We start from the raw sequence: 143726 nt of genomic DNA on the forward strand, positions 1-143726 counted from the left end.
CAAAAAAAAAGCAAGAAATACTGGTGTAATGTCTGCAAAGCCTGGAAAGCCTACTTGCCAGTCTTTCCTATCGTCTTCAGAACGCAACTATATGCCACTATTTAAAGTTTTATTCTGTGGAGCACTGTTGTTAATTGGTATAAAGTTGGAAGGAAGTCATAGATAATTTACGTAATTCTCAATATTTCATTTCTTCTCAACTAAAAACTATAATGTTAGCTTTAGTTTGCCAGTTCAGTGTTGGCTGCCTTGTCTACTTTCATAGGCTGTTGTTCCCTTAACAAGAGGTTTAAGTTTCTATGAATTGCATGTAGTGATAGTTTCCTAACAGAACTTGAGACAACAAATAAGGCTTAATGCTCTTTAGGTGCTTTCATAGTATGCAGGAAGTAGCTACCCAAAATGATCATCCTGGAATTGCAAGCAACAGAAAATGGAAGCACAGCAAAATCATAAAAGTGTAAAAGAAGACTAGTCAGCTTTTAGAGCAGAAGAAATAAAGCTGTTAAATTTGCTCATGTCACAAGTTCACACTCACAGTCTTTTGAACCCTACTTTTGTTCAAATGCAAAATTGGATTGCAGTGGTCACTTGTTGCTGCTTGTCGAAAGGACTGTAAATACTCGCTGCCGGCTTGTGCTGTTTCAGTTCTGATTGTTGCCAAAGAACGAGCTTCCGTAATTGGGAAGGTTAAAGGCAGTAGAAATCCATTACACCCAGTACTAAAGATTGTGACATAAAAGTTGCTGTGGGTTTTCTGATTTGGTATAGTTGCATCCTTAAAGTGGAAATTTCCTGGAGTTCTTGTCAACATTTGCATTAGGGCGAGTATTATGCATTTCCTTTGCTTTGTGCTGCTGCTAGTAGTGGTAGGTACCATGATCAGAAATTGCAGGGAGCTAAAGGGATCCCTCACTTGATTGTGTGTGGTTGCATGCATGTACCATATTTCCATGTTAGCACACCTTTACAGTTTATTTGATGATTTTTTTTTTTTAGATTTTTTTTAGTGGTTTCTCTGACCTAAAAATTTGGACTTGACCAAAAGCCTGTGTCTGTTACAGTGTTTTTATTTTGCATAACAAATGTTGTATGTATTTGTGCTTCAAAATTATTTATTTCATGACAGCTTTTTTTTTAAAAAAAAAGTCTTTAATGAGTGCAGAACAGCTTAATATGTTATCTCTGACAGTCAGTTCCCAAGTATCAGAGTCCAGTTCATCAGTGCTTATGGAGCAACAAAAAGTTGCAATATCTGAGATCAGTATTGAAATCTTCTTAGTTCATGTAGTATTTGCTGTCTGAACTAGCTGTATTTGCAAATACAAATAGTATGTGTGATTGTAATTGGGTTTTTTGTTTGTTTTGTAAGAATATTTTTTACTGCATTTGGAACAAAAAGAGACAAAATAAAGTCACATTAGAAACATGTCATATTAGAAGCTCTCTCTTTTTTTTTTTTTTTTTCCCCTTCCTTCTTCAAATACTGTCTGATTTGGTGTTGCTTCAGTATGGAAAATATTATAAATTCACAAGACATGGGCTGAAATGTGTGGTAGTGATTTTACCCTTGTTGCTCAACCTTGTCAGTGTTGGAGATTAGATTCCAATTTGCTTTTGCTTACATGGCATCCATGAAAATGCTCTAGTTCCTTTGCCCTGCAGTTGGATGAGGGAGAGGATGGATGATGTTGAACCGCAGACCTCTTCATGGAGGTGAGCAGAGACACTGCACAAAACTGCAGAAACTGTGGTCTTAGCAGAAAGTATGTCAGGGTATGCTGTCTGGATTAGTCCAGTTTCTTTTCCTCAGAAAGTAAGAGAATTTAAATTCCAGTAACTTCAATATTGTAAATGTGATGGGAAGTATCTTGTCAGTCCTGTTTTACGTCTTTCTCACTTGTACAAAAGAAATCTGAATGCTGACAGAAGATCTGCTATAAAGACAGACATGAAGTAGCATCACTGTCAGGGCTCACTCGTTTGAAATGAGCTTCCTAAAAACTTGTTTTTAAAATTAAAAGTATCATTATCATACAGTAAACCTACTGTCACATTCATACCCAGTTTTTAATACTGCCATAAAAAAGGGATCTTTAATGTTTACTGTCTGTATTTTAGTTGCAGCAGTATATTTGAATGTATTATGAGCAAGTGTTTTGTATCCACTTGAAATTGTCTTGCAGATACCTTATCAAACTGCTCCATGAGGAACAGGCAGAAACTTCATTTAACATTTATGAAGTGTCCTGACTTTCATTTTAACTTGTATATCACTTCAAAATATAAGGTTGTTGTCATGGATATTGCCCCATTCTCTCAGGCTTCTACTGTGTAGTACTGTTAGGATTGTTGAGCAAATGGATAGCTACACACACACGCACATGTATGTATATTTGTTTTTTTTCAGTCAAAATATTAGATAGTGACTAGAAATTTCCTGTCAGTGAGGAGACCATGTAGCATAGATACTTGGCACATGCTGAAGTAGTGGAAGGGTTTTGAAATTCCTACAGGGAGAGAACAGAGTAACAGTTGCAGAGCTTAAAATGTAGGGGAGTTACCATTATGCATGGGGTGGTAGTTGTGTTTTGTTTTTTATTCTGTTTCAGTCATTTACCAATTACTATGTTTTTTTTTTCTTGATATTGAAGTTTCATTGTTTGTTGTGTTTTTATGAGATTATAGCCCATTTTTTGCAGGTTATGACTCCAGTCTCCCTTGTTCCTGACCACTTGCATCTGTTGCTCTCTCCTGGCTCCCTGCCTTCTCTTGCAACCACATTCCTACCCTTCCCCCTCTCTCCCAATAAAGGTGTGTGTGGGAGTTCAGTGTCAGATTAATGAGGAAAATCATCTCACTGATCAGTTCAGTGTGTACCAAAAACAGCACGGGAGAAAAAGATGGGGTTGTGAATTCAGCAGGAGGAAAAAGTGGCCAGTGCTCTTTTGATAGGACTTTGCAGAATATTCAGAATAACCCAGGGCTTCGCACGGTAGATCTCCTTCAGCTACATTTCTGAACCTTCAGCCCTTCTGAGGTTCAGGAGTGAGCTGTTAAGTTAGGCCCATAACAAGCGCATCAGTCCTAGGTGGGCTAAATTGCCTTCTTAAGGTGCTAATCTGTATTCCTTGTCAGGATGGAGACCAGATAGCTAAAATTAGATGAGGGAAAAATTAGCTATCTTAAATCCTACTCTGAGTAATTGCTTGTGAAAAGCATTGTGTGGGTGACTTGTCTAGCTCTGGTGCTATTAGCGATCGATTTTAGTTTTCCAAGAGACTTAGCTACAGCTATTCAGAGGCTTTCCATTTCTTCGCCTCCACTTTTGCTGATCTTAAAGTGTTTTTTCTCAGCTTACTTGACAAACTGGGTCGCCAGTCTGCTATACTGCTCGCTGAGGAATCATCCTCAGCACAGGTCTGTATTCTGTTCGCTCTCTGGGAAAATGTGGATTGTGGAAATGAGCAAAGAAGGTATCATACATAAAGGAGCTGATATCAGATGAAGATAAAATCAATATTAACTTTTGTGCAGCTTTCCTTTTGAGAACTTGATTTTAGAAATCTGCTTTTTGTTGTTGTTTAATTTCCTCATCTTAAATAATGGGGTGGCTTTCCAGAACCTGTGTGCAGCAGCTCCAATGTTAGAACCTTTGCCTACAGGGAAGAGGCATGGAAAGCTTCTATTTAAGGTCATGGAGCAATTCACAAGAGAAGGGAATATTATTCAGAAAAATTGAGATACGTACTGCTCTGGTTTCAAACAGACTTGTGATAATAGTACAGAAATAATGTGATTCCAGAATTAAGGGTGGTAATTAGGTTTCTGAAGAGTACTCTGCCAGGCTCTGTCCATTTCTTGTTCTCTGCTGTCTCCACCCATAACTTCTGATCTTATATCCTCTGTTCATCTAAAGCTTGTTTCTCATATTTTGTCTAACTGGTTGTAATCTCTTTTCCTAAACCACTTAAAAAGGTGCTTAATTCAACTGTGTTTAATTTCTTAAAACTCAAGGCCTTGTTGTAGTTTTTGTTCACTTCCCTTGCCACCCTCTACTCCTTTACAGCTTTGTCCAATTCTGCATGCTTTATTTATTTATTTATTTTTATACTTTATTTGAAGGTTAATAGTTGCCTTGAAGGTAGCGGCATGTGTGATTTTAGTGTGGTTAAGATAGAAATAGCTAACACGTGGGTTTTTTCTAATGGGAAATACAGGGCAAGATTGTCCTGCTTGCCCCACCTATAATAAAATAGTAGTAAAACTGGCTGTATTCTTGAGTTACTTCATGTTTTTTTTTTTTCCTCAGTGCTTATCATACTACAGTAAATCAGAATAATTCAGGTGTAAATCAGAATAATTCCGAAACTAGTTCAGTGCAAGCAGAGCTCTGAACTAAATTTATCTGTTCAGCTGTGAGCCAACAGCTTGAAACTGGTATTTTCCAACTCCTGAAAATAGAGTTTTAGGGACAGTTGTTTTTATTGACCATTGTTCTTGATTTCAAAATTGAGGAAGGTTCTATATACTGATTTTGGAAGCTTTTTTTTTTTTTTTTTTTTTTTTTTCTCTGTTAATAATCACAATGATTGCCTGTTTGGAAAAAAAATAGTAAGAGAGTGTTTTTATGCTTGGCTTTCATTCTCATTTAATGGGTTGCATTAAAATAGCTTGGAAAAAGTTACTGCTCTCAAGCACTGGCAGATATTCTGTGGGCTTGTAGTTGATGGAAATGCTGGTGCAAAGGTGTCAGAAATTCCTTCTTTTACTCTCCAGGGAGCTAAGAAATTTGATGGAATCAGCTCTGACACCTTAGTTTTCATCCTCCCATTTTGCTAGCTATGTAGCAGGTCCTTACTACGTATTTCTTCTGTAGTCCCCAAATCACTGCTGTTTTCTGCAGCTTTTGTTTGCGTAGCACAGGAAGAAGTGCTGTTACCTTTGTTTCTAGTGGAAGCTGCAGGGAAGATGCTCCTCTTCAAAAAAAAAAAAAAAAAAAGGAAAGCAGAGCAAGTGTGTGGCTCCCACCACTAACTATAATCAGCACTTTGTAGATAAGCTTTTTCAGGGTAGTTGAACTTTGTGCCAGCTGCTATTTGTTTGATATGGAAGAGCTCCAACAAGCACCTTGTTTTTGATAAGGAATGAAGAGAACGTGTGAATAGACTAGGTTTTGGTGTAAGAAATTGCCTGATGTCTTGACAGATTTTTTTTTTTTTTTTTCATGATTAATGATTGGGATACTGATCTTATTTTAAATGTGTGGTCAAAGCTGTGGAAATTATTTTTATGGAAAAGGACAACTAGTAGTCAATGTAGGGGGAAAAAAAGATTGCTTCTGTTTCTATACATTTTTGGATTACAGGCTTTATAGTAAGTAGTTCCGATCCATATTATGTGCACCCATTCTAATGTCAGGCTGTACATGATAGTTGTTCATTAAACCTGTCCTTCCATTAACTGTGGATACGACTAACTGCTGCTTTCATGCTGGGCAATGATCCTTTTCTTTTCTCTCTGATTACAAAATGAGTTTCTAAGGGTGGTTTTTTTTTTTTTGCCTTTTTTTTTTTTTTTGCTGTTTGTTTTTTCCTATGATGGAATAAATACCTCTCAGGATAATTCAAGTAACATTTGGAAAACATTTTCTTGAGCTGTAAGAATGCTGTAATAATATCTAAGAAGCACTAAGCTGGAAAAAGTAATAGTCAAGTTACGTGCTAAGTTTTGAGCCTTCGATTGCTTAAATGGTACGGAGGCAAAGTTGCAGTGACTCATGGATTACATTTGGCCTACCCAGCTTGGATCTTTCTGCAGACGCTCTGCACAAGATTTGTTACAATGATCTAGTTTCAAGCTCCAGGCTAGTCATTAAGGGCTGCAAGGTTTGCTAACAATTTGCTCACAATTTGTGTTTTCAGTTGTTAAAAGCTTTAGTACACAGTCTCTCCACCACCATGGTGAAGCTTACTTATATGTCCAGAGTTTCAGCATTGCCAAACTCTTACTTATGAAAATAGACCTTATTCTTCCATAAATTCCAAGGTATAATTTAAAATTACTATCAGCAGAATTATTTTGAGAAGTTAGTTCTCCTGAAATATAGCTGTATGGCAGACTGCACAGTAACAAACATGGCCAGTGCACTTCTAGTTAACAGGCTGTTCGTTGAAAATCCAGTGTTGAAAAAATATGAACCTGTTTTCATTCCTGTCTATGTTTTTATAAATGTCTTAGCAAGGAGTTTCTTGGGATTTGAGAGTTCAGAAAGCTTTATATCAAATTAAGTAATAATACACATACTAAATCTTCATGGATTCCTTCCTCTTGAGGAAGGAACCTCAGGAAATGGTGTCTTTCCATACACTTCCAAGAAAATGGAGGTAACCAACTCAAAGTGTGGGAAAGAAGTAAAGGATGAGACAGAAACACCATACTTGCTTGTGGGATGAATAATTTGACAGCGTTATCTCCGCTTATAAATGCCACGTGCACTCATACACACGGACCCTTGTTTCCCTTGCTAGTTTCTCCACAGTATCAAAAGGGCTTCTCTCTGAATGGGTTTATTTTCCTCTACTCCAGGTAATCCAGACAGCTTTAGGAATAAGAACACGTTGTAGAAGCAGCTGGGTGAGCAAAGCTGCAGAGCTTATGTTGTACATGGACTGTTTCGTCACTTCGGTTTGTATATGAAGTACTTTTGACTTGTTAGGCCTTTTGGTTTGATACAGTGGGACTATTTCTTGCTACCTCTAAGGAAAAGCTGTATTTTTAACTCATCTGTAGAAAAAGCAGTTGAAGCGAGAATATTTACAGTTAAAACTAATTTGGCTGGGAGATCTGGAGCTTTTTTTTATTAGATGAAAGCCACATTAATGCTGCTTGAAAGCAGAAGCTGACATCTCATTTTTGTAGCTCTCTCCAAGCACAGGTGATGCCAAAGTGCTGATGCATGAGCGCTATTTTCACTACTCGTTTTTCTAGGACAAGCAATGGTGTAATATGTTTTCCTCCTTCTTGCGCTCCTCCAGAAGAGCTTTCTTGTTGCTAGACTGGAATACCAGTGGTATTTCAGGCAGTGGAGTAACGTTTGCATTTGTTCTATAAGTTGTTAAGGAGTACACAGCAAAAAACAGTCAGTGGGGATAGAACTTGAAGTTTAACAATTTTCATCCTTCAGAGCCTTCAGAAAACTTGTTCCTTTCCCAGAGCTGGAACAGAAAGCTGTAGGTTGCAGAGGTGGTTTGAGAAGGAGAGGGAGGGTGCATTTGACTTCAAATTAAGCCTCTTAAGGATTATGTATTTGCCAAAATAAGTCTAGGGGCAAAACTGTGGCAGATTTTTTTTTTTTTCCCCTCTGAGGTCCCCTTGACTTTCTTTCATGTTGCATGTTGATGGAACACTGGACTATCCATTAAGTACGATTCTTTCCTTGTTTGTGGGTTACCGCTTATCTCCTCAGCTACTAAATATTTAACATGCTTTTAAAACATGTTTTTTTTGCTTTTGGGAGGGGGTTATAGATTAGTTAAGATTAACTTTTTTAAATAGGTAATTGAATACTGGTTTTGCTTGGGGAAAAACCCAAGCAGATTAATTTTTGCCTCAAAATTTGTGAAGATTTTGAAAGAATTAAGTCTTGCTTTTCATTGGTGATAATTTGTAATATTTTGTGTCTGCGTGTTGCCAGACACAACCATCTATACAAACAACATTTAACCATATTTAGGTTATATATTATTCATGGTAGTAGTCCTGGATTTTGCTAAGCGCTCTACTTTCTGTAGTCTTAGAGTTGTGATATTGCATTATTCAAAAATGTAGTGCTTCTAAAGACGTGGCACCCTGCTGATTAAACTAATTCACATAGTATCTGCCATTTTCGCTTTATTCTGTCAAGACACCTCTCTTGCCTTATATACTGTGTTAGCAATTGCAGTCCTTGCCTGTACTCGAGCTGTCCCAACCAGTTTGTATTTGGAAAACACTTTTCATTCCACGCTCGTATGGTGAAGTCCCAGTCTGTCATTGCGCCCTCAAGCTATTATGAAGTACCTGCAAATTTAGAGGTGGACATATGTTTAGTCAGGAAAAAAGATGCTTCAGTTGCAGAAAAACCTTTAACGTTTGAACTATGTAAAATGGTATGGTGGTATCTTTCTGAAGCTACGTTTCACAGCTAAAATCAGATGTATTCTTGCATAGAGGTAACTGATCTTTATAGTGGCAGCCACGCCAATTTATTGGGCTGTAGGACAGCGTGGCCAGCAGTCGTGGAGTTCACACTGTGTTTTGGATGTTAACAGGCAGTGGCTTTTCTCCCTCTGCATCCTCTTTGCGGTAAATATTATTATACCTGCTAAATGATGGGGTGTCTGTTCCTTTTCACTTCAGCAGGAAGTTATGCCTTAAAAAAAAAAAAAAAAAAAAAAGAGAGAGAGAGCTAGAAACTTAACTTGCAGAATCTATTTATTTAGAGATTGGATGACTTAAGAAGTAGAGAATAAGAAGGTAGATTAGTTCCAGCAATCCTATGGCCTGGTACTTGTCTTGTTATAAACTGTAACTTGACTGTGTTTGCAGGTGTTACGCACTGCTATCAATAAAATCAAATAAAATTCTGGTTTCTTCTCATCCAAGTAGTAAGGGATATTTGCCTGTGGGGAAATAGAATTTTTTTTTTCTTTTGCGTTGTACTTTGACTAGGATTAGTTTCTGGATTAGAGGTTAGTAAATTTTCTGTGTCCTGTTTTCAATTATGAAGAAACAGTTGCATCTGCACAGTGTTTCCCTGCGTGAATACTTCATTGTTTTGTAAAGTGATTCTATTAGGATAATATTAATAATCGCTTTATTTAATTTTGGCTTCTGTTCCCTAATTGAAAAGTAGCACTGTCTTTTTTGCTCTGAAAGAAGTGCTAGGCCTACAGTACCTCGGTTGAAAATGTTGGTAGAGAAAAAAGAATATATTGTTATAAGGCGGTGGGGTTGGTTAGAACTGGATTAGTGCAGCTTCTAACAGTCTATAGTTTAGGGGTTTGAGGTTTTTCGGTTTGTTCTTTTTTGCATGAGTACATAAAAAAAGGTCTGAAAAATACAGTGTAGTTATGATTCAGCATGTTTTGGGAGGGTGATAAATTCCAGTTATTATACTGAATAAAAATGTCTCAGTTGTATTGAGAGCATAAAGGAAGTTTAAGTTCTGTGCCGAGAACTATGAAGCCATTCATGAAATTTAAGAATTCTGTTCTGTTTGGGTGTTGTACTGTCGCAGCTGATAGTATTGGGTTTTTTGGGGGGAATATTATTTAAAACAATTAGCTGTTAAACAAATGTTCTGGTTTGTTTTGATTGTTAGAATTATTTGTGGAGCAAATAGGATTGTATTAAGATTTTTAAACTGAATAGCATCAATATGGTTATACTATTTCCACATTCGTTATATATGTGTATATAACACGTGCTTATTTTAAGCTAAATTTTTGTAATTGCTAGGGAGTCTGTGGTTTTTGTTTGTTCTTTTTTGGAGTAAACCCTCTGAAGTCTTAACAAATACTGTATGGGGTTTTATTTATTTATTTATTCCAGTAAGGAGGGAAATAAAGTGAGAGTTTCAGGCTCAACACAAATCATTTTAAATGCCAATATCTTGTTAAATTTTACTATGACTGTACATAATTGCATCAGATTTAATCCTTCTTTAACAAAGATCTTTCTCTTTTATTTTTTAGTATATTTTTGGGGAGTTCAGCCCTGATGAGTTTAATCAGTTCTTTGTGACTCCACGGTGTTCTGTTGAGGTAAGATCCATTTTAATCTTTTTTTTAAAGAAAATTATGTTTTAAAGCTACATCTCTTTGTGTATATCTGCTATGTAAAATGATTAAAAAGTGGTTTTATTGTTATCAGGCTTATTTACAGGCTGCAGGTACTGAACAGAAGTCTTCCCTTCCATGCAAGTGGATGCTAAGTCAATTCTTAGAAATATGGGATGTATTATTCTACCCCTTGTTTGTAATCCTTCACAGCTGGAATAGCTGGCGTTGTAATGGTGGTGTGTTAGAGTTCAGTAGTGTTACCTCAGATTTGATTGCTGTGTTCAGAGGTGGGTATAGCAGAAAACTTTTTAGCATTCATCTTGGTTGTACCTAAGTTGGAGTTCTAAATCTTCTGAGCCTTTTGAAGCACAGTAGTTCTTAAGATTTTTGGCAAGTAGAGCACTGCCAAGTGTCTAAGCTCAACTTGTAAGACTGCGCCTGACTTCTGCAGAAATGAGAAATTAATGTGATCCATGAACTGAGCTAATTACAGTTGAGAGCCACCGAGTGGAAATAGTTGTCCAATGAGTATTTGAGTTCTTAATATACTGCAAATAGAAATGCAGATTCCTGTGCTCTGGAGCTCTTGTTAAAGGGGGAAGAAACCCTTTTGTTTGGTAGGAAAGCAGATATTAATGCTGTTGTCTTAAGCTCCAGACTTAAGAAATAATTTTCTGTCTTAAGCTTTGGGTTAACTTCCATGTTTTTCCTTCAAACACTTCCATCCTGCTTCTCCCCCCACCCAAGGAACTGAACACTTGATGTATAGGTGGGGAAAGAGACTTTCACTTAACTTGATAAATCTGGTGATTGTTCTTAATGTGACTTAATTTCCTGTAATTTTAAGTTCAAGATATAATTAGTGTGCAGAAGTTCCACGCCACGCTTTTTAAGAAAACTATTCTGATGACAATAAAGGTATATTATGCTCTGTGAAAGGAGAATGGGGAGGAGGGACTATAGAAATAAAAAGCCACTTGCCTTTAGGTGGGTGAGATGTCTGTCTCATGTTGCCTGTCTCCTCTTTACTGTCACTGCAAGTGTCCTGTATCAGGTAGTCCCACTCTCAGGCTATGGAAGGTGGCATTGGTCAAGCTTCTCATATAGTTCGATATTCTCGTGCAGTTTGGACGTACAACATAAAATGAGTAAGACTGATTTGAATGACTGTGTCTCAAGAGTACCACTTGCTGGTAGCTGTCAAAATGCAAAACTGTGTTGAACGATGTTCTTTAAGTTTGCCCTTGATCTGGTTCAGTTCAATGTTTTAATTATCTGCATGATGAAATAAAGCAAATGCTTATTAATTTTGCAGCACGTTGATATTTTAGAGAAGGGTAAAAAAGTGGTCTGAGGGAAAAAAAAGGATGAAATTAAAGAAGGGCATGAGTGAAATTAAAATACTGCAACCGTGTTTTGACATACATTCTGTTGCAGATAGAGCCAGATCTGGGAGTACCAAAATCCCCTGCTGTTTGTGCCCTTCCAAAATCCCTTGTCTGTAGGCTGAAGAATGGACTGAATCAAGGGACTAGTTTAACTTAAAGTTAGTCTTTATTAAGTTTCTTAAGAAAATTGGAGGTTAATCATGAAATCTTTTGTGAAATGTGTGTGCAAAGAAGATGCATGAAGTAACTTTGTCCATTGGCTTGGTGTTGGCAAAGAATTAACTGGAATGTTAGTTTTGGTACCATGTTTTAAGGAAGAAATGAGAGCAGAATAATGAGAGATCTAGAAGACATTGAAAGATTGAAAGAATTGGAGCTCTTAATACAAAAGAAGGCTGAAAGATGTTTACGGGGACGTTAAAATTTCATACACTGTAGTATGTTGATTGTAGTGGGAAGAAGCGATGGATCCCTGTGCAATTGCAAGATTTAAAGGCCAGTAAAGTTCTTGATTGTATATTAGAATAACCTGTTAGTTCTGGCATTCACGAACAGGCCAAAAAAATAAAAAAATGCATGTGATAGAAGGTCTCAAACTTTGCTTCTGCTTCCCCTTCTTTCTTTCTGTAGTAGTTTTGGCTATTCAGTTAAGCCCTGTATTCTCCCACATGCACTTTATTCACGCACAGCCTTCGTTCCAGTGACACATTCCCAAAACTTCTGAACATCTCTGTACATGGCATTTTTAATGCATATTCCATCAGATACCTGCTGAGTGAGATGATTCAGATGACCTAGTTGCGGGGAGAAAAAAAAAAAAAAGCTGCATTGGGTTGAAAAAACAAAACAGCTCAACTCAGAAATATCTGCTTTACACAGCTGCTATTAACTGTCAGTAGACTACCAATATGTGGACTACTTCCATTTTTTAGGGTTTTTTTAGACGTATTTTTCTTAAGCCTCATGAATTAGAAAAATGATAAATCACAAATTTTATTGTAAATTGTTGACAACAGACTTGTAGTTTTGTTTTAACAATAGAAATATACTAAATGTGCTTCAAATATGAATGTAGATAATAGGTTATCAAGAGCTTGGAGCTTTTTTCTCCACCTATTAATTTTCATTTTGACCTGGAAAGTTGCTGTATTTTAGAAGTACTATGGTTTATAACTGTATTTTACAGTGTAATTTTTTTTTTAATGCAGCTATATAAAATGAGTTGTCTCACTGCTGGGGATCTACTACTGTCCAGTGCTTTAAGAAGGCAATACACAAATACCTGCAGTTTTGGAAAACTCAACACCTTGAGCGGAGAAATCTCTGATACTTGCTACGCTTGCATTTGATATTGAGGCTAGCATTATAAACTGCACTGCACTCTTAACAGTTTTATCTCCCTATACAGGACACTTCAGCTCTTCTCCAGGAGCTGTGGGTTTGCTGTGCACCAGTGGCCGGCTCATGGCAGGTGCAACAAGTCCTTGTCTTCGGGTGGGGGCATTAGAAATTGTGGTTACACAAGTGAAAGGGTTCTATCAACCATTTAATACATAAAATGGTGCTAATGTGTTAGACCAGGTTGTGATTTATTTGCTAGTAGTTGTGCTTTGGCCACATCATGCTTGGTTTGATCATCTCTCATCTTTATTTTTATTAAGTTTGATTATATTAAGAAGAGAACTTACCTGAAACATTTCAAGGGCAACACTGTAACTAAAATGTGTTGAGAGTGAAAAGATACAGGTATGAGTATTGTCTACATGAAACATCTTCATCCTACATATAATTTGGTTTATTTTCATCTTCAATTTTTATCCAGAAAGAGGATATTTAAAAATTCTGGTAAGTTCTTGTTGAAGAAGGATTCTGAGGCTCTGCAGTAAATTGCTTCAGAAGTTGATGCAACTAAGATAATCTTTCACTAATTGTGGTAATCTGCAAGGACATTTGAAATTACAGTGTGGGATTTGATAAATACAGAAACATGCATTCTACATGACACTCAGAAAGTTAGACTTTTACAATAATGTTGTTTTTAAAGGATGAAAGGGAGTTGTTTTGTCTTCAAATAAATCTTTTTTTCTTTTTTTTCCTTCTTTTTTTTGTACAGCTTCCCCCTTACAATGAAACAGTTTCATGTGGTATTAAATCCACAGGTGAGTTTCATGATGGTAAGAAGTTAACATTCATTTTCATAACTTGAAAATTATTAAACTTTCTATAGAATCACCACAGGCTGCTTGTAAAGTTAGTCTTTAAAGCTTAATTAGCATGTGTGTGCATGTATTTGGCAGGTTGCTTTTTTTCTAAACATTGGTTTCTTGAATGAAATCTCTGAAAATACTGGACTGCTACTTTTTTTTTTTTTTTTTTTTTAGCTAATTCAAGTGGATATGCTTATTCTTCTTTGGTTGTGCTACCATGCAATTTTAGCATCTTAGCAAGATAGTCTGGGGTACAAGTGTGGAGGTACTTAAACTTTTGCTAGAGGACTTGCACTCAGAAAGTGAATAACTCGTATGGAGTTCAACTGGCCCTCCTGTAAACATCATCAAATGAATGTTTTGTTGGCAGTTGCAACCTGAAGCTGATGTTCTGTTCAGCGTTTCCTTTGACGTTCTCGTTTTGTCTGGTCAGCTTTTTTTCTGGAAATTCCTTTTTCTTCCCCTCTTCCCGCCCCTTCGTTTTTATTTTCTTTTTTGAAAGTATGATTCTTGATCTAAAAGTGCATTGTGAAGTTCCAGTTGTAGAGCTACAATGATCATGCCTCTACTCTGCCACAAGCTCTTCACTTAAAAATAAAAATAATAATAAAAAGGCCTGACTTTATAGTTGCATAAAGTTGACATATAAGTAGGATTTTCCATAACTGTATGTTAATACATCCATTTTAAGTAGCAGATAAATTATTGGGATGTACATGCGTGGTTTTTGCGTGTGTGTTTTTTTTTGTGAATTGGGAGAAGCAGGGTGACTGAGACTTACCCAGACATATTTGAAAATGATAGAAATGATGTCCAGATGTTCTGAAAATAATGGAAATATCTAGTCATTTCTCGAAAGTGTTTAGGAAGACCAAAACGCACATGTTGAAGATCACTTGATCATTCTGTTCGGTGCCTTTAGCCCTGTGTATGAAGGTAGATAAGATAACCATCATAAAGATTGCAGCAACCCCCTTGGAAAACAGGTGTGCAGCATTTCTGGAAATTGGGAAATTTTATTCAGTGCAAGACCAGCCATAGTAGGTTAAAATGGAATAGTTTTAAGTAGGAGCTTAAAAATTTAATTGAAAGGACTACTCTGGTACAAGTTTTTTGTGGTTGATATAAAGGGGCTTCCCTTTATATATGTTGCTTTATTAATTGTGGATTTAAGTTCTGTTCTTAAAGCCTGAGATTTCGATGTTCGCAAGCCGTACGGAAAGCTGGTTTGTACAAATGTTTTTCAGATCATTCCTAGACCCCGAGAGAATCTCTCCCAGCCCTGAGATTAGGTAATGACAGCAAATTAGGTTTTGTCTGAAAAATGTCTTTAACAAGCTTGCACTGTACTGTGCATGCATATTATCATTGTGCTGGCTGCATAAGAAGCTGTGGAAACTAAAATGGAATGCTCCGCTTATGCAGAATATTTATAATAATAATGAGATGACCCATACTGACCATGCAGTCACTCCATAGTATAACTTTTTTATCCTTATCTGCAATACTTATCTGCAATATTTAACTATAATACCGAATTATAGCTGAAGCTCTAATATTAAGAATGCTCTTTGCACTAATTAGTGCTATGCCTTAAGGACTTTTGTTACAGTATGTTGACTTTGTCCTCGGAACATGTGTTGACCCTTCTCTCAATGTGCACGTGATGTTGTTCATGCCTCTAGGTTTATCTGTTTTAGTTCATTCAGCAGTAGAACTTCAAAACACAGTGAACAAGATTGAAACAAAGCTGCCCAGAAGCAAAGAGGAAAGTCGTAACAAAATAAAAATATCTGTTCGTATTTCAAAGGAAGTTGGCACAATCTTAGGCCAAGTGAGCTTCTGCCAGCACTGCTGTATACTATCTATAAAATAAATACTATTTTTTATGCTTGTAAATTGTAAATGTTTAGTTCCTTTACTCTAATATCCTATTTTTTATGCTAGAATATCAGTTTTGCTCTTGGTTAGATTTAACTTGCTGTGTTCATGCTCTGCCTTCAGCACTATTAACCTTGTGCCACACTTGAAAGGGAGTTTGTGGTGTTCTCTGCTGCCTGCTTGCTTTGGAGTAGGCTCTGGCATTTGTCTTGATTTAAAAGCAATTATTTTTATCAGGGATTTTTTGAAAAAGAGGCAGAAATCCTGGATTATTTGGGATTGGTAGGAATTTGAAATGTACCCAATAATTCATTCTTTATGTGGCTGGAGAAATACCGGGTGTTACCAGTCGCTGCTTGTGTGTTTTCCCACTGAATCTAAGGGTGAAGAACTAGTGCCTGGTTCCCGGCTGAACTAACAAGTTGCTCCACGAGTAGATAAGCTAACGAGCAATATTTTTGTTGTGGATTTGTGTCCTATGTCCCCTGAGCCCCGTGACCTGACGCTGCAAACAGCCGGAGCTGCGGCTGCTCCGAGCTGTGCGGGTACCGACTGGGCAGCCCGTGTATGTGTGTGCATCAGAGTAGGTCACGCCGAGATCTCCCGGCCCGTCCCTCTCTGTGAACATCAGGTAGCTCCTTTCCACATCCCTGCCCCGAGGCTGCTGGGTTTTAAAGACATTTCAGACATTTTTCTCTGTTTAGTGATACATAGTCAGTGACTGCAAAGTAGCTCCTGGTTGAAATTCAGCCACTTGTTCATGTGAGTTAGAGAAATCAGGCTGGTATCGTGAGGGTTTTACTTCTTTATTTTCATTCTGGCATATTAGTTGAAATAATGTATTGTTTTGAATTTCAGCTTTCTTTAGTCCAGCTAGTAGGAAAATCAAAACTTGATCTGTGTCAAATGTGTTTACTTCTGAAATTAATAAATTAAAGCACTGAGGGGACGTGATTAACATTTGTATTTACTATTTATTTTTAACTGTGATTTGGCATGAAATTACATGCTGAAATTTTGGGTGTCTCCCCCCCCCATTTAAGTTTTTTTTATATATATGGTTGTCTAAGATTGATCTTTGTTACTTTGTAATATTTTATTATTGCATAAGTTACACCACACCACATTGAATGCTTGTTACTCTTCCTTTAATCTTAAAGCTATGTACCCTGTAGATTTTTGTTAGTTTTTCTTTTATATTTCTTTGAAGTCAGATGAGATTTTCTAAAAACTCAGTTTCCAGACAGTTCCACATTATGGATCAAAACATTCTCCCCAAGTCTGTCCTCAAGTCAGTTTTATTTAGGGATACCAGTAACATTTTTCCTTAGGAGCTATTACTGGCTTTTTCTTGTGTTCAATACTCATTTTAATGAATTTGTGATACATTTAAGAATGTGTTAAATGAAACATTAATAAGTTGAACAAAATATTTAAGTTTTGGAAAGGGATAATGGTGTGTGTATCCAATTATATTAACTTTGAAATCTAGTATCTAGTGTCTGAGTCTCTTGCAATGTTCTTACAAGTCTAAAATGTGTTTTTTTAGCCCCCCCCCCAGTTTCAAGGAGACAGATGTACTAACACTGATGTCTTTGAAACAATAATGTGTCATAGAAAGGCCTGTAAAATTTTTAAATTCTCAGTTTAGTATTTATCTTAAGAATCTGAGACTTGCAAGTTTCATCAATTTTACATCCTTATTTGATGCTCATGGAAGTAGTTACGGCTGAAATATGCTGTATGAATTAGGAGCTGGAGTGTGTATGGGACTTGCTCATTAATAGAAAAATCGCAGTACTTTGTGACTGACAAAACACTGTGATACTGCAGCCTGCTATGAGAATGTTTATTAGCATTTATTTAAAAAACATATCAAAGCCCCAGGATAAATAGAAAGTTCTGTCCACAAATATTTTAGTAGTGTCTTCAAGTACGAGCTGAAGACAGTGACCTGCTTTGATGTATATCTGTTGAGTTTGTTGTAATATAATTATTTAGTCAGCAGTCATAAATTTAAGTAAACTATTGATGAGTCATGAGTTCCAAAACCTATAATTTCAGTGTTTCAACACTTTTTTTTTTTTAGTACTGATTACAATAAACTTTTGCACACACAAAAACAAACCCTATACCTTTTCACATGTGGAAATTAGTTTTAAAAGTTAAGCTTGGACTTCCTAGTTTTTGTTGAAAAGACTGGCATTAGAAGTGAGGAATTAAATGTTGCACTGTATCATTTATGCATGTATCCTGTAATTAGCTTAGTGCAGAATATTGGTAAAGTCGTTAGGCTTTAATAGGTGCTCTTATTAGGTCAGTTTAATAGATTTTCTTGCAAGAACCAGTGTAGTGGTTAGGAATATTTATACCTGATTCAAGAAAAGCTGGATTGTACTCTGACTTTTTCCAGGAAGGTGATCTTTTTAAAACAGTCTTCAGGATTTACATAAAGCTTAAGAATAACTTTAGTTTGAGGTAATATTGGTTGCATTTTTTGAGTTAGAGAAGTATTTTGTTGCTGTTGTTTTTCGTAGCTTGTTGGTTACATTTCATTCACTAACTGGCTTTCACTTTCTTTTGTGCAGGGGAAGAGTATCAGAGAATTGAATTTGGTGTTAATGAAGTTATTGAGACAGAGTCATCTGTACTAAATAACACTGACTACAGTATTTCAAGCACTCTGAATCCTCAGGCTCCGGAATTTATTCTCAGTTGTGCACCTACTCAGAAAGCCCCCGATGACAGTCTTAGTGAAACCAACTACAACTCCATTGACTGCCAGTTCTCAGATCCAGCCCTCGCTTTGGACAGCAGTTCTAATGCTGAAAATGATGGCTTGTCTGGAGGCCTTGGGCAAAGGGAGCGTAAAAAGAAGAAAAAAAGACCCCCTGGATACTACAGTTACTTGGAAGACGTCGGCGATGGCGTTGCTCCCCCCGAAGCTCTTGTGAATGGCCACGCAAACTCATCGGGACTGAACAGTATAAGCGCGGAGGATGCAGATCTCGCGGGAGAGGGACCGTCCCTGGCCACACCGAGGACTTGTAACAGCCCTGACAATTCTGTAGACTTCATTAATGAAGCTGTCTCTGATGACTCTGTTTCTAGCGCGCTAGACAATGCCAGGACTGCAGGGCAGCCTGAGGTATGCAGTGTTACTAATTCTGAACAGTTTTGCATCCCCTCAGAGACTGGCAGAGATAGCCCTTTAAGGACAGCTGTTGTACAGTCTTATGCTGGTACTGATACTACTGAAAACCTTGGCGTTACTAATGGACAAACACTTGAATCCTCTGGTGAGGACACAGCTGCCAATGGGGTAGAATTGCACACTGTGGAAAGCACTGACTCAGACCAAGCGAAGCCCGAGGAAGCTTCACCTACTACTGAGACAACAGTCCCGGTTGCAGGATCAGGCCCTGTTAATCAGCCTACAAAATCGTGGGCTAGTCTTTTTCACAATTCCAAGCCCTCTGCTTCCACATCCGTGGTCTATGTTGAGACTAAGTATACCCCTCCCGCCACCTCTCCTCTGGTCCCTGAAAAGCAGGTTGAAGTCAAAGAGGGGCCTGTTCCAGTTTCAGAGGATCCTGTAGCCATAAAGATTGCAGGTATAGTTAACACACACGAGTGGATGTTACAGTAGAAGGGGATTAACTTTGCTTAGAAACAGGAGTGTACAGTATTGATAGGAAAGAGCCCTCTGTTAATGTTGTCATCAAGGTGCTTGTTACTCTGAGGTATGAGATGCGTTACCCCCATGAGTAAAAAAATCCAACAATAAATTATCATGTTATTGTTCGAAGTGAAGCAAAACTACTGCTAGCTGTGAGCAACGTGCTTAAGTGAACTGTGGTTTTAAATGCACCAGGTAAATTCGGTTGTGTGCTATTGTAATGAGAAGAATACATGAGAAAAGCTTGCACTGAAAATAGTATGTCAAGTTATCCAGTATTTATGATCTTCTTGTAATGCGTTCCAGGAGAGAGAAGAGCGTTGTTATATTTATGCCAAAATAGCTGAAATTCCTGATGCTTTTGGAATTCCTTAAGAATAATCATGAACAGTCCAGAGGATACTTCAGGAAAGATAATGTGTAATATAAAGGCTTTGACTGCTGGTACCATCCTATCTAGGGTGCTCATGATTAATGCTAAAATGTGCATGTGTGATTTTGCAAGCTGAATCTATGACAAAATGAAGAAAATATCCAATTAGCTGTATTATGTCACTGACTCGTGGGTGTTTGAAAAAAATTGTTTTAAATCTGTGAAACAGTCCGTATGTAAAGAGACTTGTACAAAATGTTGATTTATGCAGCAAGCTAATTTGCAAGCACAATATAAAATAGCAAATGACAGTTTCAAGTTGAGGTTGTTTTCTACTCTAACCAGAGGTTGACCAGGACATATCTATTCAGGAAACCCAGAAGTACATGACTATTTCTTATCATTTTCCTCAGACTGTAATGATTTCATTACTCAAAATGACCTGTTCAGGGGTAATCAGAATAATGCAAAGTTCTCTGTGCTTTCACCAAGTGTCACAAATGCAGTTAAGGGTACAGAAGTGTGTATGTGAAGGCGACTATGGTCTGTTTGCACCCATACACCTAGAGTATGTTGTGTTTTAGAATCATAAGGTATCATTTGATAGTGAACTATTTTGTATCAGCTAACCCAAGAACTACTTAGTTTAGGTGAAAAGGCTTCATTCTGTCTTGCCCAAGTGGCTTCCACTTTAACTTAATTTTCAAGACTTTTCCTCTTTCTGTACTATTTTTTTTGCCACCAGGTGGGAGCAGAGCTTTCTATTTTTTCTCATAATATGTTAAAAAAGCAATACTTTATACTTTTTTTTTGCTTTTTTTTCTTTTTCCCCACCTTGACTCTCAACTGTTTTTGCAGAGGAATAATCTGAGTTTAGCTCCTTTCCTATCAAAAAGGATCAATTAACATCCATGCATGCTGATTTATAGCAATCCTGCCTATTTTTGCTTTGGGAGATAGTTCCTCAGTTTCTGGATTTTTCACTTGAGTCTGTTTTTGCTGGGAATCCACCAGTTTGAAGTGCAGCCAGTGTAAATGGTATTTTGACCACAGGGGTGCTCAACATAGGTACAATCTCAGGTCTAACATACCTTGAGTTTGGCAGGAATCATTAGCAGATCTTCTGATTTTGAGGTGTCTGTGTACAGCTGTTACTTAGGTTCTCAAGAGACGAGTAAACAATTTACTTTTACAGATTGCCTTTTTTGTGACTGAATTTCACCAATTTACAAGGGGGTTACTGGCTCACAGGCAACATTAAAGCTTCTCATGTGTGTGTTTAGGACTGTACTTACTGCTGATTGAAAATGCTATTTGATTCAACCTGTGAAAGTCTATGGCTTTTTAGATCTCATATTTGAAAGACTTTATCCTTTCTTCATTATCTATTTACTCTTCTGTGAGAGTAGAAGTTTTTTTTCCCCAAAGATTGACAGCGGCAAAACCACTGTTTAAGCAGGAAGTCTGAATAAGGACCAGGAAATAATTTAAAAATACTTAATTGTGATGTTAAACTTGATGGAAAAAATGCTGTACAGTTAACATTAGCAAGTGTCTGAAGTGTTTTGCAAGAAGCTTTACTGGCAAAGCTATTAAATGGGTAAGAGCAACTCCTGAAGCAGGTTGTGAAGCACTGCTGTTTGTTTGGCAGCGCTCAAGGAGCAGGATTTCAGCATGGTAGAAAAGTGCAGCTGCAGTGCTTGCATGTTTAAAAGGGATGACCCTATCAATTATAAATGTGATAGCCTAATTTAGGTGGTAGAACAAACATTTTAATAATTAATTTCTAAGGTTATAAATGGCTCATTTATTCAAAAAACACACACACGTTTTTCAGGTTGAATATGCTACATTTTTTGTATCTGTCACCATCCTCATGTACAAGGATCTTGCATGATGTTTGAAACAATTTGAAATAAGTGATTGTATAACTAGCTATTTACTGAGTAATTTTTGCAACTTTAGAGAAAGATTCAATGGAGTCTAAAAGATTTTTTTAAAAAAAATTTCCATTATGGATGTGGATGGTGAAATCAGTAGTAAGTATAAAATTTGCTTGTAGTGGCAAAATTTCAGTTTGATGGAAGAACATAGATGTTTAAAATCTGGAATCATCTGGAAAGGTTTTAAATTAAAAGGAAGGGAGTCAGGATAAGTGTGGAAGGATATGCCAAACAGAAATCAAATGTGGGCATTAACAATATTTGGGAAAAATAAAAGATCTGGAAATGCTTGGCATTGGTAAGTGTGTATTTCAGATTTGTGAAAGAAATGTATAGGAAAGACAGCAGTGTTCTGTTCTCCAAGACTAGTGAACAAAGCAAGAATTATTTAGCTTAATATGTAATAAGAATGGTTCAGCATTAAGAATTAGAAAAATACTTCCTATTTAAAGTCAGGTAAGTGGTAGAGCAAGTAGTTGTAGAGCAGGGGCATTGCAGGGTTCCGTTTTCTGGCACTTTTCTTCTTTGTGCAGGTTTGAAGAAGGATCCAAGTGACACGCGTAGTGTCTGCCTGATAACGGTCTCCAGCTACATGTTAAATTTTGCTGGAAGATTGTGACGTTAATACCTACCTTATATTTTGTCAAAGTCAATTGATAACTTGTAATACATGATTTTTTTTTTCCATCATCAAGCCCATAATTGCATGATTTCTGTGTTGTTAAACTGTGTTAAACTTGCATTGGCTAAGAATTACCTCTGTTGTTCATATAACACCATGTGTTGAATCAACTTTAGCAAAATGTACTAATTACATTAATTTCTAAGCACATTATTGTTCTTAGATATGTTTTCAAATGAAAACCATGTTTTACAACAAAGTATCAACAAAAGGATGTTCCAGTTCTTTCTGGTTGGCAGGTCATGATTTGTAACGTGTGAAATTTTAAGAAAAGTGTCTTGATTTTAAGTGTGTTTTTCTTTCTTCCAATAACCTTGTAATAATTCCTTTAGATAATATGTTGATGTTGGATGTGGTATGGAAATATGATGTTGAGTATAATTAAGGTAAACAAAAGTTCTTTCTGCTGAGAGAAAATAAATCCCTGGATTAGGTGTTTACAAAGTAGTCTTATGGCCACAAGAGGATGCTAAAGTTCCTATTTCTATTTTTTTCTGGAGCTATATGACATGAGAAAAACACAGTTAACTTGAAAAAAAAAGCTTTTAATGTCTATCAATAATTTTTAATTTTTATGCTGATTTCCAATACTGTTTAGTTATAATAACAGAAAGCTTGTATATGTGCACATGACCACTGTTTTAACACTTCATTGCATTAGCTGTTTATTGCAAAATATTTGAACAAGCACCTGATTTTAACTATTTTACAAGTGTTGGCATGTTTCGATTTGCTCAAAACTGGTATCATCAACAGGAAGTTTGATCTCCTAGGTCAAGAGATTGAAAATCAAAGGACTTGGATTTTATTTGCAATACTGCCACCTCATTTGCTCAGTTTTCTTTCTTCATGCCTCTGCTTTTCCTGCTGTGCTGTGTCTGCCTCTTCTGTGTAGACAGTTCCTCTGGTGAAAAGCTATTAAGTCCATGCAAAGTGTAGCATGCAAGGGCCTTAAAGGACTAGATTTTATTGTAATTAAAAAAAAAAAAACAATTGTGGCAGATGCTTGCATATGCTTGTACTCTTATTGGCTTTATTCCTTTCTTCTTGTATACTTGTCCTTATTTTTCAGATTTAAAATATATCGGATCCTAGTTTTGAAAATAAATCTTTTCTTAAGGACACTTTTATTTAGATGCCTAAATAATAGGTCAGACTCCCAGGAAGGATTCTTTCTGCTGTTCATTTTACAGCTGTGACAGATTTATGCATCTTGGTCTCATGTTTTAATCTTGTGCCATTGCTTGAGTATTTGAAAGCAAGAAAACAGTAAGAATCATCTTAGGTATTTTAGGATCTCTTTCTTTTTTAGAAGTCTTAAAACAACAACGAAAACATACCATTCTGAAGTTCGTATTAACATTAGTTTAACTGGTTTTCGCAAAGATGGTTTTCTGTGAGATAGTACAAGTTGAAACTTGTAAGCCAAGACTCCTGTATCAACTTCAGGTCTTGTCAAAGTAGGAGGCAAGTGCTCCATAAAATTGGTAGCAAGGGATTAAAGAAATATCATTTTCATAAAGCAAAAATTAAAGTAGGTCTTCTCAGCTTTGAAATGAGAATTAATAGTTTTGATATCAGCGTTCTTCCCGCGCAAATGCGAGAGTATTTTCTGCTGAAGAACTGTGTCTGATTTGAAATAACACATGATGGTAAAATGAAGCTTTAAAATTGCTTGCTATAATTTCTGGGAATCTTGATAGCTGATTTTCATCATTGTGTAATGAATCAACAGACATTTGTTTTGGTGGTGAACATGTGCATTTTATTGCTGCTAAATGAAGTGTTTTTCATTCTACAGAATTACTGGAAAATGTAAAACTAATACATAAACCAGTGTCTTTGCAACCGCGAGGACTGATCAACAAAGGAAACTGGTGCTACATCAATGCTGTATCCTTACCTTGAAAAAAATCAATATGCTTATGTTCAATTTTATAAATATAAATTTGATTTCCTGGCTTATTCTGGTAAGCAATTTATGAAAATATTTTTCCATATTCTGTGCCTTGTAGAATTTAATGTTACATCTAGAATCCAGGGAGACTTTGGATCGCTGAACCCCGGGTTCAGGGTTCCCCTGAAGTTTGTTGCTCAATCCTGATTTCATTTTCACTGTTTCTTATAATAATTCTGGTTAGATTTTTTGTCACTGTTAGTGCTGTCAAAATATTTCAGAACAATAATAATAATTGTCTCGGGACTGAAAACCTTCTAATTTCTAGTTGTAGACACTCATGACTGTTTTGGAATCAACCCCTAGAGTGGCCTTTCCTCCTCGTAGGTTTTGTTTTAGCAGTCTGGTGGATGGGTGGTTTTCTACTGAACAGTTTCTCAGCTGTCATCCCAGTTCCTAGACTAAACAGTACCTTCACCTTTAGTTACAGTATCTGAAATGATTAAATTGTTGGTGAAAACACTGCATATTATAAAATGCAGGGCTTCTCTAACATATTTTCTGAACATTGTGAGAAAACCATCCATTACTTCCAATTTATTTATTGGACTGGTCTTTAGTACATAGTAAAGATTTAACTTTCTTTGTAATATATAATTTTTAATGAGCTTAAATGTGTGGTTAATACACAGTATACCTTTTCTGAATATTTCCTTAATGCCACTGCATAGACACTGCAAGCTTTGGTTGCTTGTCCTCCAATGTATCATTTAATGAAGTCCATTCCAATGTACTCAAAATCCCAACGGCCGTGTACCTCAACACCCATGATAGACAGTTTGTAAGTACCTTGTTAAAAAGAACTGTCTGAGCTTGCGAAGTGTGGAACAAATGAGTATTGATTAGTATTTATGTAGTTGATTAAAATTGTTGCTCATCCAGAAGTCTTTTTTGTTTCTTGGGTATTCTGTGATGCTTGACTTTTATAATGAGCTTAGTATTTTACACTTGTTTCCATAGTCATAGAAAAATAGTTCCTGTTCCTTGTCTGATGAGAATTGCACTTAGTTGCAAAAGTGAACTGAGAGAGCTGCAAGAAACCTCTGCTTTATTAGCAGTAATTATGTTAATTTTTGTATCCTTGGATTTTTGGCTGTTGGAAATGAAAATGAGCTAATCTTATTTGCCTGTTAAGTCTTAACTTGCACTCATGTCTAGTTGTTCCTTCCATTCTGTTTCAGTGTTCGTCTAATGAATGAGTTCACTAATATGCCTGTACCTCCTAAAGCAAAACAAGGTGAGTGGGAATAGGGGGAGAAGAGCCTTCCAAGTACGATAAGAAGGCTTTGGGATGAGGATCTGCCTTGTGCTGTGTACCTGAGAGCTTTAATTCTGGGGCTTGAGCTCTTTTGTGGCTTTTTAATCTTTAGTCTTACTTGAAAATTTTCAAAGTTTGCTATTGGCTTTTGTCAACATTTTTTGTTAATGATAATTAATATCAGGAGCTCAAAGATGTTGCTTGTGGGTTTTTTCCTCCTATTTGGTAGACCAAGCCTGCAACTGCTATAAGAATATCTTTTTAAAAAGATAATTGTTAAGATGCCTTCTAGGAACATGCCCTTCCTAATGAAATCATGCGGCTTCTTCCTTATGTATCTTCACGTATTGTTGTCTTACCATCTTGCTAAACTTTATCCTCAAATGTATCTTAAGTACTCACCTGGCATTCGTTCAGAACAAAACAGGCCATATTATGGTCTTTTTAGCAATTGGAGGCTGCCTGCAGACGTATGACCTAGGCTTTAATTTCTACCTTGACTCTATGGACTGTTGCAAGGCAAAACATTTGAAAGTGCATTATTCTCACTAATATGCATTTGGCATCAGACATGGTTATGTAGTAAGGAATAGAACATTTTCATTGTGTTTTTTTTTTTTTTTTTTTTTTTTAGTTTCCTTCTTATCTCTAAAATCTGTTTTACTATCAACTATCAGGACTGTGCTTATGTAATATCATAAGGAAATATCGTGGGGTTGCTCGTTCCAATGATTTCCAAATGCTTCAGACATTTCTGTGGTTTGCTGCTTAAGTTTTTTTCCTCTGTCAAACAAATCTTACTGTCTTATGCAACTTACTTCTAGGTCATTTTAACTGTATCCTGGAGCTTGCAAGAATAGTTTCTCAAGCTGGGTGTCCATTAGTTGGAAAATTCTGTCAAACTATTGTTCTTTTTGCTACAGGGGGGAAAAATGATCCATTAGAATTACAAATATATGAGAGATTTAAGGGCTGTTATTTAAATACAAAATAAGTATAAAAACGTATTTAGGACCAAAATTGTTCTTTTATGATGGTTATAGATGTTCTTGTATTCTGTTGGTTTTTATAATCTTGACTGTAATAAGAGAGTGCTAACTGCTATTTCAGCTTTCCAGACCCTCTGTAAGTCAATGTAGGGCAATGCAAGAATTCTTAAGGAAAGCTTATGGATAAAAAAAACCAGCATTTTATGCATACTGAACTTGAGTCACCTGGTTAAAACAATAGTAAAACTGTTAATAAAACGTATTTTTGGATTCCAAAGTCCAGTGATGCGTGGAGTGGGTGTTAAAGTCTACATATATATGCTGTTCATATTTTAACATTGCTTTTAAAAATGTTAATAAAGTTCTGAAATTTTACGCGTGTGTGTTAATGGTAGCTGATATGACTATAGTTTAAATAAGCCTTAATGGTCAAACATTTTTGTATATTTTGAGAAGACATGTTTTTCAGGTGCTTTATCCCCTAACTAATGAAGAAACAGGATGTATCATCGACCTGATACACTGCTAACTAACCTTTAAGTTTCTATTTCACAATCCTGCAGTGTTGCTTATTTCAATATTACTTCTCTTTGTCTTGCAGCTTTAGGTGATAAAATTGTGAGAGACATCCGACCAGGAGCTGCCTTTGAACCCACGTATATTTATAGACTCTTGACGGTTATCAAGTCAAGTCTTTCAGAAAAGGTGTGATTTACAAATCTCTAAGACTTTCGTAATTGTATCTCAAGGCAGCTACTTTTTAGAACAACTTAAAAGCCATAAAAGTTCTGTGCCTAAATACCACTAACTTCAGTTGGTTTGTTGTTTGTTATAATAAACAGCCTTTGAACTAGAAAATTGCAATTATGCTGTGTTCGTCATGACAGTTTTGGCAGTTTAATATGTCGGAACACTGATAAAAATACGATTGCAGTAGAACAGCAGTATATGGTCTTTTTGTAGAGAATATATTGTACTAATTTACATTTAAACTGAGAAGTGAGCAATTGTTTGCTTTTGATGGGGATTCAGCTTGAGATAGTTGGAGGTCCACAAAGACTTGAAAATAATAGTCCAGGTTTAGTTTTAGTTGAACTAAATCCAAACAAAAGATGTTTTGAACCATTATCTGTTTTTCAACTTCAGTATTAAATTGTGTTTTGTTTTTTTTTTAAATGCCAATTTAGTGGCTTGCATGTTATATTCAGTCTGTGCTGAGAAAAATGATCATTAAAAATGCTCAAAATACAGGTCAAGCTTATGTATGTATGTGTTGCCATGGTTGATTAGCAATTAATGTATTTGTTCTCTTTGAAATTGTTATAAATGGGCTGTTGCTAAAGTAAAATCTAGACTCTATTCGACTTTCCGTCTAAGCCTCTGACTACTTTGTAAATTTATAGAAAAACCACAGGTTCAGTGTCTTATCTACTCTTGAAAGTATGAAAATGTCATATAATTACTGAAAAAATATTTTATTCAGGGCAGACAAGAGGATGCTGAAGAATATTTGGGATTTATCCTCAATGGACTTCATGAAGAAATGCTGACCTTAAAGAAACTTCTCTCTCCACATAATGAAAGTTAGTTTTCTGTAGCCAACTTAATTCCTTTTGAATATTTATAAAGTTTTTTTTTCTCATTTTGTGATATTCTGTAGTATAAAGTATTGTTTCAAATCAGTGTTGAGACAAGGACAGAATACCACCTTTTAGAGACTCAAGAAGGACATTAAAATAATACTTTGTTAAAATTTGGCCAGAAGGTAAAATGAGTCAATTCCTTCCAAGTTTACAACTTATCTCCAGTGTTAAAGCACCCTTCCTAAAAGAACTTTTAAAACAAAAACCCCTTCAGTCTTAAGCATACATATGTTTCTCTACCATTCAGATCTCCAGTGGTGATTGTTTACTGGAGCTCTCTGTAACAGTTCAAAATATATTGGTATAGTTGGTCACTGATCTTTAAACAGTTGTTGAGTAAGCTGTTCTGAATAGCAGAGCCTTAGGCTAATGGCTAATTTATCTAACTTAAAATAGAACATACAAATTAATTTTGAAAGTGTCTTACTGACAAAGGTGGAGACATCCAGAACAAGAACTACTGGGATTTGCAAGCAGCCTGAAAATGTCATTTGACAGGGCCTTTCTGTTCGGGCATCCTACTAAAAATGAACTAAAATACTTTTAGTCTTATTCAAGTGTAGAAGAAAGAACACTAATTATCCAGCTTCTCTTTAGCGGGGTAATTTTTCCATATTTCGTTCCTTAACTATGTTCATTATATGGCCTGCTGACTTTGGCAATCATAAAGAAAATGCTTGCTTATCTTTGCTTTCCCTATGAAATATTGATGTAGAAAAAGAGTCATATTTAATGATGGCATCATTATGCCTCTAGAATAACATATGACTTTCCAGTTTTCTACCCTGTAAATTTAGTGATTAAAAATATATAAAATTGTGTGACAAAAGTTTATTTGTTAACACAGCTCACTGATGACTAAATGTAATGTTTATAAATATATCTCCAGTTGTGAGTATTGCTGGAGCATTAACAGCTTCTTTTGAGCCTTCAGAAAACTTTGTAACCTCTGAAAACATTTTATCCTCTGAAAATTCGTGGTTTTTTAATTCTTTGAAGTTTTTCCTGTGCACATGTTTTAGATATAAAAATCAGTATGTGTTCTTTCCCTTCTTGCCTTTAAGAACTTTCAGTTTCCAATGGTCCTGAGGCACAGACTGTTCATGAAGAGGAGGAGCAAGATGAACAAGGGGAAGGCAGTGAGGATGAATGGGAGCAAGTGGGACCTCGCAACAAATCATCAGTCACTCGACAGGCTGACTTTGTCCAGACTCCAATTACTGATATTTTTGGGGGTCATATAAGGTACAGTACTACTTAGTAAAAGCTGTCGAGATTGTGGGTTGCACTGCCTTCACAGATAACATTTTTCTGCTTTATTGGCTGTCTTTTACCATTGAGTAGGAGAAAATTTTACGTGGTAGTTTCTGAGCACATGAGGTTAGTGTCCTGCCAGGAAGCCCTGCCACTGAAGAGAGGTTTCAGAAGATGGAGAGCATGGGCAGAAAGTACTCTTTGGTTTATTTTGTAGGCTGAATCTTTCTGAGATTGAGAACAAAACTCCTCTGTTTGAGATTTGTGTGTTTTGCCTGTTGATATTTAAGAATTCCGAAGAACTTTATAGCTCAGGGTTCTGAACTCATTTTATATATAATGATACTAATGGATAGTGAGATTTTGCAAGAACTGAATCCAGTTAGTAAAATTAAGGCACACTTCCCAGGAGCAGGAAACCCATCATAGTTCATAAGTAGAATGTTAAAGATGAAAGAAGTTAGTTTGGAAAAATATAAATCAGTACAAGCTGTTACAGGAATGAAAGGAATGTGGGACCATACTTATATTCTGGCTTGATACCAGAGGAGTGCAGAAAGTAGGCACTGGAGGAAGAGACACTAGGGGAAAACAAATTTCAAAACAAAAAGGTAGAACTGGAGAATTATTTTTAAAGGGCAGGCATTTTAATTGCTCGTATCTGACTCCTTGTGTTGCCAGGTGTTCAGGCTACAGGTGTGAATAATGCAGGCTAGTGCCTTCTGCCTGTGAAGTGCACTGGAATTATTCTTCAGGGATTTCAGTGAGCTGGGAAATGACATTATATCTTTCCATAGAAATTGGCAGATGGATGTTTGTATGTATTGATGCAATGCCATGTTGAGAGTATGTTCACATAGCCAGAGAACTTAATGTGTTTATCAGAGGTGATTAGATTGGCATAAGATTCCATTAGTTTGCTAGATAAGCTTGATAAAGAATATTTAGAAGACAGTGTTCTGTAGAAAATGACCAAAAATGAAGCAAATTGGAGGTTATACTGAAAAAGGGAAAAACTTGCACTGAGCAGCAGAGCCACAGGGCCCCATCCCACATCTGCTGCCACCACACCCATTTTTTCAGCCTCCAAACTAGGTCACACATTTTACTGCAGAAACAGTATCCCATGTTGAGCCCTTGGAAAGCTTCCTCCTAGGAAGGATAGGAAGGACTGAATGCAGAATTGCAAGTGGAAGCCCCCCAAATGGAAGAATCAGCAACAGAAGAATCACATAAAACAACTGGAAGAGTGTGGGTTGAATCGTCCTGGTTTTAAATGTCCATTACCTGCCTGTTTAGGCATAATTGCCTGAATGTTTGTAATTTTTTTTTTAATTGAGACTTATATCTGAACACGTTGATTTAAATTTCTGTGAAAATCTAGTTGTTTCCTGAGCAGGAATGCCTTTTGGTTTGCAGCTTGTGTGAATTTCAAGTAATGGTTACCCAGTGTAGCTCACAGTCCGGTTATTCTGCTAAATATTTCCATAACTACCTCTGACTCTTCAAACACAATGTTTTATTTAATTTTTTTATTAAGAAAATTAATCAAGTGTGTCTTTGTATTTGGGCAGCATTTGGCTTTGAGGAAATAAGAGTGGATTTCTCAGCATGCCCTGTATCTCTTTCACTGTCAGTTCATTCTAGTGTTGCAATTTAAGCATCACCCAACATGTAATGACTACCATACGTTTTCTTGAAAACTTAACTATCACAGATCTGTAATGAAGCAGAATTCCTACAGTACCTGAAACTAATTGTGATTATGGAAATAATACATTTTCCTCTGACTAAAAGCAGCTTGTAAATCTAAGCAGTAACTTTGTTATACAGAGCCAGTCTTGCAAAGCTATTGCTATCGCATCAATTTCTGTGCATCTTTTGAAGAAATGTTACAATCTAAATTCAAAGTCCTTATTTAAGGAAATATATTTTTTCATTAGTATTAGCTTATGAGAGCCTAATTCATATTATTAACTAAATCTTTAGTGTATGACCTTCAAAACAGTTTCTTTTGATTAGAATTTTAAATGATAGTTAGCTTAAGGATATTTGGAAATGTATACAAAATGAGCAAGTTTTATGCAGTAGAGGTTTTATTTACTGAAACATTGTGCTTGGCATGTGTGGAAGGTTTTGTCCTTAGATATAGCCGAGAAGGCTGTTTGCCACTGTTTTTATAGGCCCTTTCCTCTAAAAGATATGTATTTGCCAGTATAGGGTGTACAACTTTATGGTGTTCAGGGTGTTGCTTGAATCATAGTTATTTTACAAGAAGTTTGCAGTACAGGCATTAAACTTGTATGTTGACTTTCCATATGTGATCCTGAGAAATTTCCTTATGGCTGCCTGAGTTACAGCTCCCTACTCCAAAGCTTTGAGGTACAGTCAGGCACTAAACAATACAAGGAAGCAATGATATATTTGGCTCTATAAACCCGTTTTGTTGAAACAACCGGGCCTTTTTAACAAAAGGATTGCTTTCAAAATAAAAAATTACTCGGCTATACTTGCTTGTTTTAAGTTTTCAATAAATTTTCAGAGGGCTGAAATCAATAAAAGTCTGCTTAGCCACAACGTCACTGCACTGCTGAAGGGTGCACTCATCTTGCAAAGCAGTACTATTTAGAGGCTAAAAATGGTTAAAGTTCCTAAATAAAAAATGGGAAGTGTGTTCTCATGCTGCAGGACTTTACCATGCTGCTTTTACAAAAGCCTCCAATTTATGTCCAGACAGAAGAGCGGAGGGACAAAGTCTGGGCGCAGAAAATGATGGGGAGAAAAGGAAATGCCAGTCCTGGACAGAGCATAGTTTAAATTTCCTATGGTAGTGTTAAAGCCAACAATTTAAAAGCGCTCTGTGACAGTGGTCTTATGAAACACTGAAAATCTGAGTATTTCATTGGGAGAACCAGGACTCGTTTGAAACTGTTGCAGTAAAATAACCACCCAGATAAACATTAGTAGATAGCATTGCTGACCATCCATAACAGCTGCAGAAATCCAGCATGATCACAGATGATTTAAAATGAAAGGAATCATCATTTTGGATTTCTGTATAAGTGTTCTGTGCCTTGCAGCGAAACCATCCAGTTTCCAGACGTCTTTCCCAAAAGAGTTTATGCTCCACAAAACAAGTATTTTGTGGTTTAGCAGCATAGAAAAATATTACAGTTGCCAAGCTGAGATGGCAGTTAAGTATAGCATGAATTTTATTTTAAAGCCTTTATTTTTATCAAACCTTGCTGTACACCTGGGGTAACTTAAGTGGCTTTTTAATATGAACTTTTTCACTTTTCACTTATTTATTTTTACAGAATTGGGTTTGTACTGTACTCTGCTGTGAAATACATAGATTTTAGCTTTCTTTTAAAAAAATAAATAAAACTCTCTGAAGGCTCAAGATAGAAAGTCAGGAACGTTAATGATTAAATGTTACATTTGCCTTTTGTTCTAATTTGTAGCAGGTTAATTTCATTTCCATTACTCGCTTTGTGCATTTTCATGAGCACTTTCAGATTTCTTTGTTACTCTCTGCTATGGGGCAAGCAGAGTCCTGAGGTAAATCTCTTTAAATGCATGACCACAGATTTGAGCATTGTTTTTAATATTTGCTTATCCAATAAATGTCTTAATCCTTCCATAAATAAACCAATTATATATAATCTTTTTCTGTATGTGGTTAATAGATGTGAGGATCGTTTTACTTGCAGTAAAGGGGGTTCAAACTGCTAAAATTCATACATAACAGTTTAATGTTTGTGTGTGTTTCTGCTTTCAGTTAACTGTAAATTGTGTTACACTTCGATCTGTACTTACTTGAAGGTTCTATATTTAAAATTACTCTTTTTAATCATTTTGTCTCCACAGATCTGTTGTTTATCAGCAGAGCTCTAAGGAATCTGCTACACTGCAGCCTTTCTTCACCCTGCAACTGGATATCCAGTCTGACAAGATACGCACGGTTCAGGATGCGTTGGAAAGTTTGGTGGCAAGAGAGTCTGTTCAAGGCTATACCACCAAAACCAAGCAAGAGGTGTGTTTTATTGACTGCTTTTTATAGTCAGAAATAAAAAATTTTACTTTTTTTTTTCTTAATGCGCATCTTAGCTTACAAATAAATACTTGCCCAAGCAGGGTCTCCTGGAGCGTCTTGCCCAGGGTCTGTCCAGGTGACTTTTGGATATCTCCAAGGATGAAGACTCCACACCCTCCCTGGGCAACCTGTTACAGTGCTCCTCACGCTCCTGGTTCTTCCTTATGTTCCAGTAACTGCAGTTTGCCTGCTTTATATGCCCAGTAGGAATGAGTATGAGGGAACGATTCCCCGGTTGTTTTCCATGTGGAAGAAATGTTTGCAGTGCAAGGTCATCATGGTTTACCACATGGATTTTGTTGTGCTGGTCATTCATTTTTTTGGTTTTTGCTGCAGATGGTTTTATCTCTCTGCTGACAACTCAGTGTTCAATTATGGGCTTTGGAAGAAATGGGTGTTCAATTTAGGTGCTCGAGGTTTGGTCTGGTTTATATTTTAGCGTCTGGGTGGAAGTATAAGCATGCACAATGTATTTTAGATCTTTTATTCAAAAGCACTTCAAGTCAAAAGTAACAGTTCTTATATTACAGTTTGAAGTGAAAACACTGAACATAATGACTGTAGGGCAAGCGTAGAAACTTTACAGATAGTCATTTTACTCTCAGGAAGCATTTCATCTTAAGAACATAAGTTGTTGAATGAAGAGATATTAGACTCACCCCTTCTATTTTTTTGATTCTTTTAGTACACTTTTGTGTACAATTTTATTATTGCATTCAAAACCTTTCAAATTTTACTGTCTTCTGATTTTGTTTAGTCTGAATTGCATGCTTTACGAGTGATGGGCCTTGGAAACAGATACGGAAAAAAGTAATCCTCCAAATATGTGAAGTATTTTGCTGGATATTTTTCAGGAGTCTTTTTTAACATAAAATTCACTAAGATTTTGAATTTTTCATATAGCAGTACATTTGATTGTAATGTTTTTAAATAGAAATGGATGTTTAGAGTGAAACTGGTGTCGGGATCAATCTCACTTGCTCACTGGCATTTGAAAAAGTGGTTCTACTTCTTTATGGTCTTGCAGATGGATCTGTTAAATCCTGAAATCTTTCAGGAGAGGGCAGGACCGCACTGATGTGCAATGCAGCAGGGGGGCAGCTCTGTGTCCCCATGTGCTGCCAGCTTCATTACTGAGGGAGGAGAACAGGACCTGCTTAAGCCACTGCAGAAATGTCCCAGCATCCTCCCATTCCTTGCTCTGCACTGGGGATTCTTCTTTTTGCGTTGACCTTTTGAGTCATTTTGAGTGGTTAAATAATAATTTCCTCTCATCTTTGCTCTCTGTTAGGTGGAGATCAGTCGACGAGTGACATTAGAGGAACTCCCTCCCGTTCTCGTGTTACACCTTAAGCGATTTGTGTATGAGAAGACTGGTGGGTGTCAGAAGCTTATCAAGAATATTGAGTATCCTGTTGATCTGGAAATTAGTAAAGGTAAAAATGTTTAAGTTGAAATTTTCCCTGTTTTGGGGGACAGGAATGTTACATTTCCCAGGGAGTATCCGTGTGAGTATCCTGTTTCAGCTCTCTTCCCCAGCACCCAGGTTTGTGCACAAGAAACTTCTTCATGGAAGTTTTTTCTAGAAACTTAGTAATTGGGATTAATGTCTTGAATGCTTTGTTTGGCAAAGTTTAGTTACACCTCAAGCAGATGTGGTTTCATCAGATAGTACCCATTTATTTTACTTAATACTCTCTGTCTTCTGAAGAATGACAAGAAGTTTAATCTACCTTAATTGACAGAAACGGTTGTTACAAGGCTTGGAACCTGAAATTGTTTTTGTCGTCATCTGGCAGTAGGAACGAAAGGAGGAAAAGACAAAAAGCCTGATCTTTTGCTCTCGTTTTTTCGGGATTTTTTTTTTTCTCAGTAGTTCTAAACACTTTCATAAACGTTTTTGCTCAGGTAAATTTGACAGTTCTGTACAGGTTACAGAAGTCGCTTCAGTTAAACTTTCTCATTCGTTACTCTTGGTTTCTGTTAGAAAGACTTGATCCCTGTTGAATTTCTAAACTTGCTGACTGTTGTCTTTGTGTCTCTTCCCTCCTCCAGAGCTACTATCTCCTGGTGTGAAGAGTAAAATTTTTAAAGGCCAAAGAACCTACCGGCTCTTTGCAGGTATTTTACCTATGTGCTTCTGGTTCCTGTATTACAAAGCAATTTCTGCATGCAGAGATTTTTAGAATCTTTGGAGTTCCCTGGAGTGCAATAACTCGTGGGTGTTATTCTTGCATACAGTGTTTATTCTGCATATCTACATACAAATATATGTAATACAATGTGTTTATATATTACTTTTTCAAGTTTAAAACTCAAAGAAAACACAGTTCTGTAGGATATCCATCCTGAAAAATATTAGCAGAAGCTGAAACATAGCCATAATATAATTAGGCATCAACTACTCAGGATAAATGTTTCGGGTGTCTTTTGAAATGGCTGTTTGGACTCTGGCTTTGCACCTCTTTTGAACCTTCAAGATGAGACCTGCTGGCTGTACATGAATAGCACATTGTGGGTGGAAAGGTTCATTTGGGGATGATTATTTTTGTGTGAGAAAACGATGTTTTTAAGAGAGTATTTGCAATGTATATGAAAGACCCGAATTGCTAGTTAAGTCTGGAAACTGGTGCAGGAATTTTAAAGAAGCATTTTAATATTGAAGAAAACAGTATCTGGGCAGGAGTTAATTTCCTAGAGTCATACACAGTTTGGGCTTTACACCTGCTTATTTGTGTTGGCATCAGAGCAATATAATGAACTGGAGAACTGGAAATCTTATTTTTTACGCCAGTGAATCTGTGCCAGTACCTGTGGCCTTACATGACTTGGTGGTTTGGATCCAGTTTTGTGACTGCTGAGGTTACAGAAGGCAGTAATGTACCTGTCTCTGGAAATTCAGGACAGTTTCTGGCAGAATAATTTTCTTGCTGATAGTGAGTTTCACAGGGCAGATTTGGAGGGTATATATAAGGCATTTTGACGCAAATTTGTTAACCTCTGATTGTTTTTTTTTCCTGACTCCGTCTGTGGAAAAGTATGATGCTTTAATGTTCTGTCAATCTAGCATTTCTCATCCACAGAACTGAGCTTTTGGGATGAATTCTAAATTATTAATGCAAACTTTTGACTAATTAAGTTCCTGATATCACCCAGGACTTGCTAATCTTACAGTGAATAAAACACTAGAACATCAGTAGTTGAAAACGTCGGCTGCCCTGGCATCTACTTCATAAGTTCCCAAACTCTAGCTATCGTATTTTCTACTCGGCTTAATTCAAATTACACTCAAATATTATACTAAGAAGTTACTAATTAAGGTAAATTGTGCTAAAAACGTTTGTGTCCAGCAATGCGTCTCCCCATGACGACCTTGTCGTTGCAGTTGTCTATCACCACGGGAACAGCGCGACCGGTGGCCACTACACTACGGACGTCTTCCAAATCGGGCTGAACGGCTGGTTGCGCATCGACGACCAGGCGGTCAAGGTGATCAACCAGTACCAGGTGGTGAAGCCGTCGGCCGAACGCACAGCCTACCTCCTGTACTACCGCCGAGTGGACCTGCTGTGACCCCGCCGCGCGCGCGGCCCCGCTTCGTAGAGCGCCCGCCGTCACCAACTCCTCCTCCTCCACATGCTCTTTTGAGTGAATCCTTCTCTTTTGTTTTTTTTTTCTTTCCTTTTCTTTTTTTCTTCCCTTGCAGCTACGGGATAGAGCGAAAAAGGAAGCTACCTTGGGTTTGTGCACAGCATAGTTTGTGTAGGCTTTTGACTTGGCAGAATGAAGGCGTTGGGTTGAAGGACTCGAGTCTCGCGAATCACAAAAAGAAAAAAAGAAAAAAAAAATCTGAGTTAATGCTGAATCCTAAGATAATAAAAGGGGATTTGCATTCGCTTTCCACTTTCTAATTGCGTAGTAGAAGAAAACCCTGCACCAGCAACAGAACTTGTAGATTTCTGTGAAAATGTTTTATCTTTACTTAAGTAAAAAATAAAAAAAAAATAAAAAAATGAAAAATGCTCTCTGCTTCCCCAATAGTTTTTGATAAGTGGTAAAATATGAGCCGATCGATGTGTATGAGATGGAAATGGTCCTATGTGCTTCAAAAAATGTACAAACGTACAAAATGCAGAGTTGCTGGTTCCTGATAGGAAGACACATTTTAATAATTGTGCGATGAGAAACTGCTTAAGTACACATTGCAGATCAAATATTTGGAGTTAAGATGTTAGTCTATATAGATGGGTGATTGTAACTTTATTGCTATTAAGAAATTTCAAACTGCATTTACGCTTCTGTGTACATGAAATTAAAAATGGGCAAAATAATTAAGATTGATATTTCTTTAAGTCTGCTTTGTTTAATTTTGCTGTCTGCTCTCCTATAATGTTGAGTTCCTAATTGTACACAGTTTAGTGATATCTAGAAGTATAAAGTTGTCGCCCATCAATAAAAGTCACAAAGTTGGTTTAAGGTGTGTGCGTCGGTTTTGTTTTTCCTCAAGGGTGAATTCTGGCCTTGGAAACTCCTAATAGAAAATTGTTGTGTAGCGTTTTTACAAGGCGCTTTTACAAATGTCACTTTATTTTACAGTGAGGTTAAACTGCACATTCTCTGAAACCACTTTTTATTTCTAAGGCGGTTTAGTAAAGAAACCCTATTTTTTCTTGAAGCTTTTGGAAGAAAATTAGTTGCATTAACCTTTCTCATACTGTGTTCTTACATATATATTTTTAGCATTTCTTTTTAACTTCTTCCTTCCCTCCTTTTGCCTTTAATTGCCTGGCTGCCCAAGACGCAGTGGACGTTGTCAAGAGAAGGAAAAAGCGCTAAGGAAATGTCTCACCTTTGGGAGCTTGGCCGTTTACGTGGAATTCCCTCCTGAATTTCTTGCCCAATTAAAACAACCATTAGTCACCTACAAAGAAGGGAAGCTTGTTCAGAAGGGAGAAGGTGCAAATGCTGAATTACAGCTGCAGCTTCCAGCTGGAGGTGGCACCTTGGACTTGCCTGTGAGTGTCCCCAGCGCTGCTGCCCCGTCGCAGGTTTTGGCTCTCACAAGGTAACGTCCTGCCCGAGCAGGAGGGATTCACCCCACGGCTGGGCTGGTCTCTTGGGGTCGTGGCCACCCCTTTGCACATGGGATCGTGTGTTGGTGTCAGCCGCGGGGGCCTGGCTTAGCTCCGTGTCAGCCAGTGCTAACTGTGTTACTGCATCGCAACCCCGATACAGAGAAGCTTTTGTGATACCTTTTTAAATTGCTCTGCATATACGTATGTAGTTACTCGGTAACCACCAAATTCCAGAAAATTTTGTTAGTGTTTTCTCATTTTTACAGTTTGCAACTTAGACGCTCTTGTTTTTTTGGTGACACTCCACCAGCTGCTGAGCACTTTCCCGTCCAAGGAAAATTAGGCTTTTCTGCCAGCTCTTCCATTTGGAAGCAGCAGGAAAACCTGGCTCGTCACCAGACCCGTTGCCCTGTTGGGCAGGCAGCCCAGGTGGTGCCAGGGGACTGACCAAGGGCTGCTGCTCCTGGGATTCCCAATGGGAATTCCCCTAGAGCCAGTGGTATGGAAACCTCGCTTCCGCTCTGGAAATTGCAATCTGGGGAGAGTTGTTCCAAAGAGGAAAGAAACCAGGTTTTGAAATCTCTGCAACAAAACTGCTGTTCTCTGCTCAGCTGGCGTGGAGCTCGTTCAAGCCCAGTTTCATCACACTAATAGTCTCTCCCAGCCTCTGCAATTTTAAGGTTAGTTGGAGAAGAAAATTGGTTATTCTGTGTTCTGGCCTCTTGATACCCCTACCCATGTGAACGGGTATGGCTGGGGCTTAGCTGCGAGTGTCCACAGGGCTGCTTTTTAGGAAAAAAAAATGCTGTATGTGGGTGCTCATCTCTGCAGCTCCCTCATGAGGAGCTTTGTGAAAGTGCCATACAACTAAAATACAAATACTAAAATTTATTCTCCTTTGTTAAGTTTGATTATTTTTTATTTTTGAATTAAAGAAATCAGATATTGCTTTAAATAAGAAAGAATAATCCTTCTTTTACTGGATTAAAAGTTTATACGTGCCTTACAGCATCAACGTGGGGATGTTCTGGTGCAGAAGAGGCTGCTGTGCGCTGGGGTGAGCTCTTGCGTTGCCTGAAATTGGTTGGAAAAAATACAGACATAGGGATCTTGTACCTTGGTTGGAATGGTTTTATGTGCTGCAGATTTTTTTCCCTTGCGGCTGGGAGAGGAATGATGTGTGTCTGGTATTTGCCCACATCTCCAGTGGGTTGTGAAAAGCTGCATTCCTGGTAACATAGGCTTAGTAGAGTATACGGAATACTGGTATAATTATAGCAAAGTGCTTTTTGAAAAGTTGGCTCCTCTCGGGAGGCCGAGAGGCTTTTTCTGCCTGTGCTGGGACCGTTTTGGAGCTCCCTGCAGCTGAGCGTAGCGGTTCTTGCCTGTAACAACAGTCACGGCAGCGTGAGAAGATGATCAACACCAACTGCAACCCAAGTCATCCAGCCTATGAGACAAAAAATGCCAATAATCAATAATTAGTATATTACTCAATATCTGGTTTTGATTTGACAGGGTGATCGGTGAGTTTTGAGCCACGTTGCTGAGCAGCCATGGGGTTGAGGTTGCTGCATCCCTTCCCCATTGCATGGAGGGTAGGTTTGTCCTGAAACAAGATTTGGCTTTTTGCTACGTGGGGTCTGTTTTTGCTACCTTTTTAGAAAGGAAATTCTGTGTTAGGAGGTCAGGCATCCTGCGAATGCTGAAATGCTTCTCTGCTCTTTTAGGCAACTCGTCAACTTCAAAAGCTGAGTGGATGCCTGCTGGTGAGGAAGGGCTCGGAGTGAGCTACACCCCACAAATAACTCCAAAAGGAACAAAGTGGGAAGGGAGAACGAGAGGAAGGAGCGAAGACTGGGAGGAGAAAGGAAGGAAATCCGGCCGTGTGATTAATGAGGTTAGAGCATCGTGGCTTCCTATGGCTGATCTCAAGAGAGGTACCAAAGTTGGGGAGCTTCCCTCAAGTCAGCGTGTGACGTATTGAGCTACGGTAAATACCGAAGAATCGGAGGAAGCCATAAAAGAGCTCACGGTCATAGAGGCAGGAACACTGAGCAGTGATTCGGCTATTCGCTTGAACAGGTTACAACTTGTAATTCCTTTTTAAGAAGTGGCAATGAGTAATAGGCAGTGTGGCAAGCAAGTGTTGAAATCTGTTAGTATGAAATGGAAGTCGGTCAGATTGTATTTTTTTTAATTTTTCACTAAGGATATTACAGTTGCACTTGTTGCTAAAATCTGTCTTTTGCAGTGCGTTACTCAAAGGAAAAGTAGAAGAAAGTATGTGGCAACAGCTTGACATTGACACATAACCACAATTTTTATTTTCTGTATTAAACTCCTCCCTTTGTCCCAAAACAAGGATTTGACCGCCTTTGGGTCTAAGCTTTGTCTGCAACAGATTATGTTTTCTTCTTTTAAAGAAAAAGAAGGCTTTTTTTTTGGTGTAAGTGTATTTTTCCCTAATAGTTTCTTTGCTTGTGCATTAGGTAAGAAGCCCAAGACTTGCTTGGATGCAGCCGTGAGCTGCCCTGCTCTGTGCAGGTGGCTGAGCTGCCGCTCACACCGTGTTCGTGGGGTGTTGGCTATTACAGCCCATCAGTTATGGGATGCAGTGGCAAAAGTTGCCTGTGTAAGGGCCTCCAGGACTGCTGATTTGCAAGGTAGTGCTGTAAAATCATGATTTTCCTAGCCCAAAATGTTGCAGCTGCAATTTTCCATAGGGAAAATGAGGAAAATGAGCTTGAGTGACCTTAGATCCATGCAGTTGCACTGATGGGGGTCATAGGAAATATTCTGATTTATAAATGGGGTGGGAGGGAGGAAGACGGGCAGCATTGCAGACGTTTGGACCCATCCGCCCTGCAGAAATGAACACTGTAACGGGCTCATGCCCCCATCCCTGTAATGGGAGACCCTCCTGCACCTACAACAAGGCGCAAAATCAGAGGTGAGCGCTTCCGCTGATGGAAAACACCCCGGCCTTCTGTGATGAGGGCTCCTGGGCCCTACCCCAGCTCCAAAAACGTGTCACCCCGTCTTGGCTTTCCGCTGGTGCAGGCGGGTGCACGCTGGAAAGCAGATGGCACCGTGACCCGCTGCCCTGCAGGGACGGGGACGGCCGCGCCGCGGTAGAGGGCAGTGCCGGCCCGCGGGACACCCCGTCCGGCCCCGGAGCCGCTGCCAAAGTCACCAGGGGCATCCAGCACCTCCATAAATCTGCAGGTTTCACCTTGTTCCGAATGCAAGCAAGTCTTCTCCGTGCACTGGATGTTCCTGAGATGGGAATGGAGGCGGGTAATTGCAAGGTTTTATTTTATTTATTTAATGACCTGGAAGATCTCAGAAAGAATTTATGTCGGCTGGTACGCAGCCAAGCTGCCCGTTGCAGGGCTTGCCGTTGCAATTTGCCTGTTCTTGGCAGGGATAAAATCTCTGAAAATGCAGGTCAGGTTGGTGTTTCTGTAGCTTCTGTACTGGATACTGCATATATCAAAAAAAAAAAAAAAAAAAAAAAAAGTAGTTTTTCAGTATTTCCTCATCTCACATTACAGATATAAGCAGGAAATGTGGGGAGTTGCAATAGTGAGATGTGTGGGGTTTTTTTGTTGTTGTTTTTTTTTTTTTTTTTTTTTTTTGTGCTTTCTGGTTATTCACAATTCACTGCTATTTAGCTGTGACCCCCAAATTAAATGATACTTTCTTCTGACATTTTTACTCCTTGCATGCTCATTCCTTGTCTTATGAACCTAAATTTTAATCTGAGTACTGACAAAAAAGCACAGTTTTTTGCTGGGGGAATGAGGACTGGGTTGTATAGAGTTGCTTTCTTGTACAGCATCAGCGGATTAAAGCTTGGGAAAACATTCCTTATGATAGATAATTTAAGGAGCAAATTCTGTCAAGGTGTCGGCATGGAGCTGACATGGTCTTTTTGATGAACAGACATTGAGTGCGGGAGGACTCTCCGGTTCAGCTGCAGACTGAGCCAAGGAAATCCAAATTAGAAGGAAAGTATGTACTTTTAAGGGGGGAAAATCAATTATGGGGAATAATTACTAAGAGTGGTAGCAAATTCTCTCTACCTTCAGCTTTTTCCCTAAAAGATGTCCTCTATTTTGGATATAGCTGTTGGACATACAGGCTGGGTGGATGGAGCAAAACTGCATGGATTATGTCCTGGAGAACCTCCACCTGGTTGACCATGGAGATTTTGCTCTGCCTTAAAGCCTATAAAATGGAAGGAATAACACGGGCTCCAGTTCCATCCTACCTCGTTGCTCCAAAGCAAAAACCCCTGTGTGATCTGGTTCAGGCCAAGGTTTCCCAAAAATGGGAGAATAACGAGAGAGAATAGATAGGGCTTCACAGTGCCAAACATCAGTTGCATTTGCGAGAAAATCTGTTAAATGCCTCTTTTTCACGCCAGGGGATGATTCAGACTTTTTCTTATTTTATCCCTTACAGTCAACTCATCTGTTCTGGAGCAGCCTCTGTGTATTGGAAAGAGCAGTGTCATCGGCATGGCTGAGAGCGGAGCATCCTGCGCTCCCATCGGATGCTCCAGAGCAGCTCATGGTTTTCTTCTGGATCTAATATTTGAACAGAAAAGAGGGTGGAATTTAGTCTGAGTCAAAACTCAAGACAAGCTGTCTGCACGTCCAATTAGGAGTGAAATAGTGAAATCCCTCTTTGCTCATGTCCACTGGCTATTACTTTAAAAGGCTTCTCTTCTAATATGTACTTATTTACTCAGCCCGCTTTATGTGGCTTTTACCACACATGAAATGGAGAAGTTATAATCAAGGCAGTAATAACCCCGAATGATTAAAAGTAACTTCTGATTGTTTTGGCTTTGGCCAAAAGTATGGCCAGAAACTGCTGACTCGAGACGAAACGAAGTGAATCAAGTCGATCACGAAGGGCTACGGTTGCTCTTTGGCTGGCAGGGAAGAGCGACTTAGCCGAGGGTTTCGGAGCAGTTCTGGAGCAAAGGACAGTAAGTCAATCCCATCAATTCCTAAACAAATTTATAAAGCTGGTAAGAACACGCCACGGTTGGGACATTCGTCTTACTCATTTGCAACAATCTGTTTTATCGTCGTATTCCTGTAGCCACTGAAAACACATAGGGGATGGACCTCATGCCTTAAAGCTGCTCATCCCAGGGGCACTATTCCCATGGTACCCGCCAGGCTGGATGCTTTAGAGCCGACACCAGTGGAATTAGGTAGGAAAAATGTTTTTGGCAGCAGGCACTTTGTCTCTGGTCATTTTGTATTGAAAATGGCCTCAAGATGACAGGCAGGAATTTTAGTTGTCTCATTCTGGCTACACTCTGAATATGGTTTGTATGGTGAAACTGTGCTGGTGTGTATTAAAAAAAAATAAATCAAATCTTTGTAAAGCAGCAGGAATTGGGCTGCTGGAGGATTCAGACAGTCCTGACCTTCCTACAGGAATTAATTCCCCAAAGGAGCATTTGTGGGGATTGCAAAATGCCAGGTTTCTCCACAATCTGGAAATAATTTGTGTGTTGGTATGTGATATTTAAAATGAGCTAATTCAATTTTCTGGTAATTCCCATGAAGAGCACCTTTTGAGGCGGATGACTCAGTGCTCCAAAGCTGGATGCGATTCCTTTGGGCGCTGGAGGGGCCAGACTCCCTGGGGACCTGGACCGCGATGGGACACGATGGATTCCCGGGAACTGCTCCTCGGTACCAGCAGTGGCTTGGGAAGCTGGTGGATGCTGCAGGTAGTGAAGGGAGCAAACTCAGTGATCCAGGATAAAGCAGAGGGAACCATCACCGGGGCTCTCTGCACAACTGTCATCGATTCACCAGGATGCCCATCAGAAACTGCAGAAAACATGCCAGGTGCTGAGAGCCTGTTTCCTCTGCAAGGATTCTCCTTGGGAAAAGGTGATGGAGATGGGATAAGCAGACCCGTGGTGGTAGATGTGGCTTAAGGGGTGTTCTGTGGCGCTGCTGTATCGGCTTCCAGGGTTTGCGTATGTGCTCGGGTGTTATTTAACACCTTTGATAAATGTCCTTCTGCCTCTCACAGGCTGCTGGAGCCCAAGCAAGGCAGCAAAGGGGAAGTTCTTGGGGGAATATCACACAAGCTTCATTTCTGTAAACAGTAAATAAGGCTGGTGAATGTCTTGCTGAACGGAACAAATATTTAGTCTTTAGAAGAATGGAAGGATGATCTTCCAAGAACTTAAACACAAGAGTGGACAATGTTTTGGGAAAGATCCCAAGATCTCTCTGCCCCAGGATCCCAGCTCGGCCCCACAGCGTCCGGCTCCATCCCGCAACCCTCCCCACCAGGAGCTGGGGCATCGATGGATGCCCCCCTCAGCGTTTCTCTGTTTATTGAAAACAACCACGAAAGGAGAACAGGCTCTTTCCGCTTGCCTTTAGCAACCGTTTCCTTTAGCAGGAGTGACCCGTGCTCCGGTGCTGCACGTGCGGCCGCGGGCGCCGGACACGCTCGGGGAGGTGAGCGGTGCCCGACGCTCCGGCAGCTCCTGCTCCCGTCCTCGGCGGCTCCCCCGGCCGGGAAGGCAGCTGGAGTTGGCCAGTGAGATGGGAGCTGCCCTGCAGAAACCCCCTTTGCTGCCTCCTCGCTCCCTCCCGAGCCCGTCGGCCGGGCGTCAGGCCGGGAGGATGCTCCTGCGCTGCCCGAGCGCGGCTGCCGCCGCACAAGGAGCCCCCTCTTATCCCATCCTACCGCCTCCGCCGCGCAAAAACCCCCTCTGATCCCGTCCTGCCGCCTGTGTGCTGCTCTCCCCGTGCCGGGTGTTGCTCTCCCCGTGCCGGGTGTTGCTCTCCCCGTGCCGGCTGTTGCGTTACAGGCGCCGCAGGACGGTCCCGGCGCTGCTCGCCCCAGTGACGGTCTCAAACCGCCCCGCGGTGCGCAGTGACGCTCCCCCGCTGCCTGCTCCTGCCTCCTCCTCTTTTCCCTTTCTTCCTCCCCCCTCTCCTTCATTAAGAACAGGCCCCAAGCCAAGCGGGATGATCCAGCGCTGTCCTCTGCCTGGAGAGCATAAATACCACTGGGGAGCTCTGTGAGACCGCACTTGGTCGGAGCCGCCGAGCCGAGCCCCGGTGCTCCCTGCGCTCCTCAGCCTTGCTGCATCCTCTCCCCCTCCTCCTCCTCCCAGGTTTTGGGTCTATAATTCATTTTTCTACAAACAGGCTGGGAGCAGCTGCAGCTTCCCCACGGCTCAAAGCGCTCGGCAAGGTAAGGACGAGTTTTGCAGTCCCTGTTTCTGAGATGGGGGTTTGTGCGTGTGTGAGAAGTGTCTCGGTTTGGTGTGCAGCGTTTTAGGAACTTTTCCAAAGAGTTGCATGCACAGCATAAAATGCCATCGTGCTGCCTGAACTTCACCAATGTGAACTTTGCAGTGACTAACTCCAGATTATTCCGCATTAATCTGGAATGAATGGGAAAAGGAGGTTAATGCTGGAGCAGACTTTATACAAATACCTACGGGATGCTGCAGCAGGCTCTGATACTCGGCTGCGTATGGAAACAGCGAGTCATCCCCAAGCAGCCTTGTGTTTATGCAGCTCTGCTCTAGAAATTAACTCAGGAGAGATTTTTTGGTGATGGTGTCACAGCTTGTGTCTGTTTTGTGTAGGTTTTGGTGTGTTTTACGTAGGAAGTCACCCACTTGGATCCTGCTGCAGTGGGGGATAGTGAGGGATGTGGGTGTTTTGTCCATGTCCTGGAAGCTGCTGGATCTTTACTGCTCTCTGAGCAAACAATATGATATCCCATATCACAAAACTTGTTGCTTCACTTTTCTCTTTTCTATTTTTGAAGCCGAGAGAGCAATTCTTTGCAGCTGTAAATGCGTGTGCATCCTGCTTAAACAGAGCACCTCAGGTTTGATGCCTGAGATAGCTTGTGGTTTTATCCCTGAGTTTATTTGCACAGGCTCCAAGCTGATCCCAGGCTTTGCTGGCATCCTCTGCTAACTGCCGCATTTTCTGGCACTGGCTGCTTGTTCCCTGTGTAGTGTCACAGCGCCCTGGCTGGATTTGCTGCAAATGTCACCCGCATCCAAGGGTTAAGCCCATCTCTTATAGTTAGCCAGTGAGGCAGATCAATAGCTGCAAGGTATTAGGGTGAAGTGAGGACGTAATCAAATGCAGAAGGAGCCTGCCCATGCCAGCCGCTAAGCTCCATGCCAGCTCTTCTGCTCACGGAGAAATCCAGACGCTGTCCATCAGTCTGGGAAATAACTTTCTAAAAATAATCTTTTTTTTTTTTTCCCCAAGTCCAGTGCCGTTTTCTAACTTCCTCAGATTTCAGCATCTCGCCTCCCCCTCGCCCCCTTGCCGCCTGCTCCGGAGCGTATTCCAGAGCCGCTTTCTGCCGACTCACTGCTTCCTGATGGCTCCCAGATGTTTACCTGGCGGCCGGATCAAGGGCTTTGGAGCGAGGCGGCGCTGCCGCTTCTTTTGGAGCCCTGGAACAGCGGCGCCGGTTCGCTCAGCTGACTCTCAGCTGCTGCGATTCCCTGAGCGATATCGAACACCATGAAAAAAGCAATCCATCTGCTCCCTAATTAGGGGAACTGCACTTGTGTCCGGGGGTGCATTGCCATGCGCAGGGTGCTGGGACGTGCTGAGCTCCAACATGAACCCGAGCGCTGCCTTGCACCTGGGCACGGGGACAGGCGCCGGCTCCGGCTCCGCGGCCGCTAAATGGCCGCATTGTGCGCGGCCGCGGCGGAGCGGCTATTTTTAATGCCCGGGAAGCGCCTCGGCGCAGGGCTTGTTCCCTGAATTTGGGTCAGGCTGTCTGCAAAGCGGCCGCTCGGTTTCTTGTCTCCTTCCCGCGCTGCCCCAGGTTAGCGAGCCGGGCTGGCGCTCGCGGAGAGGCCGATGCCAGCGAGGAGGAGGAGGAGGGATTCAAGTACTGTTGGCTTCAGGTTTTGCTCACAGTCACCCTATGAACCCAGGGGTTTGGGGCAGCTGTGCACCTCGCTCAGCACCTCCCAGCCTGGCTCTACCCAAGACAACTGGGCTGAAACTCAGATAATTCCACTAATCTGGGGTTAATTCCCTACCCCTTCGCATATCTGTCTCTTGGAAGAGCTCACAAAGCTAGATGTTCAGCTAGCAGTAAAGATGGGGATGGGGAGCCTTGCTCCAAAGGGCGGCTTGAGGAGGGAGATGCTGCACGTGCCTGGTCCCCGTGGGCTGTACGGATGGTTCTGTCCCAGGGTGGGTGGAGGCCAATCCAGCAGCTCTGGAATTGTGCGCATAGAGGACTAGGTGACCTCGGGATGTGCAACAGCAAGGATTTACCCCTGGAAACCTCGGATCTTGGTCGGCCTGGCTGGGATGCACAAGGTGCATCAGGGAAGGGAAGCGAGGAGTGGGTTGGGAAAAGCAGGTGGAGCAGGAGGAGCGCAGCACATGTGCCCAGGGAGAGCACGGGGACAAAGCTCAGCCCAGGGACCCCAACCCACGGCAGCTTTTCAGCCAGATCCATCTCCAGCTCCGCATCCCGGGCGGCAGCGCCGGAGCGGTGTCCGTGCGGCCGCCCCGCTCCCTCGCGTGACGGTGACGTTTCTCACAACCAGCCTCGTTTCGGGAGCTGGCAGCCGCTCCGGCCGAGCGCGTTGGCAGGGCCCGGCCGCAGAAATAGCTCTCGCTCGCGTCTGACCTCCGCCGCTTGGCTCGCTGCGGAATTTGCTTTCCCTTTTGTGTGTCCCTGGTCTCCTTGGTGAGGAAAGAGCTGAAAATGTCACCCTTTCCCACCTGTGATGGGACACAGCCTGGAGCTGGGATTATTTGGAGCTCCTGGATGCGAAGGCTGCGGTACGGCACATTCGCAGGAGAAGGCGTCCAGCCCCACCACCATGCCTGAGCCACCAGCAAACCCTCATCCTGTTGGAGTTTTGCTGTGTCCTATGGAATTCCCATCACACGGCACAGTTTGTCCTCTCTCCTCCCATGCAGACATGAGGGAAAAGCTTTACCTGAAGAGCTTCTGCATGGATAGCTCACCTGTAGATCCATAAAGTCCCTGTGCTTGCCCTGGAGAAGCTGTTGGTGGTTCCAAGATGATCTAGGTCAAACATAGCTTAGGGTTTGTGTAGGCAGGACAACAAACTGGTTTTCCATCGTGTATGGAGCTGTATAGGCCTTCCTGTAATGGAAGATGGGGATGGACAATAATTGGTTAGACTTTGCTTGTATTGCTCTTTCTCATGCTAAAAAAAGAAGATCCGAGTGGTGTGGCTTCCTTCAAGGTCATGCACATGGCAACTTTTTCTGGCATTATTCTGACTTTGTCTCCCCCAAATTCCAGGCCTGCACTGAGCTAGACGTCCCCAGGAGGAAACTGAAAAACACATCCATCAGCTTTACCTTCATCCCTGCCAGCTTCTGTTTCAGCCATGAATCCTGCCCTGCCTTGGATCTTTCCTCTTGGATGTCTACTGCTTCTGACAACGGCAGCCGAATGCTTTATTTTGCCCAATTCGAGTCACCTGGAGAGCATTTTGAGTAAATACCAGGATGAGGAGCCTCATGCCAGATCCAAGAGAGCCATTTTATTTTCAGACAGACAGGAGATATTGATGCTCCACAATAAATTAAGAGGTCAAGTTTATCCATCAGCCTCTAATATGGAATATATGGTGAGTCTAACTCCTGATACCTAACTTTCTTTCTTCTTGTAAAGGAAAAGAAAAAAAAGAAAAAAGAAAAAGCTTTGTTTAATTTCTCTTACGCTGAAAGCATTGTAGCAAATTTCCTCTAAAATAAGCTTTTTCTCAAGAGGTTTCCTGGAGCAGTTTCAGTCCACAGTGAGTGATGCTTTAGGTCATTGGATTGTTTTGGTTGGAAAAGACCACTAATGGGTCATCTCATCCGTCCACCGCATAGTTTCAGAACTGGTTCCACTATTCATAAAATACTGTCTAGCCTTGCCCTGAATGTATCTCCAGAGATGGCAATTCCATAGCCTGCCTCAGCAGGTTGTTCCATTACTTTAATGTCATAAAAGCATCAATTTTTCCCTAGTGTTTAACCTTTGCTCTCCCTTGTCAAAGCTTTCAGGCCATTGCAACTGTTGTTTTGGATCACCACGGTGGATCCCATTTATGATGGGCAACTTTGGGTTACCGTCCCCTCCTGCCCAACCCTGAAGGCAGCACCTGTGGGTTCACGATACGTCGGTGACCGCAGGTTGTTGATATGAGCCAAGGGTTCGTAGGGCTGATGGGAGTCTGCCTGGCACCATGGACAAGCCATAAGGAACACGGCTCCTTCTCCAAATAAGTTGGATCCATGGAACTCCTTGGAAAGGCTCCAGAGGAGTTCAGGGCTAGGTGAATCAGTGCTATTGGCTTTTCATGGATCAAGGAAACAAAAAAAAAAAAGTTTGGTCAATGTGTTCTGCCACTTCAGAGGGAGAACGCTCAAGTAGGAGTATGAAGCGTGCCTTTACTATCAACAATTCAGATGAATAGTTTTTCTTCAGACTCTACTTTGAGCTATTTTTGAGATGTCTTCAAAATATTGTGGGGCCAGAAAACGATGTAGGCAAATAATATTTTCTGTGCCTTTTCCCAGTGTGCAAATATGATTATGACAGAAACTAGCCTGGCTTCAACTGTGTGCTCCTGTTGACGAATTAGATGATTAATGATTTGCTAAGACCGTATTTAAAAGTTAAAAGAAATAGTATATTAAGCATAGTATCGGATTGTTTGCCAACTGCTGCTATGTGCTGAAATGAATGCTGCAAATGGAAAGTTCTGCCTTTTATGGTTTTAGGGAAGAGGAAAATGGAAGGGAGAACAGAGGACAGTGAGAAAGGACAATTGCTCATTAGTTGGATCATTTTAGTGTTCGCTCTGCTAGTCTTTCGTTTCAGTTTTGTCAGAAATCGCATGCCTTTCGAAGAACTGCTGCTTTGTCTGTCTCTCTCAGCTGGCTATTACATTATCCTGCCGGCTCCCTGTAACATATTGCCAGAGAAGAGGTGATTTGATTAATTTCCAGAAAGTAAACACAAAGCATGAGAAAGCCAAATGTATTTTTGTTGGCTTTGAGGATCTGAAAGGGCTGCATTTGCGGAATGTCCACTGGCCGACTGCTATTTACTCATCCAGCATGGTTACTCTTTTATGTATGTCTTTGCTCAGTGTGCTTTTCTAGTGGTTTTCTGGCTGATTTAGGGCAAATGAAAGAGCCTTATATGCCATGAAGAAAGAAGCCGAGTATAAAATGGTGCTGCTTGGAAGGGCTATAATCAGTCTTTCATGTATTCGTGTTTACCCAATATGACTTGGAAACGCCATGTATATTCTGAACGTGAAATTCACTTTAATCCTTTGTCCTACATAGGACACTTCTCATTTGGACGTGTTTAAGAGAATGGCTGTCTCTAGTGCTGTAGATAAACGTTCCTCCTTTCTGGTGGGGAACATTGCAGACGACGTGTGGTGCTGATTTGCGGATGAGTGGGTAGAACGTGTTCTTGGCCATCAACCTCCCATCGCTGCTTCTGAAGGTCCTTTCTTCCAGCTCTCTATATGACACATTTAAGTGATCTAAAGTGGCAAACAGAGCTAACGTGGGCCAGGAAAGGGAAACCTTAATCTCTTACAACAAGAACTTTGGGCAGTGGAGGCTGTTAATAAAAGAGTCATAGCACAGTGAGTTTCATGACATATCTAGAGATCAATAGAATTATCATATACACATGTGGATAAAGGGAAAGTGGACTGAAAAAATAAAGAAAGAAGCTGTTTTGCTGGGTGGTTACTATAATTAATTCAAAGCTAGCACTAGTATTCATGTTAATGAAAAATGAGTTCCAAACTTTGCAATAGACCAGATGGAAGCAATGTATATCTTCATAAAAGTGGGTCAAATATAACCTTAACCATAGGGCAGCTTTACTTACTCTTCCATTGGATGTTTGTCTTATATAACAGTAGTCATGACAGTGGACTAGAGCCAAGACCAAAACAAACTCCCGGTTAATGGACTTGGAATGAAAAATATCTAATAGTTCCTAAGACATCCTTGACCTTTTAAGATGGCTTAGTCAGGTGGCTTCCAGCAATGATGAAGGGCAGAAATTTTGCCTCAAGTGGAGGCCTCAAAGACGGAAAAAATGAAATTGTTCTCAGTGTAGGTTTCTGTAAGGAAAATGGCTTGTTTTCAAGTATGAGGTACCCATCCTTCCTCTTCGCTATAGGATGGTGACTTTTCTTATCAAGGTGGAATAATACTTTTGTGGGAGTTGACAAAGCATGTCAAAGCTTCTACTAATATATGCCAGTCCTGAACTTTCATACCACTTTTAAGTGTAAACTGCCAGGATTGAGAGAAGTCCAAGTTGTGGAGAAAAATGAGGGAGTAACTTCATCATGCCAATGCTGAGTGAATTCATACAGCATTTCAGGTCTAGGGTTGGTTTTACAAGCCAGTCAATAACTAAATAGACTCCTTGTGGGATACATTCACATTCTTATTAAATCTGAACCTACAAACTGTAGTATGGTATATGACTTGCCTGTAGTACATGGTATATGCCATGCCTATTTTTTACATGTAGAATATATACTGTACTACTTTGAAAGGGCATTACAACTTTCCAGGACTTAATAAAAAAAAAAAAAAAAAAAAAAGAGTCTGCTGACTAAATCAGTCGGAATCACACCCTGCCATAGGCTCTTCAGAACCTCTAGTCGAGAGTTCACTAATGTAGACAGGGTTGGTATTTTCCAAACAAGGTAGCTGCTTATGACTGCAGCAGTCTGGCAAGAGAAAACCACAGCATGAAGGAGGAAAAGGTGAATATAAACTTAGACTGATGCCCAGAATCGTTTCATGCCATGCACTTCTCTTTCAAATAGTCAGCATGAGTTTTGCCTGATTGTCATAGAGTGGACTTGAGACTCTGAGCACAGATATATGCTGCAGCACTGGCTTCAATATTCTTCCTAGATGCTGCTTTGAATATTGGCATAAAGGGTTCTTGCAAGCATAGCTGGGAGAAACTGAAATCTATTTTTTTGATACACTTACTGCTCTGAAATAATTCCAGACTCCTGAGCACATTCATGTCTGAGAAGCAAGAAACAAATAACAGCTCTAATTTAAATGGGATGACTTTGTAATCTAATGCCCGCAGAAACGAGCTTCCCTATTCATCAGGCACAAAGCCATGCAAAGATGTAGCTCATTCCCAATAGTCCTTTGAGTATCTTTGGTCCGTGTTCACAGGCATCAAAGAAAGATGTAATTCCCAATCACATCAATTTCAACTTACTGGCCTGTTGTTCGTAATGTCTCTGCATTAAATTAAGAGATTTGGAACATGTCCATCTCTGAGGCTGCAGGAAATAATGCTCTTCTAGATGGTCTAAAGTATAAGTCGTACATAACGTCTTGGGAGAGTTTTATAGCTTATGTGTTGGACTGGAAGGTGGTTTGTGGCAGGTCATTGCTGGCTGCGGAAATCAGGAGACCACAAGAAGCTGTGTGTCTCGGCACGATCGTAATAGTCTGCTCTAAACAAGGTTTAGAATATGCGTGTGGTGGGTCAGATCCTGTACACCCTCAGTTGGAGGGCTGAAAAGGAAAATGGTTTTGTCACCTCTGTTTGTTGGAGCTGTGTCCACATGGATTTTTGCAGTCTGACATGAATCTGCTTGGCCACTGGTCAGTTCAAAGCGAAGCTAATAAGCCCGGAGTAACTCCGGGCTATTGCTGGAATTTGGGTTGCTGAGGGTGCTTATGATAAGCTGTCCCCGGAGGTTTGGGCTGTTACCTTGGTTCGATGAGCTCACGTTTGCCTTCCAAGGATAGCGTAGACGTACTGAGTTCCAGGAGACGCTGCGTCTTCCTGCTGTCCTAGCCAGAGATCTGGTCCTTCCCCATTCTGGTTATAACTGCCTGAGACCATGTTCAGGTGCTTATCTGGCACACGAACGCGGTGTTTTTATGATGTGCTTGAGAGTCTTAATGCCTTCTGTTCCTCCAAATGGGCTCCGACAGGTTCTTGGATATGTTTGAGATCATAAGTTGCTCTTGTGGAGAAGAGAGAAGGTGGAAAGATCAACCGGTTATGATAGTAAATGTCGAGAAAGGACATAATCTTGCACTGGTGTCTAAATGAGCAGAGAATCATTACAAGGCCCCCCTTCTCTATTTGTAGGAATGTGCAGTAATATTTTAGCCTCAACAAATTATCCTCTCAGGACTCTTCTGAATAGACCATCTGCCAGTAATCAAACAATGAAGTCAGTGCACTATCTACCAGGTCCAACATTGCGCTATCTACCCAGTCCAACAAGTCTGGCCTTTAAAAAAAATATACCCCTGGGTATTGGAACCAAGAACTCTGGCTTCTTATTTGCTTTTGTGTCATATTTGACCTCCAGTTTGGGTTATATTTGGGTGATACTCAATGAGGACTATCTCATGCTGACGTTTTTCCCTCAGTGGGAGTGCTGATGGGATCTGTTGCTTTCTAACCTGCTTGTTTTAATGGAAATGATACTAGTTTAACAGCTCTGAGACTTTGCCACCTCTGTCAGCTTTGACTGTGTCCATCAGGGGTGGTAGTTACAGACGTAGTAAGTGCATAATTGCCTAGGAATTTGTGTCATAAATATCCAGTTATGTCCATAGTGGAGTGCAGGAGTACTTCCATTACTGAAATTATGATTTAATGGGTAAACCAGGAAATGTCCTGACATTAAAGCTGGAAAAACGTGGAGTGGGTGGTCTAGATGGACTGGAGGTCCTGCCAGATCTGTTGACTATTCCAGCAAAGCATCTCCAAGGAATCATGGTATGAAGAAGCTTAAAAAACAAAACAAGACCCCACAAGGTTTTGTGCCATCCGTTTTTGTGGGAGGAGCTGCCTCAAAAAATATTTTCTTAGGTCATGGCACAATAAAATATGCTGGTTTCACAACGATAGGCCAGACACCAATGGGGAGTTGTAGTTTAGTTTCTCTTTCTCCATTAATTGCTCTTGGTTTATCTAGTAAGTGTGATTAGGACAAACTGACCCATTCTTTTCTTTCCCTATCCTTCACAGACCTGGGATGATGAGTTGGAAAGATCAGCCCATGCTTGGGCTCAGCAGTGCATCTGGGATCACGGGCCTAGTGCCCTCATCAGGTCTATTGGACAGAACCTGGCGGTTCACTGGGGCAGGTAAGAGTTGGGAAGTCACAAAGAGTAATTTACAGACCCTACCTGAGTGTGAAAAGTTTGCCTGGTCACTGCTTAACAGAGCACTGGGGAGATGGGTGAGGAGCAATAGCTATTACTTCAGTGAAATGGGAAATCTCAGAGCATCTTCAGTGCCCTTCAGCTGGGCATTCCCACCAAACCAGCTCTGATTCCAGTTACTTCATATTCTCCATGCCAGGTCATGACGTGCCCAAGGTCACTCGTGCCCATTAAGAAGAGCTACTGAACCCAGCACCCTGGCTCCTCAGGGCTGCTTCAGGGATAGCTCTGGCAGCACGCTGGGAGCCAGCAGAAAACGGGAGTTTCTCAGGAACGGTGTCTGGATGCTGCTGCTCATTCAGCACTTAGAGCTGTAAATCTTTTGGATATCTCTCACCATGTTTCCCATAAATATTTATGCAGCTCCTAGTTTCTCTTTACTAAACCCACTTTGCAGTTTGTTTCATCCTTCTGGGGAATGTTTCTAACCTAGGGTTGTTAAAGCAGCTAGGGTTGACTGCGTTAAATCTTCCAAATGGCTTTGTCTCTCCATACCAAGGTGAAGTGTTTATTATTGAGATCCTATTGTCAAGCCTGTTATAGGTTAAGCCTGCTTCATAAAACAAACATTTTGTACGTGCTCAGAAACCCTAATGAACTGAAATGCAGTTGTGCTTGCTGTAAATCAGGTAGAACTTGGTTGAAAACAATGGAAATTTGCTGGTGTGAAATTAGCCTGATATAAAAACTGGGCCCATTTTTGCTGGCAGATTTAAAAAATGATTGGAAAGTAGAGTGGTTAATCCATTGGAAACAAAGTCAAAAGATCGGGCTGTTCTTGGCTCTCTTGCAAGCTTTCAACATGGCCATAGTTACTGATGGAGTTACATCCAATCTTGCTCCCTTTGCAAGGAAACTGAGAGGAAAAAGAAATCATATTTATCTCTCTCTTTCTCTCTCTTTTTTTTTATTTCCAGGAATAGGCCATAACTTGATTGTCTCAATTTCCTCTTTTGTAAAATAGGACTCGGAAAGTATTCACTTAATCACATCATTGAGATTAATGTTTTTAAAGTCCTTCTAATTAATGATTTTTAATGAAGAGCTGGCTGAAAGAACAAACTGTAGTTCATAATGATGTCACTTGTATTTCTGGCTGTTTTTTTTTTTCCTTTGAAAGCACTAAAACGCAGTGGCTTTGAAGCTATCCTAGTTTGACATGGGATTTGCAGGTTGCCTTGTTTGCTCCTTGGGGATATAGCGTGCAAAATGCATGCGACTTCCTCTAGGAAACTGTAACTCCAAGCCTGTCCCCAGATAAGCACAAGCAGCATCAGTAGCACCCCAGGGTGCAATATCTGCTATATTTTGCGTGCAGCTTGTGCAAAGTCTGCGCAGTGCATGGGGACTTCTGAGGTGGGGACCGTGTCTGGTGCATTAACTGCACTAACACGGGTGTGATGTGAGTGTGAAAAAGCTATTCCATTTGCTGAGGCCTTATGGTGTTAGCTGCAAATGTGCCTCCAGATTTAGCAGATCACCTCGTGGTAAAATAGGTACACGATGGCTTTCAGCTTAAGATGTTTGGCAGGCCTTAACTTCTGTTTACTTTCAAAACACACCTTTCTGCCAAGCTAGAAGTTTTTTGTAATCGAGTGGAAAAACCAGGAGGACATTTCAGGTCAGCGACATTTGAAGAGAGTGTCAAACCTATAAATAATGTAGTCAGACCAGGCTGTGAATTTGGGGAAAGAAATAGCCTTAACTTTTTTTTCTTTCTTTTTTTTTTTTTTCCCTCTTCATACCACCATGTTACTGAGGGTTTTTATTATTATTATTTTTTTATTTTTTGGGTAACAGCTTCTCAACGAATGGAACTTGAGAAACTTTTCAGCTGGTTTGCGCGTAGCTAGTAAAAGCCGTGTTGCAACCTTGCAGTTGCAACACACCAGGAGATGCTGCTTGCAAGCCCCTCACGGAGGCCGGTGCTCTGACCTGTGATGGTTTTGGTCCTCTAGGTACCGCTCTCCAGCCTTCCACGTGCAGTCTTGGTACGACGAGGTGAAGGACTACACGTACCCCTACCCTCACGAATGCAACCCCTGGTGCCCGGAGAGGTGCACGGGCTCCATGTGCACCCACTACACCCAGGTAAGGCGGACGGGGCGCTCGGATGCTCCCGCTGCGGCAGCGGGGCCCGTGTCACCTAACGGCGCTGCCTCTGCAGATAGTCTGGGCCACGACGAACCGGATCGGCTGCGCCGTGAACGTCTGCAAGCAGATGAACGTCTGGGGAGAGGTGTGGGAGAACGCCGTCTACCTGGTCTGCAACTACTCGCCCAAGTAAGCGGCTGCGAGGAGATTTCGGGCAGTCTGCGCTGCTGCTTGCGGCTTTAAATTATTATTATTTTTTCTTCTCCACTGCAGCCCGGAGCCTGGAAAACTGAATGAGGGGCTGGGGCCAGGCCGGGCTTTGAAGCTGGGGCCATGGGAAGGAGGAGCAGGGGTGGTGCGGATGGAGCCGGGGATGCTGCCAAGTGCGGCTTGCTCTGGATCGTGGCGGGATCCGTGCAATAGCCACAGCAGCTGAGATTAGCCAGCTCCATAGTTTGATTAGGCTTAGAGGCGAAGCCCGTGTGTAAAACCTGTGAGTGCTACATCTGGAATATGTTTCCTGCCTTCTGCTGGCAGCTGCAATTAACTTTTTCTGTTTTAATGGCTTGTGTGAGAGGTGTTTCACTGACAGAGCAGTGAAAAGAGATAGGGAAATCGCTTCAATGCAAATGGAGCAGCTTGGCAAGTGCCTGAGGGTTAACGGGGTGATAACGGGGGGATAGCGGGATCCTCATCCAGGATCAGCCCCCTTTGGAGGATGGCTTCCTGCGTGCGTCATCCACGCAGGGCTGCCGCATGGAAAAATACTCTATTCCTGCCATTCCAGCTCCGTCTCTTCTCGCTGGCCTGGGCACACGCTGTCCTCAGCTCGCTCTGCCCGTGGAGGCAGCTGCAGGAGCAATAACCCCCAGGGCTGAGCGCTGCCTGCCCCGGCCCCTCGTGTTTGCGACACGGAGACCTTTGGCTTCTGGGGACTTTCTTGAGAAAATTCAGTCATCCTTGACTTGCATCTATTTGCACAAGACCGCAGTATTTGTATTAGTTTAGCACGGAGGTGATGTTACTTATGTGCATAAGGACCTGCAATTCTGTTAAGTAAACGCTGAAGACGGCGTCTTCTCGGAAGCGCAACCAGGGCATCGCTGTCCTTGCGCCGCTTCCCCTTGCTCTTTGCTTAGTGTCTCCAGGCCAGGGCAGGAGCCAAGGTTTGGAGCCAAGTCAGGGGCTCAGAGACGGCCGGTTTGGGCAAGGAGAAAGTGCCAAGTCCTCTTGTGGTCCCAGATGATCTGGGAGCCCAGGGCGCTCACATTGCTGGTGTTGAGCCATGCGCTTTTCTGCTGGCAAACGGTTCCAGATGGAAAACTGGGACAGCTTTTAAATGGAAAGAGCTGTGCTCCGGCCTGGCCGCAGAGCTGGAGAAAACGCTGGGAGACTTGTGGCTCCGGTGGCTTTGGCGAAAGGCAAGGAGAGAGCCAAGGGCAAGTGCGCGTCAGCGAGGACCAACTGGGATGAGGGAAACGGGCGACTTCCACGTGTCCGGTGTTATCCTGACCCCCGGGATGGGGCGGAGTGGAGACTTTCTGGGGCTCATCCCTGACCTGCTGCTGTTTCTCCTGTGCTTCCAGGGGCAACTGGATCGGGGAAGCCCCATACAAGAACGGCCGCCCCTGCTCCGAGTGCCCGCCGAGCTACGGGGGAGGCTGCCAGAACAACCTCTGCTACAAGGGTAGGTGCTGGCCACGGCCGAGATGGTGATGAGGTTCCTAAAATAACAACAAACCCTCCCTTAAAAAAAAAAAAAAGAAAAAAAAAAGAAAAACAGCTTTCACCCTGGATATCCCGTGCTCCATCTCCGATTGGGGGAAATGACCCCACGTTTGGCTCCTGTTCTACCCACGAGTGGATTCTGCTCTCCAGAGCACTCCCGTCCTCCGGCCCTGCTTGGGAAGGGAATGTTCTGCGGCGGTTTCCAGCGGCGCCGTGGGTGGGCAGCGCTGCCGCCCGCCCCGCGCGCCTGGGCCCCGTCCCCTCCTCTGCGCCGCGGCTTTGCTGTCTGCGAGGGGAATACAGCCAGTCCTGTTCCTCCGAGGAGAAGGGGGGATCCCGGACGGTTTTCCGACACGTGGAGTTCCCTTAGAATAAAGGTTGTTATATAGTGAGGGTGAAAAGTACTATTAATGCTGAAGTTTCCAATGAAGCTGCTTTATTTCCCAGCACAGGGTATCTTGTTTCTCCCCCACCCCTGTATTTTTACTGCATGGAGAACCAGTGCTCCTAGAAACAGGCGAACTGGAGCCTTGCCCAGGCTCAAAGCATCTGTCATCGCCGCATTTGCGACAGTCCCCCTTTTGCTGCTGTCTTTTTTTTAAAAAAAATTTCCCTCTGGAGCAAAAGAGCTGGAAACAGGGTGGAAAAGCAGAAACTTCAGGGAGTTTCTGTTCTCTCAATAGCAAGACTCATCGCAGCCGCGTAGCGTGCGGCTCCGTAAATGCCGCTTTATGTGCAGGGCTGCGAGTGCTGCAGGAGAGGGCTCCTCTCCCAGTGTGATACCTGCCTTGGCACAGCCCTTCGCTGTGTTTATTTTGCATTTTAAGTTTCCAGCTATTTATAAAGCAAAATAATCTCCGTCAACGTGTGAGCCTGCCTGCCCTGCTTGCTAATGCTGACACGTTGCCGTTATTTTTAATCCCCTTTCTAATAAGATTATCGCTATGAGGATACCCAAATCCCCGAGACGGAGGAGACCAACGAAGTGGAGACCTCTCAGGTGGCAGAGCACAAGCCCGTGTGGTTCCCCAGCGTGGAGAACAAGCCCACCAAGCCTGTCAAGCCCAAGAAGGTCGCCGTGGACAGCTACATGAGTAAGACGGCATCTTGTTCTTTCAGCTCCTCTGGGTTTTAAAGCACCTCCACAGGGTGAGGTGGAGGGTTTTTTATTAAAAACCCAAGTGGGAGGAGGTTTGGGTAGAAGGGAAGGGGATGTGCATGGCAATTTGCAGATTTAAAAGCCCCTCAGGCCCTTCCATGTGTTGTGCTTGACGTCCCGTTTGAGCACCCATGAACTGAAGGTCCCCACATCAGGAGTCATTTCAGCAAACGTTGGTTATATGCCACATATAAAACATGCTAAGCTCAACAGTGACTCTCTTCACAACTGTCTGGGCATTTTAGGTGTTTTTTTTTTTCTCTCTCTTTTTCTTTCCCTTTCTGTTCCTTGCCTGGGAAATTTTCTGCAGTTATCCGTGGGATTATTAGTGCTTTCATTCTCGTTTTCTCATCACTGTTAATTAAAAGAGAGCTATCCAGATATGGAGGGGAAGAAATAACCACATCCTCTCAAAGTTTATCTGCTACCATCTTCAGAGCCTATAATTAAATGGAAAATGAGGGCTCTGCCTGCAAACCTTGGACTGTAAATCAAAGCCTTCCGCTGTCAAACGATTCTTCCCTACTAATATTTAAGAAAACACCTGTGTCGTACTCAAAAGGCTACAGATGCACAAACCTGATTTTCTCTGGCATTCTGTTCCTTGCAGTGTTTCCTCTTGCACCTCACATTTTATTTGCTATATATGTATTTTTTTTCTTCCCCAGCACAAGTCATTACCTGTGAAACCAAGATGAGGGACAAATGCAGAGGCTCAACATGCAACAGGTAGAACTTCAATGGACTCTCTTGCATCAGATCAGAAAAGAAACAGTCTAAAAATTGGCTGGTTCTTGCAAACAGGGTGTAGCCTGTGTATTATTGTTGAAATTTCTGACAAAGGTATTCCTAGGTATTCCCTTCAAAGGATTTACCCAAGACCTAGCAAAAGCTTTCATTCTCTTTAAACAAAGCACTCAGCCAGGTTTAGCCTTAAGGTGACTCCGTTTATTTTTTGCAGTTAAAAAAAAGATTTCAGCAATTTTGGACACAGCTCCAGGTGTCCAAAATCATTTAATAAGTTTTGGCAAAGTCATTTTTGGAACCATCTCATGTGTCCCAGTCCTGTCCAAGGCAGACGAATAATTCATGGCTTGTCGCCTGCCAGCCAATCAAGAATATCTGGTTAAGGTTTTGGTGAAGAACGGGACAGTTTATCACTTGGAGAAAAAACAAATCCACAGAATATAAATATTGGTTGGGTTCTTTAAGGAGGGTGGAGAAATAGTTTTTAAAAAGTGGCTATTTTGCAATCTTGTTTTTAAATGGAAGAATTACGTGAAATGAATGGAATGACCATTAAATGAAATAGAGTCAAAGTCTGTTTTTCTTGAATTGTATTTTTGCCACCCTCAAAGATATATATCTTTGCTAGGTATCTGTGCCCAGCTGGCTGCCTGTACAGTAAGGGAAAGATCTTTGGAACATTTTATTATGAGAGTGTAAGTACCTTTTAATAGCTCCTAGATGCAATTTGTGGGGATTGGTGGTAATAACAGAAATGGGAAATGCCAACTATTATAGTGTCGTTTGGTTTTCAGATTCTCCACTTGTGCTGCTGCAAAATGTGCTAATAAAGATTATCTGCATTTTCCTCTGTAGTGAATTAAAAAAAAAATCTGGAAAGGTAAAGTGATTCCAGAATTCCAGAACTGATCTTGTCATGAATGCCCTTAATGTGCGATTAAAATCCTAAAATCCGTGGAGAGAGAAGGACAGGAATTCTCATACGGATCTGTTTTGTATAGACAACTGAACAGAAACTCTATGCCAAAAACACTGTGAAAAGTTGTGACTAAAGAGAGTTTGGGACAATCTGGTGGATCTTGAATTAGCCCCCACCTCACAGCCTCTGGGACTGTATAAACCTGCTACCTCCAAGCAGATTTTTTTTGTATTTTAGTATTTTGTTGAGAACTGGAAATATCTCCTATAGATACTTAATTTCCAATGCCACTTTTCTTCTAAATTATCTCTGAATGTTCAATTTTGTTATTAATTTGTAATTAATTAAAAAAATTGTCATCCAACTAAGTGCTGGTTAGAAGACAAAAAATGAGTAAGGTTTTGCTGGAAGGGTAATGTTTAACAGCAGTAACAGCCACAAACTCCCCTTATTCTCCCCTTGGCGATTGGGTGGTGGTTTTATTCCTGCCTGCTTCTTCACGGTGTTGGTGGTCGGTGTTGCCCCGTGGCCGAGGTCCATCTCACGTGTGGTCTGTTCTGTCCCCTTCAGTCGTCGAGCATTTGCCGCGCTGCCATCCACTACGGCATCCTGGACAACAAGGGAGGACTCGTGGACATCACGAGGAAGGGCCGGACGCCGGCGTTCGTCAAGTCCACCAGAAATGGTGTCGAATCCTTCCGGTACGGACTTTTCGGAAAAAATATCTTGCCTTTGGTTTGGTTTAGATAGAAGATATTCCACCTCTGTTGCTTATATGTGGATGTAGTAATTCCAGAACACTAATTTTTAATAATCTATTTTTTTCTACTTGTTTTACAGGAAAAATAAGCCTTCAAACGCATTCATGGTTTCCAAAGTCACAAGTAAGTTTATAAAGCCAAGCAGAAACCGTTTTTGCCAGAGTTTTAAGGCATGCTTGAGAACATCATATAACTACTGATAGACCAAGAGGAAATGACCTTAGGTTGTGCCAGGGGAGGTTTAGGTTAGATATTAGGAAAAATTTCTACATGGAAAGAGTGGTGAAGCATTGGGACAGGCTGCCCGGGGAAGTGGTGGAGTCACCATCCCTGGCAGCGTTCAAGAAACGTGTAGGTGAGGCACTCAGGGACGTGGTTTAGCAGAAATGGTGGTGATGAGTTTACAGTTGGACTTGATGGTCTTGAAGGTCTGTTCCAACCATAACAATTCCGTGATTCTATGATCATTCCATCCAACACCCTTCTTCACTTTAAGCGGTCATGTTAAGGGATTATATCACAGCTCAGATCTAGTCCGGCCATCCATCACCCAACACGGGCCGTTTCACCACCAACCATCCTGTCTTCCCACGGGGAGTGAGGGGGAGGAAGCTGAAATAACAGGGCCAATAACTGGCCTCTCTGGTCTGTTCCTGCAGCGCAGACGCTGGATTGCTACTCCACGGTGGCTGAGCTGTGCCCGTTCAAAAAGCCGGCGTCGCACTGCCCGAGGTAGGCGCAGCCAAGCAACGGGGCCCGTTTCAGCAAGCCACAGCCCGTGGCGTGCAGCTTTCCCTTTATTCTCTTGCACTTGCTGTTTTTCTAATCCTTTTTTCCTTTTCATCTTAAAATGTGGGAGAACTTAGCTCTGGAAAGCTGTTACGCGCAGGTGGAATCGATGGGGTGGAGGGAACGAACACATGCAACTAATTGCACGCGCAACCTTGAGTGCAAAAACATAGAAAGCTCCCCTTTGAAAATGTCATAAAAGATCAATCCCTCTTTTATGGGTTGCAAAAGATTTCTATTCGCAGTCCTGCAGTAAATACCAAATGTCATCTGAGGGGAACAAATAATTAGATTCACTGTTGCCACCTGCAGACCAGATGCAGGCACTTGAAATCTTCCAGGAATGCAACTTGCTTTCCTGTTGAGTCTTTATATAGAGAATAAATATGAATAACTTGTTTTCTAGGATTTATTGTCCAGCCCACTGTAAAGACGAGCCATCGTACTGGGCACCGGTGTTTGGCACCAATGTCTACGCAGATGTGAGTATGCTCCTTTCCTTGGCAAATATGCGTGTTGCAAAGCCTGGATTGCAGGGTTGTTCTTCAGGTCCTCATGGGATCATGGCTGGGATCAATCAGGGATCAGTCTAGGCGAGATGGCTCTACTCAAGGCATGGGTAGACCCATAGTTGGCGTTTGGGAATTGATGGGCAGGTGGCAGCTCCTGGGGAGCATGTGAATACCCGGCCTTGCTCCATGTCGTCATGGAGCTCCTCAGGTTCCTGGGAAAAATGAGCAGAGAAAACATATTTTAAAAAATGAGGAAAGCCATGGGGAAAAAGATTTTTAAGCAGCTTTTATTTTGCTTGAGACAACTTTTTTTCTTTTTAAACATAGGGCCACACAGATAAGTTACCATAGACAAATTGATACTGCTGATGCTCTCCTGCAGTACTTGTGTGTGCTCTGACCTTACAGTAAATGGAAAACAGCTTCTTTTTTTTTTCTTTCTCTTGCTGAGGAGAAACCTCCTTTGGATAAGCATGGGATAAGGCCTGAGATTAGAAGGGAATTAGGTGATTCCCACCATCCCGAGCATGTTGCTTCCCGATCCCTACTGACGCAAGAGAATTTGTGTCCTTTACTGAATCATGACCTCTCTTTCCTACCATACTCCCCTAGGGACTATGTTTCATAAACTAAAGCACGGAATATGATTTTTTGGGAGAAGGGAAATATATATATTTGGCCACTCCCTAAAGGGTTTGGTTAGCCTTTTTTTCTGGACTACTGTGTCAATAGTATGGCAAGAGCCTAATAAGGAAAGTGCTTAAATTTTAGGAGAGTGAGCATTTGGTAGGAAAAGGAGTAAATAAATAAATAAAAAGGGGAAACCTGCAGGGGGGAAAAAAAAAAAAAAAAAAGCATTTGAGGTAGCTGTGGAATATATTGCAAGGGGAGAGGCATTGATGACAAAAAAGCCTAAAGCTGGAGGCTGAAGTTTGACAAGGGAAACCCACGTGCCGAGCAGTGGGAATTTGGGCAAAGGCTTTTCCCACAGAGCGCGCTGAGTGTGCAGAATGCCCTCCAGGAGGGGATGCTGTGAATTAATCAAGGAATAATTAAAACGGACAATAAAAAGGATGAGACAAGTGCTAATCTTCTGGGAGGCCTCTTGGCTTCACATCCAGAATGGGCACCTTCATGGCCCTGGCTGTATCTTGTTTAATAAATTATTTATTTGCCCCGGTGCAAATCTGTGCTCCCTTCCAAGGTGCCCTCTGGTCTTTTCCCATCTCTTCTGAATCGTCAATTTGCAAAATGCTCTGGCAACTAAACAGTCCAAGCACTGGTGACAAAAATGCTTGCCTGGTCCCTGAAACTGTATCTGATTCACTGAACTTTCAGCCTGAGATAGATTCTATATTTGTATTATCCCAGGATGGCATGTGAAAGTTTGCTTTGCTGCAAAGGACAAAGTTATGACATGAAGAACTGGTTTTTATTTTTTTTAATGAAATAATTCTGATTTTTATACAAGGGGCATAGGAACTACTATCCTAGTATGTGTTTATATACTGCAAATGCATTTTGACTGGCTTTACTTATTTTTATTTTTTTACTCATCAAATTAAACTGTTATTTTAGGCTATGCTTCAAATGCTTGGGAAATATGTATTTGTAAGAGACAAGCTGAACAAAATGTAAGAAAACTTGCTATGGGAAAAGTTTGTGCCCAAATTCCAGGCCTATCCCCTGGACGGGATTACTTTTCCATGAGAACAGCCTGTGTGCAGAGTTTACAGGTTCAAGTGGTGCAGGGGATAGGGAATTGTATCCAAAAATCCTTTCAGGGATGAAATTTGTGTTGAAAAGCAGTTGGCTAGGAAATAGAAAAAATGTCACCTATATTATTTGATGTTGCCTTAAGGGAAGAGATGTCTCTACTGCCAAATTTTAGAGAAATTTTAGTCTGTGTGCATTTCTGCTGGCGCACAATTGATGGAGAGGCAGTTGATCTACCAGGGGCAGGTAGAAGATATAAAATTCAGCCTCAGACGGAGAGTCTGGATCACCTGAAATTAGGACTTCCAGGGCTGACTCATAAAAAGTGCATATTCAAAGGCACTTTGCTGCTTTACAATGCCTGTAGTGTTGGTAACTCCTGGTAGTATCATAGGTGGGTTTGCTCTGAAGGTGATGGGATACTCAGAGGTACCTGCTTCTGTGGGATTGACTGTAGGATAGGATTGATTATAGCCACGTGCCATGGATGACTTTTCCAGTGAGAAAATGGAGGTAAGGACGGATTATTGCCAGGAGTGCCAGGCCCCCTGCTCTGGAGGTGGTTAATGCTGGTCATGAGCTCACATCTGTGCGGGGATTAGGTGGAGGAGGACGGGCCCCTTGCACAACAAGGCAGGTTTTTATCATCAGAGGACACCATGTTGGATTGTTGGGCTCTCCAGAGAAATAAACCTTAATGATTAAACTTAATTAAACACTAATGAGGAAATCACTGCTGGTTTCGTCCATAGTCATTGATGGTTATAGCCCACTATAAAATGTATTGGAATTTTATGGTTGGTGCCTCAGAGTTTGCTTCTGCAGTCCGGGAGCTCTGTGGAGCTGCTGTGTTGGCAGTGCTGCTGTTGTAGGTTTGATTTTGAGGGGGAAAAACCTTTATTTTTGCACTTTTTCTCATCTTGCAAAGGCTCTGCAAGCAGCTCATTGAAGCACAGGCCGGGGCTGGTGTGGCAGAAGGCAATAATCCAGCACTGTGATGGAGTGACTGTGTAGGAGAAGGAATAAAAAGCATTTTGGTCAAAGCCCTGGGGAAGCAGCAGAGCAGAGAGTCCTGGAAAAAAAATTAAAAAGGGGATGCTTCGATAAGAACATCTTTTAGGGTGTCTCCCAGTGGGGTGTTTTGCAAATTAATTCAGGATGGTTTAATTTGACAAGCCAGTTTTAGACTTCCAGATTTCCCATTGCATACTAGGGCAAATTCACGGCGTATCTTCCAACGCAGCGTTCCCTTTCTCCCTTGACCATATATAGAAGCAAAATACCAAATTGGCAATTAAAGCTGCCAGGGCTGCCAAGAGATAGGCGATCCGGAGTGATAAATATATAGGGGACAAGGCAAAGCTGCCATATAAGGCTGAGGGAAGAAAGCAGCACGCTCTGTATTGTGCATGCACGATGGGAATGTTTGCCCTCGGCGCTGGCAAGGGCACTGTGGATTCTGCACTTAGTTTTTATTTTATTTTATTTTATTTTATTTTATTTTATTTTATTTTTTTCAAGCAATCAAGGAGTTCAAGGACTTGGGATTTTCACCTGCTGCAGTTCTCTCTGCTAGGGATGCTTTTTTTTTTTTTCATTCGTTGTTATTCGAGCTAGCTACGTATAAATCCTTTAGAGGGTTGGTTGCCAAGTTTATACTATGCCTAAGTCTTTCTCTGCTGTTACTCTGCTTCCTGGATGCCTCTGGAACTTAGTCATCATTTGTTAGTATTTTGTGCTCCTCCTGACTGTGCATTGAGTAGATCAGAATAAGAGAACAACTTGCAAGGAGGTGTAGTTTCCCTCAGGCTCTTATGGGGTTATGACTTATTTGTCTGTCTCGAGGCTGGACTACTGGATGGGTGCATGGCACTGGATTTTTCCTAGAAAGAAGGACCTGAACTCTCCCAAATGATCGATTGTTTTAGTTTTAATTAGCAAAAAGGTCTGCTTTTCCAGCAAGAAATGAGCTGGAAGTGGCTGGTCACTAGCAAAGGGATGTTCCCCCTACCCTCTTGGCATGGACACGAGGAGTAGGAGACACCCCCTGGAGAGTTCTCCTTGAGTCATCTTTGGCTCTGGATGATGTCCTAGATCTCAGCATCCCCAGATATAAAATCTGGATGTTTAGTAAGTCAAAACTATTAAATATTTTTCAGAGCTCCAGTATCTGCAAAACAGCAGTGCATGCGGGAGTCATTCCAGATGAAGAAGGTGGTTTTGTGGATGTGATGCCTGTAGAAAAGAAGAAAATCTATGTTGGCTCCTTAAGGAACGGAGTCCAGTCTGAAAGGTGAGATGTCTGTCTTTGCGCTTTCTTTCATATTTTTGATCGTGTGTTCAATTTTATGTCAAAGTCAGCAGATATCAGCTAGTCAGGCTGGTGGGCTGGAAATGCCCAACTTAGCGATGTCACTGTGAATTTTGAGAAGCAAACAAATGGAGCGTATTGTCCTATTCCTACCGTGCACAAGTGAGTAGCTACTTTCAGATCTGTGTTGAAAGGTAAGGAATATTAAACTTTTTTCTTTCCTTTCTCTTCTCCAGCTTGAAGAGCCCTTTGGATGGAAATGCTTTCCGAATTTTTGCTGTGAAGGAGTAAATTCCCGGGAAAGGTGCAAGTTTCTCTGGGAGAGCACTCCCTTGATCTGGAGAGACAGGAAGGCTCCTCTGATGGCATCAGCTCTGAACGTACCCTGCTTGCCGAACTCTTTCAGGGAATTAAACAAGAAAAAAAAAGAAAAAGGAAAAAAAAAAAGAAGAAAAAAAAAAAAAGACAACAGCTTCTGACTCAGCTGTTCGCATCTCATGGCACCAGTTCAGCGTTGTATCTTTTCGTCTTGTGTTTTCGTTTTTTCTAGGGGCATTCAGCAATGACAGACTGTTGTGACTCCACTTTACAGGAGAGGTGTGCTGCACAGAACCGAGGTGACAACGCACGGCCGGCGCGGTGGCCTCTGCCTGGCCCTCGGGTGGCATCTTAGAGTTTGAAGCATCTGCTTTTGCGTGCCCCAACAAGGGAGAGCGTTGGCCTTGAGAATGTTTTGAGTCTTTTTTTGGTGTTTTGTGTATAAAAGAAGGGCAAAGGGAGTGTTTTCCTAGCAGTGTGACACTGAGTGAGGCTGCTGGAGCGTTGCATCGAGCTAAGCAGCATGATGGGAGAGGACGTTTCTTTCAGCCTGACGTTGAGGTTTGCTGCAGGATGGAGCAGGGTAGGAGGTGGTGGCAGAGTCCCTCGCTGCAGAAAATGAGGCCACTGGATAATGCAAACAGCAGGTTTAGTGTTTGCTGGTCAAACATTTGCAGGTACCTTGTAAGTCTGGTAACCTATAAGAAGTCAGTGAATTGGGGCTCCTGTGCTGGCACATCTCATATTATATTACATACCATTTAAAAATAAAATTTCAGTTAAATGCAGTGTATTGTTTTATACAGCAGTGCTGGTTGTTTTATCTGTAATAGTCAAGCAGTGATAAAACTAGTCTTATTTTTGTTAGGAATGGTTGCATCCTTATGAAGCATGTTCACTTTACCTTGGTGAAGTTCTTCGTTGTGTGTGCAGTTCTGAGATCTTGGATATATAAGATGAATCGGGCTCGATGAGTTTCTCCCATTTGCTTTGTAGAACCTGACTTGCAATGCAAATGTTGTATCCTGGCGCACTGGGCATCCAGGGTGCTGCGTTTGTAAAACACACAGGTGTGGTGATAATAATATTTAGTATTTCATTATTTATGTCTCAACAAGCATCCAAATGCACTTCCAAGACTATTTGAATGAAATTAAAGTGAGCCAAAAGAATAGGCTAGTGTAAGCTGCTCTTGAAAGCAGGGGAGTGTTCCTTACTTTGTATTTGAAATGGGTTGTTAGACTTCATGTGCCCATGCATCCAGTTCTCCTGTGATGCACACACATCCAGTAACTTCATCAGTCATGGGAAGGCAACGTAAACTTTAGTTCTTCAGTTCATATAAACCCATAGTCCCTCTGCTCAGCAACTTGATTATAATATTGTATAACAAATGGGAAAATATTTCACTTTATTTGGCAGATGTCTCATAGCTGCTCTTAGGCTCAGGCTGTGTTCAATTTAAACTAGGGAGACAGAAAGCCATCTCGTCAAGCTGTTTCAAAACAGAGACCAAAAATGTTTATATGATTAAACCCTTCTTTAATTCCATGAACACCATGAAATCAACAAGGAAATTGCATTTATCAGTCGGTTTGTCTCGCAGCTGAGGCTTCTTTCTCTGTGGAATCTGGGCTGGAAGGAGCCTTTTGTAAAATACAAAGTTGGGACTGCTTTGTACTGTCTCTGTGAGTTCTGCACAGCAAAACTTCCTTTGTAACAGATATAGAAATACGACTCAATGTGTCTTCTTTGTTTATATGGTATCATCTTACAAGGTGTACAGTATTTGCTTTAGATAGGAAAGAATTAACTATTTTTTCTTACTAGGTAAATTGATGTTAAAAACAGCTGGAACAAATCTTAGAAAAGCTGCTGGTTGGAAGGGTCTGAGATCTTGGCAGTGAGAAAAGGCTTCCCCGTTTCTGCCTGCTGTGGTTAATGATGCTCCATATGGTTCAGTGCAAGCCCGTTAAATGCTGAGGCATGAAACTGTGGCCATCCCAGGCCAAATGTTAGCCACAGCACTGTGCATTTCCTATAACTTGGGAGGTGTCGTAGATGCAAGCAGATATCTAGTGGAGTCCTTCCTACTGACTTCATGGGAATTTGAAAAGCACATAAAGCTCATGAGAGCTTAAGTAGGATGCCACCTCTAATATGCTGTCCATGACAACCATTGATGTTGTAAAATGATGGAAGGAGATGGGCAAGAGGAGAAGGTTCTTAGAGAAAAGTCTTGGAGGATCAGCGTAGAGCACATAGAATAATCCAGCCAATTTAGGATGTATCTACCTGACAAAAAGGGGGGGCGAGGGAAGAATTATTATTCCAACAGAATTTCCTAAAATGCCTAATTGAAGTTACGATTGCATATTTTTATCTTCAGCCAACTGGTTTGGATTTTTAGAAACTGATGTTATTTAAGTCTGTATCTGTTTATTTTTATATTTGTTGTACAAAAGAGGAATTGTGACTTTACTACACAAATATTATTTGAGGTCCTGGGTGCTATTGATCTGAACATACCTCCACCAGCATTAGGGGAGATCAGGTCCTCCAAGGCAGTCATGATATATCACTTTCAATCATGTGTGCTAGCTGTTCATATATAGGTGGGACGGTTCCAGTCCTAAGCCGTATATTTTATGTCTGTGATACCAAAACATTACTCGGTCTAATGTATTTTGGTACAGCTTAAGGACACAGCATGTTCTTACCTTTGGATCACCAGATATGCTCCTCCTCAGACCCTAGCTCAGCAGATGGTCCCCTTAGCCCTCGCAATTTGTCCCTTTTAAGAAGTCAGCGGTGCTTCGGCCAACAGCTGATTGATGATTCTCCAGTCGTGTATGTAGTCGGTTGTGCAGTCTAAATATTTAGGGCCAGTTCATAGAGTTGCTTTTTTTTTTTTTTCTATGAAAAATGATGTATTTTACTACTACTTATGTATAAAAGTTTCTTGTAAATTTTTTGTGTGCCTTTGCATGTTTTTCGAGGGGCAGTGTGTTTATAAACTATAATTTTTTTTCTAAATACAGAATTGTAAAGTATCTTCCCCCCCCCCTCTGTTTTCTTTTGATTTCTGAATTATTTGTGAAATAAAAATCTTCCCAGAATGAATGTCCCCCCTTGTCTTTACTGCTCAGCCAGAGCCAAGGTTGTATTTAGAAGGGTGAGCCTGAGCTATTTGCAATTACTCATGAGACTAAAGTAGCCCCTGGAGAGCCTGAGTAAGATCAGGATGTGCTGAGCCATTGGCAGGGCCTCTTCTACAGGCAAATAAGTAAAAGGGCTCAGTTTCCAGCCATTAAAAACCAATTTAATACCCCTATTAGGAATGAGATGCATCCTCCTGAGATGCAACGCCAGGGCAAAGCAGTGTCTGCCTTTACGTATGTCTCAGACTCTGCAGTATAAAGGTCTAAGTGAATTAAAGGATAGGAAGAAATGTTTTATGGAGTTGTGTCGTGAGTTAAAACTGAAGTCAGACCTGCCTCTACTTGCCTAGGCTGCTGTTAATGCACACTAATCTTTTAACAGGAAAAAAAGAAAGAGAAAATATGCAGTTTTTTTTTTATATATTCCCCTTCTTTTTTTTTTCCAAGCTCATACTTGCCAACAGCACTACAAATCATACCAGGCCATATTTCATAGAAATTCTATAGTGTCTTTGTTAAAGAAGCAAGAAGATGATAAGGAGATTTATAATTCAGACTCCAGAAAAGGAGGGCCACATGGCTTTTGTCTCTGAGTAAAGTCTTACCACGGAGAAAAATTCCAATTGCACACACAAAAAAGATTGGGATATATTTATATTTTCCATTACATGCAAAACATATATATAAATGTGAAATAGAGATGTTTGTATTATTCCAGGGCTGTTTGGAGCCACTATTTGCTTTCCTATTTGCTAGCGCTATGAAATGCCCTAAAATAATGTCACAAAATTTAGGTCCTGGTTAACCTAGGGAGGAAAACAGTGCATTAACCGAAGCGTTAACGCTGATTTTTCTGGGCAAGATCTCTCTGTCCTCTGCATTAGCTCCAGGCCCTTGAACCTGGTTTTCCTGACTTGTATCCTCCCACTTGACCTGTTGCATGATACTCTGCTTGGCCAAGATAAGTGGTGTCACCTTCAAAGCTGTGTCTTCTGTCTGAATGTTAGATGTTAGAAACCAGTAAGCAAAGAAGACTTGGGACAAAACAAAGCAGATTTATTTATTTATTTATTTATTTTCCTTTTCAACTGGGGGTATTACTCTTGTTCATGCTTTAATGAAAAGTATATAAAAACTGGGAGGTGGAGGGGGAAAAGGAGAGAAAACCCCTCGTGAACATGAGTGAGGGTAGTGGTCAGTGGGTGGAATGGATCTGGCACCCCTGGTTTCACTTGTTCTCTCTGTGGCTGAAGGATTCAGGTCACTTGAAGGTTGTTTGAAGCCACAGCTGGACACAAGCAGCTCAGAGGCTCATGTTGAACTGGGACTGGTGACCCTGGGGCCAGAAGGAGCCTGGATGTCTCCCCCGCTCATCTCTCCTCTTTGTTGGCAGGTGAGACCTCTCGGTGCCTCTTCTCCTCCTCCTGCCTTGCCTCTTCCCAACCCTGCATTGAGCTGCTGGTGCCTATGTATAGCACTGGGCATACATCCTTTATGTGTGTTTTCCTTCAGAAACCCATGTTCATTTATAGGATGCACCCAGGCACTGTTTTCAAACCCATTTTGCAAACGGTGGTGTTGGTTCTCATTTATACTAAGGACCTACTTTAAGGCACTTAGGAGACATTTATGCCACTTTAGGGTGTGGATAGAGCAGCATAAAGAAGCCTCAGTGTAAACAGAAACTGCCCTTATATCTTGTTGACAGTGGTTAAAATAGGGATAGGGAGTAAATCAGCAGACAAGGTATCCCTTATGCAGCACTCCTCTCTGCAATGTTTGCTCCTCGACGTCGGTACCATGCGAGCGTCCGATGCTATATGCAGTTTCCCTCATCCTCTGCTTCGTAGCCAAGCACATCTCAATGCTATTAAGTGTCCAGCTGAATACAGGACTATTTATAGTGGGGCTAAAAGTCAGGAGGCTCAGATGGACTATTATAGCCAGAAACTCAAGGAGGTGAGTGCACCGACTTGTAAAGTAAACCCAGTTCTTAACAATTCCTTGCAAATCAGGGTTGTTTGTCACAGACTTGGAGTTCCTCCAACTACAGGGCCTCCACTGACCCTGCAAGTGGAGCTGCCCATATGTCCTATGCTGATGCACATCCTTAGGCTCCCATTTCTGCAGCTCTTCTCCAGATTTCATGTCTGCACCTCTCTCTTTGGCACCCATGCACCAGGATAACATAAAATCTCTTGCAGTTGATTTGCAGACTATGCCAAGAGGCCAGGAGATCTTTTTTTTTTTCAAAAAGAGTCTACAGCTCAGGACAAATTTGAAAGCGAAACTTGTCCTGAGCCCTGGAGCTGGGAGTGTTGGGGCAGGGCTGTGCCAGGAATTTCAGTGGAGTTGCTCCGAGTCTAACATGACTCTGCTCTGACCTTGGTGAATTCCTTTCTGTCTCCACTTAGCAACTTGGCACGATACCTCCTGCAGAAAGTTGAAAATGGATCGGCTCAAGCCAAGGAATTATAGAGAAAAAAAAAAGTGAAAAGTTTGAAATATCTGGAGCAAGTAATCAAAATATTAATGAGCATTAGTGTGAATAGATGTTCGATAGTGTTATTGTCCATAACTGTAAAATCTATTACAAATAGACCATGGTTGGGCTTTGGATGTGGTCTCAGTTGAGGTGCTTCTAACCAAAATAGGATCTAGAAGAATGCAAGGTGGCTTCAAAATAGATCAGTAACTGTGGAGAGTATTTCTTGTCGTTCACAGTGAAAATCTACTCCATTTTCATCTATGTAAGTCTATGGAGTACTGTCTTCTGGGTGAGATTTCAGTCCAGTTCTGACCAGTGTTTTCATTAATAACACAGCAGAATACAGAATATGCCTGGTAAGCAAGTGAATGGCACCGAGCTGAGGAGGACTGGGAGTGGGCTGAAGGATAAGGCTGCAATTCAAAAACCACTCCAAAAGTTGGAGAAACAGCCTGCAAACTACGCTGGTACTCAGAAGGGATAAAAATACAAGGAATAATAAAAGAAACAAATCCAGGATGGAGAACAAGCGAGATAAACAAAAGTCAACTGCATCATGCTATGTCCAGAGAGATAAATACCATCTCAGATGTGCAAATGGGGACACATGAGGAATCTCTCAGCTTTCCTCAGTTCTATGAACTATTTGGGTTGAGAGGTTGCAGAATCATGAAACTGCATTGTATAAGGTACAATATACAAATATATATTTTATTATGTAAGGTGTTCAGCCTTATGACACTAGAGGCTGGTATAATAAATACTAGTCAATGTGCTCCTATTGCTCAGGGATTTTTTTTCTCTTCGGGTCTCTTGGTAAACACGTAAGGCCTGTGGGGTCCTCAGCTGGGTTTTTGGTTGGCACTTGGACTGCCGGCCACATCTGAAGTGAAGTTATGTCAAAAAAAAAACAAAATAGAAGCTGAAGTGTGCTGGTAACAGGCTGTTATAATCATGGTTATAGAGATATCGCTGGTGGGAGGAAGGCCATCCTTGATGGGAACCGCAGCAAGTGTTGGCTGTGCCAGAGGATGCAGGATGCTGAGATCTGGAGGAGGCCTCCTGTACCAGTGCCAGGGATGCAGCTCTGGCTGGGGACAGGCTCTTGGTGGGAAGATGGAGACCATGGAAATTTTCCCATTTGCAGAGTCATGCAACAATCTCAGACATTTCAGGGCGTCTGGCCAGCTCAGCAGGGCACCTTTGCCTTCCCAGACACACGGGTGAAGCAAAACTGTCTCTAACAGCTACAGCAAACAGATGAGCAGAGTGAAGGAGTCCAGTGCTGGTCAGTGCTTTTCAGAGGAGCAGCTTCTTTACGGTAATTTTGTAAAACCAAAATATTTATCTGGAATTCTTTTGGACACCAGCAATTTTAACAAGACCTGTAATAAAATCCTGAGAGCACTTTAGCTTTGACGAGGCCAAAATTCTCTAGTCTATTAGGAAACAAAATGCTTAAAATCAGCTCTGGCTGATACCATGGATAGCTTAAGACATAGGTCTGAAAACGTGTCCACTGATGGGACTATGGCAGGAACAGAAAGTCTGATGGAAAAACCTGTGCCAGTGCAGTGGGACACTGCGGATGTCCCCATGGCACAGCACATCGAGGTGGCCCATGCCCCAGCATGGAGGTGACCGTTGCTTCTTGGCCCTGGAGCATCTCTCACTGACAGAGAAGGAACTTGTGTGAGGTCTTCACTCCCTTCTTTTATAATCCATGACTTCAGATAAAGTTAATGCCAAGTACCCAAAAAAGGGATTGTGTGTGCGCTCTCTCTCAGCCTGTTCCCGTAATCCGAACACTGCGTCCGACTGTGACAGTTTTGCCAGTAAGAGAGAGGTTTTTCCTTTGCCTCGAGATCCAGATTTAAAATTAGCTGCGTCTCAGCAGAGCCACCGGCGGATCCCGCCAGCCTCGGCGCGGCCGCGCGGGAGGTTCAGCCTCGGAGAAGATCCCAGTTTAAACAGTAACCAGAAAAGTTTGTTCAGGGAGGGCTCCCTGGCCGTGCACAACAGGAGCCTCCGTTAGCTCCTATATCGAGAAAACCCATCCAACTTTATAAAAATACTTCCCAGAGTAAATATTCGTGAGTCACAGATACTAAATATTAATAATTCATACACTGGGGACGTAAATACTAGGAGGAGCTGTAAGGTTGGTCTTTTTTATGTGCAGTAATGCAGACTCGGGTGTGTGTTCTTCTCTTTTTTATTTTTTTTCCTCCTTTTATGTGTGCCAACCTTTCTGATCCGAAGCGCAGGCTTGGAGCCAGGCCGATGGCTCCGGCTGGCAAAGCGGATCACCGTGCCCGAGGGTGGCAGCGTGTCGGGACAACGGCCGTGGCACCCATGGGACATTGACCTGCAAACTGCTCTATAGGTACGTGGGATTTTCATTGCCAAATTGACCTTCGGCGGGGGAAAAAAAATGTGCAAAGCTTCTGTAAACGGCCTCTCCCTGGAAAACACTTCCATCGCAGCAAGAACAGAGTGAGAGTTGGTCCTGGGTTTTCGGTCGAGGCAGTTTTAAGTGAAAAGTGCTGTTTTTGATCAAGCTGTCCTCTAATAACATCTTCAAGGTTTTCAGATTAAAAGTATGGTTATTTCAGTCATGCTTGAAAATGGCCTCCCTGAAAATGTCTTGGCCTTGAAAAGCATTAATGGAAAATTTTAAGTGGATCTAAATAAAAAAAAAAAATCCCATAGGGTATAATTGGCATTTGTTGGCTTATGGTAGAGACTGAGGTTTACTCTGGGCAAAAAGAGGGATGGTTTTTCAGCTGAGATGGAAAGGAGGTGCCAATTAACACAAAATAACGACGCCATCCCAGGCAGAGCTGCTGCTCCGGAGGCCTTTCCGGAGGTGAGTGAAGCTGAAAGAGGGCTATAGAGCACGGGACCATGAAGATACCTGGATCTGGGGTACAAAACTTCATTTCTTGTGTCAAATATGAGGACAATTTTATCCAGGCATGGAGTGAAACCAGTCCTGGAAATCCAGGGGTTGGATGGAAGCCCAGAGGTGAGATTGTCCCAGCGCTTGGGCCCACGTCCCAGCACTTGCTCCCACCTCCAACCACTTGGAGGAAGAGGACCCCATCCTCTTGCTCACCCAAGGAGTTTCATCCTAACGGGTATAAAAGGTGGGTGCTTTGCCCATGTCCCTGCACTGGCATCTCAGGCTGCCAAGCGCATTGGTGCCAGCCAGCAGTGCAGGTGGAGGCCCCTTTCCGGGAACAGGGAATGGATGTTCCTCCTCTGGCTTTTCTTGCTGAGCCTGGACCCTTTCCAGTGTGAAGAGAAAAGGCGCACTGTGAGTCCTAGGGTAAATACTCCTTGCTGAGAGCTGCATTGGCACGGAGATGCTCGTGGACATGTGTTGAGCCAGTTTTCTCTTTCAGTGTCTGCGTGTTCCCAGGTATAGGAGATCGGGCTGCATCTTCCAAACCCTCTGCAGCCAGCTCTGACAGAGGCAGACACGTCCCTGATGCTGGAATCATCTAAAAATGATGAGGGCAACCCTCACCTTTTCACCATCAACTCTGTCTCCCATCAGGAACACCATCTGCAACCAGACTGCAATAGTCTCCATTTCAGGTAAATGCAATGGAAAGGAAATTTCTCACTGGGAAAAGGCAGCCATGGCAATTTTGCTTTTCCTAAGCTAAATTCAGACTCCTTGAAATTATTGGGTGTCTTTCCAGCTCCTTAGGTGGGTGGAGAGCAAGTTCATTTTTCCTAGCTCTTCATATTGATGTCTTCCAACTGGGCCTTCCTCAAAGAAAATCAAGTGGAACAATTCACTCAGCTGGTCAAATACGACAAAGATGTATTCACCCAGAGCAGCCAGAGCTCTAGCCTTGCACATCAACTTTGAGGTGGCTTTTTGGGTGGAGAACACATGTCTCCATGTGTCCCCTGCCAGCAGAAAGGTCACCTCATCAATGAGCAGCAATAGCCCTCCCTGAGCACTGCTTAGTCACTCTGACGTTAAAAAAACATAATGTGGATTTAATAGCTGCTGCAGGACAAAAACCAGAATATTTGGATGTTATCAGTGAAATAGGACATCTGTTAAAATGCAGGAAGCGCTTAAGTTAAGAGTTAGGCTCTGTTCTTGTAGTAAAGAATGGTTTGAAAAATCGCCATGTAGTGATGAGCACAGGCGCAAACTCAACCTCTGCTGTTGTGCTGGTGATCGACACCAACCACCAGCTTCCTGCGTGGCCACCGAAAAGCAGATGTCCCCTGTGACCACACATGCTTGCACAGTCACCGTGAGGCTTTCCGGCTTGCTGCCTCGTGCCAGTGGGAGCTCAACTTCCAAATTCCCATCTTGGGAGGTAGGTAGAGGAGCTCGACCTGTGTCTGGGGAGCTCAATCCTGCTTCAGTCCCATTCCCACGAGCATCTCCTTTCAGCCCTCGGGGCATAGACGTTTTGTCAGGCGGGAATTTCTCATCAAAACCCTGCTGAGTGAGGCTGACAAGCACTTTGTGCTGAGAGCTCCTGTCCCTTCTCATTACCGGCCACCAACCAGCCCAGGCTTTTGTAATCTCTGCCTTTAATTAAAAGCAGCCAGGAGAACTGCGCTCCTCCTTTTCTCACTTGTGAGGGATATTTTCCTGTCTAGATTATAGGCTAGAGCTCTCTGCTTCTCTGAAGTGAGGAAACTAAAACCAACCCAAATCTTTTGCTGTGTCTGTGCGCTGAGGTCTCGGCTCTGAGAGTGCTCCATGTTCATGCTCAGGGATGTTTGTAGCAGAAAAAAGTATTAGAAAACAGAAAAGGAAGTGAAAATGAATCACGGATTCCTTTTTAATGAGGTTACAGCATGTACTGAAAATTACTGCAGATTTCCGCAGCTGTTTTGATTGGGACAGGAACCCGACTCCAGAAAGGTTGCAAAGACACATATCCCATCTCCAGCAGAAAGCTGCAGCTTGCTGGCAGGACCTTGCTTACGGGACTGCCCAGGCCCATCATTGCACCTTGACTCCTCATTTGCCAGCTCCGCCTTTGCACCTGAAAGCAAGGTTTTTTTTTTTTTTTTAGTCCCTCAAAAAAAAAAAGAAAACCCTATTCAATTTAAGGTGGGAAATCTGCAAACATATTTCTCCATTCTTGGGGCAAATGAGAAATCAGCTAAGAAGAGAAAAGCAAGCGTCATAGGAAGCCATGCAGGTCCATGGGCAGCACGCTGCTTCTGATTAGTAGGCACACAATGCTTTGTTTTGTAACATCCACTTACTAAATTATGAATATCTCAGGGCCCATTTCCTCATTTATTTTATTAGATCCTGCTTGAGGCCCATCATTAAAGCAACGGCAGCAGACTGGAGGGCTGACGTGGAGCAATGCTGGGGCATTGAGTCATTAGAGTTTCAGTGAACTCCATGAATGGGCCCCTCTGGGCACCACAGTGGCTCTTTCTGAGCACAGTAAGCGTTAATTCTGGTGGTGGTGAGGTGGCCTGGAAGTGATTCAGCTGCTGACGGGATGGCATCAAGACTTACACTCTTAACACCACCCCATGGAGCAACATGGTCTGTCCCTGTCTTAGCATGTTTTATGGTAGGAAAAGGAGTTACGGGGCTGGAAAGACATTTTCTACTCCAAATGAAGAGTCAAGGCCTATGAAGCATAGCAAAAACAAGGCTGATGTTTTCAGGTGTGATTTATGTGCATGTAGCAGGATATGAGTGTGATGGTCAGATCCTGCTGGGTGTTCAGTCGCTCTTTTGTCCCATCCCAGCTGGGACAACTGTTCACCAACTCATCATTGTATCAAGGGATGAAGAATAATGCTCTTTGTGCACCTATATAGTCATCTTTGTATTGGGTAGCTTATAATGATAAAGGAGATTTTTTTAAAAAAAAAAGTACTATATTTTGTTGAAATATATATATGAAACATGAGAATAAAGATACCAAGTCACAACTGACCATGACTTAATGATTGCTGTGCTTGACCCTTTCCGTAGAAAACATGGAGATCTTCATGGGATGCCATGGACAACGAGCCGGGGATCTGAAACCAGCCTCCAGCTACTGCTGTCAGCGGCAGCTCATCTTCTTCTGGGTCAGTGAGATATGAGTTGTGGGCAAGTGGCCAACTATTTCCTTTAAAAGGCAGGAAAGGCAGATGTGAAGCATCTTTACGCTAATGTTGGAGAAGTAATTACATGTTTTTTCACAGGACAGTTTGGATTTTTTTTTTACTGCTTTCGTTTCATTGTAATACTCTGAACTTCTAGAAGAAATCCTTTAATATGGACTCTCTCAGCTAAAGAGGCTAGTGATATCCCATGAGAGAAAAAAGGCATCCATAATTTGAATTTCTGTGCGCAAAAACAAAGGGACATAATCAGATGAGAGGGTTTTGGTGCCTGCTCCAGCAGTGATAAACTTGGGGTTGGCTATTTTCTGACTAAAAATTTCTTTTTGATGGAAAAGTGACATTACTCCTTAAGGAAGAGTTGCTTGTTTCCTTGGAATATGTTAGCTCTTCTATGGAAAGATGAAAACATGCCTAATGCAAATACCAAAGGGACTTGCATTTCACTTGAAACACTTTTTCAGTGCTCTGGGTAGCTGGTGGGCTGTTGCTTGGTCATAATATTTTGTTTAATGGAAATCCCCTCCAAACGGTCCAAACGGCATCACCAGAACTTCTGACATGGCAGGATGTGGAGACACACAGAGGCTGCTCTTCAGGCTTGCTCAACTCTGGGGCTTGTGGCAGAGAAATCTTACACTCTGCACCAACAGAAATTATATTGGAGCACTTTTTTGTGTTAGAAATTTGGCACAATTTCTAATGACTCTTCTAATACATATTTTGATATCTTGGAGAAGCTGTGTAACTTGTCTCAGTTATCTGGGAAATAAAATCTGTAAATGTATCTCAGTCTTTCGGTCACATGAAGGAGCTTGCCATCCTGAAGCAAAATTTTATCTCAAGATTTTATTTTTCCTTAATGAAAGAAAACTATTATGCTATTTTGAGTGTGCAACACTTGAACACTCGTCTCAGACTGTAATCTTTCCCAGAAATTACCCTCAAGACTGAAGCTGTAGCTGTCTTGTTCAGGGTTGAAGGGGATCCCTGCTTCTCAAGGCACAATAAAGCACCACGGGCAGAGGGTATGAACTAACCCATCCTCACTGCAGTTTTTGGATCTATGTCAGGATTTGGCTTCAGGTGTTCCCAGCCTAAAAAAACATACACTGTAGCTGTCAGAGGAGTGAGATTATAGAGCTGGGCACAGTCACCCCCAAAGTCAGTGGCAGGCAGAATAAAAGCAATCTCATCCCTCTCCAACACCCAGAACATGACGTGGGGAGGCCTGTGCCATGAATTATGCTGCTGTTGATGAGAATTTTCCTGTTTCTTTTGGAAAGGCCGTGTGGATGCAGGCAGAGCTGCCCTGTGCTGGTGAACTGCCCCGGCCTGGAGACAGAAATGACCACCCCATGGCATCTCTGCTCACCCTCTGCTTGCTCCTCCAAGGTACGTGGGGTCTTGAGAGCAGCCTCAGATAATGCATCTCAATTTGCTTGTTATAGTGCTATTTCTAAACCTTCGCCTGGTTTTAGTTCCATTACAAAGAACAGAAAGGGGATAAAACGGTTGGAGGAAGCACAGGGTAGGGTCAGCTGTTCTACAGATGTTAAACGATAGAAATCCATTTGATCATGGCTATTTTTAAAACAAATAAACTGCTGCTTTGCTTCAGCATGTGGTCTCTTAGGCCCAGTCACAGCTCTGCTCCCCTTGAGAAAGAACAAAAGTCCTCGCCGTGCTCTCACTGCTGGAAACCCTTCTGCAAGATTTGGGTTTGGGGCTTTGCAGAGGAATATCTCCTTTTCCTAGATAGCCTCAGAGCAGAGCTCCAGCAAACATGTATGCTACAGTCGCTATTATGCGTTCTAGTACTGAATATCTATGCAGAATTGGTCAAAAGGAGTTCAAGGATTTGCTGCATATGATCTATTAGATGAAATAAACTCTTCTCTTGGCCTTCAGGTTGCTTCAATCTTCCAGATGGAATTTCCTAACTGGAGTTACAGATAGATATCCTGAGAGGCTCTCTTTAGCTTTTCTAATGGAAAACTTATTCTGCTCTCATGTCCAAGGCTATCGCTAAGACACATTACTGCCATGCTATTCTCCTTTACCCTTTTTTATTTACTTTAAGCTTCATGATCTATATGGTATTTTCTGTTCTCTTCTCTATATGGTGATATACTGAAAGATATTAAGCAGTGAAACAGCGATGGGGATATGTTTCACATTATTTTGTTTAGAAGAATACTCTTGACTGGTAAATAACTACACCCTTCATAAGTGTTTTCAAATTTCCCTTTGAAATATGAAACAAGCAATGCTTTCAGCAAGCAGCTCTTTTTTTGTTAAGTGTTTTTCTTGTTTTGGGATACCCAAATAGTTTGAAAAAAATCTCATTTTTTTTCCCCAGAAAACATGAGAGTTTAAGCATTCTGTTTTGTTCTTTTTTTTAGTAAGCCATGGAAAGTTCAAGCTGTGACTGTGAAGACATGAATTCTCATGATACTCAATGCTCCTTTCTGGGTAGAGCATCTTTCAGCTTGGGAACCCAGGTGAGATCCATCCAAAGACACAGCAACTTATAGTAGGAGAAATGAACTCAATATCAGCGAGCAGAGAAATTCCCACCAGAAGAAATCACGATCTGGCAGATTGGTCTTTGCTTTACTATGAGAGATTTTTAAAAAATAGTTCTGGCAGTGGGGGAGACCAAACCCAACATGTTCCAGGTTAGCTTTACATCCAGGGGATTTCCTTGTGAAAAGGTTTTTGGTGTGGTCCTAGATGGTCCATGCTGCACCCTACTGCGTTGTGCTGCGCGTCCAAAGAGCCCCAGTCATATTAAAAATAACAATTTGATTAAAAATAATGATTTGATTAGAGAGTGAGAAGCAGAACTGAGAAGGCAGGAACCTGACTTTAGTGGTAAAAAGTGCACTGTTGCCTTTTCTCTTTCGTTCTTGGAAACTAATGTGCAAAGGTACAATTCTAGAGCACAGCCAAGATTTCAGCGGGCCAATACAAACGAACTGTGCTTTTCCTTGGGCACCTGCACCGTGTTTTGCTTTGCTTTAGGCTTCCAGGCCGGGCTCTCTCACTGGCATGCAGCATGCACATTTTACGGTACAGGAAGCAGAGTTGAATCTGGAAGAAAACAGCCATAGGGATGCTCCTTCAGAGCTGGTTTATCCTGGCTGATGGGCAACAGGATAAGAAGGGGGTTAAGCACAGCCAAATATCTGCAAATCTGTGTGCCTAAGCTTTGCTGTCCTCAGAGTGTATGATTTGTCATTTCCTTAGATAAAAAAAAGACAAAACTTGCAGCAGCAGATCATTTTCAAGCTCTAAGTGTCTGCATTAGAAAGGAAAAACAAGTCTTGAACACCGGATATGCGGAGTGCTGTTTGCATTCATATTATTCTGTTGTCTTATCTTCCTGCAGGCAACAGTCTATCCTGGGAGAAGGGCCCAAGTCTTTGGATTCTACGTGGAGGACGTGGAGAGGATGAATCCACATGGATGGCACCATCTGATGCCTTCCTCAGCCACCCAGAGCCTTTAAGGCTGCATGACCAAGGCAAGAGCACTGGCCAAAGAAAGTGTCTTTGAGGGCTATGCCTGCAGATGCAGTGTGCTGTGGTGGCATGGATGAGTCTATTCTTGTTTGCACTTTGACAGTTGGCTTTGGCAGCCGCTGAGCCCTTGCAGCTCATGAGCATCAAAGGGGTCTTGTTTGTGTATATGGGCAGGCCAAACATCCCCGCAGGAAAAAGCAGGATCACATTATTCCAAGTAGTTGTGCGTAATTGAATAAAAAGCCCCGGCGCCTCGAAGGGGAGGTTCAGCCACCACTTCATGTCTCACCATTTCATAGAGGATTTGCAGAAGACCTCAGTCGTGGGAAGGCCTCCCAGAATAAATGCTCATCAAATACAAATGTTCAGTAGGCCTTGGGAGTCTGGTGAGAAATAATTATGGTGTATTAACTATATCATTACATACAGGGCAACCAAGGTTTTGATTCATGAACAGGATTCTAGATACTCTGTATGCACACTCATGATTCCTCTGGAGAGATGCCAGAAGAAGGGACATCAGGACGGAGGAATAGTCCTATAGGACTATATCCTGGGCCCGAGGGCAGAAGTGAGTTTGCCATACTTGTCAATGAGGAAATTTTCAAAACCAGCGTCTTGTCCACCTCTGTATATAAATTAGTTGGCCTAATGATGATGTTTCACCTCCCTCTAAACTTTGTTTATCTCCTCAGAAGTTTTCAAAGCTGCTTGAATCCCCATGCATGCCCTGCTTCAGGTGAGGCAGGCATCGCCATTGGAAATAGTCATTAATAGGAAACAGAAGGAAGATCCAGCAAGTTGAAGATGCGTGAACTGCAGGAGGTTTGGGTAGGTCCTGTCTTCTGGCAGTACTTTGTGCTCCTTCTAGCAACAATATTTTAGGGGTAGCTGAGCTGTCGTTTTTAGGGCAGTACAAGGCAAAAACCCGCCTTCTCAAATTAATTTATTTTCTGACAAATGTTCTGCTTCCCTAAAAGCCTTGAGTTGCAGAAAGGAACCCAGTTTTTCTACTAGTATGAAGGGTAACAGTGATAGCACAAAATATTTCGTGGGTTAGTTCTTGGCATGACAGAAGCAAACAAATTGGTGTAATTTGAGAAGCCTTTTGGCTAGATTTGGATGCTGTGTTCTGAAATAGGGATTGTGATTGTGAACTGGTTGGTTCTACAGGGCTGCACAAGTAAAGGTGTTGACTCAGAAACAATTTCCGTTAACTTTACCCAGCTTCTTCACCAAAAATTTGGAGCTCTACATTCAAGTCCAAGGTAACTTGTCAGCAGAGCCAATTTTAGACAGAATTTAAATGTATGTTTTCTTCTTCTCTAACATTGGCAAATAATTCCACTGGCTTCAGTAGAAATGTCCTAATCTGAGCGCAGCATTTCTCTGCTGAGAACCAGCTTGCATCTGTAGAAACTTTATACCATTTTGCAAAGTTTATTTTCTCAAATGAGGAAGAAACATCCAGAAATATCACTGCTTCTCCAGAAAACAAGTTGGAGTAGGCCAATTAAAATGAACATCTCCATTTGGCAGTGAGAGGAAATTATGCAATTAGCTATTTTTTATTAAGAGATGAATAGAAGGGTATGAATTTGATATATGCTGGCCAGAAATGTCAGAGCAGACAAGATAAACAACTGAATGCTTTAGCAAAAATGATCTGTGTCTACATCTATTGTCATAAAATGCTCAGTTATAAAACTCAAGAGATGAAAAATGGCCTAAAATAGAAAACCTTTATTTTCTTTCTCTGTGCTACCACTTTCAAGTTTCCTTCAAAACTCTCTTCACTTGCTGAATTTTTCTGGGCAGAAATATGACCTGGTCTTTTGCATAACCAGAGTACAAAGGATGCTTTCAAAATCGTAAACAAATAGTTTTCTCTTTTCTTGAAGAGATTGGAAAACATAAGCTGTTTGTGTAAAAGCTTTGCTGCTCTGAAAATGTACATGGCAATTGTGGCAGACTGCATAAGAATTAGAGTCGATAAATAAAACTCAGAATAATTAAAAAGAAAAAAAAATCTTGTCCTGAGGCAAATGGGCTTGCTAAGGTTTGGTGTCCCGGATGGGGATCTGTGAGTTTGCATCAACTTTGTGGCACTGATGTGAAAATTAAGTGGTCTAAGATGACTGACTTGGCTCAATCTGCATCTGTAGATAAATAAGCATTTATGTGTGTATATCTATATAGTTGTAAAACTCTTTATTGAGAATTATCAAAGCCTTGGTTGACCAAAAATCATGTATGGTTGACTCAGCAAAGCCAAAATCTTTCTAAAAGTGTATTCTCATGAAAATGAGAACATCCATTCTTGTTGCTAGGTCTTTTTTGGCAGGTATATCAACCAATGCCCTCACTCTTCATGAGGTTAACATGAAGAGCATTTGTGATAGCTGCATGTGAAAAGTAGACTTGTCTGAGGTCTTGCCGCCAGAGGTGACCCCAAGTGTTACCTTACGCTTGTTCCATTTGTCTCTTTGTGATTTTTGCCTTGTTTCCCTTTCTCCTAGTGTTACATTAAAGCCTTTTCAGATGACAGGCGCTTTGCAAGGCTGTAGCCTGAGCGGCCACACTGGGAGCCTGGCTGTGTGACCGCGGAGCCGGGCTGGCAAAGGGTGGGAGTTTCTCATATTTGGCAGCGAGACAAGGCAAACAGACATGAAACATCATTCTCCTGAATATTAGAGCTGGTCCACCTACCAGAGTCCGTTAGAAATGAGAATAAGCCCATTGTCCTGAATGTTTCTCCTGTCTTAAGCCTGGAGAACGCATATAATTTATTTCCCATATCATTTCTTGACCAAACCGTACGCTGCACAAGATCTTATCATTTCCTCATACAATAATAACCAAATCTTTTCAATTACATTACATTCCTCTATCAAGGCAGCCGACATCCTGTTTGCCTTCTTTGCTGCAGCTGCACAAGGAGCTCAAAGCTTTAGGAATAGTTTCTACGGTCCTCCTAAATCTCCTGTATAATTTGCTAGCTGCAGCTCCTGTCAGCTTTCGCAGCACCTCCCGTCTGGATCTAGGGGTAGGTTGCTCCAGGAAACGTTGCCCAATGCTCTTAGACGTCATATAATCAGACCTTGCTTATTTGCATCCTATTTAGCAGAGCCCTCGCTGCCTCGGCAGCATGGTATGTCCCCCGAGGTCTGCCTGGCACTGCGGCAGCGCAGGTGGCACAAGAATCCTGCTCCTGCAAAGCACAGGCCCCCAGGGGCAAAATCAGCATTTCAGGGGGAAATTTGCACCTGGGTGAAGGGTGTTTTTGAGGTCACTGAGGTCATCGCTGGGGCTCCGTGGAGTTTTGGCTCTTCCCTACGTGCTACTGCTGGGGATTAAGATATGAAGTGTCTCACCAGCCATCTAGGGGACTCATCCGCGGGAGCTGTAAATTATGATTCACTAACCAGGTCATCCACAGCTAAACCATTACTTGTGTCTCTGATATATTTTTCTATCCTCTAAACAATGACTCTTCCCTTGCTTTCCTTATTTTCTCTCTATTTGGGAGACAAAATTTATTGGTTGTTATCTGGTCTCTAAGTAGGGTGCAAATGTCACCCTAATGAGGCATTTCAGAGGACTCCTGGCAGGCGGTGTCAGTCTCCAGGGCACATCCACGGTGCCTTGGCTCTTCCCCAGTGCTGCTGCTCACATCATTCTCACAGTGTCCTTCAGGGCTCTAACACTGCCGTTCAGTGTGCACGGCAGCAAAGGCATCTACTAGCTCTGCATACTTTTATTTTTTTTAATATAAATAACTCTTTCCAGATTTGATTACACAATTACAGCTGAATAGCAATAGCCTATTTTTTGTGTGCATTAGCTAGACACACTAATTCAAGCACTTGCTGTCTAAATTTCATCTTGCAGAGGTAGCACTTTGGTTACAGATGAGTGAACTACATATGAGTGAATTGTAGGTTAAGAAATGATGTCCCTTTTTTTCTCTCTCTCTGAAAAATGAATGGTTCAAAATCCTAAGAAAGACATAAACAGCATTTAAATCAAGATGTGATCCTAAAGTGTCACTCCCTGTGTTCAGCTGTGTGTTCTGCATAATGAGAATCAATCTCATGTCCTGATGGCTGGAAATGGGATGTGTCGCTCGTTGCTCACACAGGATGATTGATGTTGCTACAGGACAGGCATCATAGCTGTTATGGGCTTGCTATAAAAATGGCTTTGAAAACTGTCAGTGTTCTCATGGCAAAACTGTGCTGTTCTCGGGGTTCATGTGCCTTTGTGCCAGGCTGAAGTTTTTCCAGAGTTTCTGTTGGGTGGATGACTAAGCTACTAGGTCGTTTATATATTTACCACTGTCTTCAGGACGTTTGATGTAAAGGGGAAAAAAAATCCTAACAAAGCCTCATTACAAAGAGGGCATAAGACTGAAGATGTCTTCAGGGTTTGCAGCTGGAGAAATTCCAGAAATGTGATTTTGGCTGGAGAAAAGATGCCATTTGCTCTCTTCTGTATTGAGGCCGGAGCAGATGCACTGAGGCTGTCGCGGGATTCTATCTCATCCATGGTTCTTGCCTTTAACAAAACCCATGGCAGGGACAGCGCTCGTGTTATCAGGACCTCAAATGAGGGTGACTTGACCATCTTGTGGCTCTCATGTGTCCCAGGCCAAGCTCCCCATGCCAAATCCCTTGGGTTCCCCTTTCTAAGCACGACCCTTCTATCCTATTTATGTGGATTTGATCTTTTCAGGCTGTTTCACTAGTTTTCCAGGAATATTTGGAATTTAATCCTGGCTACTCAAGCTCTCACAGACCTTCCTACTGTGATCCGAGCTCAGGGTTTGAAGGTTCACTCTTTGTTTCTTTATCCAAGTCCTAAGCACAAATCCTCACTGCAGCAGATTCCTGCGTGTGCCCCATAGACTCAACTTCAAATTGATAAAACCGAGCAGGATGTTTTAATTAGTTTCACATTCATATTGCAGCGGTTTTGTCTCCACCATATTTACCCACTTTAGCTTGTCCAAATGTCATGCAGAGAGAGTCACAGTAAGATTCCCAGGGAAATAAATCTCCAAAACTTTGTTTCTGCTCCACGCTCACTGCTGTCCTGCAGTGAACATTATCTAACTCTTAGCTGTGGAATGTCGTCTTTTTTCACGTCTCTCGATAAAACAGTGGTCTTTCTTAACCCAAGCCTTTTCGTCATGGAGTTGATTCTGTACATCTCTGTGTGTCCCTGGTAACAGCAATAACACTGCTTTTACTTTATTCAGTCCTGGGCTTTCATTTACTCTGTGCTTCACATAGCAGATGAATCCTTTGCTTTTGTTAGAGAGAGAGAGAGCAAAAGAAGAAGAAGAAGAAAAAAAAAAGTTAGCAAAACAGGAAGCGGTGACAAGATGTGGGTTTATTGGATTATTAACCCTGGAGCATGGAGTTTTTATGATATGATATTTTTAAGGTGATAGCATCCAAAGGTCACTGAAAGTGTCAGGCCTGCGATATGCTAGACCGATATCTTGAAGTCAGCTGCTTGATCATTCAGCTTATTGAAAGCTGAATATTAGGTTATCAGCATGTGCTGTGTTGGCTTGAGTTACAGGGATGTGGCGGAGCGTTTTTCTTGTTATGTAAAATTCATTGTGCAATTTTCTTTGGTAATTCAGGACCCCATCACGAGCCAGTGAACTTTGACGCAGGAGGCACGTTGCAGAGCCAGGCTGTAAAGGTTTCCAGTTATTTTCCTGCGGTAGAACTCCCTTCACCTGAGCATGAACTGCTCCAGCGTGAACTTTCTTCAAGGTCTTGGTCTTGATCCCAGATCAGAGCCTGTAGCAAACAGCAGTTCAGCCACTTGTAAGGTTCATCACCTTACAAGTCAAATTATGAATGAAGACAATTCACTATCTGGTCCATAGAGGCAGCAATTAGGTGAGTTAAACCCTATATTCTGTTTTCCTTGGGCCAAGATTGATCATCCTAACGTGGGGATGCTCTTCCAGAAATATTTGACATATTTGACTTCTACTCAGTTTCTGGGGATTTCTTGAATAAACCACAGAACTGAAAGACTCTCAGTTTATATTTCCATTTTCTAATAAAATTATATTATATAAATGTGATTAAGCTTGATAACAACAAAACAAAATGTACCAAACATTCAGTGGGAAAAAAAAAAGTTTGGAAAGAAAACAAGCTTCAACCTTTAGTAGAATTTGGACTTTTTCTCTTTTAAATAAAACCATCTGTATTTATATTTCAAAAGTTTGTCTAGGCCAAATGTTGACAAACTGGTCTATTTCCTAATCTGTAACCTGGATGGTGACCCCCCTTTTGGGTAGCCAGGCATGTCCTTAGCCTTCATGTACAAAACATGGTGGAAGATGCCAGAGAAGGAAATTATTTGTCAGAGATATTAAAAAAGAAAAAAAAAGAAAGAAAGAGAAATGAAGGAATCTATGCTACCTGGACTAGAGCCTTAGAAAAAAAAAATCTGTCACTCATCTTTCTTGCAGTCAGATAGGCTCAGCTAGAATAAAATCTAGATAGACAAATAAATTTCTCCCAGGCTGAAGTGTTTGTCTATTTTCTCTTATTTCAAGCACAAATTGTGTATTGGAGCACGTGCTTTCCTGCAGTCTGGAGTGTGTCTGGATCCTTGGCTTGGGTCATATCTGCATCCTCATTCTGTTTTAAGGTAAGGTGTGTTTATACACATGCACCCACAGAAATATATGTTCTTAAGGCCAATTTACACTAATTAAATGGAGCGCGGGCCTGTTTGAGGCTCTTAAACACAGAATTTGGTTAAAGGCCTCTTTATTCAAACAAAACCCTGTTACAGGGAGTGACTGCAGTGAAATGAGTGAGGACATGGGTCTGGTCTTTATTTTTAAGCTCTTTCCTCAATGATGATTCAGATTGGCTTGGTTTAAAAAACAAATCCCCTTCTCCTCTTGCCATAAATCAATGTGTCCTGGCTTCTGTCCCCAGGAAGAGGCTGTCTGTTCTGCTGCCAGTGTTATTCCCAGTTTTTTTGTCATGGTTATAGGACATGATTATCTTCGGGGACAGGCTGAGGGTTTGAGCAGGCTTCACAAGACTGGCTAACTAGATCTCAGGGCTACGAGCGAGTCCTCCCTTTCCCTCCTTGAAGCAAATCACTTCACCAACAAGAGCTGAGCTTTGCAGCTGAATTTGGGTCCTGGTAGGGTTTGCATTTTTAGTCCATAATTTCCAAAAAGTGGGACTGAAAGCAGTATCTGGAGCAAAAGCTGGGACTCCTGTGCCCTGGAGTGCAGCCACTGCCTGACTCTGCAGCTCCCTGTCCTCTCCTTCTCTCTCTTTCCTATCCTCATCCATATCCACCTTAGCCTTCTGCTCTGATCTCAGCCCCTTGCCACTCTTGATATCCAGTCTTAACATTTAATGCATTTTAAGGGCCTTTCACTGGGAATGTGACACACACTTTTCCTCTTGAAACTCAGTGTGTCAGAAGATAAGGCCACCTTGAAAGCCTACCTTGGACATTATAATTGCTATTGAAGTGTTAATTACTATTGTAAAAAAAACAGAAAACATATATATAATACTATAGGCATTCCTTGTTTTGCAAGAAGGGTGTTTTTCCTTTACTTCAGCTTTTTTTTCTTCATGCTGAATGTCATCTGTCTGAAGATTTAGCAGAGAATCCATAGGAATTACATAGTTTCAGATAACACTGCAGTAAATAAAGTAGAGAAGGCACGTGGATCTGGTAGAGAGACAACACGACCATGGGCATTACAAAGTGGAATAGAGAGTGTAAATCATCATGGTTCCCTTGAAATCCCTACAGCCACACGGATAAACACAGGGGTTGAGCAGCTCCTGCAGGAAATGTTAAAGCCACTAAACTCATTTCCAGACCAGGATTGGATTCTTAAAAAATCCAGTTGTCAAAAAATTCTTAGTTTTAATCCATGGTTTTTATCAACAAGCTACCCAGTAATACTTCACTTCAGGAATGCATGCTTAAATATAGCTACATTCAAAACAACAGGAAGAATTCTTAAATTCCACTAAAATCCAGTAAAAATCATGTGCAATCATGCAGAAGGGGTGAGGAAGGAAGGTAGGGCTGGAGCCTGCAGGAACTAGTTGTGCTGAGTGTGTATGAAAGTCAGCAGAGAGATGTGACCACTCACTGAGTGTGACCAAGCACTGGAACGTGGACCCAGAGAGGCTGTGAGATTGGTCCTACCAAGCTTCCCTCCCTCCTCTATTGCTCTGTGATCTTGCATTTCTTGCAGATGGAGCTTCGAGGTGTTTCCTAGCTGCATGGTTCCACAAGGCTCCATGATCCACACTCTCTTGTAAACCTGCTTTTTTTCAACAGCATGGCTTATTTTTTAAAAAAAATGCTCTGCTCATATGCAATCTTTTCTACTTCCTCTAAAAGAGGGCAGGTTGGCTGGCAATTTTCTCCTGGGATGACATGGGCTGCAGAAGTGGGACATGAAGTCAAACGTTGCCTGGGCTGGCTCAGCGTGCCATCAGGTGTGAGGTCTGGATAGAGATTTGCAGAGTTTGATGCTTTGCCCAGACGGAGCTTGAGTTCAATCGCTTAAAGGCATGTCCGGCTAGACACAGCCATTGTGTTGAATCCTGGAATGGGAATATCCTGCTCTTTCAGCAAGAGCCACAAAAGTGTTTGGTTTTACAGGTCACTTCATTTGTTTCTGGCCTTTGCCTGTCATAAATGACTTGGTCTACTGCGCTGGACTCTTGAAGAGCTGTTTGCTCATGCCTGTAGGCATTCAGATCTACCTGAGATGATTTTTCCCAGATGACACGGGTTAGCCAACCGCTGGCTTGGAAAGACACATTTTGTGAGCTTGGCACAAGTGATATTTATTTGAGTCTTCCCCCTCAGCTGCCTCTTGATCGTTAGACAAAGCCCTTGGTGGAGCGCATATATCTTAGCGATGGCACTGGGTGGTTTTATTTGAAGACAGATGGAGTTTTAGAGTCGCTTTTGACTGTTATAAATGAAGTTTTTCTTTTCTGCTTGAGCCATTATTTATGCTGCGATAATATTGCATCAGTACAATTTAACATGCTGGCAGTGTCCGTGCGTGATCCCACCTGTCTAGGACTGTGGCCAAGGCTCCTCCATCACTGACTCTCCATGCCCTAAGCTGTCACTGCTGTGTTATGCCTCTTCTTTATTCTTTATTTGTCTGTAAATAAAGTAGCCAGCAGACTCCAGATCACCACCGTGGCTTGCAAACCCTCCACAATGTTGAATCTGGAGTGCTGACTGCATCTGTGTTTCTAACCTGCTAGATGGTCATGAATAGTGCCCTGGGGCTGAAGCTTATCTTCAGGAGCAAGAAGGCGGGTAACCCTGAGGATGCTGTTTTCCTTCGTGCACATCTCCATTATTTACTCCGTGATAGTGCGTTCTGGGCAACAGTCAGCACTGAGGCTAGTGAGCAGACAGCCCACGGTGTCTCTTAAGAGGGTTTCTACAAAAATAGGGATATTATGCTTTCTCTTCCAATTCACTGCCTGATCTATTACTGCAATTATGCCTTTTTTTCTTGGAGATCAGTGCTATCAGCCCAGAGGGCATGCTGCAGTAGGTGGGATACAGCACATATCCCCTCCTTGGCTTCATGCCCAAGGCATGGGCTTGTGGCCAGTTGTCTTCATCCAGAAAGCAGGGCAGATAGCAAGGTGTGACAGCTTTTAAAGGCTTGGAAAGGTCAGAATAATGCTACCTCAGGCTTGGCAAGAAAGAACATTACAGCATATTCCCTCACCACTGTAACTGGGGTTGGGGCTGCACAGCCAGATAGTGTTGGCAAGGCAACAGGATTTAGACTTATGTTTTTAATGGGGCAATAAAGATAAATACCACCAACTATAAACTCAGGGTGGCCAATTGTAGGAGAGCAAAACTGTCCTGACACTAATTTATGCCAGAAATGGATATCCCGTTTCTTGCAAGAAGTAGAGTATGGTCTTTCCAGTACAGTTAGGGCCTGATAGTCTCATCTGAAGAGAATAAATGTCTCTCGGGCATCATTTCTGAGCAAATTTGGATGGTCTTGTTTTTACATACAGGTGTCTTGACTCTTTTAGCATATCCACAGCATGGAAGGAGTCCAAGGCCAAACTGAGCATCATTCCCCAACAACTCGTACCAGATGTTAAAGAAATGAAGAAAAATGAAAGTCAGTTTTCCTGGGGACAACAGTATCAGGGTATTTCCTAGACTTTCATTTCATGCTTGCAAGCTTCCATGTGTTTTGATTATTGATGAGATTTCACTACAGTCAGGAGGGCAGGTGAATAGCGCACATTACAGCTAGGCTGCCTCTTAGCAGGTAAAATGAGGGTTAGCAGCATTAAAACCATAAAGAATGAGTCCAGGCAGAAGGATGGACAGCAGGTAAAGGAGGCTGGACAACGCCAAGTGCTGTGTCACCAGCATGTCCATCACTGGTGTGTCAATCACTGCTGTGTCCAGGGTTTTGCCTGGCACGTTCCAACACCTGGGAGCAACACGACTGCACTTCTTTCTCGTTTTGCTTCCCATCTCCTTTTCACCAGTCCCAGCAAATCAATGCATGAATTTTGTCAGACTTTCATACTTTACATACATTTTCCAAAATCGTTTATCTGACAGTCGCCAGCTAGTCAGTTACGGTGTTGTGGTTCCTTCTCTGTGGGCTCATCAAAAAGCTCAGAGCTGCAAATAACTTCACGTCTCATCAGACTTCCCAAGTAACCCAAAATGTTTGGGAGATTCTTAGTTGAAAGATGCCTGGGGCTAGGCAGACGTGTCATGACTACACAGTTATTTTCAGTGCTGCTGAACCAGTATATTCCTGAATCCAGCATCCCACATGGAATATATTGAAGGAATGTCTTGACTCTGAGTTAAGAAACTAAAAATGTGCTATTGAATTCTCTATTGCGATTCAGTTACCATAAACAGTAATTAAAATAGCTATTGGGCTATCCACTGGCATGAGGAACATTGCATACTGTTATGTTTTCCACAGGCAAAGAGCCAAGTGAGAGCCAGGCTCAGTCTCACTGTCTTTCACATAAAGAGAATTGCAAACTGGAGGCAAAACTCTGCAACGACCCCTAGCCTGAAGCATCCCATGCCCAAATCCCAAATGCTGCTTGTTTCTGGAGGACAGCAGGACTATGGCAGCCCTGGATGCTGTGCCCAGTGATGGGGTGGCATGGTGAGGGCAAGGAGACCATTATCCAGGCACGGACTTGCATTTTGCTCCTCCTGGCTTGGCTGTGCTTGCCCCCGTGCACAAGGAGCTTCCCACAAGGAAACGTGCATCCCTGGTGGAGCAGCAGAGCTGCTGGCCACATCCCGCTGGAGCAATCCTGTTTACTTAAACTTTTCTCCTCCTTGATCAGCACAGGGCTCTTCCCCGAAACGTCCTCCCCTCCAGTCCAGCTCTGACGTGCCCAAATGACCCCGGTCTCTCTGTGTTGGGAAGGGAGCGGAGCAACGGTAACTAGGCTCCATGGTACCGTTTTGGGAGGAGAGGACTGAAATCATTCATCTTCCTGCCTCTACTGCGAATTTTCTGAGCTCAGTGTTTTCATCTTTGAGTGTAAAGCAAGCCGTATGTGCCCCCTGAAGAATGGCTTAAAAATGATGCGTTTTTAAAATTTAATAACTTTCTTATTCTTTCAGCATGATGACTTTTCCTTGGGGAAATGTTAGTTCCTCTTTTAAGTATTTCTTTTAAAACCAAGCAAAATCCTTTACAAAAAAAGAAGTCAGCTAATTTGATTCCAGAACCTGGGTCTGCTGAGATGGGCCAAATGTTCTGAAATGCATGAAACAATCATGCCAGCTATTACCAAAGGATGTCTCGTGGTCATCTTTTTCATCAGTGGGTTTCTTGCCTTGTTTTCCCTGCAGGTGAAGGACTGATGGGCAGTCACTCTGTGCTCTGGTTGCCTGCCCATAGCATTACGTTGGACTATGGAACAGAGCATCCTGATGGAGATATATGATCATTAAGGTTGGGTTGGGTGGGACTGATAAGACTTTGTTCTCATTTGGGCACCTAAAAAATCCTTCGGAGCCCAGACTATTTCAAAATGCAGCTGCAAAGTGTTAAAACAAGTTGTGAGGTCCCATCACCTTACACCTCCAGAGCAAACTGAACGATTTTCAATGTGAGAGCTAGTCCTGGATGGTCTCAGCCCTGGAAAATCCAGTCCCAGGTGCTTTCAAGGACCTTGGAGGGAAAGCAAGGCATTGGGGTGCGATGCTCAGTGACTGGGGGTACTGAAGGGTACAGTGGTTTTGCCCTACAAAGGACTCAGGTCCAAATCCCTGTTCTGGTTGCTCTTTGCAGCTCCTCATGCCTGTGACTATTATTGAAAGCATGGACAAGGGTTACACATGAAGGTGTTATAGTGAAAGGGTTCATATAAACAGATTAGATTAGGGAGTTTTGCTTAAAATCAACTGTCAGCCTCTGAAGCTTAATAGTTTCCATACTTAACAACTGTCTGAGCATTCAGCTCACATAAATCTCAGCTCCGTGTTCAACGTTGTTTCAGCTGATACTACAGCATAACGCTTATTCATTTAAACAGATTTCTGAAGGAAAAAATGGTGAAAAAAGAAAAAGTACAAGAAGATAAGAAAAAAAAAAGAGAAAAATCCACAGACAGTAAACTTCAGTAAGTAGAAGATGCAGCCAAGACAACAGTGATAAAGTGGAGCAGCAAAAGGAGGCGGCGCGAGCTTTGGACGGCAGCACGGGACATTCTGTGCTCGGCTCAGGAGTCACTCCAGCAGGATCAATAATCCTTGTCCTGCGAGTCCACGTGCCAAGCGGCTGTGTCACCAAGGGAGAGACAATCCATCATGGAAAACCGGGGAAAGCGAGTGGTACGGTGACATGCGGATAGCAGGGGGTAGTGTAATAAGTTTATGAAAGATATGTATGATTTTACACTGCTAAGGAGAACAGGCTATTAGCTGGATTATATTTTTGGAAAAAAATGCCTTGCATCTGTGCTTTTATGCTATTTTCTTTTCCTTCCTGCCTTCCTGCCTGCCTCCCTCCCTCCCTTCCCTCCTTCCCTTCTTCCTTCCTTCCCTCCTTCCTTCCTCCCTTCCTCCCTCCCTCCCCTTCTTTCTCCCTTCCTCTTCCTTCCACTCTGTTTCATCCTCACATTATTTTAACATTTCCTTGGTCTCTCAAGGAAGAGTAGAGCATAGTCTTACCAGCTGACCACACCAGTTTCTTCCTGTGACTGAGAATAACATTTTGTACCCAGGGAAGGCATTAAGAGGCTGTTCATCTTTTCTCTGCTCAGGTTTTCCCACCGCAGCAAGAGGAAGAAGCACCAGGAAGCTGCTCCTCTTCCTCCCACGTGGATGGCAGCTGGGCAGAGCTTTGGCTTGGGATCAGAGGGAGCAGCAGAGCCAACCTGGGTGAGGAGGAGGCCCATGCCAGGGTGGATGCAGCATCTTCTCCTCTTCTCCTTGGGCAGGAAAGGCCTCGGGCACCAGCTGGTGAGTCTCTGGGTGGCACCGCTCCTGTGACAACATGCCTGCATGCTACCTGCTTACTCTGAGGCTGCAGGGAATTTAGCTGTAAATTCCGGCTTTCAGCTCCACCCATTGGATCACTCAGGAATCCCAAGGATCCTTCAGACTGCCCAGTAGTAGCAATGCCTGTTTTTCTTCTTGGAGTTACTCAGCAGAATTTACTCCACATGTTGCGTGTTCCTAACAGGTCAGGCCTGTAGAATGAGCAGCTTTCTGGCTGTCTAGCTCACATAGGGATGTTTATTTTTGGCTACAGAATTAACCTTCTTGCAGAGTTTTCAGGCTGTCTGGTGGGTGCTTCTGCAGCCCTTTTGGCCTGAAAACATGATGTTAGCTTGATGATTAGACACAGAAAGGCTTTCCATTTGCTTGGAAGATGCTGCCCTATGATGGTAATGGGGCCATAAATTCATTGCTAGGACAACATTAGGCCGTATGCTACAAATTAGCTGTCAATGTAAGGAAATATTCTTACTCAACCAAAACCAGATGTCACTGAGTCTTCTGGGGAACAAATGTCGAGCACAGACTTACCCACACAGATAAATACACAGCGATACAGGCCCAGGAAACACGGACAAAGCAAGTTGTCAGCAGAGTTGTGATTTGCTGCACTGAAATCTGGGACGCACCAGCTCTTTCTATGGCCGGTGCTGAGCCGTAGCAAAGCTCCAGAATTATTTTTTAAGAGTAGGTTTGGTGTCTAGCCAAGAGACTTTTCCATGCTTTCCACTATAACTGGCAGGAATGCAAGTGATCCTAATTGCGTATAAACGATTGCACAACACTGTCTCCCAGTGAGCTGAACAACAGAGAAAAAGCAAAGAGCATCTTAGACGTCTTGCAGCTACATTTTAGATGAAACAGCTTCATAACTGCAGATATCTGTCACTAACTTCTACCCATATGAGGGGCAAGGGCTATGTCTTTCGCTTCTTAATGTCTCCCAAGAGTTACCAGATAACCACCTAACTACCTCAAGAAGCATCTCTTCTGTGTCCAACCACAGAAGATATGACCAAAAAAAAAATTTTGGGGTTGCTTTCAGAATGATTTTTAAGTGGTGTTTCTTCTATGGGTAGAAGAGGCTTTTCTACGTAGTTTGTTGTAGCCTTTTCTCGAGGGATTGTTACCAATTAACAGAGCTCCTGGATGACCATGCTTGGCACTTTGTTGTTTGACGATACAGAGAAACGTAGATAAGATAAAGGGTTGGCCCCATGTAATTTGGAAGGTTCACAACTATTGCTCTCTAGGGACAATATTAAAAGGAACAGATTTCTGCCAGATTTTAATGAGGGATGGCTCATTGTCGCTCCAAAAATAGTCTGACAAAACAACACATGATTCTGGTATCAGACTTCCAAATAATTACAGAGGTCTGTGCAGATAGAAATCCTGGGCTAGCTGCAAATAGCTCGGTCTGAAGGTGCCTTGATGCTCTGCAGGTTCCTTGCTCTCCATTTCTGGAGAAGAGCTTGTGATCTGAACCATGGGCAATGACATGGATGTGAAAATAATGTCACTGTTTGTGCCTTGTACCTTATGCCTGTGGACATGCAATTGTCCTCAGAGGAGTTTTACACACCAGATCCAAGATTTCGGCTTTGTGGCATGGCCTGAGTGTGTGCAGTGAGCAGAGAGAGAGTATTTTTACTCTTGCAGCTGTCTTGCAATGAGCACTGAATTTTGATAGTGCTTCCCCATAGCCACCAGGCACAGTAAAACTCAGGTAAATAGCCCAAACCTCTGTGTCCTCACCACATCCTCCCCATCTGGTTTCCATCTATTCACAAGAAGACAAAAGTAGTCTGTTGGGAGAGGAAAAGAGGGAAGCTAACACCAACGTTATTGCAGTAGGGGTATGAAGACCAGGAGAACATTTTATAGTAGTTAGCAAAATAGAGAGAAATTTTAATTGGATGAACCAAATATTCATTGGACAGGACAAGTTCTCTTCTAGTTCAGGTTATTGAATAACCTTTTTGCCCCACAGTTTTATATCACTGATTTCTGCTATTACTGGGTTGCTGTGGCAGCTTTGTGTTATCTTTTAGATGACATATTTTTCACTGCTGTTGCTGTAAATACCAAATGTACAGAAATCAATGTGTGTTTTTTATATGTGGACTTGTCCCGGGCTGTGAGAAGAGAAAGCATCTTTATACAAATGCTTGTAGAAATATAGAGTTGAAGAGTGTTTGATTTAAAGTTCAGGCATTTAATGTTCTCCATAAGCTACTTACCATAAATTTTAAACCGATGTTGTAGATTTGATTATACATTTTTATGATGTATTTTATGCCTCATTCCCAGACAGAATTATGGCCCTTACACAATACTAGATGAGTGACTCCACATGTTTCATGTCAACAAGTTCTTTCCTTTTTTCTTTTCCCCACCCCCTGAAATGCCTGTTGTTAAGAGGAAGCCATGCTGCAGTCAAGTTCATTTGCTCTTATCGTTTTTGACCTGTTCTTGTTCCTCCTGGAGAATTTGGTGACAATGGCCAAGAGGGCTTTAACCCTACAAGTGGAAAGCAGGACATGAGGATCCATCGATGCTGACTGAAACCATGTCTTTCTACTATATGTGTGCTGAGTTGGCCATGCTAGTTTTGACACTGTTAAGGTGTAAGGTGAAACCTATTTAACCTACAGGGTGTCCTTTCCAGAACAATCCCACCTAAAGAAACGGAGAGGGAGAAGAGAGAACAATATCTTCCTTTACTAGCTAACAGATGTGGAGCTATCTACAAATAACAGGGTGGCCAACAATAACCTAACACAAATCATGAACTGTTGGAAAGAAAAATATCTTTGCACTGGGCTTTGAATAACTGCTGCGGCTTGGAGACAAGTACAGATTTTCCCCAGCTATGCTGGCTGGTGCTTTGCTGTTGATGCATCCCATTGGATGGTCCCAAATAGCTACTCCTCATCACACCGTACCACCCAAAAGCTTTCCACGTATCTATGCCAGAAGCAGTAAACAAAAAACATGTTTATTTATAATTATTTCCAAATAAGCACAAGTGTATTTGTACTCATTTCCAAGCCCCTTGAGATGCTGCTAACTCTCACTGCTCTTAGGATTGATGCTCTTGGCATATTCGTAATCATGGGACATGTCGAAGCAGGAGATCCCATTGCAGCTCAGAGTAACCACAACACTAGTGTGTGTGTTCACATGCACGCTTGCACCTGACTCACATAGGAAGTGGCTTTTTGTACAGGAAGAGGTTGTAGTTTGGAAATTCAGGCTTTTCACCCAAAAAGGGGAATAAGCATCTCCCTGAGGCCTTATAAAGATGATAGGTCTACCACAAGACAAGGAAATGAGTGGCATATTGCTGAGCATATTGCAACAGGCATGTTGTGGAGCCCTGGGCAGCAATTAACTCATCCCTGATGGCCTCATCATCTACCCAGGAGATGGTGGCTGCAAGGACACTGCCCAGTCCCCAGGACAATCATGCCTAACGTGACCAGCAAGGCATGGGAAAGAACCCAGTTTGTCCTCAGGGGAGCAGAAAATTGAATCCCAAGAGCTAAGAACAATTTTCGCATGGGCAGTATATTTCTTTTCACGCCATGAAGGTCGTATAGAGGGGCCTAGGGATTTTCTATAGGCAGCTTCATTTTTCTCGTGCTCAATGCACGTGCCCCAAAACATCTTCTATCTCCTTTTTTTTTTAACCTGAGCTTAACCTGAGGGAGCCTGGAAGAGATGCTGTGGGGACTCTTCCACCAAACATCTATTAAAATGTAAAAAAGAACAGAGAAAAAAAAAAAAAAAAGAGAAAGGATTTTAGACAGTTTCCACACTCTAATTTGCTAACTCCCACCTGTCCCTGTGCTCTTCCCGGCCGTCCCCGCCACCTCTGCTCTCGCTCGCAGCAAGCGGCCTCCTCGCCGCTCTCTTTGCAAGGCTCATCACGAGATTTGTCAAAACCTTTCCCTCAAAAGGTTGTCAAAACCAACGAAAGTGCTTTCGGCACAGCTTGAAAACAAGAGGTTCTTTGTTTTCATTCCTGTTCCTCAACAAAGGTTTAAACTTTTCTAAAGAGGGGGAAAAAATTCAGTTGATTTCCCTAGCAGCTGTAATAATTTGTAGATCCTGCCTTGCCTTCAAATCCCCTCTTTATACTGTCTCTTGAAATCCTGTTTTTCATGTTTTCCCCAGTGTGTTGCATACCTTATCTGTCTTGCTTGTTTTCTTGTATTTTTTTGGTCTAATCTAGTTTAAGCTGTAAGCGTTTCAGGGTGAAGAAGAGGGCTACATTTTGGCAGTCTTGGTTTGATAACATTGGCTTAATCTGCATTTGAGGGCCAAGAATGAAAGCAGCAGGCAGGACTTTCTGCCAGTTCACATGTAGAGAAACTGTGGCTGTTAATATTCTGCATTTTGAAGAAAAGAAAGAAAATGGCTCAAGGACAGAACCGTCTGGTATTCCTCAGCCCTCTGCTCTGCAGCTGCCCGCCACTGTTGGATGCTCCATTGGCATTACTTTTTTCAAATAACAGTCATCTTTCCAAGCAACTCGACCCAGCTGACTGCACCGATTTATTGAGATATTCCTGGAGTTTTTCCTCATCTAGGAAGTCTATCCATTGCATATAAGTGAGTTTTTAAAATGTAAGTGTTCTTTATGCAATGTGGTATTGAATTGGCCCTATGCTAGGGTGGCTTGAGCTTCCACCCTGACTGATCAGGTGGACACAGACAAGACCTTCATAACCGATTTACCTCTTTTCTTAACAATTTCCATATTTGTTCTCTGGAAGAAGAGGCTCCAGAATAAGAGCTGTTGTGATTGCAGCCTCCAAGATGTGCAAAGAAATAATAAAATACAGATGCAAAATCCATGCACATGGAGGCAGGTATTTACAAAATTAATCTTTCTGCAGTAACTTCTTCCTTGCAAAGATCTAGCTTTTGTCATGCTTCTAGGAAAAGCATGCACAGCTGACACGATCCAAAATATTCAAAACTTGTAAAAATCTTTGTACTTTTCTAGTAGCTGTACTTATATATATGTATATATACATATATATATATATACACACATATATAAAAACACCACTCAGCTTCAGCTGGGAATGGAAGCAAAGGTGTGTTGGTATCTATTCCAGCAAAGATATTTCAGTTGTTTTCTTCCAGTGATATTTTAAGTGACGTGGTAGAAATAATAGATCTCACGAAGATCTTGCCCATTATTATGTGCTGAAAGTTCTGTATCTTTCTCATAATGTCACTGAGGTTATAAGACTGCTTTTCCACAGAAGGCAACCAATATTTGATTATTTCCAACTGGTGAAAGATATAAAACAACAAAGAGCTGTTGCACTTGATAGTGCTTCATGGCTGGTGGTCTGGCAGTGGCTCAGATGATACATTCAAACGCTTAGAGGGAAGCATCTTGGATGGCTTTTAAAGCCTTTCTTAGAAATGGATGTGTGTGATTCAGCTCACTTCTTTTCCCCAGCCATGACAAATAAATGTTACCAGTGTCAGGAAGAGCAGCGTCTTGGGGAAGGATAATGGCAGCATGTTCAAAGGGGAATTACAACCAAAACCTGGAAGCAAAATGATGTCAGCCCTGCCCTTGGAAGGGTGGAAATGTTCTAAGAGAGAGGGGATGTGACATAAAAAGAAAACCCAGTATGTTTCCTGCCCACAGACCATTTTTTTTTCTTCCTTCTGCTGTAGGAAGATTTATGCCTTTCTTTGAGGAGAGCTGAGCAACCCTGTGAAGGAGCAAAGGACTCCTGGGTCATCTCAGACTGGATTCTTGCAGCCTTTCCTCTGTATATGGGAATTTTGTCAAGGGTCAGGGTAATTAATGACTGGTATAATCAATCTGATGTTTTGTTTTATCAAATCAGCCAGTGAAGAATGTAAGTAATGTCTTCATGACTAACTGCAGAAAGATAGAGGTATACTATGGTGTCTGCTGAAAAATCTATTTTTCTGGAAAAAAATGAATAATACAGATTTTTAAGTGGGGAATTTGATGTACATCCAGGCTGCATGAACCAATCTCATGGATGAATCAGTGCTGAGAATCAAAATACTGCGACTATTTCTTCTTTACTCTCCATTTTAGCTTCTGGACTGGAATAAGGGATTTGTTACTTGTTGCATCCTTTGCATAACTTGGTAACTGCTGAGAAATAGCCAGGAGAGGGTCCAGTGCAAGCCCTTTGCTGCCTTCACAGGTACCTTTCACAAGATGCCATGGGAAGCTGCAGCATGTGTCGCATGAAGAAGTCAATTTTCAGTCTGCTGGGGTATTTGCAAGTCCAGGGCAGTCAGGCTGGGGAATATTATTAGCACCAAATCAAAGGTGACTATTGTTACTGTCACAGCACAGCAAGAAAAATCAGGATTCAGGAAATTCCCTCTTCATCTCCATAGTGCACCTAGAGGATTCAAAAGGAAGCAAATATATAAGCCTGTAGCAGCAAGGAAGAGGTGTTGCTCATGAAATGGCAAACTCATATGCAATTAAATTTGTCGTTGTTTTTAATAATATAATGCATTGGGTAATACATTGCTTTTAACTCACTGTAATGTTCCTTGCTGCAACAGCCTACTTAACTGGAAGCATCTCAACCCTTGAGAAATGTGAGTATTATTCAGAAAATGAAAATGACAAGAAAAGACATGACCCAGAACTGTCCGTTCAGCACTGGGGCTGCAGAGGCAACCAAGGAGGTTGGGTGCAGGGGGCACAGCCCAGCGAGCTGCCTCTTGGAGGCCCTGGGGAGCAAAGCCAGAGATTTCCCCTGTTGCTGATGCCAATTCCAGCTTTTTCATTTCCTAAGTTCCACTTTGCAAAGGGGCCCTGGTGTTGTTGGGGTCCCTAAGGAATGCTGCCCAGTGTAGTAGGTGGTGCAAACAGGACTTGTCCCAAAATCTCCTTTGATTAAAAGTGAGCTTAGAGTTTGTATCATTGCTTGCTGTCATCCGTGGCATGGCATCCATACATCCCTGAACCTGCCTGTTCTGGAGGGTGATGAGCGGTTTCTGCAGCCTATTCCAGCTGGGACAAGGGGACGTTGCATCCCCCATGGTGGCCAGGGCCACCTGCGGGTGTCAGGAGACCTCGATGAGGGCAAATGCACAGAAATCCTTGCAGCTCTGAGAGCTGCTCAGGTTGCCCTTCATTCTGGCACGGACAGGCGTGTTTTTTTGCAAGACATTGCAAGCTTTTTCTTGAGAAATTCCAGACCCAGAATTAAAAAAAAAAAAAAAAAAGCACATCCTGGCTGGACCAAGACAAATTCTTTGTGGTTTGAATGGTGAGACTTCAGCTATGCATTGGCACGGGTCCCAGTTTGAGGAGTGATGGGGGATGCACTGATGGCACCAAGATCTTCTAGAGCCTCCTGCAAAGGCAGCCTGGGTCCCTGCATGGAGCTCGTGCCCCAGCTCTGCGATAGGGACAACCGAGGTGGTCACCGGTGTCGTCACCGAGTGCTGCGCCATCGGCATCACCATCAGCTGAGCGATGCTGCTGCCAAAAACTAGAACTGCTAAAAACCAAAAATTTACCCATCTTATTGACACTTTGGCAACAACCGAATCACCATTTGATTTACGTTTGCAACGCAATAAACACATTTCTCTATTTCTGCCCTAGCACCTCATCATGGTTTTCAGGAAAGCTTATGTTTCTGAAATGCTTTGGCAAAAACAGAGAGCAAGGTGTAAGGTTGTTTTTTTTTCTTTTTTCCAAATGAAAGACAGATTACTTATAGATTTTTTGTATTTCTAGAAGATGCTAAAGGACTTGTAACATCCTTGCAGTGTCATCCCATAAAGAGTCCCATAAAGAAGCCAGATATTATTATCTTTTTTTCTTACTATTTTCATCCAATATTTCAAATAATTAACAAGATTCTAGGTAAAGCACTATAGATTTTGAAGAGAATATTATAGTCAAGAAAAGGAACTCCCTTCCTAGGAGAGTTCTAAAAAGCAGCATTTGAATAGAAACTCCTGATCTGTTTCACATGGAAGATTCCCCCTCAGCATCCCAGCAGATGTTTTAAATTATGTGATAAGTCTCTGAGAGTCTGGTAATTTCAGCTGGGATTTTCTCACTAGTTCCTAGGTTCTATTTTAAGAGGAGCTAAGTGTTGTCTCTCTCAAGTTCCTCTAAGTGGGTTAGAAGTTTGTAAAACAAAAGACTTTAGACTTTTGAGTTTCTCTGCTGTACCAGGTAATTTCACATTACATTAAGGCACAAGTGACTGTATTGTGGAGCCCTGGTGTTTCTTTTATTTTTCTTAATGTTGCTGTGCAAGCTGGCTGCCAGTGCAAGTATAACTGATATTTTAAAGAAATTATTCTGTCAGGCTCATCTTTTTTTATCTGATCTTTCTTCGATCTGGTAGTTCAAAGAATCATTTCTGTTATAGGAGATCTGAAATCTTTATGACAGTTGCTTTGTTAAGCAAGGCCTCATTTAAGAAAGGGAGAAATGTGTTGGGCCAAGTTGTTCTTTCCGTAGTACTCTCAGGTTTGTGGGAGATCCACCGAGTTGTGCTGGTGAGAGGTTGATACTTGGCTGGCCTGATACCAGGTTCATGTGCAATTTCTTAGATAAAGGTACAGATACTGGTTATTGCTTGTGTAAATGTGATGTCCGTTGTGTCCTTGAAGGTCTTGCCATTCTAGATGTGTCTGTAGGATGAAGTTTATCTCTTGCCTTTGACATGTACAAATGATTTCCTGAGTAAAAAATCTGACATGTACAAATCAAGTCCTTAGTAAAACTACTGATGTAATTATCGTAGCTGCTAATGTTTCAGAAGAAGGATATAGTTTGCTGATCCGGTAAGGAAAGTGCTGGAAGAGACTTGTTTGTGCCAGCGTTGGCACAAGAAAGGCGAAGCCGACAGAAAGAGAAATGTGTTTGGGTTTGAATTCTCTACGCTGAGGCAGAAACCCAAGACTTGCATGCTGTGATAAAATCCCCTGCAAATCATAAATATGCAGAAATCCAGCTTAACGTGAAACACAGCCAGTTTTAGGCTGAATGGCTGCAAGGAGGGTTTTGCTGATACTCGGAGCAGTGGTAGCCTCAGCCCCAGGGACACGAGGAGTCCTGGCAATAAAAGTGCTTCCTCCAGCAACACCTTCTAGCCTGGCATCACTTAATGGGCTGGGAGAGCACATGAAAGCGGCTGCTTCTGAGTGTTACAGAGGACACATTACTCCTCTTAGTCACTTACTATGTGAAAAACCACAAAATGAGAAAAAAAGCACATCAGGTCTCACATTCGATGTTTCCACCTCCACATATAGGAAACAGTAACAGCTGAGCACAGCTGGCATGAAAGGGACTGGTCTCAGCTTTATCGTGGTGGGAAGGTAATAAACACCCATCTCAGAAGAGCTGAAGGGGCCTCCGAGTGTCCTGCTTAACTTTATGGGAAACTTGTTTCCTGGAAGGGTTCAAACTGATGTTATTGAATAGCCAGAGCCTGGCTTTTGACTTGTACAACTAGGAGAGACAGGAATATCGCTCCTCCTGAAATATTCCCTGCAATGGATATTTGCTGTGTTTTCTGGAATTCACTCCCTTCCCTTCTGTGAATCAGTTCCTCTAGGTCAGCATGTTCTTTACACCGGATATTTTAGCCTGGTGCTGCTTCTCTCCAAGAGCATCTGTAGGAGTCAAAAGCCACAGGCTGTTCCATGGGCTGGGTAACTTTATGGGTAACACGATGGCTCCTGCTGTCACACACATGTTAAACTGTGTTGGCAGTGGGAGACGTGTTATCATTCCAGATTAGTCAAGAAAATTCAATATGGGCTAGTTACTTATGCAGTGTCTTTGGACACTCTGCGCTTGACCTTGGGGATGGATCTCAAATCCACACTGGCATTTTCCAAACTCTGTGACTTTTGGATTGAATCCCAAATATATATGAGCGCCCTTGGATCTGTATGCTGAGAATGCACGTGTGTTTGCAGCCTGCTTCACTTGGTCACCTTACTGGCCACAGCTAGAGGAATATAAATCCATTGCAAATACATAAATCTGGTTTTGGGATTGCAGAGATTTAGTCCGTCCTGCAAATCCAACATGCGGTATACCATTACGTCTGCATTTTTATGCGTATATGTATATATATATGTATATGAATAGATATGTTCTTTTCCAAATTTGTGCTTTAGTTGAGTATCATTTATTTGTAATTTATAGGTCTTTGTTAGTATTAGGAAAGAATGAGTGGGATAAAAAAGACTCAGATTTTTTTTAAACTAACTTTTCAGTTAAACAGGTCAAGAAGCAGATGTAGCAATTCCATTAACCACGTTCCTTGCCCACAATAAGTTTGGAAATCCAACAATAAAAAAGAGGCTCCACAGTGTTTTGGGTGGATTGGGTGGATTATTTTTTTGGTTTCTAAACACAGTGTTCTGCTCTGGAGCCTGGCACTTCCAGGCAGGCTTTCTTGTTTATAGCATAACAGCAAAAACAAGGACAAGCCGAAGCCTGCTGTAGAGTTTACATTTGAGAGAGTGAAAGCTGATTTTTAACATCATAAAGTGTTAGTCATGACCTTCTGAGAGCTTACAGTGTCTGTTGTCTTTTCACACTGAGGTGAATAGGTGCTTCTCTTGCAATTAATAATGTCGTTCTCTTCCTGCTGCCAAACTGTCAAGCCTTGGTTAACTGGCTTTTGGCTTGGCCAAGGGTCTGTTGGGACATGTGGGAACACTTCTGATGTTCCTTTGACAAGAGGAGCAGTGTCAGCTGCAGTCTTTGCTGGCTCCCTCTCCCCAGGCTGGATCGAAGCCACTGGAGCAGTTTCCTCACCTCCACTTCTGCATGACCATAATTGCTTTTTGGGCTGGTATTTGGTGCACTGGGTGTCTTCTGTGGAGGCTTCTGCTCGTTGCAGCTGGAAAACCTGGTTGTTCTGCCACTCTTTGGCCATAGGCTTCAGAAAGGGGCGCCTGTCACTTGTGTCCTTTTGGGAATGTTGCTTGATGTTTTCTCTCCTGAAGAATATGATACCGAGTGGCAACGTGCAGATGCTAATAATTTTCAGGGTTCATTGGAATGAACTTGGTGAACTGGATTTTGAGCAGAGGTCCTGGATGTCCTCCCTTCCCCTGATTTCTCCATTTCTTCTTCCCTTGGACCATACCTGATGGTGAGCACATGAGGGTTAAAAACAGCAGGTCAGGTGTCTTGAGTCTAGCTTGATGTGGGATTATTTTATGTCTGTCCATCTGAATACCATTGCAGTGAGACACCAAAAACATAATATTGCTTTGTGTTTATTGAATAATTTACTCTTGGCTCGCTTGGCTTTGGCTTCTTGCCTATAAAGCAACAACTAAAGGTTGGAAAAAAAAAGAAAAAAGAAAGAAAGAAAAGAAAGGAAAGAAAGAATGCACTTAGCTTGCACTTTCTCCTCCTGCTGACTCTCCTATTTATTTTATTTCAAATTTTGGGGCTTTCTCTAGAGAGTAAAGTAAATGTGAATGAAATACATACTGAAAGGTTATGGTCGAGATTTTCATCCTCCTGCAGTGCTGCAGTTCACTCAGCTTCTAGGTAAGCACCAGGTTGAAGCTGCAGTTATACTCACAAGTTTTAGAGCACCAATTTAAAAAAAAAAAAAAAAAAAAAAAGGGGAAAGGAAAGGAAAAAAATCATCCTCAAAGGCAGAGAGATCCACAGTTTTCTAGGAAACGTCAGTATTCTTGTTCATGATGTGAAGACAACTTCAGTGGACGGACTCCCTGAAGTCAACAGGCAGCTTTTGGTGACCAAAGTCTTCACACAGATGTCTTGAATTTCCTCCTCTTCTATCTGGTGCCCAGGTGACATCAGCCAGGTTTAAGGTGAGTCAGAAGACTTAGTCCTTTCTTACCACTCCTAAGGTGGCCTAATTAAACCTCAAAATCTGTGGGGGAGAGGTGCAGGCTGCTTCCGGCGAGAGGCAGGTGGGCCTGAGCTTCCCGACCTAATAGGAAAACTCATGGGGATACTGGGAACATCTGCCGATAGAGTCATAAAAGACGCCCAGCATCAGAGACAGGGGTGCCACAGATGGATAGCGGATGCTACAGCTATCTGCTCTGAGATGATCATTTACAGCCGTTTTATGGGTGGTGGGGGTGTATCTTTCAGTGCTGCCAACATACACTCTTTCCAAAGGTAGATTTCCATCGATATTTTTTCTGTGGCAATCTGTCCAGGATAAGCACTATTTTCTGAACCAGAACCACTAAGGAGGTACTGATCATGTACAGTAATCCAGATCTGCTCCATGTTTTTACCTACAAAATCACAAGTCTTTTAGACATGTAGAGTTAGGATATCTTTCCTCGGTTTTATTTTCCCTATTAAAAGGAGCTCAGTGCTGTGTTTGCACAGGCTTAGAAGGGCTTAGGAGCAGGGAATCGATATAGGGAGAAGCAGCTAATTGCCTGGCTAAAGTAAAGCCCTCTCTGATACAAATCTGTTGTGTTGGCACCATATTTTATTAGACTACAGCCAGCAGGCAGGGGAGCATCCCATGAGAAACACAAGAAGTGACACCAAATGGAAAGCAGGCAAGACATCCCCATTGACTGTGTGCCTGAATATTACATGCAAAAAAAAAAAAAAAAAAAAAAAAAAAAAAAAAAAAAAAAAAGAGTGTACGTCAGCCATGTGCTCCTTTTCAGAGAAGGGGAGGACATCAGGAAGTCTCTTAATCCTTGGTAGGTTGCAAAATGATGGAAACTTGAAAGAGTGCCAGGGAGAATTGGGATCAAAAGCATTAGCCTTCTGTTTTTTGGGAACAAAACTACCTATCCTGGAGGAAAAAAAAAAAAAACAACAACAAAGAACAACAGAAACACCATAGTTATATGATATATGTGTCTCTGAAAGATATTTGAGCTGAGTTCTTAAAATACTCCCTTGGTAAGCTATAACGATGGTTTCTGAGGTCTTTCAAGTGCTTTTTTTGGGAGCTCCATTAGATAGCATGAGGCAACTCACCAACTCACACTGCTTTTAGAAGTCAAGGGTCAGCACAGACTTAGAAGTAAGTGACATAATTCACAAGGGGCTTTTCCAACAAATCAAATCTTCAGTTTTTTGTCTTTTTAAAAAGTAAATACAGTCTTAATCTGTTTGGAACATGATACAAGCAGATCACAACAATATGTACTTACAAGAATGTACTTCGAAGAACATGTTGTACTTTCATGCTGAAGTATTTAACATTCTCTGCAGAATATTTAGAAATGGAGCTTTCCTGATGGGCTGTTTCTGCAGCTGGGGTGGTTCCTGAGCACTTGCAGGACTTCAGGTATCACCTTCCTGCCTTGCAGGGACTTGAGATGATGATCTGCCTCTCATCAGCAGATGATTTAGGCTCGTAGGGCCACAAAAGGAAGTAATTATCTAATTGTGGCTTAGCTCAGCAGGTCTCAGTCCAAAATATAGATCCATAACCTGCCCCTGCTTGGTGGCTGCCCATTGGAAAGCTCCTAAGATCCATCCGCATCTCCATTTCCATGGTAAGGATGCTGAGGCACCAGCACATCCCCTTCTGGAACTCTGCCCTGCTGGCATTTATGGATAAGGTGATCAAAACAGCCCTATGGAAGCAGAAATAGTGGAATAGCAGAAAAGTGGCAGCAGAAATGCAGATGTGGTATCTCACCATGCCCCCATCCTTGACATACAGCCACTCCTCTACAAAGCATTGGGGTTCTCCTCCCTTTGGCCTCCCTTTTCTGGAGACATCAGGCCTCCATGGGGAGGATGCTCTTAATCCCCTTATGCCACTGTTCTTTTTGGTGGGATGTGTGTGGTGTTCTCAGCTGGAGAACCTCTCGTAGCACGGCTGCATGGTGAGAGCATGTATCTCCAAGAAGGAGGAGCAGGGCTCTCGGACAGATTTCAATGCATTAGAATAAAATACTGAAGCAATCCTTGGCTCATGGATGAAGGACACATCCCATGCCTCAAAGGTGAGCCCTGTTTGGAAACCTTGTTCAAGGTGCCTTTTGGTCTCCACAGAGTGTAACAGGAGCCTTGGCAGCAGCAGGCTTCGTTGCGCTGTAGGATGCCCTGGCTGTCTTGGCTCATCCATGGATTTAACTCTGCCTCATTTCCCTGAAGGTATGTGGGAGGCCATTCACAGCGATGGGGATGGACAAGTCTTCTCCTCCTGCCAGACACACTGCACCATCCAAGCTGAGGCACCTTTGGTCTTTAGACTGATTCCAGAAGAGGTCAGCACACTGTTGACTATTCACTAGCGAATTATTCATGCCAGTCTTTTCATAATCCCATAAACCTACAAAGAGAGAACTTGATGTTTTTCTTTCCATTCCTTTATTGTATTGTTATTTTTTCTGACACACAAAAGGCTGTTGAAATTACCTTTCTCTTGGCTTTGAGTTGGGAAAGAATGAACTTTGCAAAGTGCAATAGGCTTAAAAAAGAGAATATGCGCCCTGAGTCTAGGAGCCTGTTCAAAGCATTTAAGAGGACATGTACTGTCCCAAGCAACCCCATAACTAATCTGCCCTGGGTCATTAATTATGTCTTATCTGCCTCAGCAGGGAGAATAGAATTCGCAATGCTCTAGTGTGTCTTCCTAATAGCTCCCACTAATGAATTAAAGGTTGAGAGCAAAAGAAATCGAAGCAAAGAGCAATGCCGGTAACAAAGGAGTCACAAGGCACATCCTTGCAGACTGGATCACACTCAGCCAAGGGAATAAATTGTGGTGAGTTGCTCAAGAAGCACTGAGGGACATGGAAACTTGTTGGGGCTTTGCACACCTCCTGGGTTTGCAGGTTAGGGTTACATGTGCATGATATGAAGGAAAAGCATGATCTAAATTCTGGCCTGTAGTTTTTACGATCACAGATTCCATTTCTCTATTAGCTTCATTGGGCTGGATGTGCATTACCTGGCTTTTCTTGAAAATCTGCACTTGTTTTCAAGATTTTACTAATTAATTCCATAATATAAAGCACAGAGTCTGAGCAGTGGGATCTGAAACTTAGGGCACCCATCTCTCCAGTGAGCATCCTGGTTGGCCCTCTGCAGTCATCCTCTTGCTAACATTCTTTTTCTGCCCTAATGAAACTTCATTTTTTCACTACCTGGTATCACCTAGAAGAGCCCAGAATCCAGAAAATAATGTGATATTGTCTTGGACAGTAAGAGATACTTACCTGACCCTGCCTTGTTATGGAGAAAGACAAGAACAAGGTGCCCAGCTTGGGACACTTGCGTTTCCATTTCTGTTTCACAAGCTGCTTTTCCCAATGCTTCCATGAAGGACGTCACTTCCTGCTGTTGCAAGAAGTCCTCAGGCAGCAGTAGGAGACATGGTCCCAGTGTTCCTATGATATAATGGCTTTTCTACCCAGGGAAGAGTTGTGGGAAGCCCCTAAACCCCGGGCTCCTGGAGGATGTATCAGAGAAAGGTCTTTCATATCCTGCCCTCCTGGCTCCGGCGGCAGCGGAGGCACCAGGCTGGGCAAACCTCCGCTCGGATGAGGGAAGGCCTTTGGTTCCCATGAGCAGGGAACCAGCATCTGTCATGTGCTTTGGCTGCCACCTCATAATAACTTAATTTTCCCCTTTGTTCTTTGCCTTTTATCCTTTGATGACTTAACGGGCCACCCAAAAGAAAGGACATTCTTGTCTCTCCAGAGCAGGCACTTAGCAACATCTTGTGCAGTAGCCGCAATATCTGAGAAAAGAAAAGCTGCCCTGACTTCTGCGGAGAAGAGCAGCAACAAATCCCAGAAAGTCTATTTAAATATGGCTGTTTATTTTTGTTGGAGATTGAGTTACCTTCTCTTATAGAATAATGTTTTGGAATCCTTCTTAGTTCCCCCATAATAAATCTCAGTTGTCCAAAGAAAAGGAGCTCTGCCAGTGAGTGAACTAAATGCCCCATGAAAAATCCTTTATAACAGACCTGCTTTTGACACTGTTGGAAAGTTCTGGGCACCCTGGCTAAGTGAATTATTGCCCTATCTCTGGGCAGTCAGAACACAAAGTGACAGCTCTCTTGTCTCTAGCTGTGGAGTGGCAGGGCCTCTGCTATCAAGCGACATGGAGGAAAAAAGAAAGGGAGAAGAAAGGCTAACAGCTGGATCCCGGTGAGGGTGACAGGCAGGGGACTCCAGGTCCTGCTATGACTTCAAGCCATGTTCTGTCCCAGTGGTTGCTGACAAGCACATGGACAAAATGTTGTTGCTGGTGTTGTGGCTTCTTGGGAATCACAGGCTTCGTTTCTCAGTGTGGGCGAACAACAATGCAAAACTGCATGCAGGGCTCCTCAGTTCTCTGTCAGGGATGGCATTTGGGCTTAAGTACAGCAAAGGGACCTCAGGGAAGAGAGACTAATGGTCAAGACTAAGACTTCAAAGGCGTTCTGAATGGCTCTGACTCTTCTCATCCCTTTTCTGAGCAGCTTTTCATTGAGATTTGCTGCTGTGGGCTAAATGGCTTGGAGAGTTGGCTGATAGAACAGCTGGAACTGGTAATCTCCAGCATCCAACGAGCTGTGTTGTGATGATTTTTTTTTTTTTTTTTTGCGGTCATTCCTTATTTTCCCCATGATACTCCAAAAGGGTTTTACAAAGGATAGCTATTTACAAAGGATAGTTATTTCTTTGTATAATTGTTAATATTTAAAGCTAGACTAAGCGAGGTTGTCCATCTGGGCCAGGATCATATGGGCAAAGCAGGAGTAAAAAAAAAAAAGGGGTGCAAACCTAGCTGGAGCAACGTCCAGGGACCTTCTGGACCTTCTATCATTTGTAGACTGAATGCCCAGGGAACTTAATCCCCTGTGCAGTCTTGTCGTGTGTCTGCTGTGATACCGAAGTGTTGATCCCACCTTTGCTCTTGAAGGAGTGATGACCATGAGAAGCATGAGCAGCCCGAGGCCACCTCTGCACGGGGTTGTCCTTGGTGCCAGGTCTGTCTCTCTGGGTGGTCACCGTGATGCTCTGCTGTTACAGACAAGAAGACACAGCAGTCAGGGTGCCGGGCACCATCCCAGCACATTTCTCTTTATCTCTGATTGCTCCTCTAAGAGTTAGGAGAAAACAGTGCTGGGAAACACAGCTATGAATAGATGTCTGCAAGGAGGCAGAAGCTGAGATGATATTTAGGGGCCAAGATACCTCCTCAGCATTGACTGTGATTGCTGTGCTGAAAGGATCTTTCTTTGGGAAGCTAGCATGGCACTCACTGATGGATGTGGTTTAAAAAACGGTAAGTGTTCAGCACTTTCTTCTGCGTATTTTTGTTTCAGCTGCCTGTCTGGTCCCTCAATATTGTTTGACTTTTCTGGGTACTTTGCCATAAAGCTCTGCACTGTGAGGGGCATTCATCCATGACTGTAATGTATATTGCTCCCTCTCTGCGGTATCCAGGTAACCCTTGAATATAGCCTTAATGCAAAGCTGATCAAATACTCAAGAAAATGGCTGTTTTATGTTTTACAAGACAGGAAACAGGAAAGGTTTTCCTTATTTTCAGCCTCCAGCTCTCCTTGGTGGGGCTTAGGATTTACAAGAATTCGGAGGGTATGTTGTTCAGCAAAAGCATTTCCCTAGATTAGACTGGGCTCATTTTTTGGTCTCCTTTAAAAATATTACAAAAAATTTCATCAGACCGTGAAACTCAGAATGTCAAGCTAGAGTCTTACCAAAATAATCCAGGTTTGGGGGATCTTGTCGTGCCATGTGGATTCTTTGGCTTAGAACAGTTTTATTATGGATGGAGCCACTGCAGAACCGCATTAGAAAAGGATATTGTTACAACACTTTCAATATCAACAATGCTACTTGAAAAGGAATAATTTGTTCCAGATGGCTATTAAGAATATCTGTCCTTTCTAAAAGGAATTCCTTTTCTTTCTTTCTTTTTCTTAGATGATTTATTCTAATAAAATTTGGGATAATTTAGATTTCTGTCAAATGGTTAGTAAACATGAAGATAAAGTTATTTGCAGAACAGGAACTCTGAAAGCCTACTTTCATTTAATCAGATTACATATCTGTTCATATTGCACTTATTTCTTTTATTTCAAACAGCATAGCAAATTCTGCTTCATGAAAAAACTAGCATGGAGTGAAGTTACTGCAGCCATCAGAGCTGTTGTGTTATATCTAGGACTTTTCCACACCACAGGCAAGTCTGTAACTGCATGTGCTAACAGCCACTGAGACTGATTTTGAGATGCTCAAGTATATCTCGGTTTGAGATGTGTCACATCTACTTACCTCCCCACAACTGGGCGCTAAATGAAGCTGAGCTGCTCAAAATGGAATTAGAAAGATGTTTTAAGCTGTTTTGCTCCTCTGCTCGAGCAGCTTTGCAGGAGGTTAAGGTGCTGTTAGGTCCGGCTAATGGCCAGTTTATGGTGGCTTGGCACTTCCCAGCTGCCCTTAGACCATGAATCCTGTCTCTGCAGGCTCTTTCTTTGTCCTAGAGTGCTGAGAATACTGAAATTCTGTGTAACATATAGCCAGATACCCCCAGTACCTCCTTTTCAGCACTGACGTCCTGTTGTACCAAATTACCCTGTGCATGACGGGCCGTGGGCTAATACAATCACCTGGCCCAAGAGTGCCAGGATAAGGAAAATACTGAAGCAGAGCCCCACATGGGGCATTTTTCCACTTCCATTCCAGGTTTTGGGCTTGGTTCAGCACATGGTTTCGTGTCTGTCACCATGCCCATGTCCCCAGAGAGTGACTGGAGGGCAACACAAAGTGTTCCAGATATTGTGCGTTGTACTTAAGACACGCAGTGTCTGGGCTTTCTGCTTAGACCATTGCTTGGTCACTTTGAACTAGGCATTATCCATAGGCACCAGAGGCACTGGGCAATGCTGGATGTGGAGATGACTCCAGGATTCGGGACGGCTGGATGAGATGTCACTCACCTAGAGTGCGGCCTGCAGCATCTTTTCAGCCACCAGACTTTCTCTCTGAAGGCTTCATTTTGCTGCGTGGGTTTCTCCAATGAAGCTGCTCACTGAAAAGGATTTTGAAGTCCCAGCATTTCCCTCGCATTTGCGGCTGCTGAACATCAAGCAGTGGAAGGGCTTGAGGAGGTTTGTTGGTACTGGCTGACCAGATTCCTGTTTCATGTTTGAAATAGACCTGCAGCTGCTTGGTTAACAAAATATTATGATCAGGATAACTACCTGAGCCACCTCGCCAAGCCGAAGAATCATAATGGGGTTTCAGAAAAGCCAATATTAAATCCAGAGACATCAACATTAGTGAAGTAGAACTAAACTATCTCCAACTGGCTCTGTCTCTTGCCTGAGGCACAGAAATAAGTAGCTGCCTTTAGAAGAAGAGGAGGGCTGAGTTAATGAGGACCATAACAAAGCTTGTACCTCAGCTCACTTTCTTTTTCCAGTTTTACCTCATTCAGTCAATGACCAGCTTGCTTGCTCAGGATGTCTTCCTCCATAATCTCCCATCATGAGGAGGAAAACATCCAGTGACACCAAGCAGAATGGGAGAAGGGAGCTGAGCCGCTGCCAGGGCAGGCCAGGAGTAGCTGTCCTGCACCAGAATGAACTGCAAATGCTTTTAGCCTCATGTTTTTAAGTGCAAGTCTTGAAATGGGTGGGGAAAATGGTACACAAACATTGTCCATAAACACAGTGCATATAATGTTTACAATCAGGTAAATATCTTTTAGAAAAACAATATGAGCAAATCAGGAACCATCCTTAACTAAACCTGAATATTCAGAAAGTATCACTATGTCTGTCTTTCTGGTCAGTCCTTATGATGAAACCAAAGCTGCTTTTAGAAGAAATAGAGATTTCAGATGTGAACTGTGCTGTTTGCTGCTGTGACATGTATTTTGTGCTCTCATATACAGTGTTCCTATTTCACTAATCCCAGCTGATGACTACAGACAACCCTACTCCCAAATGAATCTATGCATATAGCAAGAGCACCAAGAACACTTCTCTGTTACCGATACCTCACTTATGATTAAACTTTCTTTTGTTGCTTGGAAAGCTGTCTGAAATCAAAACACCCCCAGGTGCAACACTCTGGGGGAAGAGCTGCACTAAAGGCTGTATTTTTGAGTGAAAGCATGAAGAAAGCTGGGGAAAGCTTCCTTGCTGTGCAGAGAGGTGCAGAAATATGTAGCTCCTTACAAGAAGTCTGCACCTGCCCAGCACTTTGGTGGATACTGATGGGCGTAATGAGGCACAGAAACATAAATTCAGTTGGCTGGGACCATGGGGTGAGTAATTATCCCTACAGGAAGAGAGCAGGTGGGTTATTTACTGGGCTGCATCTGCAATAAGCAATTAAAGGGAAAAAAAACCCACCACATCTGTTCCACATCGTCCATTTCTTCTTTTCCAGGATACTCCTCCAGCTTGTCTCTCTGATACTGTGACCTGGAGACAAGTCATTTCTCTAATGAGGCTGTGCAAACATCATGTGTTCCTATGTGGAAAGAAGTGGAGATGGCCAGGAGCAACAGGGCACAGTAAGTTACATCCGGAAACATCTCCTGACTCTCTTATTTTATTTTCTATGAGATTCTGCTTTGTTCCAGCCCCAAATCAATCTGTTCCCAGTGACTAGAGAACAAGCGTTTTAGAGCTGCAGGAAATAAATCTTGGAATAGGCTCTGCTAAATGACTCATATCTCTGCTGCCATCTTGAGTAAGAGGAAAGCCTGAGCATCTGATCAACTGTTTTGATTGAGCTGATTAAAGTGGATTTTGTTAAATTAGCCAGCTCAAACTGATACCTGATGTGCAGCGTGTTGTGAAGCCTCTGTTTGCCCCAGGAAGCGTTACCACGTTCAGCCGTCCCGCGGCCGGACCAGGAGCGTCCTCCTGCCAGCACGAGCTAAGAGCAAATGCCCTGTAAATGGTGCACATGACGTGCCAACCTCCTGCAATATTAACACCGTGATTTCTTTAAGCCCTGGATGGAGTTAATTGTGCAGAATTCTGCTCAAAATCCTGGAAAATCCAGAATAACCCTGTGTTAGGAGAACCGCTTTGTCTAGTGCTAGCGCATATTATGAATAGTTAAGAAAATATTTTTTCCCACTATATCTGGCCATTTCTCACTGGTGGTCAGCTATGCAGCGCCCTGAAGACTTTTGTATATATTCCTAAAGTTTGTAGAAATCTCTGATTGCCATTAAAGTATAGCCATAAAAATCAGTTTTGAAGATATGGATTTCATGATTTAATTCATACAACTCGCGGTCAGCCTTGGCATAGTAAGTATTGCTTTCTCTGAAAACCTCTTATCATCATTGTTTTTGTCTGGGATTTATTTTTCAAGCAAGGATTAGACTAGATTTTTGTGAAAGTTTAAATATACCGGAGCAGAGAAATATGGTCTAGCAATGCATAACAGATTGTCGCCTCCAGCGCATGCAGTGGGTGTTGGCTGGTTTCTTAATACTTCACGCTAAACTCAGCCATCAGTTATGCCATTATCCCATGCTGTACTGGAAATGACTCTGTTTATATCTGTGGAGTTTCTCCTGATTTATACTTTTAGAAAAGCGAGGTTAGAATTTGACACCATATATTCCCAAGCCAGTTCTGACTGGCAGCAACATGGGGCAAAGCGAAAAATAAGAAGTGCAGAGGGTGTTGGCAGTAGTTTGTTCATGGAAAATGTAGGCAACGTGCTGTGCATCACTGATAATGAAAATGCAAAAGGCGAAGAAATGTGGCCGGTTTCCTCTAGTATCACAAAAACTAATAAATCACTCTCTTCCATTAGTTCAACGTACAATGCAATTGCTGTTTGGCGTGAAGTGTTTAAACAACAATGGAGCTCTTTGTGATTATTCTCTTTTTTAGAAGATTAAATGCCAATATTTCTAGTATAATAAAAAAATCATTAAAGCTGGCTATTGCCTGGGGAAATGTGCCGTGTGACTGTGTTTCCATCAGATCTCCAGGAAAAGAATGGACATAATTAATGTTGCATATTCTTCTAGGTAGAATATTGGGCCAAAAGACTTAAGTAGGATATTGCAGCTATTGAATGCGTGTCATCTACTGAGGTTGGCCTGGTTATTCATGGGGACAAACAAAAGTTTAAAAGATGTAAAGGTGAGTAAGGAGAGGTGTTGGAGGTGTCCAGTCACTATGGATGCAGAGCTCATGGGATTTAGGCTCGTTATTGCCTGAGGAACCAGCTTCGGTCTTTTATAGTCTTGTCAATAATACACAGTTCTAGTGTGTATAAAAATCTTTTATAAAAATCAATTTTAAAAATCAAAAAACACTTTATAAAAATCAATGAAGTTCTGGTCAAAATATTTTGATTGCAAATGGATGATGTTTCATTTTATTTAAGTTACTGGCCACCTTGTTGGAGATAAAGACTCTAAATTATGGCTAAATTATGGCCAGGGACTCTCTTCTCCTGCATAGAGGAGTCAGTAGTACAGGGCAGCTGCTGGGGCCTCATTAAGTTAAAATAGTTGGAGGTTTTATTAAACTCCCTTATCCGCAGTGTAATCTGGATTCGGGAGCTTCTTGTAACATAGGATGCCTGATCCAGCAGGAAAGATGCATCTGGGGTTGAAGGTATCTGGCTTCTGCTTCCAGCAGCTTCCTGCACTGCTTGCTTGACTCTTCAATTTTCCTTCCTCCCTTTGTCTGCTTTGTGCACTGTAGGTTCTTATTTTACTTCTGAACACCACCTGGACTGGAAGAATCCACCCTCTAAGTGCTGCTGAAATGTAAATAAGAGCAATAAGGAGCCTTTTCCCTCTGCTAATATTTCATGGGTGTTTTTTATGCAGAATTTTGGCCTGGGGAAAAGTATAATTGGCAGCTTTTAACTGGGAGGCCACACTGACCTATTTCAGCATAGGACTGCAGAATAACAAGCCCATGTTATGCTCTAAACATAACCAAAGCGAAGCCTGGGTTTGAGAGCTCCTCCAGAATTTAATTTTTTTTTCCCCCTGAAATATGGGGACAAGGAGGGCAAAACAGAGGTACAGCAGTCAGGATCTTCCACACGGGCAATGGAAAAGTAGTGAGCTGGACATTTGAGTGTGTTATCCAGTGTTGCTGAGCCTCCCCTTAAAACCATTGCTGTTCAACACCTTGGTCCTGTCGAGGCAGTGGCTGTTCAAAGGCAGTGGAGAGGATCCAAGGATGGCAATGGTGCCCTTTATACCCATGTAGCTCAAACCACTGCAAAATTCTAATGCTGTAAGACCTTGAATATTCTCTTCTTTTTCTCTCCAGATATATAGTAAATATCACTGCCTTAAATATATTTTTGAAGTGTGTTTCTCATTTACAGCAGGTAACCCTGAGACAGTATTTCAGTGAGACTGATGGGATGTTTTTCCCCCTGAGTTTACTCTTGCACAAGCAGAAGTACCAGTGGCTCCATGGTTAGTGCCTTGACTCAATGGTAAGCCTGTACCAAGCTTTCCAGCAACTTTTCTTCACCCTGAATGAACAGCCAAGTTGGGGGGAGAAGGAAAATGAGGGAAAACTTAATTATTTTTGTTATCTGCAAGTCAGTATGGAGGAGCACGGACTGCCATATTGACAGAAATGTATTGCAAAACATTGCCGTTATTAGGAAATTAAGTTTGGGGCGAGACATTTCCTCTCTCCAACCCTCACCCCCTCACGCCCCCCTTTTACTCTTAAGCAAAGGCAGATGATCATGGAAATTATTCAGCCTGAGAAAGGTCTCAGCATCTGGAGGTTTGCAGATGGTCATGTTTGATTCAGCAACCTGGCTGGAGGGCGCTGCGGCATGTTTTGTATTTGGTTCAGCCTAAAACATTGTGGTCAGAGTAATAATAAGAAAAAAAGGAATCTTGTTCCAAGTAGGGCCGTGATGAACAGAGATGAGCTTTCTCCTTCCTTACGTTCTTCTCAAACTGGTTCCTGAGCAATCGGGCATATTGAGTGGAAACTTCTATTAAAATGGCGAGCAAAGTCCACACTGGTTTCTGTGTGCAGTATTCTGCTCAACAACCTCTCTTAGACAAATATATACCTCTGAATGGACTCAAATTGAAGAAGGATCTTGCTTGTTAGATGGCTCAGAGATAGGTGACCAAAAATCTAGGATGAGATCCATGAAGTCATTCAGATAAAATTAAGATATTTTGTGTACTTGTTTTTTGTTCATTTGTCCAGTATATTGCTCTGAAGTATATTTAGGTGAGATCCTAATACTTTTTGAATTCATATGTTCTCATTAAACTAGGTGGCAGAAACTATGACCTGCAATAACCGACTGATTTCAGTAGGATTCCCTCATGAAAGAGCTGGTTCAGTGTGGCCACTGCTTATGTAAACTGGTCAACAGCATAGATCTGTTATTAAACATTATGCAAATAATTCAAGATGATTTGCTAAAAACTCTGCAGTGCGAGAATTTTGACACTGTGACGATCTGCAAAGCAAAAACGAGATTGGCCATTGGCAGGCCAGCTCCAATTTTGAAGTATTTCACGTACTCTCTATGATATATAATCAGTCTAATTAAAGACATATGAGCAAAAGACAACCTATATGACAGATATAAGGAAAACAGACTTTTCCATGTGAGTGGTAAAGCCAGCAGCCACAAATACCTCTCCATTTCGGCAGCCTCAAAAATGCATCCGCAAATATTATTCATCTCAGTGGTCTGCAAAGATTTATCAGGGGTTATAACTTCCTGAAAACATCTGTGAAACTAGGAATTTAGTATATGTATGTATTTGTCACTCAGTAAACAGGCACTTTCTCTTACTATACCCACTAGTCTCAGAGAGCAGCAATTATAAGTAAGGAAGGCAGGAAGAAACTAAAGTGTTCAAAAATGGGCATGATGGGGAAAATATAGCTTGATGTTTATAATATCTTCTCCAATTTAAAGCAGGAAAAAAAGCATCCTTCCAAGACGTCAATAAATTTACTCACCACTTTCTTGTGGGAGAATCTTTTAGCAAGAAAATTCTTCTGGATTTGCCCCAAATACTTTTAAAATAACTTCCCCCTTCACATAAGGAAAAATATATAGGAAAAAATGTATCTACCTATAGATGATTGGAGTGATCTTGAAGTGCCAGGAATAGAGTAAGATGCATCTGGTGTTCATTGACTCAGGAGAACCACTTCTTGGCTTGAGGACATTGTTGAACCACTATGTTAGATCACATTTCATCACAGTCACTAAGGCATTTTTTTAAAGATACATCTATTGCCAAGAAAAGAAAAAAGAAAAGAAAAAGCCTTTAGGGCATGTATGACTGGTTTCTTGGAGATGATAGGCACTCAAGTTTATACTAAAGGCTATAAGGATACAAATACACATCCTAATCAATGCCAGTGATTCTATTTTCACAGTTATAGGAGAGCCTCAGAGTTCTGATTCCTGACAGAACCACAGGATAATCTACTGAATGACATTGCTGGGTTAAATATTTGCTGAAAATACTTATTTTCTGTCTGTTAATGTCTGGCTGAAATGGATGATTTATAATGACTACTTGTGGATACGTGTAAAGGGGAAAGAAATAGTTACTCCCAGGGACGACTGTGTTTTCTCATCTACTACTTTAAAATCAGATAAAATGGATATTGATCTTGTGTTCCAAGTTCTCTAGGCTAACCTGTCATTTTATACTGATTTTTTTCATGCTTCTTTTTTGCGTATCCTTTTGGCGTTATCCATTAAGACTCATACCTTTTGCCCGCCAAGCCACATTCGTTTCAATAAGATAATCCTTTTAGATATACACCGTTAGAAAATCAATATTTCTTTAGGTGAGTGCCTGCTTCAGCTTTCTGATGCCTAGTGTAAATGGGAGGCTGTTTACAGGTGCAGTCGATGCTTTCAGGCTGAAAACAGGCTCTTCCAGTGCTTTTCTGCTGATGAGCTCCACTGAGAGCTTTGTGTCTGGGAAAGATCAGACACACAAATGTGGAATGGGTTAGTTCAGTCAAAGTAAACTTGAAAACTGGTTGTCTTGAAGGGCTGTGTTTTCTTAACTCCTTATATTTACATCTGGTGGCTCTATTTTGCATCATTGGACAAGCTATTGAGAGATGTTCAAATACTCCTTCTTTCGCATGAATGTTTCAAAAAATAGAAGGAAATTCATCTGACTTTCCAGGGAGCTCTCTGGTAATTCCCATGAGAATACTCTGATGGTCTTCAGTGGTTTCTGCTCTTCTGATGTACCCAGATGAAAATGTCCACTGCAACGTGTAGCGCAACTGAGAGCATCCCAGGCAACTGAGGCAGCACCAAACCCAGGGTTGTTTTGGGATAGCTGTTGTTTTATCACCAGTTTTTGTTTCCAGAAATGCCAGCAGATCTCGACCAAGATTAAACTGCCTATTGTAACCTCCCTGAGAAAGAGAGGATCCTTAATCGGAAAAACTCACTGTTAAGTAGATGAGTTGGAAAAAGATATAGGAGTGAAGGGAAGCCAGAGGCAATTAAGGGTAGTGATGTGGCTCAACATTTTACATAGAAATTAACACAAAGAGTAATTTGGAGGAATTTCATATTTGTTCTGAGCTATTAGTTTGTCTGAAGAAGGATGAAGTTAGAAAATCTGGAGTAGTAGAAGAAGATTAGAAACCAAAAACTATGGAAAAATGGTGAATGGTTTCTTATTTCCCTGACAAAAACATTGATTTCAGTTTACCATAACTTAGATTATGATTCAGGTGATAACAACTAAAGGTCAACTCACACACTTGATGCTTCTCTGGACCTGAGCCACAGATCTTTTGATCTTTATCTCATATAAAGCAAATACTGCGCGAAGATACAGAGAAGGGCTAAGATAAAGTCAGGAGTCGGCACAGGTGAGATATTCATTAAAATAAGCTATGTGCTTCACAGACCTGCTGATACTTTCATGAGCTGATGGCACTAGATACGATCTATTCTGAAATCCTTCTTTTTACAGATATAAGGAGTTGTTCCTCGAAATTTGCGGAGTTGGCCACATGGGATATGAGTTTTCAGCTATTTTTTGAAGGTAAAATAAAGTTGTTCTTGGACTATGCAGAAATAATGTAGCCAAGGACCTGAAATTTTAGCCAGAAGCTGATAACCATGATGGATGCCGGGCAAACAAACATAAACAAAATGTTTTGGTTTTGCTCCTTGCATACTTTCCATTTTGCTCTTTTCTAGATTTTTTAATTTCCTCCTCTTCTTTTGTTTTAAAGTTTAATTTGAAACTAGAAGCCATTTAAAACAAAATAAAAAACCTCCCTCACCCCAAGTATTTCATAAATTTGTTCCTTTTTTTTTTTTCAAAACTGATTTCAAGTGCTGATGAACTAGCATTTTTCAGGAAAGAAAAAGAGCTAAGTTCTCTGAAATATCACCAGAGAATTCCCACTAATGGAGGTGTTTGTCGATTTGAGGAAAAATCAGCAGTTTTGGAAATACTGTTGGTGTTTCCTCTTTCTGAGAATTTGTTCCTGCTTGTGGAAAACAAAGAAGAGAAGTTCCAGCTAATTCAGCCTGGGATGTGCAGGGTCAGGTGTTTAGTGCAAAGTGTTTGCCAGTAAGGAACAGGTTTGCAAAGGGGATTGGACTTGAGAAGACCCCATGGGAAATGAGTGGAAGAACCTTCAAGGGAGCTCACATGTTCCTTAGGTGGCCAAAAATGGGATTTATTTCCAAAACACCTGTGACCTGTAGTTACACGAGGATTTGAATTTCCAGCTATTATTCTTAGCAGGAGCTCCTGTTTCTCAACAGATTAGGCTATTTCGTTTTTAGAAACCTTAATGAGCACGTAGCGCTTCTGAAATTCTGGCCTTAGCCAAATATGCCATAGCCAATATTGAAAGTTATATGAACTCCCAGAGAATCAACCATCAGGTTAACCTTGGTCACTAGAAGAATGTAAAACATCTCTGCTTTATTCCCCAAAACCAACCCAGCTTTCACCCGAGCTGAACAGTGAGTACAACACTGACATAACTGGGAGTTTCACATATTCACCAGCTTGAAACTATTGCTGGCACTGGGGTCTTCATGTGATTTGTGCTTGACAGTTCCTAAAGACCAGAATCCATCATTCAAACGTAGTGGAAAACATGTCCAAAACCCAGAAAGTTTAAAAACAAAAAACATCATCCTTAAAGAATTTGTTCCATGTAGCGATTGGAGTCTGCCTAACTCTGTTTTCCCCAAAGGACTGAGAGGAAGGATTAAATTTAATTGAACTAAACAAAAAGTGATTAATTGCTAAATGAATGTATTAGGCAACAGGGAAGCAAATATATTTATTTGGAGAGAAAGGAGAGTTATAGCATCATCACCTTTTGCTTTTACCTGCTTGGAGGTGGGGTGCCTGGGAAAAACTGCAGTACAGCTGGCCAGAGAAGCAGATTATGTCCTCAAAACACCAAAATCTGTGTGATTGCATCATCCCTGCTTGCATTAGGACAAGTATCTGTCCTGGGGATGGCTCCGGCCAGGCTGTAGCAAGTTGGTCATGAACATGTAGAAGGATCCCTTTGCCTGAACTAACTTTGCATTTTAGTAATTCCACAGCTTGAACTGCACCTGAAGTATATGAAGATAATTGTTGGTAGAGAGAGGAAAAGTAGAATCTCATTTAACTGTTTTCCTTCTGGTTCAAAATAACATAGCCAGAGCTGTTACTTTTTTCACAGCAGGTACTGTTGCGTGCTTCACCTTCAGCGTCTCCCTTCTTCCATCAAAGGAGTTATCTTCCTGCATGATGGGTGATATATTACCGCACATCCATCACTATGACTTGAAGAAGGTTGCATGGTTAATGTCATCCCTGCCGTCGATACCAAACTGCAAATCAGTCTGGAGACAGCACATGTGCTGACTCACTGACCTCTTGGTTTTGCTCACCATCTCAGGATGTGATTCACTGGCCTCATCCTTGATCCTGCTCCAGAATTTTGCCTCTCTCTAAACAATTCCAATTTTGAAGAGTCTGGAGACCCTGGAGGATCTCTATCATGTCAGGAGGACTTTGAGCCAGAACTGAGCCACTGCTACAGAAGTGTGGGTTTCTGGCAGGGGATGAAAGCAGCACTAATGCAAAATTGCCACTGAGTCAAAGACAAGATTTATTAAGGTTTTTGGATACCTCTTTTTTGGGACATGTTGCTAGTTGGTCATTTGCCATTAGCTATTACCTGGGGGTAGGGTGGCCTTCTGAGAGCTGTAGCATTGAGTGAGGGGCTTGAGAGGAGCTAGAAGTGGGTCTGTGTTGGACTGAACCGCGTGTCCCCAACAAGGCCAAGCTACAGGGAAAGAAGGCAACTTTGAGGAGACTCCTGGTTCTGAGCAGTTCCTGAGCAACTCCTCTGTGCTGACCTGACATGCAGTGAGGGCAGAAGCCCGTTGTGCACGCAGTCAGGTGTAGGAAAACCCAGATCCTCTCTCAGCAATTGTCCCTTTCCATTGCACAGAAAAGAAAAAAGTTCTGGAGATGATGAATACTGAAATGATGGCATATTCCCTGCCCTAGGATTGTCCAAGAGTGGAGGGTGAGGCTAGAGCCACAGCTCATCTGCCCTTGTTGACTTATACATCTCCCTGTCACAGCACTGGAGAGTTAATTTGTCTTTGATTGAATAATTTGACTCTGCTGGAGGCAGAGCCCATCCATCATGAAGTGGATGAAGCAGGAAGCACCTGTGCTGGTGGCCACTTGGTGTGGGGATGCAGTGGAGAGGAAGATCTGGTGTTACTGCTGCTCTGCTTCTAAATGTACAGTAAGTTTAAAGCATGGTAAATTAATTGTCTTGATGCTTCTTGGGCGAAAAATGTTTAAAGATTCACCCAAAGACTTTTCCTAAACTGTTTTTATTTTAGAAAAATTTATCATACTTATCGAACACTTTTAGGAGATATAATTGAAAGACCAACCAGCTCCTCACTGTACAGTAAAAATCACAGCACTGGAAATGTTTGCAGCCATAAGAAATGAGAAACTTTGCTGCTAGCTCTGTCAAAAGTCTCATTCAATGCTATGTACCTCACACCATGAGAAATTACTCAGGAAAGAAGGGAATTTGTTTAATAGACATCTGGTCTGGATAAATTTGTCATGTCTGCAGTTGTGATTATATGCTAATGATTTGATTTCACATTGCTTATAATTTCAGCAGCATAGTGGCCCTAATTACATGTTACCCAAAGTAAAATCCCCATTGGCTTCTGTATTTCCACAAGTGTTTTTATCCAGACACTATCTCCCAAAGTAGGTAATTTTATGGACAGTGGCAATTTTATGTTCAGACACTACAGGGTCAGGAGAGAGTTATATTTGTTCTACTTTTGAAATGGAGAGAATCTTCAGGCTTGTGGTAGTAAGGCTTTTAAATGTACTCTTTTCTTTAAAAAAACAGGATCCACAAATGCCATAGCTGGAAAATATCTATTCATATCACTCTACTTTGCCAAAGAAATGCTACTGCTGGCAGCATGCTCTTGGTATTTAGTATTCTCTCTTAATTAATCAGAGTTCTTATCTTTCCTGTTCTTTACCTTGTCTAATAAACAATCCCAAAGGCACCCGTTTTTATTTCTAGGAATAAGTGTGGTGTCTTATTGAAACCATGTGTTGGTCATAGCTTGCCTTCTGTCCTCCGCACTGATTCATTCTCAGAGTGCTATCTTTGAAAATTTGGACTATTTTTATTAAGCATAACTCTGCTTTTTCCTCTCTTCCCCCTTTTTCCTTCCCCCTCTAGCTATCTCTAGCAGCTGTGAGCAATGAAACAAAGGAATAAATGGAAAAATTATTAGAGAGTTGTCTCCATATGGAAGATGGTTAATATCCATTTGAAAACTGGGAAGAAGGTATTATCCTCTGCAGTTTTTACCCATATTCCTGTTACCCCTACAACTAAGATGTCTCTGTTCCATGGTAGATCTCAAGTGCTGGGAATGGCATCACAGCAGAACACAGTTGGTCAACCTCACCCCTGATGCAAAGAAATAAAGTTTCCTCTGCGAACCACAGCAGAAGAGAATCCAAATCTCCACCGTAAGTCAACTGGAGGTTCAGCTCCCCAGTCAACCCACTCTGTCAAGTAAAATAATTTTAAGGAAATGAAGTAATCAGTTAGAGATCATTCTGTTCTAGGCTAGGGCAGATGTCTGCTTCATGGACAGTGCTGGTGGGATGTGAGGGCATCTCCAAGCAAGCTGGATTTCTCCTGATGTTAGTAAAACTCAGTTTCATCTCTCAGTGGCTCAATCTAATTGCAGCTGTGACTCACAAAGTGTAATACAGAAACAGGGAGAAGGAAAATAAGAGAGTTTTCAGACCACAGCAAGATTTTGGTGATGTCCAGGGCTGCTTTTGTGCTAGAGGGTGCTGGCATCTGAGATGAGCAGAAATGTGTGTGTAGTATCGCTGCAGCACCACTTTCAATAACGTATCAGTTGTGATCAGCACTGCGGAGGTGGCATTGAAAGCCAGGACCTGAACTGAGAAATTTGCACTATAACCTTTTGTTATTCCCAGAAGGAGAAAGGTTTGAGCAAGGCCTCACCACCCAGCAGTCTTTGGAAATGAGCCTCAACCATTGCTTTGGACTGCGGGATGGAGAACACAGAGGGATTTCCAAACCTGGTGGCGATGACCTCAGGCCTCCGAACCCAGCGTCTTCTTTCTGGTCCACAACTCTCTGAAAAGATGATGACTACCTACCAGTAAGGCTATTCTAACAGCCAAGAACCCATAGAAATCCCACTGGAACTGTAGCAACCAGTCTGAGTGTCCTTGCATGGCTGGAAGGGGAGAGGAGTGCTGAGAAAGAGGCAGGAGTGCGCCCATAGCTCAGTTCACAAAAATGTGCCAGATTAATAAGCCTAATTATGACTGACATTGAGTAAGACGCAAGAACGACTAATCAGATGCTAACTTAGCTGATGCTGGCATTACTGAAAGCCTAAGGGCAAAGTCCAAGGATAAAAACATAACTTCTTATCTAACCCAAGAGTCATTTGTGCACTACTAGTTACAGCGTGTTCTTAAAAAAGGAAAGAAGGAAAAAATATCTATAGCACGTGAAATTATTTTATGCCTCACAAATGATAAGAAAATAAAGCTAAAAGGTCCTGCATCCAATCTTTGTAGGGGAAAAGCCCATCTACAATTGACACGTTGCAAAGTCTGCTCACTGTACCCAGGATGCGGACAAATCCTGGCAGCCTGTATGAAATGCTGGGTTTGTGCAGATGAAATGAAAATGAGTGTATCTAAGATATTTCAAAACCAGTTTGGGGATATTTCTTGCTATTTGGAGTTTGCTAGGATACACCGAGGCCGCCCTATTTCTCAGTTCAGTGAGAGTTCAAGCAGTCTGGCAAGCCTTTCTTTTTGGCCAAGGCTCCTTTTCTGGCAACACATCTATTTCTCGACTCTTCTTTCCTCCAGATTTGACAGGATGTTGAACTGGACCTCACAGAACAACTCATGGAAAAGAAAGGATCTCTGACACACACCAGCGTCACTGGAAAGGGAATGGTAAGGTCAAGGAAGGCACCTGGAAGATGAAACCAGGAGTAAACCAACCATTTCAAGCCATATTGCATTAGCAAAATGCATGACTATTTTATTTGCCGTAAAACTCATGACTCTTAACAAGGAACGAACTTTCTGGGCAAAATACAGTAAATTTAAAAAACCTAGAGTCCCGTGGGAGAAACTGGAGTTGCAGTTGCATGAGATGGGCCTTTCCCAGTGAAACCCAGAATGAATCAACACGAAATGCAATACCATTTACCTGCTTGGGAGTCTGTCCCGTCCCTTCCAGCCCTTTCCATTTGCTTCACTTGCTGTTGCTTGAAACCTTCTACCCTCACAACCTACAGCTGCAACCTCCAGCTTCCTCAGTGGGAGCTCTTTGACACCATGGCTGGTGTGCGGCAGGAGTGGGAAGACCTGAGTGACAGGGATGGTGGATGAAGGTGACGTGATGTCTCCTGGGCTAAATGTGAAGTTGCCTGTGACTAGCCCTCATTTTCCCCTTTGGAAACTCCAGGTGAAGCTCAATGAGCATCACTGCTCATCACTCTCTTGGCAGTGCCACCGGCTTGGAGTATCAACCTACTTTGAACCTTCAGCCAGCCATGACACTGACTCATTTTCTTCTCCAGCTTCAGGTGACATCACTCTGTCTTTCTCCAAGGGTTGGTAGCTGGTAGCCGAGAAAGGCATATTGACCCGGCTGGGCGTTATTTGACGTGACCACTGCTGAACAACAGCTCGTGTGTGTGAACGCCTCCGCGCAGCCCTTTTCAAAATGTTTGCACAGGCACGGCCATAAACCAGGCTGTATTGACCCAAAGATGCAATCCAAGTTGTTTGAGTCTAGGCCTTATCTACATCATATTATCAGGACTCAGAGCCCAGATGCACCCCGGGAAGGGAGGGGACTGCGTGCGAGAGAGAGGGAAAAGCTTCGTCCCTTGTGCCCCGGCACGGGGAGGGGACTGTGCCCAGCGCTGGGTAATGATTTGTCATTTCAAGGGCCGAGGTGTCTCTCTTGGTGGCGGAAAACTTGGCCGTGATTGACAGCGGCGCCGTTTTCGCCTCTTCCCTTGCTGTTGACAAGTAATAATGAAGCTTTGTCAGTCCATCATGGACATGGATATGCCCGACTACGTAGACTCCTTGGATTCCTCTTACACCATGCTGGAATTTGAAAATCTGCGGGTGCTTCCGAGTAACACTGGTGAGATTTCACTTCAATTCCTCTTCAACAACCTCTACTATCCTTTCCAAAAATCTGAGGGACTGGGAAAGGCAGACAGGAGCTGCGGGGCAAAGCGGGGAAGGGGTAATATTTAAGCAGCTCACCTGTCAACTGCTGTTGCATCTACAGTTATATTTGGGCTGAAATAAGGGACCCCTTCCCATAAGGATCATATTTTGAGTTATTTCTTCCCTTAATGTGCTAAGTGTCACATCCTGAAGAGTCCACAATGTATAGCAAATGCTAGTGAAGCTACTGATGGAACACCATCAATTTGTCCCTCGATTGACAGCATTTCATTACGAAAAACTGGTCATTCCCCTTCATGACTAAGGTTCAAATTTAATCCTTGGAAAAGATGCCATCTAAACTCTTACAACAGACCATGATCTGATTTTACTTAGTAGATACGTAGGTTGAGAAGCAATATCCAAAGAGCACTTGTTGTATGTGCTTGCTACGGGGATTGCCCCAGAGCCTTTATAACACACAGAAATTTGCTGTGAGATGTAAGTTTTTATATTCCGGCACTTTCACTTTGTTCACAGAAATAAAACGTGCTGCCATGAAAGGCAGTCTGACTTTAAGCAAGTACTATTCTGTCACATTAACTATTCACTATCTGACAAATAAAAGATATATTAGTCATATAATATACAAGTTATGGTATAACTGAATATGATACCAATTCTGGCAATGCCTTTGGAGAATTTCAACAATATTTCACTTAATTTGTTACAAAATTTAGTGAAATTAAGAAGGTCTTTTTATTGTCTTGCATTTTTTCATTAGTTATCATGTCAGAAGAAATCAGGGTTTCAGAATTACTTTTGCCCACAGCAAAAAATGATTAGATTTATTAATCTTGGACATGGAAAGTGTCAGTAGGCGAGTGAAATTAAAAGTCCCAGAGAAATTTTATTTTAAAACTAACTTCAAGAAAAGCTCTTTCTACCCCTAAGTAAAGGATTTTCAATTATTTTTGCTAGTGCCAGATAGACTGGATCTTATTTCTTATTATTTTTGCCGAAAGGTTTCCATCTACCATCCTACTCCAGAAATGTTATTCAACACAGATGTTCCGCTTTGTTTCTGAACATAAGGTATTTTTTGCTTTTTACTGCAGTACAATTTTTCTCAAAATTCACTACATTTTGGCAAATTAAACTACCTAAATCTCTTTGGGGCTCTTTACATTGTTTCGTTACGTGAGACTGACAGGTTCAGTTTTTCTGAAGTTTACCTAGATCAGTATTGGGTTATTTGCTTAGTTGTTAATGAGTAACATGTTCTCTCAGGAACTAGCTGTTTTGAAATTAGCTTGTTTGTCTTGGGTAAGTGTCCTCTTCTACAGTTTGTAAAAATAACTTCAAAAAAGAGCTGAAATGTCCCTGCATGGAAATTTTCTACCAATCAACCTAGTTCAGTTCCCGCATACACCCCAAAAGGGAAGTTCACAGAAAAAGTTTGTAGTTCCAAAAATGTTTTAAAATTCGTTAAACCCAAGAAATAAGCTCAGTTTAGGTAATGTTCATAAAATGTTTCCTACATTCTGAGTAATTTTTGTGTGTGTGTTTTTAAAAAAATTATTTTTTTCAAATAAGGATTGTTTTTTTAAAATAATTATTTCCTTCTTTGGGATTTTTTTTTATCAGAAATTTGGTTTGATTAGTGGTGTGGAGCACTTCTAGTGTTAGGCATTCTGTTTCAGAAAGCTGCCGTAGTTTTGAGTTACTATTTTGGATCCTCCACCTTTAAATAGACCATTATTTGCCAAACACTTTGAGATTAATTCAAAAATAAAGAATAAAACCCATTATGGGAGTGGAGGAGGAGTATAAAATAATTGGCCATTTCAAACAGAAAGAATGGCAAAAGGAAATGAATGAAAAAGGAGGGTAATCCTGCCTCTCCTTTATAAAATACCCATTGTAGCTGCAGAAATATCCGCATTTGGTGCAAACCCGTTTCCTTTATCTTGGCTGCCTTTGCAAGGCCTATTCTCACTTTGGTTTTATGTGCTGTCAATAGCCATTTCATAAGCTTCATATCAGAGTTGTCATAATTAGCTTGTATATATGTAAAATATATAGGTATATGTATATTTTATAACAGAATTAGCTTGCAGTGATTCTCTGGCTGGGTGTCAGTGGACAGCGTGGCCCCAGCTCGCAGTGCCAGCTCCTCTCCAGCTCTGTGTTTGCATGCACACATTTTGCAACAGTGTTTTTTGGGCTCTAATTGGAGTGCGATGCATGACCTAAATCCACATTCACATGCCCTTTGTGTTCAGCTTGACACGTGCAATTTGGTGCGTGGGTTGTGTTGCTGGTAGCTGCAAAGGACACGTGCTAAAGCCAAGATGGACCCTGGGTTCTGGACATGCAAATCTAAAGACATTTTGGAAATTATTTCAGGGTAGCTGTCCTACAGCAAAATGTGTTTAGGAGAGATAGGGACTGCTGACTGTCCAGTAGCCTGGAAAATAATGGAAAGGAAAAGCAGCAGAGAGGTTTTCAGGGACCAAGCAAGCTCCTGCTCTTGAGATGCTGTTTGCCAGCAGCATGAGACCATTGTCACTGTCATTTCTTGTAGCTACAAAACTTGACATCTTCATTTCAGTCCTGATTTGATGATGATTTTACATAGTACAGGAAGCATGCAGCAAAAATCAGTGTGCATTGTGGCTGCGAGTTTGATGTTCCCGTCCAAAACTGCTGCAGCCTCGGGGCTAAGCTCATCGCTTCTAGGCAGGTTGTGCTTTTGGACTGAAACCCTGACTTTTCTGCCTCTCTGTATCCTGCTGACAACCCCAGTGAGGACTCTGACCTTCAGCTCAGTCTAGGACCTGTGTGAGGTCAAGATGAGTTGTGGTCTGGGCTTGTCGGTCCCTAGATGCATCCCACCAGGAAATGTTTCAGAGCTGGCCTGGGTTAGAAGCTACTTGGTTATACCACGGCAATGAGTATCTATAACAGATATATCCAAGCATCTCTGGTGAGGACATCTAGGAGTTTTTCATCTGCATTGAGCCAGGTGAACTTGGACCAGGTCCAGGTCTGAGCAGGTTGGTGACTTGCATAGGTGGTCACCAGTCCTCAGCTGGTTTCTCAGGCAGGGAAGAGCTCTGGGAGCAAGTCTGGGTTTCCTCTACCCAGAGCATCCCAGGAAAAATCCAGACATTCCCCAAATCCAGGGTAGGGTGAAGGCCATGCCAAAACCTTCCTCCTGCACACATGGTATTTGCTGTGTGTTTGCTCTCCTCTGTGCTTTTGGAACTCCTCGTTGGTCAGTAAGCTGGGTTTATAATAAGTATTATTAATTAAAATTAACCATTACAATGGTCCGTCCTAATGTACAGTTACCCAGCTGAATTTTAGCTTATGAGTTTGTGTTTCTATGGATTTTATGGGTATGAGCGAGGGCAAAATTTAGCTCAGTAACTTCCATGGGCCCTCGCTGATGTCCTTTACCTCAGTAATACTGGATTAAGTTCAGATTAGGAATTTCTTCCTCTCCTTAGCAAACGGTTCCTCACGTGTCCTACTGACATAAGGAGGAAAACGGCTTCTCCGATGAGTAAATGCTTTGCAGCCTTGGGGGATGTTTTGCAATCTGGACTCAGCTGAGGAATGAGGAGTCCATTGGAGACCCAAATTGCATGATTTTGGCTCAAGTCCTGAAGTCACTAGAGAAATCATGGGTGGAGCAGAGACAGAAATTGTTTTTTTTATCTTTATTTTTGTTGTGCAGTTTTTCTTTTAATGGAATCCAGCATACTCTGCGCATTTGTTTATGGTCACATGCTCCTTCAGAAAACAATGACAAATGGATGGAGTAACTGATATGTAAATATTTAGCAATAAGTGCAGTTATTCCGGAAAGAGTATTCTACTACAGCTTATTTTGTACTGAATTAGCAAGCACTATAAAACTAAGGAAAACAATGTAAATCACCATTAAACACCTCAGGCAGAGACTAAGCTTCCTACTGACAAAGACCAGATCTGGGAATATTTCATATGGATTTGGGGAAGAGGTAAATTTCTGTCATCATGACCTAAGAAAGATGCAAACACTGCCATTTTTCTTCTTGTGTTACCTCCACTTCACTATAGTCTGCTTGTTTATTCATCCCTTTATTAGAAGGTGACATTTAGATTAAAACATTTTGGGGAACAAGCGGAGGAAAACTGGCTTTCATGTTTGTACAGCATGAGTTACAGTTGGTCCCAACCTTGTCCTTTAGGTGGTATATAAAAATACGTGGTTAATATTAATATAAAACCTGTCAAATTACAGGAATGATAAAAATGTTAAAGAAAATTTAAATATTTTTCATCTAAAAACAATTACGAAAAAAATCATTTTTAAGCCTTTTTTTTCTGAGAGCACAAACATATAAACCCTTTTCAAGAGTTCGCTTAATGTTAAAGACCTCACTTCCTAGCTAAAAAAGTGTCTAGGTTTTGAAAAGCTAAAGCTGTTTCTGCTTCTCTTTTTTTTTTTTTTTTGGCTCCCCATTGCAATTTTTATTGAATAGCAAATATTTTCACTATAAATTTTTGATGCGTATTCATACACCGAAATAGCATTCTCTCTCTCTTGCTCTGCATATGTACATGTTGTGTGGGGATGATCCAAAGCTATTTTTATGCATTTTGCTTTAGAAAGCTTTCCCCAGGCGGGCCGGCTTCGTGCCCTTCCCCTTCATGCCAATTCCTCCCCGTTGAGTAACTGTCTCTAAGGTTTTCTCCTTGCTCGATGCAAAGGACTGGAGCTTTGCTCGGTTGAGTCTGGCTTGTCCCCGTGGTGGGATGCTGCTTGTCCCCAAAATGTTGCCCAGGTCCCTGCAGCAGGAGATCTCCTCATCTGGAACGGAAAGCCAAAGAGGGAAAGCTCCCAGAGGAATGATAATTCCATAAAAGTGGAGTGCCCGGGTCAGGACAGACCAGGCACACATTGCACCTCTCTGCACAACGTAAACTGTGTCATCTGGGTCTTTTCAAGTGTCTCCTTCTTTTATTTTATTTTTTATTTTTTTTAATTTTTTCTTTTCCAAGCTATGCCTCAAATTAGGAGGCTTAAGAGTCTGGTGGTTACGGACGACCTTTAAAGGGGACTTTCAGCAGCCGGCCGGGACAGAGCTATTCCTGCCCCAAATGGGCGAGTGCAAACAGAGGCCATCACAGAGGGCTTTCATATGACCTAATTGTAGGTGCCTAATTTAGGTGGAGGATCCTCCTGCACCCCTCCGAGCAATGGGGCGATTCAGAGGGCGAACGACCCAGACTTGGGAGGACTGAGGTGACCTTTGTGAGAACTGCTGCCCTCTCTTTGAGCGACTGAGATGCTCAGAGCAGCAGCCTCTTGTCACTGTCACCTTTGTCGCATGCACAAAACAGGTCACCCTTCCCATCCCCGCTCTCTCCCAATAATCTTGGGAGCTAATGGTGTCCTTTCCACTGTCTTCTGAGGGCACCAACTTTGAAGCACATTCTTCAGACTTACGCTCCTTAAGAGCACATATCTCATCTCTGGACATGACTTCTCTGCATGTAGCATGAAAAGCAGCAGTAATTGCTCAGTTCTCATGAGTGCATTGAGGTGGGTTGAGATGTTCCAGGTCACTGAAACCACCCAAGGAGAGCCAGAAACTCTTAGCTGTGGTTGAGAAGGGCACGATGGAGGCTTCGCATGTGGCAGATCCCACATGCGTGGTGGTGGGAAGGGGCCACAATTCCCTATGGGGCTGCTCTGGTTGGCGGGGAGGTCTCAGGGGCTCCATGCTCTGTCCACAGAGGCCATCGCAGCTGAGTCAACCAACACCAACCTCCTCACCAACGGCATCAGCTCCCTGTGCTCCATCTGCGGGGACCGCGCAACCGGCAAGCACTACGGCGCGTCCAGCTGTGACGGCTGCAAGGGCTTCTTCAGGAGGAGCGTCCGCAAGAACCACGTCTACTCCTGCAGGTACTCACCCCCGCTATTGGAAATTTGCACCGTTTATTGGAATTGTAATGTGGGGGATCAGGATTTAGAGTGGGGTTCCCGGGTGAGGAATTAATGTGGTGAGTGTGTTAACACGATGCTGCTGCTTGGTTTCTGACCAGAAGAGAGGGAGCTAAGGAATAACGGGCTCCCTGCTCATCTCAGACTGTGACACCTTTTGTGACGCTGAGCAATCCATTTCATGAGTTTCTCATCCCTATTTTCCCCAAAAGGAAATTGCAGATGTGAAGGTTTCACAGCTGTGAGGGTTGACAATGTAGGTACAACCTCTGGGTGTGGGGTGGCACTTGACCTCATCACAGTCTAGCAAGGGAATGCCAAGGAGGTGAAAGATTTATTTTCAGATAAGACCTTTCCTGCTTTTCCCAGTAATATCTCACATAAAAGCCATGAGCCTTCAAGAACCTGTCACCTCTAAAGCCTCCATCTCCCCCATAGCTTCTCCAGTTTTGCTGTCAAACCAATTAAAATACATACACTAACATATCCCTGTCTGCTTTACAACTGCTCTGAGAATCTACCAGGCACCAATGAGCCATGTCCACGTACATAGTAGTATATATTTGAGTGATTTTTTTTTTTTCCAGAAGGAGGCTATAAATTATACTGCAGCTATCTTGGTTGACCTTAGGAAAAGAATGTTGCTTATCTTAAAGCAGGAGGAAAAAATAAAAAATAATAATAAAAAAGGTGGAAGCCCTTCATCTCTAATTAAAACCTGGAAGTTCTCTTTCTGTTCCAAAGTTCCTCCTCTTTAAGGGTGTTCCAAATTTTTGCACTGCGGGTCACCCTGTTTGTTGGAAAGGCTCCTGAGGTGCTTATCACTCCAGAACACACCGGCCATCGTGGACACCCTGTGCGATGGTGCTGCCCATCCGTGCACCGCGTGATCCCAACAGCAGCAGGAAATAGCTACTACTGATTTCTCTTTTGGAAATTTCTCCCCAGGAACCCGTGAATCACTGCGTGCTATTAGCCAGGGAAGGGCTGCAGAGTCAAAGCCAAGTAAATGGCAAATACTCCCCTGCTTGCGAATCCTTATTTGGTGAGCAGTGCTGTTTTTAGCACAGCTCTGCTGTTTATTGCAGATGTGAATTCCTTGGAAAGTCTTTGAGCCTTTGCACCTTTGGCTTGGGACCAGCCTGGGAACCGATGACAGTCTCCAAGAGCCCTGCGTTGTGTCTTCTCGCCATGGCAGATTCCTGCCCCGGTGCTTTTCCCACTACCAAGCCTATGCAGGTTCCCAAGCCCTCCATGGAAATGGAGAGGAATTAGGAGGTTTTCTGCCTCCAAATGAGGCCCAGGGAGCTAGAGACATGTCAGGGCCTGTGCTATATAGTATAATTAATCCACACAAAGGAGGATGGTCTTAAAGGCAGAACAAGCTCTTCCCTGGGCTCACCCCATGCCCAGCACGATCAAGCCTGGGGCTGCATTTGGGGCTGCCCAGCGTTATCGGGATGCCGGCAGGTTGGTTGCTCCATGTTTCTCCCATCTCCTCCCAGGTTCAGCCGCCAATGTGTGATAGACAAAGACAAGAGGAACCAGTGCCGATACTGCAGGCTGAAGAAATGCTTCAGAGCTGGCATGAAGAAAGAAGGTAGGTGTCACCGCACATTGGGTTCCTGTGTCCTTTCACACTTTTCTGTCCCTACCTGTACTGCAGTGGATTGATGGTGGGGAGCAGCGACAGCCCTGATACTGGGACACAATGACCATGGGTTGCCTGGGGAGATGTTTCCTTCTCACAAGAAGACCCTGTTTCCCACCTCGGACTAAATTATCTTGGACAGGCTGGTCTCTGGAGGGTATTTTTATACTGGAAAAGGGATAGGTTTCTTCAGGGAGCACTTTAGAGCACCCAAAGCCAGATTCAAGCTCTGAATTGCCTGAGGAAGGCATTTCTCCATGAGATGAATCTGCAGATGGTCTTCATCAGGCCAAAGCTCCTCCTAGCACCCACATTCTTTTAGTATCCTTTATCAACTAGACATGTAGGGCCTTGGTTTCTCCGTCATTGGCTTGCTGGAGGGGTCACACAGGGCTCTTTTGGTGCCCCTGAAGAAGCCAGGCAGCCCTGGGCACGTGCACAGCTCCCGGGCAGAGCGATGGAGTCACTGCCCAGCCTTGACAACTCGCTCCCGGGTGTAGGTTTGTTGATTTGGCCTGCGAGCACTTCACAGCAGGCATTTCCTTGCCATACTCCTGATAGGGCGACTGCTAATCCCAGCTGTGACAATCTCAGCTAGGACCGGCCTCATAAACTCTAGCAGTTGAGTATTGCAAAGCTGTGCTTGGTGGTTGCCTTGACCGATGCTCCTGCAGACCCTCGAGCGAGGCACAGGCAAAACGCGATGCCCCGTGGGTCAAGACCCAGTGCTCCGTGTTGGGGTCTGTGTCCATCACAGCTGTGTCCTACTGAGTCCAGAGCTGGGTCAGGGTCAAGCCCTAGAGCTTGACTTGTTGTCATGGCAGCATGGCCATAACGTGACTATTAGTGATGGGACCAGTGGGTCAGCCAAGTATTAACTGGTGCTTTTTGCTGCATTTCACACTATTTGTGTTGCAAGGGACAAGCAGGCAGTGATGGTGATCATTGGAAGAATGTCCTTCAGGACACTATACTTGCATAGTGGGAGAGCATTGATGGTACTGTTGTACTTACTGCAAGTTTTTGGGACAGAGACAGAATACGAAAGCTAGGGGAAAAAAGAGAAATAATTCTTAACAAAATAAGACTAACCCAAAGCTAAATGTCAGGATCTAGCCTATTCAACATGAGGATGAAGTCAGTCATTGATGTAGCAAGCTCCATAGCTCAGAAATGGTGAAATCTGGTGATGGGTTCCATTCTTGGAGTTGAAACATGTTTTTCTAATTGGTTTTATGGTAAAAGTTATAAAACCTTGGCTCATTCGCTCATTATCGATTGCAGCTCTGTAGAAGATGACTCACTTCAAGTTCCACATAGTCACATTCTTTGAAACTGTTTTTATGAGTGCAGTCAGGTTGCGTGCAAGCAAACTGCTCGTGTGTTTGGTGAGACAGATTTGCAAGCACCTTGAGCAAGGGCTTTGTGGAGCAGCACCGCATGCACAGCCTGGGTGCAGAGCTACGAGAGAAACCCTCTTGCACAACCGTGTGCACGAGAAAGAACACAATTATTTGCTTTAGGGTGGTTCTAGATTAATATTAAACAGTACTGTGAAGCATTAGGGAAGAATAGAAATGGTGTCTTGGGATAGAACACTGTTAGGACCATACCAAGTTTGCAGGTTATTCACACTGGGGACGGGAGCAGCGATGCTCATGCTGGGGTGGCCCCGGCACGGAGCGCCTGGACACGCTCTGCTTTTGGCACACCGTTTTCCAGCCAGCTGGTATAAAAGGGATCAGACTTTCCAGGGTGTGGTAATAAGGCTGTTTGCCCACAGGAGAGGGGAAGAAACTGGAAATGATGGTTATTGCGGCTGGTGTCTGCTGATACACCTGGAGCGGGGCGAGCTCCATCGTCACCCTCTGCCCAAGGGGCTGGGTGCAATCCTGGAAAACCCAGCGGTTCCCAAATGTTCTCCTCCAGGAAAAACTAGCTGACAAGCTGGAATTTTTGAACCAGAAGGATTTTTTTTTTCCCCCAATCTTCCTGTGTTGTAAGATGTGATGTGGCACAATTGGATCTTTCTCTCTCTGTCTTTTTTTTTTTTTTTTTTGCCTATTGGAAACAACTGTAACACATAAGAAATTTCTAGAGGCAATGTGTTTATCTAGCTTTATAAAATGGACATTTCTGTCCTAAAATAATAGCTGTTTGTGCAAACACCTGGGCTAGATCTAGGCAGCAGGACCATGGTCTCCACAGTTCATGGAGGTCTCATCAGCTTCCTTTAAGTTTCCTTCTTAGTTCAGTTGGGACTTCTTTAATTATGCTTTCCAAGAGGTCCAAGGTCTGAGCAGCTCCAGAGAAGATATTTGGTACAGGGAGGTCTGAAGTGGTCAGGAAGGTTCAGATTTTGCAACACTCAAATCGAACAGCAGGATGCTGCTTTTAGCATATTACTGAGATCATGTTTAACCTTGAATAAATTAGCAGAGTGTGATTATTCTGACGAACCGGGTCACCAAATCCCAGCGAGCATTTAATAACCTTGGAGCCTTTTGAAATGCCCAGCATTACACTGTCAGTTTGCCAGAGAGAAAAGAGGGTTAATATTTAACCTCTCGCCCCCTTTAAAGTGACTTATGAATGTGCATGAGCACCTTTAGATGTATGCAGAAGCGAGAAGAATTATTGTGCCCCTTCCTGTCACATCTCAGTGGGAGGATTTCAGCCTGGCCTGATTTATTTTTGTTAAATTGGACAGGTTTATAGGACTGTTTTGTCAGGTTTCACGGGACCTTTATCTTGCATCCTACCACAGTTTTCACATCTTTTCTGCTACCTTTGGAAGGTCTGAGATCCCAGGTCATTGCAGAGGCAGATGGAAAAGTTAAAAGATCTTTGCTACTTTGGTAAAAATCCCAAATCGATGACAGCGCATGAAAAGATTAATTGTGGATATACCACTGGGCTTTGCAGCCCTATGCAATGTATCACCCCTACAGTATCAGAAACAGCCCGGGGAAAAGATATTTTGTGCTTGTATAAATTAATGAGTACGGAGTCATTAAGGCATGATTAAAGGGGGGTTTCAACCTGTGCAGGGATGGTGGAAAGTTACCGGTTTGCTGCAGTGTGCCTCAAATCAATGTCTGCTCCCTGACGCATTGGCTGTGCTGGCGGCTCCTCGTCACATGCCCTGCGCTGTGTGGCAAGGTGGCAAGGACACGGTGTTTGGGAAACACGGGCTTGTTGCAATTCCACAAACAACACGGCTGTTTGCTCAGGAGCCCGCACGGGCACTTTGCGCTTGCTGCGGATGCGGAAATGCATTGGATGGGCAATCCGTGCAGTTTTGCTTTTGCTTCCCATGGCGGAGAATGACTCTCCCGCTGCTCCTTGGGGATGCGGTTGGATCCCAGGGCACCGGCGTGTCTTTCCTCTGGGAAAAGCATTTGCTCCAGCCAGGAGCTTTGCTGTGAGCTGCTCCAGTGACATCCCCTTCTGCCACAGCCCTTTCCAAGCTCTACAACGCTCGGGGCTCTCCCTTGCAACTGGATGGGAAAACACCTCAAGCAGGGGCTTGGTGGCAACCTTGGGCGAGTGCCAGGCTAGTGTGGGACCCACTGCGCCCTCCAGCACCAACCGCCAAGTCTTTAGTCTTTTATGAGCCCAATAAATGCGGCCATATAATTACCACGGGGCAACAGATTAATGTTGTGGCAGGTAAAACATTAACTCCCTCTTGTATCTTATTCCATAGCATCTTGGGTACTTTCAGTGATAACGCCAACATCACCTTGAGAAAGTCCTCCTGTGCCAGCCGCTTGCACCCCAAGAGTGACTTTAGTGCATTGAAAAATGTGCCCAAAATGATCCCAAGAGGAAGGGGGAATGAGGCCTCCTGAAGGCATCGGGGTGTAGGGGTGGATCTGCTGGGTTTTGTAGCTCCTGTGTGAAATAAGATGCATTCACGAGCCAAGACCTTCCTCTTGTGATAAAAGCCATGATTTACACAGAGATTTTATTGAGGAAAAGTTTCTCAGGGGTTCTGGGTTTTGCTCAGTGTTGGGTGTAAGAGTGTCCTGGTCCTGGAGTGATGTTGAATGTAAAAGCAGGGGAAATAAGCGGTTTGGAGAGTCTGTTTTCCTGTGGTTTATGTCCATGCAGGATCTGTAGCGTGTAAAGGCTTCTGTGCTGCATATGGGAGGGCTGCATCTTTTAAAACAGACCCAGCTCCTCACAGCCTTCACCCAGATGGGGAAGGGAAAAGGGGTCACTTTGATGGGACCTTCCCCTAGACGGAGCAACCGCCGGCCCCGAGCACCCACCCTGCTCAGAACCACCCCAAATCCCTGAAAACCAGCACGGGGCTCCTGTCCACGACCCAGTATTGATTTGGTCAGTAGCCGCCTGTGTTCTGCCCTTTCACTCCCTTGGCCTCCCATCAGAGGCGGGTTAGGAAAACAGATAAGAGGTTTGATCTGAGCTCACCAAAAACCCTCCTGCACCTGGGAGAAGAGGCGCTGCTCCTGCAGAGCCCCACGCACGGGATCGTCCCCACGGTCCTGGCGGGATCGGCCCCATCATTCCTGCGGGATCGGCCCCCATCGTCCCGGCAGGATCAGCCCCATCATGTTTCCAACGGGCTCAACAGGGAGCAGGGCCCAGGCAGACACCTTTATGGAGATGCCCATGAATCTGGTCAGAGAAAGGGGCTCTGTCCCAAGAGAGACACCTGCTCTGCAGCCAGCCCTGCGCTGTTAGGGGAAAAATAGGGATGGGTGAATGATTCCCATTTTGCTGAATGTGCAAAAATGCCAGTTTCTGGCATGCTGGTGGCTTCTCCAGGGCAAGAGCCATTGGACAGCGTGGCACCAGGCTCCACAGCAGTGCCCAATGCTGCCCACCCTGCTTTGGTGACAAACCGCCTGCTTTGGTGACCAAAACACACCCCGCAGCACCCAGGGAGTTAAAGCACAGAGCAAGCAGCACTTTGACAGCGATGTGTGAGTCATCCATCCCTCTAAACAAAACCAAAAGGAGCCTGGAATTACTGTACCAAGGAGCAGGGATGTACTGTGTTATCGGCACATGCTAAATCTTCCTGCTCCCTCAGCATTAAGGAACTGACAGTTGAATTTCGGAGCTGTCTGTAGCCAAGACGTATGAGCTGTCAGGAAAATGTTGAGTCTATGCTCAGTTCCTTCAGCTTCATCCAGGGTTGTTCTCCACTGAGCTGAGGTCTCGGGAAGATCATACGGTTTTCTGGGGGAAGACTAGTGCTGAAAACAAGGTTGTCCTCAGACTAAATCCTGCTTTTTAGTTTGCTGCTGGTTTGCTTGATTGCAGCAGTAGAGCTTATTCCATCCTCAGAGTCTGCTTTGCAAAAATAAAAGTGCAATAAATCTGTTATATCCAACATGCAGAGGCCACTGAGTATGAGGCTAGATATGGTTTGTGCTTCAGGAAAAAGAATAGTGAAAACAGTGGAACGGACCTTCCCAAATCCCCTTTTTTTCCCAGCTCAGTATGACACGACCGTGCCTTTCTGTTTGCAAAACCCTATGGCTAATCTCCCCTGTGCACAGGTGGCTCATTTCCTAATTTCACGCCGTCAAATGGAGATCTTGTCCTAGTCATCTTGGTTCCAGGTGAAAGCTCAGTGCGGTTGTGAACGGATGACACCCAGTTTTCCTCACGGGGAAGCTTTTGCTGTCGTCTTAGCAGGTCGTTGCTTGTCACCTTCTGTGCTGTGCATGATTTGCCTTGCTGAAGTGAGTTCACAGCGTATTCAAGGCACAATATACCCCTGTTCCTCATGAGGATGCTTTGA

The 143726-nt window shown here is 42.3% G+C and overlaps 3 protein-coding genes across 4 annotated transcripts in view; all 3 read left to right on the forward strand.

The window, feature by feature from the left end:
- Positions 1-8012: 8012 nt before the first annotated feature.
- USP10 (ubiquitin specific peptidase 10) lies at positions 8013-36754 on the forward strand. Its single transcript, XM_088529108.1, has 14 exons — positions 8013-8150; positions 9738-9806; positions 13257-13371; positions 17889-18914; positions 23779-23870; positions 24606-24715; positions 25116-25171; positions 26783-26886; positions 27665-27764; positions 28889-29069; positions 32949-33114; positions 34466-34610; positions 35230-35295; positions 36560-36754. The coding sequence occupies exons 1-14, from the start codon at positions 8013-8015 to the stop codon at positions 36745-36747; spliced, it is 2556 nt and encodes an 851-aa protein (XP_088385234.1). The 3' UTR covers positions 36748-36754.
- Positions 36755-48585: 11831 nt separating this feature from the next.
- On the forward strand, positions 48586-70720 carry CRISPLD2 (cysteine rich secretory protein LCCL domain containing 2). Its single transcript, XM_010216157.2, has 14 exons — positions 48586-48921; positions 54351-54469; positions 56506-56638; positions 56715-56830; positions 58228-58328; positions 59305-59463; positions 60197-60257; positions 60904-60970; positions 61765-61895; positions 62035-62078; positions 62615-62687; positions 63151-63226; positions 67132-67265; positions 67520-70720. Exons 1-14 carry the CDS (start codon positions 48679-48681, stop codon positions 67572-67574), a joined length of 1512 nt encoding a protein of 503 aa, XP_010214459.2. The 5' UTR covers positions 48586-48678; the 3' UTR covers positions 67575-70720.
- A 58246-nt stretch (positions 70721-128966) lies between these two features.
- The window catches only part of LOC104570110 (hepatocyte nuclear factor 4-beta), a 20444-nt gene continuing 5684 nt past the window's right edge, over positions 128967-143726 (forward strand). Inside the window, exons 1-4 of one of the 2 annotated variants that reach the window (XM_088529083.1) lie at positions 128967-129050; positions 130056-130260; positions 136083-136254; positions 137799-137893. In XM_088529083.1, coding sequence (XP_088385209.1) covers positions 130146-130260; positions 136083-136254; positions 137799-137893 — 382 coding nt within the window. In that variant the 5' untranslated portion in view covers positions 128967-129050; positions 130056-130145. Of the gene's footprint in view, positions 129051-129778; positions 130261-136082; positions 136255-137798; positions 137894-143726 lie in introns of those variants that run through there. The other variant, XM_088529082.1, reaches the window with a different exon arrangement.

This window comes from Tinamus guttatus, unplaced genomic scaffold (assembly GCF_059628265.1).
Source record: "Tinamus guttatus ecotype Peru unplaced genomic scaffold, ASM5962826v1 Tinamus_guttatus_pri_ptg000323l, whole genome shotgun sequence".
Taxonomy (NCBI): Eukaryota; Metazoa; Chordata; class Aves; order Tinamiformes; family Tinamidae; genus Tinamus; species Tinamus guttatus.

Coding starts and splice junctions, on each gene's coding strand:
- USP10 (XM_088529108.1), top strand. CDS start 8,013: ATGGTGAAGTCCCAGTCTGTCATTGCGCCCTCAAGCTATTATGAAGTA. Junction 34,611..35,229: donor TGATCTGGAAATTAGTAAAG/GTAAAAATGTTT, acceptor TCCCTCCTCCAG/AGCTACTATCTCCTGGTGTG. Junction 35,296..36,559: donor AACCTACCGGCTCTTTGCAG/GTATTTTACCTA, acceptor TTGTCGTTGCAG/TTGTCTATCACCACGGGAAC.
- CRISPLD2 (XM_010216157.2), top strand. CDS start 48,679: ATGAATCCTGCCCTGCCTTGGATCTTTCCTCTTGGATGTCTACTGCTT. Junction 48,922..54,350: donor CCTCTAATATGGAATATATG/GTGAGTCTAACT, acceptor TATCCTTCACAG/ACCTGGGATGATGAGTTGGA. Junction 60,258..60,903: donor AGAGGCTCAACATGCAACAG/GTAGAACTTCAA, acceptor TATCTTTGCTAG/GTATCTGTGCCCAGCTGGCT.